At 45.2% G+C, this 135,794-nt stretch overlaps 2 protein-coding genes across 2 annotated transcripts; one reads left to right on the top strand and one right to left on the bottom strand.

Annotated features, from left to right (window-relative positions):
- The first annotated feature begins 32,885 nt into the window (after positions 1 to 32,885).
- Positions 32,886 to 56,231, top strand: Fbxo7 (F-box protein 7). Its single transcript, XM_051172854.1, has 9 exons — positions 32,886 to 33,116; positions 35,473 to 35,767; positions 40,020 to 40,247; positions 42,654 to 42,795; positions 45,434 to 45,517; positions 50,025 to 50,120; positions 52,025 to 52,201; positions 54,385 to 54,422; positions 55,310 to 56,231. The coding sequence occupies exons 1-9, from the start codon at positions 32,995 to 32,997 to the stop codon at positions 55,694 to 55,696; spliced, it is 1,569 nt and encodes a 522-aa protein (XP_051028811.1). The 5' UTR covers positions 32,886 to 32,994; the 3' UTR covers positions 55,697 to 56,231.
- Positions 56,232 to 62,342: 6,111 nt separating this feature from the next.
- Syn3 (synapsin III) lies at positions 62,343 to 129,058 on the bottom strand. Its single transcript, XM_051173001.1, has 8 exons — positions 128,998 to 129,058; positions 87,282 to 87,424; positions 80,071 to 80,145; positions 74,855 to 74,957; positions 70,361 to 70,495; positions 69,531 to 69,618; positions 64,036 to 64,327; positions 62,343 to 62,773 (listed from the first exon to the last, which is right to left on the bottom strand). Exons 1-8 carry the CDS (start codon positions 129,004 to 129,006, stop codon positions 62,641 to 62,643), a joined length of 978 nt encoding a protein of 325 aa, XP_051028958.1. The 5' UTR covers positions 129,007 to 129,058; the 3' UTR covers positions 62,343 to 62,640.
- Positions 129,059 to 135,794: the final 6,736 nt, after the last annotated feature.

Here is a 135,794-nt window from a genome sequence, read left to right as displayed (position 1 = left end):
ACAAAAAGATCTTTCGTCGTCTCTGCATTTCTTAGTTGCTGTACCCCCTCTTATAAGTGGTGGTGGTGGTGGTAGTGGGGGTGGTGTGTGTGTGTGTGTGTGTGTGTGTGTGTGTGTGTATGTGTGTGCACCCCCATACCCATTCCTGCACTCTGCTCATCCATCCATAGTCTACTGGGTGAATTCATCCTTCTGGGTCAGCTCCAGTTTCCTCTGTGATGATATTCTCTACTGTGCCATTTCATGCATATTTTGTCATAGCCTCCTGTCACATTTGCATAGTGAATGTGTCTCAGTCAGGGTTTCTATTGCTGTTGCAATGACAGCTCTCTGTTCCCCCAGACCCAATCCACAGGACCATCCCTAACACTGCAACAGAACACCAGCTGCAGCCTTCCCTCCTCCTTGTCCACACCTGCTGTGCATCCTCCTTGCCTACACTTGCTGTGGATCCCAAAAGCCACCCCCATCTCTTCTCCTCCTCATTGCTGTTTCCCAGGCTCCAACTCAGGCAGACACACTTGCTCAACCACAGACCACTTGAAAGGAAGGGGATACAAACTGGAAAGGAAGAACCCAAAGTATCATTTGCAGACGACATGATATATGATAAGTGACCCTAAAAATGCCACCAGGGAATTCCTCCAGCTGATAAACACTTTCAATAAAGTAGCTGGATACAAGATTAACTTTAACAAAATCAGCAGTCTTCCTATACATAAATTACAAATGGACCAAGAAAGAAATGAAGGAAGCAACACCCTTCACAGTAGCCTCAAGTAATATAAAATATCTTATGGTAATTTTATCCAAGCAAGTGAAGACTTAAATGATAAAAAAAAACCTCAAGTGTTTGAGGAAAGAACTGAAGAAGATATGAGAAGATGGAAAGATCTCCCATGCTCATGGATCGGTAGGATAAACATGGTAAAAATGACCATCCCCACCCCAAAAGCAATCTACAGATTAAGTGCAATCCCTATCAAAAACCCAAGACAATTCTTCACAGACATTTAAAGGACAGTTCTCAACTTCATATGGAAAACCAAAAAACCCAGGCTAGTTAAAGCAATCCTGAGCAATAAAAGAACTGCTGGAGGTCTCACCATGCCTGACTTCAAGTTTTATTACAGAGCTATACTAATAAAAAACATATGATATTGTCATAAAAATAAATATGTTGAACAATTAAATCAAATTGATGAACCAAACATAAACATCTATGAAAACCTAATTTTTGATAAAGCCAGAAATACACAATGGGGAAAATATTTTCAATAACTGGTCCTGGTCAAACTGGATGTCTGTAAATAGTTCTATATTTGTCAGCCTACACAAAAAAACTCAAGTCCAAGTGGATCGAAGACTTCAACATAAAACCAGATACACTGAACCTGATAGAAGAGAAAGTGAGGAATAGCCTAGAACATATTGACTCAAGAAATGACTTTCTGAACAGAACACTAATAGTGCAGGCACTAAGGCCAACTATTAATAAGTGGAACCTCATGAAATGGAAAAGCTTCCTTAAGGCAAAGGACACTGTCAATCAGACAAACTGGCAGCCCACAGATTGGGAAAAGATTTTTACCAACCCTATATCCAATAGAGGATTAATATGCAAAATATAGAAAGAAACTAGATATCACAAAGACAATTGTGATCTAATTAAATTTAATGACCTAACTAAAATGGGATATAGATCTAAAAATAGAATTCTCCATAGAGGAATCTCAAATGGCTGAGAAATATTTAAACGTTCAACATCCTTAGCCACAGGGAAATGGAAATCAAAACTTCTCTGAGAGTCCATCTTACACCTGTCAGAATGATTAAGATCAATAACACAAGTGATCATTCACACTGGTGAGGATGTGGAGCAAGGGGAACATTCCCCCACTGCTGGTGGGAGTGTAAATTGTACAGCCGTTATGGAAATCAATTTGACTGTCCCTAAGAAAGTTGGGAATTGATCTACCTCAAGACCCAGCTATATCATTCTGGTGTATATACTCAAAAGATCCTCCATCCTACCACAAGGACACTTGCTCAGCTATGTCCATTGCAGCTTCATTCATACTAGCCGGAAACTGGAAGCAACCTAGTGATCCCTCAACAGAAGAATGGATAAAGAAATTATGGTACATTTACACAATAGAGTGTTACTCAGGTGTTTTAAAAAAATGTGACATAGTGAAATTTGCAGGTAAATGGATGGAACTAGAAAACATCATCCTAAGTGAGGTAACCCAGACCAGAAAGCCACATATGGTATGTATTCACTTATAAATAGATATTAGCTGTTAGGTAAAATGATAACCAAGCTACCATCAGTAGACCCAGAGACATTAGGTAAAGAGAAGAGCTCTAGGTGGGAAAGCGTGGATCTCCCTGGGAAGAGGAAATTGAATAGATTTTATACGTGGACTGGAAGATGGGAGAAGGAAGGATCAGGTTGGGGGAAGGAGTGGAGGGCGAGACTATGCAGAGAGATGGCTGATATTGGGTGGCATTTGGGGGAGTGTTTGGAAGCCTAGCGCAACAGAAACTTCCTGCAATCTCTATGAAGGAGATCCCAATAAAGACTCCTAGCAACAGAGGATACAGAGTCTGAACTGGCCATCTTTTGTAGGCAGGCAAGGCTTCCAGTGGTGGAACTGGGTTGCATTCAGTTGTTGGCTGAAGCGGGGTCCCATGGGAAACCCCAAACAACCCCGGGGCTGGTGCCAAGGCCGAGGGCCACTCTCTGAAAACTGACAGCAGGGTCGCATTGTGAAGGACAACCTCCACATGGCTTCTTGAACACAGAGAGGAGGAGCCCGTGTCTCTTTTGTGCAGGAAGGCACTCTGCACTCTTCAGTCACCGTCCCAGGCACAAAACTCTCAACATACACTCTGTCCTGCCAGCAAGATGTGCTGGAGCAACGGTGGTGCAGAATTTGTGGAACTGGCCAACTAATGTCTCATTTACCTTGAGGCCCATGTCTCAAAAGGGAGCCCATACTCAGCAGTGCTTGGGCTACCAAGAACCAGAGACTGGACAGCCAAGAGACATACGGTAGAAACAAACACGACTAGAGAGAAATGAAATGATTCCTAATAATATTCTGCTGTACCCATAGATCATTGCCTTGTCCAGTCACCATCAGGGAGGCTTCCTCTGGGAGCAGATGGGAGCTGGTGCAGAGACACACAGCATACTTCATTCAGGGAGAGAGAGAGAGTGTGTAAATTGGAAGTCTCCATCTGGTCCCTCTCTCAGAGCTCAGGGAACTCCACAGAAGAGGAGGAGGAAAGATTGTATGAGTCAGAGGGGATGGAAGACACTAGGCGAACATGGCCCACTGAATCAACTAAGCAGGGCTTGTATGGGCTCATAAAGACTGAAACGGCAAGCACGGGGCCTGCATGGGTCTACACCAGGTCGGCCCTCTGTGTATATACTAGGGCTGTTAGCTTGGTGTTTTTGTGGGACTCCTAACAGTGGGAGCAAGTGTATCTCTTACTCTTTTGCCTACTCTTGGGCCTCTTTTCCCTCCTGTTGGGTTGGTTGCCTTGCCAGCCTCAATATGGGGATTTTTACCCTATTCTATTGTACCTTGTTTTATTGTGTTTGGTTATTTTCTCTTGGAGGGCTGCTCTTCTCAGACGAGGAAGCAGGAGCTTGGATCTGGGGGAGAGGGAAATTACGGGGAGCTGGGAGGTAGGAGAAACTGTGGTGTGGATGTATTGTATGAGAGGGGAATTTATTTTCAATAAAAACAGACAAATTATACTGCACCAAAAAGGACTCTCCTCAGCCTCCCCACAGAAAGAGCCACTGGAACCTTCTCATAAAAAATAATTTAATTCATAGGATATATGCAAGTTTCAAAATTATTTGTCAAATGGGCTTTTTCAACTATACAATGAAATGTATACTGTTGATGCCTCATGAAAAATAAGGTTTGGGAACAGGACAGCACAATCTCCCTATCTTTCCCCCATCTTTTTCATGTTGGATTAGACATTGAAACTGATATTTTAAAAGTATAAATGTCTTCCACTTTGCTTTTCAGGGACAATTTGACTGGCTGAAACAAACAAAGAAACGATCAAGAAACAACACGATTACCAAAGCAACTCAGGAAGTAGAGGGTTGATGTCAGCTTATAGTTCCACAGAACAGTCCATTGCTGAGAGAAGTTAGGGCGGGAACTCAAGCAGCACAGGAACCCGGAGGCAAGAACTGACCCATGCAAGACCATGGGGGAGAGCTACTTACTGATTTGCTCTTCCTGGCGTGCTCAGTTCTCTTTCCTATACACTCCAGGACCACCTGCCCAGGAGTGACACCATCCACAATGGCCCAGGCTCTTCTACATCGACCATCAACCAAGAAACTGCCTTACAGGTTCGCCTACAGACCAATCTGTTGGGGGACATTTTCTCAATTGAGGCTTCCCCTTCCCCACATGATTCCAGATTGTGTCAAAACGACAAACCAAAAACCAAAACCAAAACAAAGCAAGAAAGCAAACAAGCAGCAAAACAAAACAAAAACTAACCAGTATAGCACTATGCAGGTTGGGGCATTTGACAGACCTCTCACTAGTTTCTGGTTCAAGCCAATGTCACATCACATGGCAGTCTTTAATAATCTTCTTTTTAGTCTCCCTGATTCAGTATTTATCCCTTTCTGGACAGTCAGTGGGGACCGTTGAAATGAAGGTAGGATCACACCAGACCCTCTGGCTAGCTCCGTTACATCCTCCACAACATCCCCATCTCACTCATTGTAAAAGCCCAAGCCTCTTCAGGAGCATCAGGGCATCCTCAGCTTCTGCCTTCTCACTGAGCCTTCTCCAGATGCACACTGGGAAATATCTCCCAGTCTAGCTGACTTGGTCTTTCTTGAACACCCTGAGCAGCCTGCCTCGGCTCTCTGTACTTGTTTCCTCTGCCTCACACAGTCTTCCTTAGACAGGGCAATGCCCAGGGCTTTCACTTTCTCTAGGAATGTCCAGTGTCACCTCAGCAAGGCTTTCCTACCTACTCTGTCCAGGACAATGGGCACAATGACTCTGACAGTTCCTATGTTCTTTCCTAGACTTCATTTTTTTCCAAAGCATGTATCATCTACCACAGGACTTCTTGGAAAAAAAAAAATTCCACCTAGAATCCCTTTTGCCCAAGAATATTCTAGACTACTCTGGCTATATAGACTTATAAAATACCTATACAAAGCCAATATTTACTGATAATAAAACAAAAAAAGAAATTTATTCTAAAATATTGAAGAGAGGGAGGCTGAGGTTGTGGGTGACAGGTTGACTCTTCGCCTTGGGATAAATCTCTAGGGACACAAAAACAGCCTTCAATATGTATGATTTTACTGTTTATTAAGGAGAACAGCAAATTTACACACCAACGTGAAGAATGTGTTTATTTATTTTCACATAAAGAATGAAATCATAGTATATTTGATACCGTTGGACATAGAATGTCTTTGATATTTTTTCAGAGTATATATTCAATATTTTTCAGAGTCAATATTTTGATTGTAAAACCATCACTATAGAGAACACTACTTTCCATAAGCATAGTACAAAAATGCAGAAGTATCTTTAGGGCCATTTTAGAAATTATTAGAAATCTGTCTAATCCAAAATTCATTTAATGATTTTTTTTTTATGAAACTCAAATCAGCAACACAAACAATAGTTTCAAAAATCATTCTAAAAAACTAATAATAAAAGTTAAACATTCTAATGCAACAAAATCCAAAGATATAACTAATTTGATACTTACATGCTGAGTCATGATTCTAGAAAAATATTAAAATTTTGTTTTCTGGGCCTACAAGATGGCTCGGCAGGTAAAAGAGCTTGCTGCCAGTCTTTTCCTGATGACTCTCTGTGACATCAGACAAAGCAAACCAGCTGAGCCTGAAAGGCCACGCATGATGAGAGCCCTAGAGTGGAGGAGCTGGCTAGGCAGTGCTGTGGGAGGTGGGGCTGCTGCTCCCACCCCTGAGGACAAGACTGCCTTTCAGCCCAGCCTGGGCAACCTTGCTAAGTCCTGTCTGTTCTCTGGCTCTTTGCCCAAGTGAGGCATGACCCACAAACCATGCCCAAAGCTGGCTCAGTGCCTGAATTTAATACAGCGTCTTCGGCAGGATCCACCTTAGATTCCTTCAGTTTCTACTCTGACATTGCTCTTCATGTTTTAAACCTTGTGGGTGAAGAAGAGAGAGAGAGAGAGAGAGAGAGAGAGAGAGAGAGAGAGAGAGAGAGAGAGAGAAAGAGAGGTGCTCATATGTGTGTACCTGTGAAGGCCACAAATATATGACAGGTGTCTTCCTATCTATCTATCTATCTATCTTCTATCTATCTATCTATCTATCTATCTATCTATCGTCTATCTATCTATCTATCTGAGTGTTTATTTACTTGAGACAATGTTCCCATTAACCTTGGAGTTCACTGATTCAGCTAGTCTGGCTGTCCAGCAAGTTGCCAGGATCTGTGTTTCTGCCCCTTAGCACTAAGGTTAAGCTGCACGCCACCATCCTCACACAGGTGTCGGGGATTCAAACTCAAGTCCTCATGCTTATTCAGTTAAAACTTTACTCACTGAGACATCTGAAGTAGGAGAGCTGCATTTTCCTTTGGCAGTGGGGCCCCTAAATAATGTGAGTATTCTTACTCAGATATAACTAAGGTATCATGGTGGGGGAACCCTCCCAATCCATAAATGCCAAGGAGACCTACAGCAATGAACAGCAAGGCAGGGACCCTAATTTCAAGGTTCATCACTGTGAGGTCAGAGAAATCTGAGGATTACAGGAAGCCAGAAAATGGGATAATGGTACAAATTTGGTGGGTTAAAATCCATTTTAAAAATTATTTCCTTGGGGATCCAAATGGCAAAGGAGGAAGTCAAATTATCCCTATTTGCAGATGATATGATAGTGTACTTAAGTGACCCCAAAATTCTGCCAGAGAACTCCTACAGCTGATAAACACCCTCAGCAAATTGGCTGGATGCAAAATTAACTCTAAAAAGTCAGTAGCCTTCCTATTTACAAATGACAAACATGCAGAGGAAGAAATTAGGAAAACTACACCCTTCACGATAGCCACAAGCAATAAAAAATATCTAGGAATAACTCTAACCAAGCAAGTGAAGGACTTGTTTGAAAGAAACTTTAAATCTCTGAAGAAAGAGATTGAACATGACATCAGAAGATGGAGAGATATCCTTTGTCCATGGATTGGGAGAATTAACATAGTAAAAATGGCCATCTTACCAAAAGCAATTTACAGATTCAATGCAATCCCTATCAAAATACCTACACAATATTTTAAAGACACTGAAAGATTAATTCTCAACTTCATATGGAAAAACAAAAAACCCAGAATAGCAAAAAAATAATCCTATACAATAAAAGATCCTCCGGAGGAATTTCCATACCTGATCTCAAGTTGTACTATAGAGCAATAGTAATTAAAACAGTATGGTACTGGCAGAGCAATAGGCTGGTTGATCAATGGAATCAAATTGAAGACCCATAAATGAATCCACACACATATGGTCACTTGATTTTTGACAAAGAATCTAAATCTATTCAATGTAAAAAGGACAGCATCTTCAACAAATGGTGCTGGTCTAACTGGATGTCTATGTGTAAAAAAATACAATTAGACTCATATTTTTCACCATGCACAAAACTGAAGTCCAAGTGGATCAAAGAACTCAACATAAAACCAGAGACACTAAATTGGTTAGAAGAAAAGTGGGGAAGAGCCTGGAACACATTGGCACAGGAGACAACTTCCTGAACAGAACACCAACAGCCCAGGCCTTAAGGTCAACAATTAATAAATGGGACCTCATGAGGCTGAGAAGTTTCTGTAAGGCAGGAGACACTGTCAACAGAACAAAGTGACTGCCTACAGACTGGGAAAACATCTTCACCAACCCTACATCTGACAAAGGTCTAATATCCAAAATATATAAAGAACTCAAGAAATTAAACATCACCAAACCAAATAACCCAATTGAGAAATGGGCCTCAGAACTAAACAGCGAATTCTCAACAGAGGAATATCGAATGGCTGAGAAACATTTAAAGAAATGCTCAACATCCTTAATCATCAGGGAAATGCAAATCAAAACAACTCTGAGATTCCATCTTACACCCATCAGAATGGCTAAGATCAAAAACTCAAGCGACACCACATGCTGGCGAGGATGTGGAGAGAGAGGAACACTCCTTCATTGCTGGTGGGAATGAAAACTAGTACAAACACTTTGGAAATCTATCTGGTGCTATCTCAGAAAACTGAGAATAAGGCTTCCTCAAGACCCAGCTATTCCACTCCTTGGAATATACCCAGAAGATGCTCCAGTACACAACAAGAAAATTTGCTCAACCATGTTCATAGCAGCCTTATTCATAATAGCCAGATCATGGAAACAGCCTAAGTGTCCCTCAGTAGAAGAATGGATAAAGAAACTGTGGTACATACACACTATGGAATACTACTCAGCTATTAAAAACAAGGAATTCCCGAAATTTGTGGACAAATGGATGGAACTAGAAATGATCATAATGAGTGAGTTCACCCAGAAGCAGAAAGACTCAAATGGTATATACTCACTTATATCTGGACACTAGCCCAAGGGGCATGTCCCATGAAAGTCTTCACTTACCAGGAAAGTGGGATGGAAGGGAAGACTTCCTATTGGGACTCTAGGTGAGAGAAGCAAGGGAGAATGGGGGAAATAGAAGGATCCAGAGGGTCCTAGAAACCTACAAGAAGAACATTATGATGGGTGGATCTGGGCCCAGGGGTCCTGCTCAAACTATGGCACCAGCCAAGGATAATACATGCAGTAAACTTTGATCACCTACCCAGATCTAGCCAATGAACAAGACATTTTCCACAGTTGAGTGGAGAGTGGGGACTGACTTTCACACGAACTCTGGTGGCCCATATTTGACCATGTCCCCTGGTTGGAGAGGCCTGGCGGCACTCAGAGGAAGGATAGCAGGCTACCAAGAAGAGACCTGATACCCTATGAGCATATACAGGAAGAGGAGGTCCCCCTCAGTCACAGTCATAGGGGAGGGAGTAAGGGGAAAATGGGAAGGAGGGAGGAATGGGAGGATACAAAGGATGGGATAACAATTGAGATGCAATATGAATAAATTAATAAAATATATTTTAAAAAGATTTATTTATTCATTATGTATACAGTACTCTGCCCGCATGACAAAAGAGGGCATTAGATCACATTATAAATGGTTGTGAGCCACCATGTGGTTGCTGGGAATTGAACTCAGGACCTCTGGAAGAGCAGTCAGTGCTCTTAACCTCTGAGCCATCTCTCCAGCCCCTACTGCCAAGTCTTACAGCCTGAGTTTGATCTCTGGAACCCACATAGTGGAAGAGGAGAATCAACCTCTACAGGTTATCTTCTGACTTCCACCCATGATGTGACATGTATACCCCTGCCCCCAAACACACACACACACACACACACACACACACACACACACACACACACACACACACACACCAAATAAACTCAATTTAAAAAGTCTTCATCTTCTCTAAATGGACCATTGTGCTTCTACGACAGAACGAAACTTCATATATATGATAAAAAAAAAACCATGCAGTTCATGATGCAAAATAGTCTGAACTGAGAATATGTCAAGCAGCGAATGTTGGTGGTGAATGGTGTGGCAGCCTGTGCAGTGAGCACGCCATCCGTTCAGAGTGATGGCTGTGGTGACACAAACAGTGGAATACTGGTGTGCATTCCCAGAACTATTTCAGGTTCACTGTATGTTTGATTTTTGGTTTCAATTTTGAGATTGTATACTTAGATACCTTTTCCTGTTGTAAATTTTTCTCCATTTCTCTATCAGTTCTGAGGCCTCATATGGAGCTGTGACTCTTAGCTTAAGTAGTTCTAACCCATGGGTATGGTGGCACATGCCTGTAATCCTAGCACTTCCAGAGGCAGAGGCAGGTGGATCTCTATGAGTTTGAGGCCAGTGCCTGGTCTACAAAGTGAGTCTAGGGTACAGCCAAGGGGACACAGAGAAACCCTGACTTGGAAAAAAAGACATTATAATCTAGTGGTTGGAGAGATGACTCAGTGGTTAAGACCACTGGCTGCTCTTCCAAAGGACCTGGGTTCAATTCTCAGCACCCACACGCCAGTTCACAAGCTGTCTGTAACTCCAGTTCCATTGAGTTCCAGTTCCAACACCCTCATACGGACATTCATGCAGGCAAAACGCCAATGCACATAAAATTAAAGAAGCTATAACCTAATCATTATTTAATTACTGGTTTGTTGTTGTTGTTGTTGTTTTCCCCTTACCGGACATTTTTCAGCTTCACAGGGAATGAGTTCATCATGTCAGCACCTTGGATAGCTACTGACACACAGTAGGCAATGAGTAAGCACTGAATGACTGATTGGATGTTGGATGAATGAATCATTGTCCCCTTCCTGGGGCTATGAATTGGGTCAAATACACCTTACAGGTTTCTACTTAACTCCGGGCAGTCCAGAGACTTTAGCATGAGGTACGCATGGCCCTTGCACTGCAATCACCTCCTTACTTCTCTATCCCTTCACTAAGGGAGTGTTTCACTTCTGTAACTCCATAGTCCCCGTGCAATGCCTGCCTCAAAGCACTCATACAGACCTATCTTGTTGAGACACACACACTCTCCAGGGAAAGGAAACACACTGTGCTCACTGTTACGTTTGGAATGTATAAGCAATCAATTGTTTGCTTGTTCAATTAATGCCACCCTGTGGATTAATGCCACCCCATTTTTCTCGTTGGCTAAATCACAGGTGCCAATGGCAACAGTGGTGTGGACTTATTTCAATGACAGCCAAATGATTAATCCCCAAACAAGCTTTGGTTCTTGTTCCGGGTGTATTATGCCTGATTGAGCTGTCATTGCTGGCTCCCCAAAGGCAAAGTCACATGAATTTCAAACAAGTCAAGGAAGGTGGTCAAGACAGAGGCCTTTCTGAGATCCCTGTGCTTGGACAGAAGGAGGGGTGTGGCCGGATAAAGATTAGAAGAAGGTTAGACCTTGGTAGCAGCCCTGGCTTATAGAAACAGGTTATTGTACAGGGATGGGGTGGGGCTTCCTTAACGTAGCTGAAAAGCTTGACCCATAGAGTTTGTAGCTCTAGAGGTGAGACCATGGAGATGGGGGTAGATGGTGCAGACAAGTGCATCTTCTAGGGAATTGCCTGTGAAGGACAGAACAGTGTCATTAGGGAAGGAGGGGCAAGCAAGGCTGTTGCTACTCTTTCTTGGGCCTCTGGGTGAGATGAAAAAGATGGCCGCTTGTTGGAACAGAGTGATGGTGCCAGTGGAGAGCCTCTTAGGAAACCAAGCTGTGTGAGCTTGGTTTGCAAGAAGTGAGGGATGCCTCACTTATCCTTTAAATTAGTGCCTAACCCACCAAATTCCCACAGGGGGCCTGCACTCAGATTAGTGTTTTACAAGAGGGCCATGGGCATTAGACCGTGACTCTTGACTGGCCTGTGGGTGAGTCTATCTTTCAGAATAAGCGTATCCAACTCTGCTTGCGTCTCTCACCCAGTGTCCGCGGGGCCTCCTCTACAAATCTAATATCCAACCAAAGTTAACCCTCCAGTCTCTAAATATGTGAGTAATGCCCAGCTAAATTTTAAACACTGCTCATAGCCGGGTGATGGTGGCACACCCCTTTAATCCCAGCCCTTGGGAGCCAGCCAGCTGGGTCTCTGAGTTTGAGGCCAGCCTGGTCTACAGAGTGAGTTCCAGGCCAGCCTGAGAAATGCAGAAAAACGCCATCTCAACAAACAAACAAACAAGCAAAAGCAACCAACCAACCAAAAAACCACTGCTTATGTTGTTCTTTTTCTAGGCATAAGGGCAGAAACTGGCAGAAACCTTATACCCTGTCGAGATCCATTTTATAATTTTTATTTGCTTGCATATGTGTATGTGGTATGCATGAATGTGAGTATGCATTGTCACATATGTGCACTTGTATGCATAGGACTGATGTTGATACCAGATGTATTCCTCAATTGTTTTCCACTGTATGTACGTATGTATCTATGTATGTATGTATGTATGTATGTATGTATGTATGTATGTGTGTGTGTTCAGCTTGCCTGGACAAAGAATCCTGTCTCTCAGGTGCTGAGATTATAGGTGGCCATTGTGCCTGCCCAGCTTTTTTTTTTTAAACATATTTTTAGTGTGTGTGTGTGTGTGTGTGTGTGTGTGTGTGTGTGTAGGTCAGATTACAACTTATTAGAGTTAGTTCTCCCTCCACCATGTGCCTTCTGAGCACTGAACTCAGGTCCTTAGGTTTGGTAGCATGGGTCTTTATTTACTGAGCCATCTCACCAGCCCCCTGAAGGTCCACGGCAAGGATTCTTTCTGAGGCCATTTCTGACTTCCTTGAGCTAATCTCATTTCTTGCTGAACTATAGACAAAAATAAACCATATCTATCTATGTGCATATATTTATTTCCTTGAAAATTGTCAGCCTCTCCTACCAGAATGCCAGTGCATAGTTTGGAGGCTCCAGATCTGGGACACGGTGGGTGACTGATGAGTGTGGTAGAATGGATCCGTGAGTGTAAAAAAGGAAGTGATAGCTCTTATCTCACTCTGGATTGCACTACAGTCCATTGCAGAGATGACTGGCATACCATGTAAACTAGTAGAGTACAGACTCCCGTCAGATGTGGGTGCAGTCTTGCATCAGGATCGAGGAGGTTGGGTCTGGGTCATGGGGAGAAGAGGGCATTTGGAAGGAGTGGTCAGGGTAGTTGAGGACACTGTGGGGGCAAAGAATAGCAGATCTTTACTGTTAGATTCTGAGGCGTTTTGGTATTTTACACCGGTGTAGCCTTGTGAATCTAGTGTGATGTTTCAGCCCCTCGAACAGCTGGTTTTGTTTCTGTAGAGCAATCCTCAGGAGAAGCCTGGGAAGCAGAGTTGAGAGAGGGAAGAGACGTCCATCCGTGAGGATGAAAGGGAGTCCCAGCTGACGGGGAGGCACTCAGTAGGAGAGAAGGCTTCTGGCCAAGCGGGCAGTTATCTGATGGCTGGGGGAGATGTGAGGAGGGAGAAGCAGGTGGGAGAAAGCAAGGTATTAACAGCATCCTGTACTCAGGATGGAGGCTGGTCCAGTGGCCTCCTAATATTCTAGGCCTTTCTGATCCTGTGATTGTCCTGGGGGCAGGGTGGTCAAGCGATTCTTGAGAGCTGGGAAGGGAAAATGGATCACTGGGTAAAGCACTTGCTGTGCAAGCAGGAGGACCTGAGATTGGCTCCTTAGCATAAAAGCCAATCATGGCAGTGTGTTCCTGAGCCCCTAGGGCTTAGGGGGAGGTGGTGGGTGTGCAGTAGAGACAGGAGGATCCAAGTCCAGCTGAAATGTGAGCTCCAGATCAGTGAGAGAGTCTGCCCCAAGATTAAGTGGAGAGAGACAGGAAATACCTGTTGCTTTCACAACATATTCACACAAGGATGAAAGCACAGCCACACATATGTACATCATAATACACACATGTACATTATAACACACACACAAACATGTCTATCGTAACAAACTCACATGCATATGCCTGTCATATCACATACATGTACATCATAACACACACAAACATGTCTATCATAACAAACTCACGTGCATACGCCTGTCATAACACACACATGCACATCATAAAGCACATGCGTGTGCACACACACACACACACGCGCACACACACACACACACACACGTGCGCGTGTGCGCGCGCGCTCACACACAGATTCTGGAGTGAAGATTAGGCCTAGAGGGGTGGGACAATGGGAGTGAGAAGAACATCTCAGGGCCTCAGATTGGTGGCTATTGACCAATTGGTTCCAAATATTTCCGCATTTTTCCAAATGGAGAGGCCATACTACTGGTGACCCCATTGGTACCACTAGAGACAAAGACTGGAAGTGGAAGTGTCACTCTGAAATGGGCACCAGATGGATTTTTGTCAAAGAGAAAATTTTTTTTCATAGTAATGATAAGAGCCTGAACCAATTTGACTGTATGAAAATGAGAGAACAGGACCTTTGTAAGATTCTAATGTGATAAGAGAGGCTCTAGAAAAGGTTGGGGAAAAGAATAACTAAACTATGTACACACACACACACACACACACACACACACACACACACACATGCACACATTAACAACATGTACATGCACGCATATAGATATTTCCATATCTGCAGTGGAAAAACACAACAAATATCACATTGTGAGCACAGGATCACACCAGCGTAAAGCACTGAAATATCTGTGTCTAATAGTGACAAAAAACAGTGACAAATTTGCGTGTTTTTAACCAACTTCACAACTCCTGAGGTAGACAGTGTTGCTTCATCCTCAGCTTAGGCACACGGAAATGGAGATTTAGAAGGTCCAAGTAGCTCATTCAATCCCTCAGGCTCCTGAGAACCAAGTGTTGTTCTTCTGGTTCCTAATTCTAGTGTTATTGATTTTTTTTTTCATCAAATGAGTTGATAAATGCTAGATTTTCATTTTCATCTAGGGATTTTTTTTTTTTTAGGTGAAAATTCCTGGCTGACATCTTCAATGTGGAGAAATGCAGCCAGCACCAGGAAGTTTTCAAACATTTCCGAGCAACTCTCTTTTATATTTTCTTGGACACAAATGGAGTTTTAAGTTCCTCTCCAGAGGTGTAAAAAACATAAACAAAATAAAAAACAAACCTGTTTTCCCTCTTTAGGTAAGGGGAGTGCCTGAATCAGTGTGCTTTGATGGTGATCCAGGAGCTCAGACAGTGTGCAGAAAAACATATTTTTCCCTCCAGACGTCTTATGAGAGAATTGCATTACTGGAGAGGAGGAGGGCTGGACTATCCATAACTTTCAATTCAATTGTTTGCCTAGGATGATGATTTATGGGCAGAGACGATGGCAACCCAGTCAGGCAAGGCGATGACTCCGAAAGGTTAAGTAATTTGTCTGACAAGTAAGGGCAGGGTGAGCTGCCTGCTCCAGGAAAGGATCCAACAACCCTGACTTACAAGCCCTCCCAGCCAGCTGGCTACTCTGTGGCCTCTCAGAAACTGTTTCTTTCTAAGACTCAAAGCCTACATTAGCTCACCAACCCACACAGAGTGAAACACCCCGAAATTAAATGGTCTGGCTGTCCCAAACACCAGGAAGAATGAAACACCAGTTCCGTTTAAAGTGTCCTGGAGACTGGCAACTCAGCTTGCAGCGGCTATTACTGGCAAGACCTTTGCCGGATCTGGAAACCCTGATTAGGGGAGTGACGGGTGACTCAAACACAACATTCTAAACAGAGGACACATTGAACATTTGAGTTCAATGGGTTTGAAGATGTCTCTACCAGGATATTCCAACATGCTGGTTAAGGGAAAAAAAAAAATATATATATATATATATGGGCAAAGGAGATATGGGCTGAATCGGGAAATCTTTCCAGGGATTCCATTCTTACATTGGTGGTATAGCAAGAGTTCCAGCGACAGAGGACATCAAAATTCCCTGCAAAGTTGTTCCTTTCCAAACCTGGAGATTAGCACTGACAAGTTCAACTGTTCAGACGAGTGGGAGGGCAGGAATAGGTCGCCAGTGTGGTTTGAGGCACAGCCCAGCAGCAAAGGGATCACAATGGCTCCTTAGTCCTAACCACAGCTCCTGAGAATTTCCTGCCGCTTGCTAGATTCCTCTCTGAGATGGAGGATACAAAAACCCAAAGTCCACCATGCCACTATGAACCAACTCAAACTAGATGTAGAGTCCCGGATTGATTCTTCCCTCTTCTTAGGACCCTTCTGTCTTCACCAAACCTTTTCCCTACAAGGGCTCCAGAGGAACCGAGATGACGAAGAAACACAGCCTGAAAAAGCCCTAGGCAGTAAGAATTCAGAATGCATGACAGCTGGCTACTCAGTGTCAAATCTGGTATGTCTGCATTAAAGGCTCCCATCCCAAACTCCTGAGCTAGTAGAGACCTGAAGTTGGTTTGGGATTCTTACCTCAAGCTCAGGGACACGTCCAAAGCTGGGGAGCACCTTCGATTCTCTTCGCCTTTGAAGTGCTCTCTACCTTGAGCCTTGAAGGTAGCTGCTGAAACGTCAAGATAATTAAGTCTGAGTCATCTCAGCCGTGAACTTTTTTTTTTCCCTGATGACTCTTTCAAAATGTGATACATAATTGCTTCACTGTGATTACCCAATGGCATGCATGAACACTTGTAGTCTCTTCCCAGATGAACAGACAAGGCCGCCTATGCAATCATTGCCTTCCTCTAACACATGTGTGTGCACAGGCCAAGTGCACACACAGCATGCTTATGAAAATGTTTGGCTGTTTTACCAAAATGATTAAGAAAAGACTTCTGATCTATTTTTTTTTTCCCCCAAGACAGTGTTCCTCTGTTTTAATTCTGGCTGTCCTGGAACTTACTCTGTAGACCCGCCTGGCCTCAAACTCACAGAGATCAAACTGCCTCTGCCTCCCAAGTGCTGGGGTTAAAGGTGTGTGCCACCACCGCCCATCCTGACCTATTTTGTAAAAGGTGTTAATTCTTATTGAACTGGTTCAGGATGCAGCTCAGTAATAGAGAGCTTACCTAGCAGTTAAGGCCCTGGGTTCCATGCCCAGCACCCTGGGGAAAAATGGAAATACTGAGTTGGAAGAAAGGAAAGAGTCTTCCTTTCTAGGACAATAAGCAGGTTGGAGTGCCTGCAGTGGTTGGCTCTACTACTGCACAGAACACCTTCTGGACTGGAAGTGGATCAAGAGATTCAGTCTGAAGGCACGAGGCTTGCTAACCAGGCTAGAGTAGTTAGCATCTTTACCATTCAAGGCAGGACCACAGACTGCATCTCTAAGTGGCTGCTCCTCTTCAGAATGCTAATGACTTCCTGTCCCAGCATTTCTTTGATGCAACTTGAATGGCTTTATCGGCCCTTCTATCTCTGTGGTTTACAGGATTTAGCCAATGTGTTTGTTTTCTTTCTTTCTTTCTTTCTTTCTTTCTTTCTTTCTTTCTTTCTTTCTTTCTTTCTTTCCTTCTGGTAGCACATCTCTCTGTGTAGCTTAGGTTGGCCTCAAATACACAATCTTCCCAAGCGTGAGGGCTTCAGGTGTGTACCACCACACTTTGCTAGTTACTGCATTTTGAAGGACCAATGACCAGGTTCCATGGTATGTCGTATTTTATCTAAATTAAAAGGTTGTGGGTTTTTGTTTGTTTGTTTTGAGCCAGGTGGTGGTGGTGCTTACCTTTAATCCCAGCACTCTGGAGGCAGAGGCAAGCAGATCTTTGCGAATTCGAGGCCAGCTTGGTCTACAGGGTGAGTTCCAAGGTAGTCAAGGCTACACAAAGAAACCTTGTCTCTTAAAAACTAACTAACTAACTAACTAACTAACTAAAATAAAATAAATAAATAATTAGGATAAAGTTACTATCTCAGTTCTTCCAGGATGTGTGATTATCAATACTAAAGCAAGGATACCTTGGGCCAAATCAGAATATTTACTTTCTCTAGTGACAGCAACAGACACGTTCACTTGGCAAAGCCCTACTGCCGAGGGGGCTACAAGCTTATCATTAAAAAAAAAAAAAAAACCTTGAGTGTCCCCATGCTCAGGGAGGCAGAGACAGGAGGATCTCCTTGAGTTCTAGGCCAGCCTGTTCTATAAAGTGAGTCCAGGATAACCAAAGCTACACAGAGAAACCCTGTCTTGAAAAACCAAAAAGTCAAAACCAAAAAACCTTGAGTGGATCCGGAGGAGAGGGAAGGTTGGGCACAGGGACTGGGAAAAGAGGAGGGAAGGGAAACTATGGTCTGGATGTAATGTATGAGATAATAATAATGATAATAATAATGATGATGATGGTGATAATAATAATAATACCTTGAGTTCTAGTTACCTCCTTAACTTGATTTTTTTTAAATCCTGGGGTTCTGACCAATTTGGCTCTGTATATCAGTAGGAAACATTGATAACATGAGAATCTAAAGTTAAAGCTGTAAAATTTTAGTGGCCTTATCAATGGCAACTTGAGCCTGGAGACAGCCAACATGGATAAATTCACGTATTCGATCAATAAACATTTATCAAGGACTTACCGTGGGTGAAACTCTCTTTAACAGAAAACACAAGACCACTGTCCAACATGAAGCACATTTTCCAACAGAAACAAAAGGAGAAAGTGACAAACCAAGCAAAACTGCACAGACTGAAACATGTATGATTCTATGGTTTAGATGCTGAACGTCCCCGCTAAGGCTGAGCTGTCAGTGTGGCATTGGTGGAATCCTTCACTGGTGGGATCTCGTGGGAGATTCTTATATTATTGGAGGTACACAGTTGGAGGAGACTGTGGGACCTTAAATTCTCTCCTTTATGCTCTCTGGCTTTCTTGACACCAGGTGAGCAATCTTCCTCCACCACAACCTCCTGCCATGTCCCAGGGCCAAGTCAACGGTGCCAAATGGTCACAGGCTGGAAACCTTTAAAACTGTGAGTCAAACACCTATTCTTTGTAACCTAACTCTCTCAGGTAATTTCTTACAGAGATGGAAAGTTGACTAACGTATACTATGAAGCAAATAAGGAAATGTAGCTGGTGAGGTAACCTTATGATTGTTAGAGTGATGTAATTGTAGGAAGCCAGCTTACTCTGCCCAGGCTGGCCTCTCTGAAGAGGTAATATGGATACTGACCACTGACTATTAGAAGCCACTGAAGAGAGATAATGGTGGGAAACCCAGAAAAGCAAGCCAGTGGAAGGGTGTAAGGATGGGCATAGCAGTAGGCATTGTGATGGGGATACGAGACGTGTGTGTGTGTGTGTGTGTGTGTGTGTGTGTGTGTGTGTGTGTAGCTTAAGTCAGAGGAGATGTCCTTGGAAGCATGAATTTTGAGTCACTACCCAGAAGTGAAAGACATCATCCGGGCCTGGGGTCCTACAATGCATGGTGTGTGTGATAATGCCAGGTGCCACACAGGCAAGCACATCAAATTGTACTGTGTCCCTTTTTCGTGAATTAGAAACAAAATTGCTGGAGCTGGAGGATGAATGACATCACACATGATACGGAAAATTCATAAAATATCTTTAAACATTTATGCTCTCTCTTCAGCGTCTTCCTAGGGTGGCACCAATATTTTCTTTCTTGTTCCAATTCTCCCCCTTAAAAAGGAATGACATGGCTGGAGAGATGGCTCAGCGGTTAAGAGCACCGCCTGCTCTTCCAGAGGTCCTGAGTTCAATTCCCAGCAACCACATAGTGGCTCACAACCATCTGTAATGTGATCTGATGCCCTCTTCTGGCCTGCAGGTGTACATGCAGGCAGAACCCTGTATACATAATAATTAAAAAAAAAAAAAAAAAAAAGGAATGACATTTTAGTTTTCGTGGTTACAGTCATCCCTTGGTGTCTACAGGGTATTGGCTCCATATCCCCAAATCTGCAGATATTCAAGCACTTTCTAGTCAATAAGATAGCACCTCATGTAATCCAACCACATCCCTCAGCGTTCCTTAAATCATCCCAAGATTACATAGACCATGTAAGGCCATGTAGACACATATCGTGTACTGTATCATTGTGGCAACAATGATAGTAAAACTTAGGACAGATGTATTTTTCCCCCAATATTTTGGACAACTCTGTTGTTGCTTGAACTAATAGATGAGGAAACACAGACAAGGAGGGCCACATGTAGTTTTTGTTGTTGTTGTTTTGTTTTGGTTTTGGTTTGTTTGTTTTTAAGACAGGGCGTCTCTGTGAGTCCCTTGTGTAGGGAACTCACTGTGTAGACCAGGGTGGCCTTGAACTCAGGGACCCATCTGCCTCTGCCTTCCAAGTGCTGGGACTAAAGGCACATGCCACCAGCTCACATGTAGTTTTTATAGCTATCCTTTATTTGAAAAGTAACAGATACTTTATTTTTATATGACAGTCTCTTTCAAGCAACTTGGGAAACAGTTTAAGAAATGGATCATTTATGAGGAAAACAGTATAGCTCACATAAATAATGGATCCTTTTTTTTTTTTTTTTTTTTAAGGAATTCAAACAATTGGAGCTTAAACCACAAAGGCCAGGCAGAGAAGCCAGGTGTGGTGCTGCACGTCTTTAATCCCAGCGCTTGGGAGGCAGAGGCAAGTGGATTGTTGTGAGTTTGAGGCCAGCCTGGTGTACAAAGTGAGTCCAGGACAGCTAAGGCTACATAGAGAAACCCTATCTTGAAAAAACAAATACCCCAGCCCACCCCACCCCCACAAAAAAACCAACCAACCAATCAAACAGACAAACAAAACCCCAAAAACAAAAACAAAAACCAAACCCAAAGGCCAGGCACGGAAGATGGCAGGTAAAGGTTCTTGCTGTGCAAGCGTGGAGAGCTAAACTCAGGCAACGGTAGAAGGAGAGAGTCGACTCCACAGCATGGTCCTTTGAGCATCACAACCACACACATCCTGTGCCCTCAGATTATAATAAATGACAAGTTTAAAAGGGTCTAACAGTCAGGTGTGGTGGCACACACCTTTGATTCCCTGCTCTGAGGAGGCAGAGGCAGGCAGACCTTTGTGAGTTCAAGGTCAGCCTGGTCTACAAATCGAATGCTGGACAGTCAGGGGTTTGTTACACAGAGAAACCCTGTCTCAGAAAACAAAACAAAACAAAACAAAACAAAACAAACAAACAAACAAAAAGGTTTAAGAAAGGGAGACACTTATTTCATTGTTTTTAGACAGGATGTTAGAAGTTGGCTAAGATAGCTTTCTACTCTGTTTAAAGAATCTTTTGTTGTTGTTGTTGGTGGTGGTGGTTTTTCGAGACAGAGTTTCTCTGTGTAGACCTGACTGTCCTAGACTTGCTTTGTAGATCAGGCGGGCCTCGAACTCACAGAGATCCACCTGCCTCTGCCTCCCGACTGCTGGGATTACAGGCATGTGGAGAAATGTGTAAGGTACCAAGATCCGGTTGAAAGGAATAATGTATCCCTCCATTCCTGGTTTCTAGAATGTGGAGCATGTAGAAGTTGGTGTTCTGAGCAAAGCAGCCGCCATTTTTCTCAGGTCAGCTGTGCATACAGTTGACCGTTCCTTCAGAGGAGGGAGTTGGAGAGGATCACTGGACCTTCATGTCAGAGTCCAGCTGTTCATCAGGGTCACGTGTATGTAGCTCGGTCCTGCTTGTCTGGGGCTTTAGGGTCTCAGGAGGGCTGGAGTATATAAGCCGGGGGAAGAGTACTGAGGGAACTCCAACCAAACAGCTCCCGGGAAGGCAGCATCCACGCCGTTCTGTACTTCCCAGGGTAGCTGCTTTGAGGTCTTCTGTGCTCCTGTCAAGAACCCCGTACCCATGCTCTGTAAGGAAGCCTCATAAACTCATTGTTTGCCCGGGGTGAACTTTGGTTCGTCCTTGAGAGTGTCTGAGGATCAGCAGACTTGGTTTGTGTCTTCCTAAGGAAGAAATTATATTTCCATGTAAAGGCAAACACTGAAGGTTAGATGGGTTTGTTTTTTGTTTTTTGTTTTTTTTTAACTTGAAGACAAATTATACTGTTTTCATGGGAGGGGACAGTGTATATACGTATGTGAGGTAGGGGTGAGCCAGAGGGGCGGTTTGGAGGCGAAAGGCAAACTTCCACCTTCTCTCCTCCACTCCCTTTGTGCTAATGAACCTGATGAAAAGGGAAGCCCCAAAGGAGATGTAAGCAATATGTGAAGCGAGTCCTAGTATTTATCGTGTATTTGCTATGCTTTAGGCACTTTTCATATGAAGACTCCCTAAACCTCTGTCAAAACTGTGCAAGGAACGAATGCTATCTCCGTGCTATATAGATGAAGACACTGAGGTCAAGGGCTGTTTTGAAGTTTGGCAGCAGTGCTAACATTCAGGACATGGGTGTTATGCTTCTTGACACCTCTTATGCTATGCTGGCACTTCAGGAAGGTCACCAAAGGGCAACCCACAGTTGAGGGTATGTGGAAGGCCAGGGAGAGAGGAGAATGCTGTTACTTGGTAACCCATCTGGTTTCCCCACCAGCTGTTTGCATTTGCATGAGTAACACAGATTTGTGTTTTAAATTACTACCAGAGGAAGCTGCCTGGAATTTGTTTGGCTCTTAAGAGAGATGAGCGACTCTACAGTCTGGTAGAATGATCTTGTCACCTGGCTTTTTCTCCACCTCTCTTCCATGTTTTATTTTATAGGTCACAAATGCTTCAAATAATATAACCGAAGTTTTTTTTTTTTTTTTTTTTTTTTTTCAAAAGGTACGGACTTTAACTGTGGGAATGAATAGAGTCTGTAAGCCTAAAGGCTATGAGAACTGTAGACCAACTGTGTGTTCTAGTTAACTCATATGTCACGGGCTAATAATTCTGAAGACACTATGCATGTACAGCAGACAGATTCAGTGACATAGTAAATAGATGGCTGACCATGGCAGCCAGTTGCTTCACAGTTGGACTGGGAAGCTGGAGAAGAGCAAGGGAGGCTGTTGCAATCCGGGAGGCTGGGAGAACTTTTATCAAGGGCAAACCCAAGTCCAAGGGCAACCTGGGAGTCAGTTAACCCTCCCCTTGGTGTTCACTCATCTCCGTGAAAAACTTCAGTGGAATCTGATAGCCAGAAAGGAAAACGTCTCAGAAAGCTCTGAGTCCTTATGATCTAAAGCTCTGGGGGAAGACCTGATACTCCCAGTAACCCAGTAACCCCATTCTCCCCTTATGTCAACTAATCTGTAAAATAAAGCTGTTTCCTATTCCAAGTAAAAGAAACCAAGAGCCTCTGCGTGTCTCTCTGTCTCTCTGTTTGTCTCTCTGTCTCTCTGTCTCTCTCTGTGTCTCTCTCTCTCCTCCCCCCCCTCCCTGCCCATCATTTCTCCTTTCTTCCATGAACTCCAACTTTTAGCTTGTGCTACTCTGGCTGAGGCAGGAGGAAGTTGTGATTCATATGTGAAAGGGTCAGAGTTGTATCTATCAAAATAATATGTCTGGTTACATATAGAAATATATATTCTAGGGGGCCAGAGAGATGAGTTAGCAGTTAAGAGCACTGGGTGCCCTACTAGAATTCCTGAGTTCAATTCCCAGGAAACATTTGACAGCACATACCATCTCTAATGGGTTCTGATGCCCTCTTCTGGCATGCAGGTGTACATGCAGATGGAGCACTCTGTACTTTAACACCTACATAAATAAATCTTTTTTAAAAAATGAAAATGTATATTTTATTATGGGAATATGAGACATCCATGCTCAGTCAGCTGGGAAGGCGTAGAAGATAGTTGCAGAGAGTATATGATCAAAAATGTAACTGAATAAAACAAATGAAGGAAAATTACAGAGATGGAAAATGGATACAAGAGGCAACAGAAGACTCTTCCAGTGGACAAAGCTGGGTAGCAGCAGCAGCAGCAGGAGCAGCAGCAGCAGCAGCGATGAAGAATTAATACTGGTTATGATGTAAAATGTAACGAAAGCATAAGTTCACACTAGTATAAGTGATTGAATAAAGGCACAGGCAAATATGTTGTGTAGAACAAGCCAGATCAATTTTATTTATTGAATGAAAAAAATGAAATAAAAAAAAAAAAAAAGAAACATGACTTCCTCTAGGTATGAAGAGGAAGGTTTATTGTGAGTATGTGGGAGAGCATAGCCAGGGGCGCAGACGTCTGGGAGAGTCCAGAGTGGACATGACCAGACTGAATATGCCATGTGAAAAGGGGAAGGGAAGGAAGAGGGGACAATCAGGATCCAGCTGCAGCAGCTAGGAGGCCCAAAGGTTTAAAAAAAAAAAAAAAAAAAAAAAAAAAAAGAGGCAGGAAGCCACAATGGATTATATAGGGAAGCGCAGCCTAGCCCCCTGGGCTGGAGAGTTCAGGGTAGGGGGTAAGGTATGCCAGCTAGGAGAATCCTTTAACAGGTAGGTGTTAAATATGCACCACACAACATGTATGATAGAAGATTTGCTGCTCCCGCAGACCAGCTCCGGGAAGGGTGAAGAGGAGAGAAGAGAGGTGGATCTGCTGAGGGAGAATTGAGCAGGAGGTGAATGGCTGGTTAAGGGAAACCAACTGTTGGTTGAACAACTGGCTGGAGGAACCAGTTCTTGAGGAGAGGTTGAGGAACGGAGGAAAAAGAAATACTCGGAGACTCGGGCATATGTGGTACAAACTGAAGGTCTTAAAGCCCAGGAGAACTTTTCTTCTGGCTCTCTGTCTCGCTACTGTCTGTCTGACTCCTTGATCGTTGTCACCCATCTTCTATCTCTCTTTCTGCTTGTTGTCACCCATCTTTCTCATTTTCTTGCTTGCTGTTACCCATCTCCATCTCTGTCTCGCTTACTGTCTGAAATCTCTCATGTCATTCTCCATCCATCCGTCTCTCTTCCCGTTGCCCATTTCACTCTAGCTTACTCTCTCATGTCTGTTACTTGCTTGCCCTGTTCTCCTTGGATCAACCCCAGTATTTTATTGAAATGAAGTACATTTTTCTCATTACAGATGACATCATGAATTTTTTTTCATTTTTTACCATCACTAGGGCAGTCAAAAATCAACAGAGTAACAAGGAAATACAAAAAGTTCTGTAACCAACAACAAAGCGTACAACAAAAATCAATCAATTTTCAAGCAATGGTCAGCACAACCTGACTGTTATTCTTTAAAACTATACACAGGAAAGTTTAATCATAAATTTCCCTTGGCTAAACCCAATGTGTTTACAAGATTGTCATAGCAACATAACTTGAGCTAACTATTCTCTAAAGAAAAAAGTTGACTCATTTCCAGTCCCAGACCAACAGGTGTGCTACCCAAACCTAGGCTAACTGCTAAGGGGTCCTCTATTGTAAAATATCTGTAAAGCATAACATTTCAAGCCCACCTTCTATTGCTATCAAAGCAGATTCTAAGGAAACATTTCTACAGGTAACAGGATCTAGCCAGGTACTTTTATGTCAAGGTCTTAATTTTCTTACACGCAGTTTCTGCTTGGGCGCTCACAGTCAAGAGTAATAAACTCTATTGTTGTCTCAAGCCTTTGGCCAAATGCCCTCTTTCAACATTCTCTGTGGGAAAAAAATTTTCCCTGTATGATTTTTCCTTAGGGCTGAAAAATAAAGAAAGAAAAAAAGTTTTAGGAGAAATAGCAGATTTCTAAACAACATTACACCTGGACCATACATAATATTTAGGGACAGTGGTGATCAGCCAGAGATCTTGGAACTTTGTCAAGCAAATACCTCAATGACTTATCCTCATATCTGCAACAAAGATTTATGGTAGAAGCATGGGGGAGAGAAAGAAAAGAGGAGGGGTGCCCCACGGGGACAGAGGGGGCAGGGTATGCCAGCCATGCCCTGCAGTAGATAGGGACTGAGGAATGCTGGGAGAACCTGGAGCTGTTTGTCCCGGGCCTGGAGCACAGCATTCCAGCCTTTTGTTGATAATAACTGGATAAGGGTGAAGAAATCAATTGTCTTTGGCTGCTTCCTACTGACATCGATCGGCGTGGTGACACAGGGGCCAAAAGGTTCCACTGACTAATGTCAAAGCTATAAACAGTTAATACAACAATAACATAATAACAGGAAGAAATAGGAAGCATTTTTATCTATTTCGGATACCTTATATATCTTTTTTTTAACCAACTTAAAACACCTTCTTATACCCTCTAACATTCATAACTTGCATTTACCAACCTTAAAACATCTTCCTTTAAGTTTAAACTTTTGTATCCTTATCTAATTATTTACCGTGAGACACAAGTGAAATTGTTGTGAGCTGTCACTGTCCTTTAGCTAAATGAATGGTAAAAGCTTGCATCTGAGACCCGTCTTTTAAGTCTGGTAACAAGGTAGACTGTATCTAAACCTAACAATAGTATGTCCGGGGGTGAAACTTAAGGCCTGGTGTCTTGAATATTAAGAGGACTGAGAAGCAGCTGAAGCCTATTTATTTCTAGCCTGAGGCCTGTGAGTAAGGCAAACCTGTTTACTTTTTAAAACAAGATCTGGTAGTTTTAACTAGTAGTATCTAGTAGTTTTAACTAGTAGTATCTAGTAGTTTTAACTAGTTAATGAATTGACTAATGAACTAACATAGTGTCTTGGGATAAGGAGCTAGTTGCCTGTTCTCGAATCTGTCAGGCACCATTAGCTTAGCCATCAATGTGATCAGAGACCTGAGAAGGATAAATTGTAGTCTCAATGAGTCTATGTATTAATCAAAATGACAGAGATGACTAGTTAGTCATGGTCCACTACCTAGACAGTTGTTCCAGGCTCCTGTGGTTTTCATGGCACCATGGGCAAAGGCAATCTGGTCACCAGGCACAGAAGACAAGAGGCTGCTTCTGTGGAAGAAAAACACGGAGAGTCTGACCTCCCCTCGTATTCAGCAATATGAGATAATAACTCTCTGGATGTCCAGTTTGTCCACAGTTCAGGCTGGGCCCTAGCAGAGGGCAAGTACTCTTTGGGAGCACTCTTGCCCAGTGACTAGCATACCATAATCCATCTATGAAGTCATCTATGGTTGTGCCCAAATCTTCTTGTAGACCTTGGGGAACTATTGCTAGGATTTGGAAATCTGTTTCTCCATAATGAACTTACATATGTTAAATGTCACATTCAACAGATCTCTGACAAACCTGAGGGTTAGAACATCTGAATTAAGCAACCTTTGTCTGTCTTTAGTTATCTGCTGTAAACTGTATCTTGCAAACATAAAACAGAATAGTATGATTTTATTTTGTTTGACCTTGAAAATATGTATAGGAGTCTAAATGAAGATCTATCTTATAATCAGTCACATTGGTTCTTAGTATGACAAAATATTTTTGAACATTTTAAAGGATTTGATCACTTACAAGATTTTAATCATTAAAGACTAAGATTTTAGGTTTCATCACTGTTAAGTTGGAGCCTTAAAAATTATAACATAGCCCATAAAGAAATTGGAAAACTTTTGATCTTTTTATGGTGTAGCAGTATGGAGCATTAACAATTTCCTGCATGATTTAGTTTATGAAAGTCCATAGCCTATAAAAATCTAGGCCTATATTAAAAACATTATTCTATTCAGAAATCAAGGCTAAACATATTTCTAAGGCAGTGATTTTTAAGCCTCTGAGAATGGAGGTAGGCCATAATAGCCAAGTCCTGATTTTGTGAACAAATGAATGTCTCTAGAATTAAAATATCACAGTTCCCAGGGCTGGAAATATAGTAGAACATTGTAGAGGAATTTTAAAATTCCATTTGAATTTATTCTATCAAACCTATTGGCCAGGAAGCCTGTAGGTGAACCCAGAGCAGCTGGTGACAGGAGAAACAGAATTTGTTCATTCATACATCTAGGAACTAGTAAAGACATAAGTAGTTAGATGTACATTTTAAATTAGCTTGTTTATGTAAACAGACCTTTATAACCTTGAAAGAAAACATTATATAAAATCATTTTGAATCAGGGTACAATATATAACATATTGTAAAAATCTGTACCAATTTAAAATGAGATTTTTTTTTGTCTAAAAAGAAATAAAATAAGCAGCGAGTTAATTATGAATAATATGTTTTATAATCTTGTTTTATACCATGTGGTTATCTTAAGATGGTGGAGTCATTTTGCTGGCATTTAAAAACATCTGTGTTTCTATAGATGTTACAAATTTATATGTGTGTGTGTGTTCGTTCTAAATGATGGTTTTAATTTATATTTTAAACACCATATCCAATAAGCAAATTATAAATCCTTAGATAAGAGTGTATAGTGTAATCTTTAGATTTTATTTGAGAGCAGAAAAGTAAATCAGAGAGGATTTTTTTATTTTTTATTTTTAAGAGTTGGAAAGTAGAGTTTTAGAGATAATAGTAGAGTTTATGCTTTTAAGGAGACCAGGTGTTTGTAACAGAGAGGTGATTAAAGGAGGGGAGACTCTCAGGGGACATCCTTTTTGGGCTAGTGTCCAATTATAAGTGAGTAATACACCATGTGTATCTTCCTGGTTAACTTGATAGAAGCTAGGACTTCCTATCATGACTCCTGGTGAGAGAAGTATGGGAGAATGGGGAAAGGGAAGGACCCAGAGGGTTCCGGAACCCTACAAGAAGACCATCAAGGATGGCAGATCTGGACCCAGGGCACCCCTGGTAGGGGTTGCCCTAACAACCAAGGACAACACATGCAGTAAACCTAGACCCTCTAATCAGATCTAGCCAATGGACAGCTCATTCTCCACAGGTGTGTGGAGATCAGGGACTGACTCTGACGTGAACTCTGGTGCCCCCCTATCTGGCCACTTCCCCCTTGGTGGGGAGGCCTGGTGGCACTCAGAGGAAAGGTAAGCAGGCTACCAGGATGAGACCTGACAGGATGTGACCATATGGTGGGGGAAGGGACCCCTTCTGTCACAGACCTAGGGGAGGGCAATAGGGTGAAGGAGGGACGGAGGGGGAAATGGGAAGATACAAGTGAGGGGATAACAATTGAGATGTAATCTGAATAAACTACTTAAATAAAATGTTTTTAAAAAGGGAGAGAGAGCTCAAGCTTTTGTTTGAGAGGGAGGGGGAAGAGGTGCAGCGGCAAAGCGAGCTGTCACGTGGAGAGGCAGAAAGCCAGAGCCACTTGGTGGGATTCTCTTAGTAGAATTTAGTATTAAATTTAACAGATAAATGATTCATAGATGCCTCAGCAGTAATTCGAGGTCTCTGTTTTCTTTTTTGGGGGGTGGGTGGGTGGGGTGGGGGTTTGTATTTCAAGACAGAGTTTCTCTGTGTGATAGCTGTGGCTGTTCTAGACTCACTTTGTAGACCAGGTTGGCCTTGAACTCACAGAGGTTCGCTTGCCTCTGCCTCTAGCCTCTGCCTCCCAAAGGTGCAGTTGGAGATGATGAGCAGGCAGCTTTCTTCTTGTCCGGATCTGACTGCTGAGTCATTGCATCCTCTGGCAAGTCCTGACATAGCGTACACAGCAGCCCTTGGACCATGCAGTGTAAGGAAGGAGGGAAGCGGGTGGCCCAGCACTCTCAAGTCCTGTCCCAGGCCGGCAGCAGAAGCTACGCCTAAAAGTTGGGTCTTTGGCGGGTGGAGCAGCACCAAGTGGTCCTGGTTCCAAGGAGAGCTAAAGCCGCTCAAGGTATGCGCTGGCTACACGGGGGAGGGAGGGGGGAACGGGGGGGGGGGGGTGGGGGGGGACGGACACGACTAAGGGATGTTGATTGTACCTGGTGGTGAATCCTTTGATATGTTAAATAGACACCTCAGCCATTATGTCCCAGGGTTTGAAACCCAACCTTTATTTGTTTATTGTTGAGACAGGAGCTCTCAATATGTAGCCTTGGCTGGCCTGAAATGTAGATCAGGCTGGCCTTGAACTCACAGAGATGACCTTACCTGTGCTTCCTGAATACTAGGATTAAAGGCATGCACCACCACGCCTGGTTATTATTTACTTATGTCAGGACTCTACGTAACCCAGACTGGTCTGGCCTTGTTAAGCAGCCAGGGATGACCTTAAACTCCGGTTTCTCCTACCTCTCCAAAGTGCTGGGACTATAGGCTTGCCTATACCCAGCTGGTGCGGTGTTGTCGGGTGAACAAAGGGCTTTGTGGATGCGTGGCAGGCACTTTACTGTAATTGGAGGTGCAGTAAAGAAATCGCTGAAATGTCTGCTTCATGATTAGGGGGAAGGTTTCTCAGTGTTTGTGTGTGTGTATATGTGAGAGAGATAGAGAGAGAGAGAGAGAGAGGGAGAGGGAGAGGGAGAGGGAGGGAGAGACAGAGACACAGAGAAAGACAGAGACAGAGAGAGACTAAGAGAGACAGAGAGAGAATCCAGAGGCACCTGGAAGAGTCCAAAGCAGAGAGAAAAAGAAGCAGATGGGAAATTGCTGCGGACCACTCCAGTCAGGCAGGTATGGGGGTCCCTGGGATGAGGGTCCTCAAAGACTTGGTGGGCAAGGATTCGGCCATGACAAACAGAGAAACACAGAGGCTGTTTGAATCTGAGTGTACTTTGCAGGCAAGCAGTCTAGATTTTTATACACATTTTGAAACAGGGAGTGCGTTAGATTCAAGGGGGTCAGTGAAGCAATCAGGCATATAGAATACAGTTCAAAGTACACAGTAATGACATCATTGTTTCTAAAACATTAACTAGGCACAGGCAGGTATCATATTCTCAGGTTGAGCCAGAGGCCGGAGACAGTCCTCAGTAAAATTAACTTTTTCCTGTTAGTCAATGTCTGACATTTTTTCCCTATTGATGACAACCCATCTATTCCCTCCCTCATACACTCCTGTATAGGGGAAAGGTTGACGAGGTGTAGTAGCCAATCTATAGGGTCCTCTATATTTAGGAGGGCACCAGAGACTGCCCTTCAGTACATATGCTATGCCATATAGAGTTTTGTATTGTAGCAATTAAAATTCCTGGAGGCAGCTCACTCATTTTTGCATGCCTGACAAATGGGTATAGCTCTGATTTTAGCAAAGCCCCAGGGATTTTGCCTTAAGACTTCTTATTGTTGCTATATTGCCTTTCCATGCTTGTCTCATGGCCCTGGGACAATGCAGCGAAGGATGAATTGACCCTCACTGCCTACAGCATCGTATTATTGCTCCATAGGTGCCACTCTTTCTGTTGGGCAGACTTCCTGATAAAGATTTCTAATTGATTCAAATAACTTTAAACTCTCCAGCAATATAGCAAAAACTGTTAGGAGCTCTGTGAGCCTCCATGTGAATTACACCAAGAAGGAAAACATGATTGAAAGAAATTCATCATCAAGGAAATACATTCATTCTAGGTTTAGTCCAAGGATAAGGCCCAGGTATACACTACAACAAGAAAGACCATATGAATTTATAGAAACAAATAAATGGTTGTCTATACAAGACAAGACGGACACCTGTTTCTTAGAAAAGCCTTGACATGAAATACTCTTGCTTTGAACACACAACATACATTAAAAATGAGAAAAAGATAAAACTTCTGCTTTGCACTCATAATGGGCATATAGGTAAAACCACTGCCTTAAACTTATAATAAACAAAAGTATCTACTAGATATAGTTCTAATGAAAGAACTTAAAAATCAATAGTCCTACTGTAACTCCCTTTTTAATGTAACAATTGTATCTATTTTCAAATGAGGTAATTGTTTTTATACATATTATAAAAACCCAGGACAGAAACAAAGTTGCTGTTGGTTGACTGGAGTTTCCCGCCATTCACCACCCACCAAATACGTGTCTGTCTGATTGTTTATGTCTTTATGCATGTTTATGAATGATCTGTGGGAGCTCACTATGTTTGTGTGAATATATGGTTTTCTCTTTCTTTCTTTTCACTGAAACCAGTGGCCCCCAAATAGCAAGGCTACCAAGACAGAGTTTTTGAATAGCCTTACAAGAGAGAGTTTTTGAATAGCAAGGCTACCATCAGCCTGATAGTTAAGAGTTAAGAAAGTTCAGACTTTCGGCTGTGACCAGCAGCCCCAAATAGCCTGAAAGTTTAAGAGTTAAAGCACAGAAAGAAATGCTAGAAGCAACCAGCTCCTAGCCCCCATAGGAGTAGAGCAAAAGCCTTTGGACCCTCTTTCTCCCTGACTCTGCTGCCCCACCTCAGCTACCCCTGGACTGCCATGGATGTGGAAAGCCTTGATGTTTTTACAAGTAGGGCGTTTGTTTATAAATGGGGGTATTTGGAAGGCAAGTAGGCGGGGGTACCAAAGAAGAACACAAGCCTGGAACAAAGACATGGTTGCAAGGTGGCCATAACAATGTGGTCGTAGCAAGGCGGTCATCACAACAGGTGGTCATAACAAGGTGGTCGTCATAACAGGTGCTCATAATAACCTTATGAAACAAGATATAGTTGTGGTTTTCTGGAACAGGCAATACAGAACCATTTGTAGTTAAGGCTACAGGTGAGGCATAGCCCAATCCTTGAGAAACATTTAATCATAAACAAGAATGAACCTAGTTTGTCTTTACTATAAAACGGCTTTTTAAGACTAAAATGGAGTAGGCTGGTTTATCAGGATTTGCCCTGCAAAGTGGAGAGGTAAACTGTTGTGGCGTTCCAGCGCACTGGGAGAAGCCAACAACTTAGGCTCGACTCAAACTGAGATCGAATGAATTCTTACTGCTAGCAGAAGGACGGCAGCTTTGGAGGAAAATTGTTTTACTTCCCTTGGTTGTTTCTTACTTTCTCTGCTATGCAGTAGTAAAAAGATCGTATCATCCCTTTCACGTAGTGGTAGTGAGTTTTACAGAATCAAAGGCAGCTGTTAATACTTCGTAGCCTATTAATCCCATTATCTCACTTGCAGGCCACTCGGATCTCCCAGGTGTTCCAGAGCAACAGCCTTAAGGGATGCCTGGCTCCTTACATTAACTTTCTTTAGTCATCACAGGGGACCTGCGTAAATTATTACTCAGGCAGGCTTGAGCGCTCTAATGACCGGGATAGAACAGTTCTGGGAATGTCAAGCCACAGTGCCACCAGGTTAGGGCCTGTCTGTCACGTCTCCACACCATCTGCCTGCAGCGGTCCTTCCAGAACTAAAGGTCCTGCAAACCGTGGTGGAAGAGACGAGCTTCCTCACCCCAGCGGAAGCGCACAGTGCGCTGAAGCGGGCTCAGCAGCGCCTGCGCCGTGAGCATCTCGCCCCCAGGTGGCGCAGTCGTGCGCCGAGCCAACCGATGGCAAGCGCAGGCGCTCGGCACTCGGCTTAAGTAGAGGACTGTAGGGGGCGTAGTCGAAAGAGAGAGAGAGAGAGAGGCGAGCGCGGGGGAATTCCTTGGACGCGCAGGCCCGGAGCTACAAGGCTTTCGGTTTCTCCTCGGACCGGCCGAGGCTTGAGGTCCTCTTCGCCATGAGGCTGCGCGTGCGGCTTCAGAGGCGGACACAGCAGCTGGAGGTGCCGGACGCAGAGCCGACGCTCGGGCAGCTGCGCGCGCAGCTCAGCCAGGTCCTGCTCCCGACTTGGGGGTTCAGGTGAGCGGCCGCGCCCGAGGTCGTGGGGCTCGGCGGGGGGGGCGGGGGGGGAGAAGGCGCGCGTCGGGAGGTCACGTGAGGCCCGGGCCTCCGGGGCGTAGTTGCGCTGATGAGCACCTCTGACGGTGACGCTCGGCCGCTGGGTGCTCGCCGCGGGGCGTCCGGCTCTGGGAGACCATGGCCCAGCCTCCACCGGGTACCGCTGTCCTCCCCGGTGAGTAATCACTTCCGGGTGTGTGGTGGCCGCCGCGGGGACACTTGGCTTGCGGTAAAACCCTCGCGATGTAAACCCACCGCAGCTCGAGTTTCCCTCGGTGGTTAGGCTATTTAAGTGGTTAAATTGGGAAAGCATCGAGCCCGGAGTGACAAACTTCTTGGCACCCTTAGGCCGTTATGGTTTGTGCCCCCTGCTTAAGGCTACAGTAACTTTTGAACACAGCTGAGCGTGCTGGAGCCAGACACCGCACCTAACTGTCAAATGCCTCAGCTGCACCGTTTTAGGAAGTATGCGTGCATGCTTCAGGTCAGTGGGCATTTTCTGGGCGAGATGTTGCTTTTTTCTCTTAAAACAGAGGCCTGACTCCAGAGAGCTTGCAGTTTGGTGGCAAGTTGAGACAGTAAGATTAAGTTCTGTTACTAATTTATGAGGTTGCAGAGGAGGCTTCTGTGTTTCTGCAGAGGATATTTTCAGATCGTAGAGAGAAAACTATATGGGCGACCCACTTTAAATGCAGAGCTAGAAATTTGAGCTTGTGAAGGAAACATTTTTTTTTTTTTTTTTATAAAGATGGGCTCTGGGGCTATTAAAATGAGATATTCAAAAGAAAAACCCTTCCCGTTGATTGGCATTTTAAGTAAGTGTGTTTCCCTTTTTTTTTTTTTTTTTTTTGGTAAGGAATTAAGCAAAGTGAAGCCCTGTATAAATTTCTCTTACTTGCTCTCTTCCCAGCCCCCACACATTGTTATATTAAAAGCTATATTATTGTTAAATTAAAAGTGAGCCTGAGCTATACCTTTATTTTAGCACTCTGGAGGCAGAGGCAGGTAAATCTCTTAGAGTTCAAGGCCAGCTTGGTCTACATAGCAAGTTCCAGACCAGCCAGGGTTACATAGTGAGACCCTGTCTAATAAAATAATAATGTTGGCCAAAACATTTTTTAAAGAGAGCTTTTTTCACATTAAAAGAATTAAACAACATATTACCGTATTTTCATATAATGATGACATACCCACTTGTTTCTTCGTGATGTAAAACTGGGTGTTTTAAATGTTGATAACAGTTGCCCTTCCACACACACTTTGAGAACTGTATTTTTAAGATATTTACAAATTGTAGTGCTTTTCAGTTAAGCAGGGCAGCCTTGAAAGAGTGTGAAACCCAGGAGCCCCAAGTTAGTTTCTCTTTCAGGCTTGTTTTCACAGTTGAAGTTGGTTAGTTGGGTGGAATTTAAGCCTCAGCTTGTGACAAAGTAAATTCGTCTGAAATTGTATTCATTTGGGGAACAAAAGGGAAGCTTTAAAATGTGTCCACATGACACATTTGCTATTCTAAAAGAGCATTTTCTAAGTAAGCAAGTCCAAGATTGGTATAAAGTAGATTTTTTTCAAAGTTGCCGTTTGTTGGTGAAATTCACCGCCCCCCCCCCCCCAAATCCCTGTACTTTCAGAAATATAGGACCTTGGAAAACACTTTAGAAAAGTGGGAGGGAAAACTGTTAAATTAACATTTCTGTTAAGCAGCCCGTTTCTTATCTTTCTACAGAACAAATTGTTTACTTGGGGAGTTTTCCCTTTTTTCTGCCAAAGTTGACCTGGTGTTTTCATGGGCAGCTGGCAGGCTTCAGCTTTTTGTTTGTCAGAACACTTTGTGGGTAGCAGCAGAGCAGGTTATTTTCTTAGGAGTGGGAATAGTCCTTTAATTGATGAGGAAAATGGATGCATATGAAAGAAAAGTGCATCAGGCTGGGGAGATGGCTAAAGCACTTGATGCAAGAGCCTGACACCCTGAGTTTGAACTTCCAGCACCCATGTAAAGCTGGAAGTAAAGCTGTGAAGTAAACTGATGTTAAGTTTAGGAAGGACCTCAACTTCAGTGGTGTTGAAACGCTGAAAAGTGAATGCTTTAGAATTGGCGAAAATGTAGGTACTGTATTTCCCCGGCTACTAAAGTTTTAGCCATTAGAAGCCTATGACTCGGGCATTTGGTGAGAAGAACGAGTAATTTAGATCCCCTGCTTTTCTTCGTTACTTAAGTGTTTTTTTGGGTACATAGCGTACACTTTAATGTATTCCAAATGTAGTATTTGGAATAGTGGAGTAGGTAGCTCTTACTGTGCTCACCTGTCTTTCTTGGCAGTTCTGATACCCGATTTGCAATTACCCTGAACAACAAGGATGCGCTCACTGGAGACGAAGAGACCTTGGCTTCATATGGGATTGTTTCTGGGGACTTGATATGTTTGGTTCTTGAAGATGACATGGCGGCACCTAACTTACCTTCATCTACAGATTCAGAGCATTCCTCACTGCAGAATAATGAGCAACCTTCTTTGGCTGCCAGTTCAAGTCAGGCTAACATCCCAGATGAACAATGGAGCGATTCATCCCAAGGACAGGCCACCCAGTTCCATGCCTGGACTGATGACAGTATGGTGGGTATTAAAGATGAAGAATGAAATGGAGTTATTGATAAGATATGTTGGCGCTTCAGAGGAATCCTACGCCCGTCAGGATGATTAGCATCAGTAAATTGTAGACTCTGCCCTTTATGAACTTTGGTGTTTTGTTTTGTTTTGGGTTTTTGAGGCAGGGTTTCTCTGTGTAGCCTTCGCTGTCCTGAAACTCACTCTGTAGATCAGGGTGGCCTTGAACTCAGAGATCCTCCTGCCTCTGCCTCCCGAGTGCTGGGATTAAAGATGTGAGCCACCACTGCCCAGCTTGAACATTATCTTTTTGACTACTAAACATCTGGGCTAATGTTTCACTGGCGTTCTAACATGCGTGGTTTTGCAGTTTTGTTCAGATGTTCCTTTAGATCCTATGGTGTGTGTCTGTGTGTTTCTGGTTCCTAATTTACCATGTCTGGGCTACTGTACTCATTAATACTGTACCTATAGTCCAGTTATTTCCATAGATTCTGTGTCTAACAGTTTGGAAATGGAAACATTATGCACCAGTGGTCCGTTCTCTGCATAGGAACTCCCTGCTCTGCCCCACAGCGGGGCCACTGAGCTCCTGTGCCTTTGACTTCTTGTAGCACAGGCTGCCAGTCTGTGTTTGTCACTCTGTCTTTTACGTTGTTTGCTTCCTATGTCTTCACTATGTTATTCTCGCGCTCTGTAGTAGCTCTGTGTCCGAGAGGTCTGTATTTTTTTTTTTTTTTTGAGCAAATATCTCTAGCCCAACCATGTTATTTTACAGAAAAGAAAGTCCCTTACTTTCGTGTAGCCAGGCTTTCTGGAAGTTGTCCTACCCCGCCTCTCCAGGGCCACTTTCTGGTCTTTTCCTGTCAGTGATCGACTCTAGTTACTACAGATTCCTGATCATTCTCACTCTTCCGTTTTCATATGTCACATGCAAGTGCACAACATGCTGACCGTGTGACTGGTGGTGTGGTGGCCTGGTGCCCTTGCTGATCCTCCTTTTCCTGTTTGTACTGCCTGCATTCCAAGGTCCTTGCTAATTATAGTCCAGTGATTTAAACCGTTTACTGGTTACCTTTATCATTTTGTAAGTTCCTTATTTTTTCTTAAAGATTTATCTATGTGTGTATATAAGTGTTCTGTCTTCCTGTATGTCTGCATGTCAGAAGAGGGCATCAGATTCCAGTAATAGATGGTTGTGAGCCACCATGTAATGCTGGGAATTGAACTCAGGACCTCTGGAATAACAGCCAGTGCTCTTAACCACTGAGCCATCTCTCCAGCCTCTTATTACTTATTTTATCCTTTGTATGAAACAAACCTACCTACCTATCTGTCTGTCTGTCTGTCTTTCTTTCTTTCTTTCTTTCTGGTTTTTAAAGACAAGGTTTCTCTGTGTAGCAGCCCTGGCTGTCCTGAAATTTGTTTTGTAGACCAGGCTAGCCTCAAATGAAACAATTCTTTAATATTAACGCATAAACCATTGTTAACTGTTATGTATATATTTTTATCACCTCAGTTTAATTTCTTTTGCTAACCTTAAACATAGGTCCAGGACATTAAGAATAGGTAGATATTCTGAATAGGTAGTTATTAAAATACTTAATAAATTGATGTTGTTAAAATAATTTCTAGATACAATAATTTTAATTTGTCTTACAAATCATTCTTATATGTTTCTGCTTCGTAGGGTGATGTGTGTGATGAATAAGGATATCTGAGTGCATACTTAAAATATATCCGTGAGTCTGTTTTTACTGACAGACTCTTTCAAAGATAAACCTAGAGACAAGAGCCCGTTCCCTTTACTCCAGTGCGCTCTAAAAATCCTCCAGCAAGATGGCGTTTTACAGCATGTATAATACTTTCATTTTTCTTTGGAAACTTTTGAGAAGCTAGTGGTGCCTCAGGGTGGTGATTCCAGTTCTAAGAGCATATCGTTTGTCTCGTAAGTTCTCTATGGGTGAAGGAACCCTTGCCAGGAGACGAGCTTGAAGTCATAAATAATGCTCAGAGTCCTTGAATCTATATGATCTGCTGGCTCAGCATAGAAGGGAGCTGTGGAAACGGAATACACATAGATGAAAAGACTCAAAACCAGAGGCGAGGAACTTTATTTTGTAACTAAATGTAAGTTAGTTTTACTTGATGGTGCTTGGGAGCTACTGTTAACGATGGCGGGGATAACCCATCTCAGACCTGATAGAGCTCCCGTGGAGTCTGGCCATTTGTTCTAGTTTTGTAAGTGGCCTGTGGCAAAACTGTCTAGAGGTGGTGCTCAGCTGTTGTCTGTTCTCAAACAGGAGGGTGATGGACACTCATATCAGAGGATGCCAGTGCTTTCTGGACTCAGGAGTGAGGTTTGATAAGCCCACGGCGGGTCTGTAGTTGGCAGCCAAGGGTAATGCTGCTTAAACATTTTCACATGTGTTGTGTCTAAGCAGTAAATGGCCAATGAAGGACTAGTGGGGAAAACTGAAGGGATTATTTTAAGAATTTAGACTTGATGCATTGCTTTTTAACATGGTGATTTGTTCAAAAAAATCATGGAGATGTTTTATTCAGTACGATCTTTTAGGTAGTATGAATTAACAGAGCCTATTTAATTTTAAGTTCTATCTATGAGACAGGATGTTGTTAAGTAGCTCAGGCTGACCTTGAACTCTCAATTCTGCCCCCTCAGCTTCCTAAGTGACGAATTACAAGTGTGTGCCACTGTGCCTGCGTAGGGTTTGTGGTTTTCTGTAGCCAATTAAGCCTTTAACTCTGCTGATTTTGAAAGAGTAAAAATCTGCTGTGGCTCTATTCCAGTCCTTCAGCCTTGTCTTATACTTTGTAACTTTAAATTCTCCTGCCACTCCTTTTTCTGGAAATCAAATCCTAAAAAAGAAGCAGCTTGCTTTGTCTTAAGAGTTGAGCACAAACTGGGAAACAAAACTTTCTGCCTAAAATCCGTGTAGCAGCTTAGCTTCCCTAAAGCATGTTTACATTTAAAGCCTTGATGATGAATCTGAGGACCTGGTTCATTTCAAAGTTTTATAAATAGATAATCTTGACTGGTTATTTTATTTTTTTGATTTAACAATTATACCTATAAAAAGGCACTGTCCTTTTCCCTTCTTAAGTTATATGATGATTGTAAGGGCGAATGAGAGAATACCCGGTAAGCAAAACCATGAAATGGCAGCGTGTCATCTTCCAGCCGTCGTCATAGACCTTTACTGAATTTGGACCATGTGGCGGGTACTGTATTCTCTTTTTACATAATTGATGACTTGTGTAGTCTTATACTTTACACACACTTGCAGTCATGGAGAGATGCAGATGTGTACTAAGTGTGGTGAGGTGCAATAGTAGAGGCCGGGGCATCCCTTGGGTCTGCTGTGGACGTGGGAAGGAAAGGGCTGGGAGAAAGCGAACAGATTTTGAGTCAGGGAGCGATGATGACGGGTCTTATGAGCCCAGATTTTTGGACTTAATTTTCTAGGCGTGCACTCCTCAGTCTGTCTCTGAAACACGTTTTGTGACTTGTTATAAGTGCATCCAAGATGCTAAGTATGAGTGAAGAAGGCAGATGCGTTTTGGTTGGTTGCACACATTTCTACTGGTTTAGAATTCCCAGAGCTTTTGTAAGGTTACTGCTGGATCTTGTGAATGTGCAGGGTCAGATTAGACAGACGCGTGGAGTGTTTCTCTACCTGACTCTGTACCAGCTTTCCCCTAAGAACATCCAGGAGCACAGATTGAAGGTACATGGTGGGAAATGCCATTGCCTGTATGAGGAAATCCTGGTGCAGTTCAAACTGGGACAGAAGACATGATTGGATTCTTAATTTCCAGGGGAACTGGCAGGAGTGTGTATGAGACAAGAAGGGGAGGCAGGCACTTGCAGGAAGTGCTGTTCCTGGAAGTCAGGAGACACATCACGGGGCCCTGAGGTGTCAGCGGTGCAGGAAGCACAGCCATGGAGACACCCAGGCATGACAGTAGTTGGAACTGTGAAGACATCACATTTAGGGTAGTGTTTAGTAACTGTTAGGGAGTCTCACAGATGAGCTCCAGGGTTTTAGTCTGGAGTAGTTACAGGGTGCAGGCTGGAGGTGGAGGCTGCAGTCTCATTTGTTTAGGAGAGCTTCCTTAAGATGTCTCCTATTTGTGAACCTCATGCTGTGCTTTCATTTTGAGCACTGATCCCTGCTTTGTTTAGGGTATAAAATGTCCTATGTGAAATTAATGAATTTATTATTGTCATCCTTTCTAGGAAGGGCCTAGTCAGAATGTTGAAGCCGAGTCAGTTCAGGATGCCATGGATATGGAAGAGGTTTCTGGTTTCCATCCATCGGAACCAATGCTCTGCAGTGAAACAGAGGAGGGGCAGGTGCCACATTCTCTAGAGACTCTGTATCAGTCAGCCGGCTGCTCCAACACCAGTGATGCCTTGATAGTGCTGGTCCATCTCCTCATGGTCGAGTCGGGCTACATACCTCAGGTAAGTTCAACCTAAATTTCTTGTGAGGGGTACCTCAGTCACCAGGGCATTGTGGTGGTCCACTTGTCTTTAGTAAATGTGGTTGGTTGCTGAACATAAAATGTTAGACACAGGGCTTTGTCTGTTGTTGTTGTTGTTGTTGTTTGTTTTTTGTTTTTTCAAGACAGGGTTTCTCTGTGTAGCCCCGACTGTCCTGGACTCGTTTTGTAGACCAGGCTGGCCTTGAACTCACATCAATCCACCTGCCTCTGTCTCCCGAGTGCTGGAATTAAAGCTGTGTGCCACCATGCTGGGCCTAGGGCTTTGTCGTAGGTGCTCAGTAAATGTGCCCTTTCCATTGTTCCTTCTTCTACCTTCGTTTCCTTTTTTAGCATTTAGTATTTCAGAGACAATGGCAACTGGTTAAAAAAAAAAAAAAAAAGACAAAAGGCTTATATATGGTAATATGAAAACAAAGTGGTGGCAGTGTGGACTGAGTTTGACTAGATGCTGGCTAACTAGGCTATGTTTGATGTTCATGACTTTGCTCTATGGTTGCTTATCTTCGTTCAGAATGTGTTTCTTAAGCATCTACTAGTGTCAATGGCTTTTTTAATTTGTTTATTTGTTTTTGTCTGTTCTCAGCTCTTTGTTCTCAGGTTAGGATTAGTCTGAGATTAGACAAGCATTTAGACCGTTACAGTACATTGTGTAAGTTCTAGGAGAGACCTTTGCACAGCCAGAGGCCCAGGGACTCAAGAGAACAGTTAGAGGAGAGCTGAGGAATATGTGGGACCATGTTAGCGTACAGGTTCTGACTTTGTAAGCTTGGGATGGAGCTCAGCTTCTTGGACACTCCTGTACTGCTGCTCTTCTGTTTCTCTTGTGGGCCGTGTGATGAATACAAAGCTTAAGGATAACCCAAGAGTATTGTCTGCCTGGGCACGGCATGCATGGAGCCTCACATTCCTTAGAGACTCCACAAGTGGGCATGAAAGACAAGACTAGTAGTTCATATTATAAATAATAGTGTAACAAATATGTAGCAACAGAAATGTGAACTGAATTTTAGAAAATAACTTTTTAAAAAAGGGCTATAGGAAAGAAGTGATATCCAACTTGGGGTCTTGAATAATGAATGGCACGTCTTCGCTAGGTAGAAATGTGAGTCTTAGAAGAGAAAAGTTAAGCCTTATTTCTATGATATCATTTCACTTATTAAAACAAACAGTTTGATAAAAAAAATATTACAGCATGTTCTCCTCCTTTGGGGGCAGTATTAATGAAGTACACATTCTGTCAAGGAGGCTGTGCATCTTTTTAAAGATGTGTACTGTGTGCATGTGGGGGCGTATGCACACCATCTGTGGAGCTGGTGCTCCAACTCACCTTATGTGGGTTCCAAGGCTCAGTCTTGGGTATCAGGCTTTGTGATGAGCACTTTACCTGTTGAGCCATGTCAGCAGCCCAAGGGAGCTGCATTGTTCAGTAAGTTAGGGGTGTTTCTGATTTTCATGGTTTTTTTAAAAATTATTTTTATTTTCCTTTTTTACATAAACATTTATATTATTACACATAAATAGAATAAACTACATACAACAAGAAGAACCATGAAAAAAATCAGGAATTATATAAATGTTACATTTATAGTGATTTGGCCATTCTTTTTTATATATATAATTTATTTATTTAATTATAAATTATTTATAATTTATTTATTTTTATTGTATGTGCATTGGTGTTTTGCCTGCATGTATGTCTGCGTGAGGGTGTCAGATCTTGGAGTTACAGACAGTTGTGAGCTGCCATGTGGGTGCTGGGAATTGAACCCGGGTCCTTTGAAAGAGCAGTCAGTACTCTTAACCGCTGAGCCATCTCTCCAGCCCAATTTGGCTATTCTTATTTGACAAACTTGAAGTAAACATCATTCCTATCGTGGTGAGTGTAAAGTTCTGAATGTAAATCAGTATCTATCGTGTCTCATCTCTAGCAATAAAACATCTATCTTGATCTAAAAACATCTTAACCCCTAAACAACTAAGCTTGATTGTAAAACTAAACTGTCTGGTCTTCAACCCCATCAGAGACTTGAGAAGAAATAAAACTGATTACCTGAGTAAACAGGAAGTGCAGGTTAGCAGCTTCCAAAATGAAAAAATGACAGAGACGGTTTGCTGCCTGAACAGACACCCAAAACTCTCTGTAACGTTGGAGCATCATCTTCAGCCTTCTGGCCCAGTCTATCTGACAGACATAATGTGAGGCAGGAACTATTGAGGACTTGCTTACCCTGTCTTGGCAGAGTTTGGCTGTCGACTCTGCCTTCATCTAAGCTTGCCCATTTTAGGGCAAAATCCTGTCTGTGGCTGAAAAGAGGAATAACACAATACCGTTCTTCATTATTTTTCCTTTCCTTTCATTCCTCAGATGACTGAAGCCAAAGCAGCGTCCATGCCGCAGAAGTGGAGGTCAAGTGGGGTGTACAAGCTGCAGTACATGCATCCTCTGTGTGAGGAGGGCTTCGCCATGCTCACCTGTGTGCCTTTGGGAAACCTAATCATTATAAATGGTAATGGAGCTGTGCAGTCATGGTTGCTGCGTTATGAATCAAGGAAAGAGTTTCTTTTTAAACATTTTATAGCCACCTCAGTGGTTGGCTGTCAAGTAGTTCTGAGTCATTCACAGCTTAATTACTGTACCACTGATAACATGCCTGAAGGGTTAAAAATATGGGGGCGCTGGTTTAGGAGAGCACCCTTTTCACTCTTGGGGTAGCCCTTGTTTTTCTTTTAAAATGTTTGTGTTTGTGAGTGTATGTATGTCTGCATGTCTGTCCGTGCATCACATGCCTATAGTGCCTACAGAAGCCAGAAGAGGGCATCAGATCCCCTGGAACTGGTATCACAGACAGCTGGGAGCTGCCACGTAGATGCTAGGAATTGAACCCGGCTCCTCTGGGAGAGCTGCCAGTGCCTGTAACTAACTGCTGGGCCACTTCTCCAGCCTCAGCCCTTTTCTTTTGATGTCTCAGTCTTTGAATACTGTATTCTGTGAGAGCTGTGATAATAGGAAAAAAATGACTTTTACTGAGTATAAACTGTTTGAAGGGTTTTGTGTGTGTGTGTGAATGTCTGTGAATGCCTTTTTTATTTACTTCTTTAAGTCTTCACCTGGGCTTATGAGGTTGGTCTAAGGTTTTATTTAGCCAATTTGGCATTTCTGTGGCTGTGGATACCCAGAAACACTGACGAGATTTTGCAGCCTTAGTATGTGCACAATTTAGCTGCCCTTCCCCATGGAAGTTCTCTGAATAAAGAACCTTTTTGCTTTCCCCTCTCTAACTAGGACGCTTCTCTGAGGTGGCAGTATGTACTATCTCTGGGTTTCATGTTAGTTGTGATGTCACACAGGTCCTTCCAGACTACCCTGGTCTCTGGAATGTTCTCCTGATCTCATATACTGGAGATCTATTTGGGTAACTAGGATTTGCATTTCATTTTGATCTTTTCCTTAATTTTTATATTTTTGAAAAGGAGACCATGTAGCCCAGTCTGGCCTCAAATTCTTTATGTAGCTGAAGCTGGCCTTGAACTTCTGATCCTCTGTCTCGGCCTCTCAAGTTCTGGGGATTGTGAGTGAGTACCACTCGTCTGGACTAATACTCTTTATTTTTGAGGTTCTTTTTCAGACATGTAAGCTGGTGAGATGAGGTAGAATGTAATGTTTGTATAACAGATTGCCTTGTTTGCTGCCTCCTGTCAGGGGTTTTCTTTTAGTTAATTTTTTATTATAATTTATTTACATTACATCCCGATTGTCATCCCTTCATTCTTATATTCCAGTTCCCACCCTCCCTCCCTCTTCTGCCCTATTCCCCTACCCTAGACCTCTGGTGGGGGGGCCTCCTCACCCACCGTTTGATCACGGACTATCAGGTCTCATCCGGGTAGCCTGCATCCCCTTCCTCCGTGTGTCCCCACGGTGTCCTTCAGCTGCTTGTTTTGCTGAGGTGACATAAGGTTAAGTCCCCGCTCTCATAACATATTTACCTCTTGTCTGTTGAGGTTCTGTGTTAGAAAAGAGTTTTTACTAAAATTTGTTTTGAAAGCTAACTTACAGTATTTTTTATTTTAGAATTAGAAAGGTAGTTTTTAGTCCTCTCCTGTAACTTTTTCCCATTTCCTTATAACTGCCCAGTTCTCTCTTACATGTGTCAGCATTTCACTTTAAAGCTGAGATACTGTACATTTGTCAGGATGTGACTGACAGCGTGAAGGCCGAGTAACGTGTTTGTTCTCACAGTTAGCTTGTATAACTTGTAGATCGGCCTTTTGTGCCAAGAGTGGCAGTGGGCTCTGTTCCTGTGTAGTCACCCTGACTTATCACGTCACAACTTGGAAAGTGGACGTTACCAAACATTAATAGCACATGTGAGGTGGTGAGCTTTATCTCAGTTCCATATAAAGGTACCTAATGACATGCATAGAATACCTGCTCTTCACTAAGAGCAGGTTTCTTAATTTCTGGTGTTGCAGTCTCTTATTCCTTGCAGATCAGTGACTTGTAGGTTCCCACAGGAGCCAGTCACTCCAGGTTCACGTCTTTGAAAAGGAACAGTGTCTTTAAACCTTTCCTTCACCCAGGGCATGGCTTGGCGCACACGTGCGTGAGCCCATCACTGCCTCTTTCATAAGCTGAGATGAAGTGCGCCTTTGTATACAAAACTAAAATTGAACCCTCTTGTGATGTCAAGAATATTGGTCTTTTGGGTCTAGAAAGTATTAGTGCTGTGAAAACTGGCAGGATCCTGTTAATGAACAAGGATTGACCATTGCCAAGGATTAAAACAAATGAGTAATGCTTTAGTGACTTCATTAGAAATAATGGTCTTCTGTGCTTGCCTGGCTCCTGATGACCTTGTTGCAGATCTGTCCATTACTCATAAGCTGCTGTTGATGACACTTAGTGGATTGGGCATGAAGACTCTCACTGTGTCCTGCAAAGGTGGTGTTTGTGGCTGGTTACTTCATGGCAGGTCTAGCCTTTTGACCGTGCTTTGAGAGGGAGAATGGGCTCAGAGCAGTTTGTTTGGAATAATGTGTCCTTTGGTCTTTGGAGGCAAGGAAATGCAGTCCCGCACAATCACCAAGGGGATCAGCTCAGGAAGCGACAGATTGCTTTATCATCTTTCTTTCATTTATTTACAGCTGCAATAAAAATCGACGGTGGAATTAAGAATGTGAAATCAGTGCAGCTGCAGCCAGCGTCCTATGTTAGTGGAGTGGAACCAGGTGATGTAACCCTGACTTCACTTTTGGAACGAAGCTTCAAGAGGTGGTGTTGAAAAGGCTGAATTCCAAAACAGTGTTGCCTCTAAGAATTCAGGTGTTTAGGGATCAGGGGTGTGGCTCCATGGCAGAGCATTTGCCTGGCATGTACAGGTCCTGGCTGCCACTTCTGCACCACAAATCCAGAGGGGAGAAAAGTGGAGGATTTGATTACAGTTTGAAGAATTTGTTTCTAATAATTCTTAAGGTCTTTGAGCACTAAATTATAGTTATCCTGTTAGGAACTAACACTTGTGTGTAATTTGTCACACTGATGTTCTCTCCCAGTTCCTTGTGTTAGTATTTGGAGAACTTTCTCCCATTTAACTGAATCAGAGAAGATCTGTGTTTCATGGAAGAAATTCAGTGTGGCTTGTTTATTGAATGTTAATGGAGAAAACTACTTGAATATTTTTAATATAAATTTGATAAAAACGCTATTTAATGAGATTAGCATTTCCCTAAAATTTGGATCATTAATATGGCTTTGCCTATATCCCATAAAATTCTTAACAGATTCAAAAAGGCCAGGTTTCTCTCTTTTTACTGGTTTTGGTTAAACGTACACAGGTGGTGAACACAGGTGGTGGAGAGACGAAGGAATGTGTCTTCCTTCCTCTTTTCTACTGGACATGTCCTTTCCCTTCAGCCCCTGGGGGAAACTACAGTAAATATCAAGAGGCAAATGGGAGAGATGGCGTTTACAGTAGCATCTCTTGGACAAGACTGGCTGGATCCAGGTTGTTCCTCCCTGGGAGGCTGAGGGCAGGAGGAGGAGTAGGATGCTCTCAGGGCTTTCTAGCTGCATGCGCAGGCAGATCTTGGCATTAGACCGCCTTTAGTCAGCCTGTTATTGCTTTTACTGTCATTCTTCTAAGGGCTCCTAGGCCCCTTGTACTCTGCCGTACAACCACTCTTTGCTGCGAAATATTCGTATCACAAATACATGCCATACTTGAGTACTGTAGCCCTTCTGAAGGCTAAGTTAGTGCTTTCCAAGAACTGTTCTTTTTTTTTTTATTTTTTTTGCCACCTTTGGGGTGATTTTGCCCCTATTGAGAATGTATGCTAGACTCATAAATCTGTAAATGTATTTTCTGTCATGATCAGAGAACTTAAAAAAGTTCCTCAGTACTATGTTTATCTTCATCCTAGGGAGGAACTTGTCATGAGTATATATTTCATGCTCCTAAGCAGGCTTTATGCTCATGCTACAAATAAGAAATTAGCTGTAGAGAAGGCAAAATCATTTCAGCATCCCAGACCTCAGTAATAGAGGGGATCAGGATTGAGGTAGATTGTCTGACTCATAAGTCTTTTAAAAAACAGCCTCATCTAAGGGTCTAGCTCAGATATTCCTGTTCTTTATCTGTTAAATATGAAATGGAGAAAAGCAAGGGAGGGAGAACGTTTTTTCCCCGGAAAAGTTTATAGGCTTTAGTGAAGTATTTTTCCTGAAGTCCTTTTGTGTTAGGTAGGCATATGCTGTTTATTTGGCAAGTCATTTGTGTTGTATTGTGGCTCGGAGCTTAGAGCCCAGTAGCTCATTTTACTCTTCCAAGTTCCTAGTCAGATAGTTACAAGAATGTTTTGTTTTGAATTTTAAACAAACAAACAAAATGTATTGAAAATCTGAAAAGCAAAGTTGTGTCCCGTGCCAGTGTGAGCAAGGCTGTTCCCCACTCTCTCTTCTATCAGATTCAGTGTGTTGGGTTTCCTGTTGAGATCTTTGATCCACTTGGACTTGAGTTTTGTGCAGGCTGACAAATCCGGATCTATTTGCATTCTTCTACATGCAGACATGTACTTTGATGGCACTATTTGTTGAAGATGCTGTCTATTTTTCAGTCTGTTGTTCTGCCTTCTTTATCAAAAATCAAGTTGTCATAGGTGTGTGGATTTATGTCTGTGTTTTCAATTCAGTTCTGTTGATCAATGTGTCTGTTTTTATGCCAGTACCATGCAGGGTTTTTTTTGTGTGTGTGTGTGTGTTTTGTTGTTGTTGTTTTTGTTGTTGTTTCGAGACAGAGTTTCTCTGTGTAGCCTTGGCTGTCCTGGACTCTTTGTAGACCAGGCTGGCCTTGAACTCACATCGATCCGCCTGCCTCTGCCTCCAGAGTGCTGGGATTAAAGATGTGCACCACCACACCTGGCCTACCATTCGGATTTTATTACTACAGTTCTGTAATATAACTTGAAGGCAGGGATGGTGAGACCTCCAGCAGTTTTTTTCATTGTTCAGGATTGTTTTAGCTATCCTGGGTTTTTTATTTTTCCATATGAAGCTGAGAATTGTTTTTTCAAGGCCTGTAAAGAATTGTTTTGGACTTCTGATGGTGATTACATTGAATCTGTAACTTGGTTTTGGTAGATGGCCATTTTTATTACATGGCATGGGAGATCTTTCCATCTTCTCATATCCATATCTTCCTTTAGTTTCTTCCTTAAAAGACGTGAAGTTTTTATCATACAAGTCTTTCACTTACTTAGATAGAGTTACCCTAAGATATTTTGTATTATTTGAGGCTATTTTGAAGGGTGGTGTTTTTCTGATTTCTTTCTCAGGCCATTTGTAATTTATATATAGGAGTGCTACTGATTTTTTTTTTTTTTTTTTTTTTTTTTTTTAGTTAACCTTGTATCCAGATACTTTGTTGAAAGTGTTTATCAGCTGTAAGAGTTTCTTGGTGGAATTTTTGGGGTCACTTATGTATGCTATCATATCTGCAAATAATGAAACTTTGGCTTCTTCCTTTCCCATGTGTAGCCCCCTAATCTCCCTCAGTTTTCTTCTTACTGTGGCTATGACTTCAAGTACTATATTGAATAGATGTGGAGAGAATGGACAGCCTTGTCTTGTTCCTGATTTTGGTGATATTGCTTTGAGTTTCTTTCTACTTAATTTGATGTTGGCTATAGGGTTCATGTAAGTTGCTTTTATTTCATTTAGGCATGCCCCTTTTATTCCTAATCTCTCCACAAATTTATGATGAAGGGAATGTTGGATTTTGTCAAAGGCTTTTTATGAATATAGTGAAATGATCATATAGGTTTTTCTTTCAGTTTATTTATATGGCAGATTATTAACTGATTTTCATATGTTGAACTATGCCTGCCTGTGTAAGATGAAGCTTACTTGTTATGATGAATGATGTTTTTGATGTGTTCTTGAATTCTGTTTGCAAGTATTTTATTGTGTAGTTTTTCATCTATGTTCATAATGAAAATTGGTCTGTACTTCTCTTTGTCAAGTCTTTATGTGGTTTTGGTATCAGGGTAACTGTATCCTGAATTGGGCAGTGTTCCTTCTGCTTTTATTTTGTGGAATAATTTGAGGAGTATTTGCAATAACTCTTCTTTCAAAGTCTGTTAGAATTCTGTGCTGAAACCATTTCACCCTCAGATGTTTGGTTGGAGACTTCTAATGACTGTTTGTATTTCACTAGGGATTATAGATCCATTTAAATTGTTTATCTGATGAGAAAATTGTCCCTTTCTTTTAGATTGTCCAATTTGGTGGAGTACAGGTTTCTAAAGGATGTCCTTATAATTCTTTGGATTTTCTCAATGTCTATTGTTATGTCTCTTTTCTTGTTTCTGATTTTGTTTACATATTCCGTCCCTTTTATTTAGTTCAGATAAGGGTTTCTGTATCTTTGTTGAGTTTTATCAAAGAATCAACTCTGTTTCATTTATTTTTTATTTTATTATTTGTTTCTGTTTCAGACCCTAGCTTGATTATTTTTTGTCATCTACTCCTTTTGGGTGGCTTGCTTTTTTTGTTGTTGGTCTAGACCTTTCAGGTGTGCTGTTAGATACTAGTATTTCTTTCTTTCATTCTTTCTTTCGTGAATTCTAGAAAGTCTTTACTTTATTCATTTCACTCTTTTCAATCAGTATGGAGCTGTTCAGTTTCCATGAGTCTGTAAGCTTTATTTTGTTTGTATTGCTGATATTTAGCTTTAATTCATGGTGGACTGATAGGGTGCAAGGAGTTATGTCAATTTTTTTTGTGTGTGTCTGTTGAGATTGGCTTTGTGTCCAAGAATGAGGTCAGTTTTGGAGAAAGTTCCATGAGGTACTGAGAAGAAGGTATGCTCTTTTGTGTTTGGGTGAAATGTTCTGTACATATCTGATAGGTCCATTTGATTTGTAACATGTTAGCTGTAGCATTTTTTCTGTTTGGTTTTTGTCTGGATGATTTGTCCATTGGTGAGAGTGGATATTAAGTCTCCCACAATCAGTATGTGAGGATCAATATTTGGTTTAAGCTCTAGTAGTTTCTGTTTTTGTTTTTTAACAAACTTGGCTGCCTTTGTCTTTGGGGAATAGATGTTAAGACTTGAATGTCATTTTTCAATTTCCCTTTATCTGTGCAGGAATTATTCATGAATATTTAATACTTTTTAGATACCACTCTAGGTTTTTTAATTTGGTTTTGTGTTTTGACTTCTACTGTGTAACACTCTAGGGGAAAGTGCAGCCAAAGTATACAAAGACCTTAAGAAGCTCTCCCGTCTGTTCAAAGACCAGCTGGTGTACCCTCTTCTGGCTTTCACGAGACAAGGTGAGAGATGGTAAATTGTCACATACTGAATGATTGAAAGAGTGGCCAGTGCTCAGTGTTCTCATTAACTCTGAGATCTGACTTTACCTGTTTTATTGAGATTTTGTTTTTAAAATCACTACAGTGTATATCCCTTAAGTGTTACCCACACTGTCTTGTATTTTACCCAGAGCCCCTTTTTGTTCTCTTTCATCTGAGACAGGTTCATTTCACTGTGTAGGCCGTGGAGGTGTCTGACTTGCTATGTAGCTCAGCCTTTGCCTTGAATTTGTGATCTTCCTGGCTCCACCTCCCTGCCACACCTGGTTTCCATGGCAGTGTCTGCACTGTATCGTAATGGTTGACATGATTCCTTTTCAATGTAAAGTTAGTGGTGGCTTTAACATTGTGTGTGTTAGTTGCTCTGTTAACTCGGCTAACACCCAAATAATGGAGACTGGACTGTGTTGTTTATTCAGCAGTCTTTACAGCACAATACTGCGCGTTCACTACTATCTTCAAGTTCTCTGAGCTAGTCTGGCCTTACACTTCGCCAAGATCCCCAAGGTACTTGGATTTCACGGCTTTCTCTGCTTCAGCTGCTTTCTTGTGTCGCCTGGACCTCTGCTCATGGCTCAGTCCCCGTTTCTTCTTTCTTTTCTCCTCCCCTGCTAGCAGGAAGTCCAGCCCTATTCTCCCCTGCTCAGCCATTTGCTGTCAAGCCTTTTTATTGACAGATTAGGCAATACTTGGGGAGCAGTGTTTACACAACATGAGACTGGCAAGAATTGCAGCCAGATATGGGGGGGGGCACAGAAATCAGCATTTGAGTCCTTACACAGTACACAGTAACGTTAGGCCTGCAATGTACAGTTGGCTTGAAGGTAAGGATTGTGTCTCAGTCAGTTTTGTGTTCTCATTGCCTGGCCCACAGTAGGTAACCAATAAACGTATGTGTAGCATTTCAAATGTGTGTTTTTTTCCTTAATTGTTTTTATATGTTGTGTATGTGTGTGCGCACGTGTGTGTGTGCAAGTATATAAACACATATGCACTTGGACTCATACACAGAATACTCGTGGAGGTTAGAGAAGAACTTCTAAGAATTGGTTCTTTCCTTGTATGATGTGCTCCCAGGGAGTTGAGTTCAGGCCATCAGCCTTAGCAGCACGCACCTTTGTCTGCTAAGCCATTTACTGCCTCCATTTTTTAAAATCTTAAAAAATAAAAAACCCAAACCTTTTATGTGATGAGCATTTTGCTTGCTCTTCTGTAGTTTTGTTCCTCATGTGCTCGTAGTGCCAGCATAGATCAGAAGAGGGCGCTGGAACCCTTGAGGACGGAGTTACAGATGACTGTGAGCCATCTTGTGGTGCTGCGAAACAAACCTGGTGCCCTGCAAGAGCAATATGTGCTCGTAACTGCTGAGCTGCCTCTCCAGCTGTACTCTTCATTTATTGGGCACTAGATATTTTACCTTGGTGAACATTGACTATTAGTAACTTTGAGGTAGATTTGACGATGAACGTTTATGGATGATGAAATAGTCATTCAGCAAGCTTTATGTTTTTCGGAAGGTCTTTTATCAGTCAGCTCTCTCCCCTTTGTGTCATAGTGAAGCACTTACTTCTAGTCATGTGCGTGAGGGTTTGCTTTGCCTGAAGAAGTGACCTGCATCAGGAGCATCTGTGTGAGAGCCGAGCCATGCGCTAGTTCTCAAAGATCCGGTGCTGAAGTCCAGTACGTTGCCGAGAGCAAGTCAAGTGCAGCTTGAGGTAGTGGTTGAAAGTGCAGCTACAGAGAAAGCTGACCGTCAAGCCCTGCCACCTTTTCAGAGAGAAGCGGTGGCAGCTTTGATGACCATGTGGGAACCTGGGTGCTCTTTTTTACCCATTAACTCCTGATGCTGCCTGTTCCCCATCTAGTGCTGAACCTTCCAGATGTATTTGGGCTGGTCGTCCTTCCGTTGGAGCTGAAGCTACGCATCTTCCGACTTTTGGATGTTCATTCTGTCCTGGCTCTATCTGCAGTCTGTCATGACCTCCTTATCGCATCCAATGACCCACTGCTATGGAGATGTTTATATCTGCGGGATTTTCGAGGTGATTTACATAATGACATGTTGATGGGAGAAAGGCTCTTTGTCACATTGTTGCTATGGTGTTACTCAGATGGCTAAAGTTTTTTTTTTTTAATTATTCTTTTCTTTTTTTTTTTAAATTAATTTTATTAATTTATTCATATTACATCTCGATTGTTAGCCCTTCCCCTGTTTCCTCCCATTCTTCCCTCCCTCCACTTCTCCCCTTCTTCCCTCCCCTATGGCACAAGCCAAGGAGAATATATGTAGTAAGCTTCGAACCCCTACCCAGACCTAGCCGACGAACAGGATATTCTCCACCGTTGAGTGGAGAGTGAGATCTGACTCTCACACGAACTCTGGTGCCCCTTTTCTGACCACGTCCCCTGGATGGGGAGACCTGGTGGCACTCAGAGGAAGGATAGCAAGTTACCAAGAAGAGACTTGATATTCTAAAGTTTTGAGTGTAGGTTTGTCCCCTGCTGTTTTGATCTACAGCTTGTTAAGGAGAAGCTTTTGAGTGAAGAAGCTCTAGGCTTCCTAGTGTCAGCCTGTGCCACTAACATTTTCTCCACTCTAATATTTTTTGCACTATAAACCAATAAGCTGTCATGTCAGGATATAAAGTAGAAGACAGGTTTATTCCTTCCCAAAGAGTGTTTTCAGTCTGTGGCTTAAATGAAGGGCACTTCCACCCACTGCCTCGAGGGACCAGTGTCCCCTTCAGTGTGCTACTCGGATGCTTTGTCTGCAGCGTCACATTTGTGACTGGGTGGTCATCGCAGCAGGGATGGGACGGTAGACCTTGTGCACCATGATTTCCAGATCAAAGCCGGAAAGAGCCTGACTATGAATGTCCCTAGCAGAGCCTGACTGTGAGCTGCTCTCTGCCAGTACTGACGTGCCAGTGAGTTTGAAGCTGTTGTTTTGACTGTAGGGTGGGTCATGAAATAGACTCAATGCATCAGTTTATAAAACAGGCAAAGAAAACAAAAGCACAGTAGAAAAACAGGAGTGAACTCTATCAAGTTGGTATTTACTGCACTGCACACACTTGCTATGTGTTTCCTGTCAAAAACACTTGAGTGAAAATGTGAACGTGCTGATAACATACTACCTTAGCTATGGAAATCCCGTGGAGTCATTTCAAGTCTTAAAACTGGGGTTACTTTTTTGAAAGTGAATGACCTTGATCCATCCTTTTCTTCCTTGGTTCCTAAGGTCCTCTAAAGTTAGTCTGGGTTACAGAGTAAAACCTTGTCTTACAGAAAGGAAAAAAAAAGTCAGACAAGTAATTAAAAACAAAACAAAAAAAACCCATAGTGATCAGCATACGTTCAACAGCTGACAAGAAAAAGCTGGCTAGAGTGTAAACTGTGTGGGGTGGATGTCCTCTCCCTGTGCATCTGCCTGCCACTGTGGGGCACAGCCCAGTAGTAAGCTGAGTATGTGTAAACATTGTTTGGGAGCTAGAGCAGTGGCTCCCAACCTTCCTAACGCTGCGATCCTTCAGCACAGTTCCTCATGCTGTCAACCTTAAAATTATTTTTGTTACTGCTTCATAACTGTAATTTTGCTACTGTCATGAGTCATAATATAAAAATCTGTGCTTCCCAATGGTCTTAGGGGACTCCCATGAAACAGTTGTTCAGCCCCCAAAGGGATCATGACCCACAGATTGGCAATCGCTTTTATAAACTTCCTTAGTCAGCTTATAACTTTCAGAGAAGATATGGCCAGCTTCTTCCCGAACTCCTCATTAGGCTTGAAGTTGACTGAATTTTTTTTTCTCATTTCACGTATTTTAAGTGCATTTAAAACAGTTGTGGGTATGGTCATACTCATGGTGATCAGCAAGTATGTAACCCACCTACAGAAGAGAACTCGGTCAGCTTGACTTTAGGAATGAGCGTGGACTGTAATCCAGATACATCAGAGACACTGTTGGGCCAGGTCATGTACCTCAAGACACAGCTTTGAAGCAGGGGCACATCTGCATGAGCCTGTGGCAGAAGACATATGCCATCACAGTGTCCCGGGTCACTGCCTGAGTCCTCAGGTCATGACAAGGCAGTGATGAGCACTTGACTTACTCAGGGGAGTAGTGATGTGCACTGTGTGCCTGCAAGTGCCGCGTGCCCTGCTCTGTTAGGTACTGGGTGCGTGAACAGTCCTTCAATCTTGACATTTTGTTTCCCTCCACAGATGGTGCTGTCAGAGGTCCAGACACAGATTGGAAAGAAGTAGGTATTTTTAAATACGAAGACTAATGTTTATGACTCAAATACCTAGCGAGTGAGTAGTGAAGGGCGTGTTTTCCCTTTTAGTGTGATGTGATGAAATCAATTAAAGTTAAAGTTATTGTTAAATATTGCTAATGAAAATGTTTCAACTTTAGGCTTAGTCCTTGTTTTTTTATAACAACAAAGTGTATTAAAATGTTTTTCATTGAAATATAGTAAGGCTTATTTTTCTTGCACAAAAATAACTCTTATCATCGTGTTTGGGTAATCTAAAGCTGTTAGATAGTTGGCATAGTGCATTGTGAAAAGAATAAGGTGCGTGATTCTATTTGTAGATTGTGACAGTAAAAACCACTGATAGGCCCGAGGAAGGACTGATGAAAGGTAATTGAATGAAAGTCCTCAGCTGCTTGCAGAATATACAGTATTGTTCTTGAGTGTATGTCCTGCCCTTTAAAATTGCCACGTGCTTGATGCTTTAAATTGAAATCCAATAGGGATGAAGAACGCGAGATTGCCTATAGTACCTGAATGTTGTTTATAGCATGATGTTCTCAACAAATACTTAAGTTGCACGTGCAAAAGGCTCACTTAAGCTTATGTCAGCCATGGAGCACTAGATTGCACTCGTAAAAATACATGCCACTGAGTCATCCCTTGTTTGGACTTACTGATACCTCACATTAGACGGTCACTCTTTGGCCATATGTCCCACTTGGCCCCGCGTCTGGAGCTAAGGCTCTTCATGTGGTAGAAGCCCAGGACCATTCTATGGTGTGTCTGCCTTGGTTGCCTACGCCATGGGAAGGGAGGGTGCGGTGAACAGCTTAGAGATTGGGGACTACCTCCACCACTCACCGTGTCTTCTCTACCTCTTTTTTCTGCAGTTGTATAGGAAAAGGCACATACAAAGAAAAGAGGCTCCGAGTGTGCGATATGAGATATTCCTGCCGCCGACAGGCCACCACACCCCATTCTGTCCCCTCTACCCGAGGGCCTACATTCCCACCACGCTGCTTCCTCCAGGAATCATTGGTGGTGAATACGATGAGAGGCCAATACTGCCCAGTGTTGGGGACCCGGTCACCTCACTCATCGTAAGGCCTGGGGAGCTACCTGCCTATTTTCCTCCACTCAGACCACATTTTGATCCTGTGGGCCCACTTCCAGGGCCTAACCCCCTCTTGCCAGGAAGAGGTGGCCCCAACAACAGACTTCCCTTCAGACCCAGCAGGAGGGGTAGGTCAACTGACAGCCGGCTACCATTCATGTGACCAGTTTGGAGACTGTACTGAAACCGTGGATGCTGTTTCCTCGGATGCCGATCTCTACTGTCAGTTTCTGATTCTGAAGGCACCAAGCACAAGGTTGCTCAAAGCTGGGTTAGCTTTGGGAATAGGTGACTGGTGGTCTCCCCACTCTGGAGTCACCTCTGAGATGAAGCTTATGGAACTGATAATGTTCTGTGCTAAACTAATAAAAGTAAAAATTAATGGTGGTCTTGACTTTCAGTAAAGACATAGTAGTCACACCTTATGGAAACTATCAGGGTAGTTCTTAGTGTGAGGGGATGATCGAGCACAGGAAATGTCTGTTTTTGTTTCTCAGCAGGGCTCATTCAGTGAAAGCTCAGGTGATGTCATGATAAAAACTGAGCTGGTCTGCTTGAACTTGGAAGTGGATCCACCCTTTCCTTTCTTAGCAGCATTTCCGGATTCTACGAGGAACTTTTAGGGCTTGGAAGACCTTTGGGCTGACTCATAACCACGAGGCCCCCCACCCCCTTGTGTCTTGTTGTCTAGGGTGGTAAGTCTTAACCTTGCTGTCAGGTACTTGTTCTTCGAGGAGAGCTCTCCCTCTTACTAAGAGAACGTTGTGTTTTTAAGACTTAAAATACTCAAAATTCAACATTTATTTATTCTACAACAAGAAAAAGCCCAAACACAAATGAACTACACAAATGACTGTAGGAACATGCTGTAGTGACATGTACATTGGAACTGCTGCACAGGAATAAAATGCGGCTAGCATCTGCAGGAAATAGGAATAGTGCCAATGTCTTCCTGTTTTTAAAAACCTGTTTTGCATACTAGGAAATGGCTTGAAATATGTGCTGCAGGAATATTTTGAGTCCTGTGTGCCAGTGAGAATTTGCTACATGTGTGTTTTGAGTCTTTGTATCACAGTGAAGAAACTTCAGTCTGATATATCTAGAGACCATGTGACCTTTAACACAGAAGAGGATTTGGGCTACTTATGTTCCTTTGATCTACAGGACAGTCTTAATGTCCACTGTATTCCACAGGGTTCATTTGGGTGTGGCTAATGGGGCCACCCTGAAGTTTTGATTGCTCTAGATTCTACCAAAACATGTCTTTGTGACTAGATGCTAAGTTGCCTCGTGTGTGTGTGTGTGTGTGTGTGTGTGTGTGTGTGTGTGTGTGTGTGTGTGTCTGCGCTTATGCATACGTGCATGAATAGGCATGGGAAACAGTGAAGACCAGAGCACCAAATACAAATTTTCAGAACACAGTCATTTCCAAATTGCCCATGGGAAGCCCCTGATGGTGCTGGTGTCCAGCCTCACTGGAGATAACTGGCAGATGTTGCAAGTCTTGAGTTAAAGATAATTGGCAGAGTGCTCTAAACCTAAACTTAGGCACCTCTCAAAATTTTTATTAAGGAGTCCTCAAAGCATTTCCTCTTGTCTAGCAGCTAATGTTCTATTCAGAAGCTTAGAAAGTCTTGCATCCTTGTCATTAGGCTTTTGAGTTTTTATGTATTGCTGATGACAAAGTGAGTGAAATCATGGCTTGGCAGCAGCTTGTTGGCAGCATGGCTTTATGATGTCATCTCCATGCATTGTAATGGGAGCAAGACAGCCTAGAAGCCCATGACAAGCGCTTAAGAATGGCAGCCTTACATCTTTTTCAGCCCCTTAGGTTTCCAATAGTCACTTTTTAGTAACGGGAGCTTGATTTCTCCTCCCCTTACCACTATAAACGGAAAATGCCCATTTGTCACGGCTGGTAATTCAGTCTTGGGAAGAACCCTTTCCGGCTTGTGGCTCCCTGTGTGAAATCCTGAATTCTGTAGCTCTGCTGTTAGTTCTCAGTTGCTAAGGCCACTGCTTCATAGCTCCATAATTCTTCCTGGGTGGAGCTGGATGTTCCTCCTCTTTCTTTTGTTCAGAGTTTGTCCTAAGGTCTGTTTTCTTCCTATCTGTGTATTTGAGCCTTGGAGAAGAGTTGGGCAGGTCTCTGCTGGGCCCTAGTGTTGGCAAAGGCTTTGTATGGGTAAGGGTATTGCAGTGTGCTAGGCAAGTCATGTAAAGACGTGTGGACACATTTGTCTCACTTGGCCTGGAAGAGCTCTGATAGGCTGACCAGCGAGCGGTTGAGCCCTTAGGCTCTACCTGTCTCTCCGTCCCCTGTGTTGAGATTACAAGTGCTTATCACCATGCCCAGTTTTTCAGCCCTGGTGCAGCTCCTCGTGTGTGGACTGCAGTTAACTGGCTGAAGTGCATCTCTCCAGCCCCTGAGGATCTTTACTGACGCTGACTTGTTTTCTTCACTCGGAATCCCAAGTGAGTTGTGACACTCATTTCTGATACTCCAACGTAAAATATAAAGTGTCGGGTGTAAAAAGTGTAAGTTCTTGAGACTTGATGAAAAGCTGTGGGTGTTTTTGTTTTCTTCTCTAGGTTTCCCAGGTAGATCTGACTGTGAAGGCTGGCTGTGCCTGTTTTATCAATCTGGGTTTTGTGGGAACAGAGAGCCTCTGTGCCTTTATGCTCCTAAATGGACCAATTTGGTTTGCTTGTCACCCATCCTTCCCATTGCCTCCTATTAAAGTCTAAATATTAAACAGTTTAATTTAATCAGCTATCTGGGTTCTGGACGGCATCTGATACTTACCATCTTAGTTGTACCAGCTGGCTTGGCTCTGGGATTAAGAAACTAGAGACACATGTGCAAGGGCTCTTGCAGACAACGGGCTGGTCCCCATGAGAATCATGTTACCACTTGTATGTGCAAGGCTGGCTTAACCAGCTCCTGGGACTAGCCTGCAGCCATTCAACACTTCTGAATGAGCCACCAAGCTGCTTCATGAAGCTGAACAAAGCATAAGAGGTTGGCCTGCTGCTGGGAGCTGGTGCACACTGTCCAGGGACTTGTTTACAAAGCAGAGTCTGCAAAGCTCTCATATAGAAGGCTACTGCCTTTCCTGGGTCTGGGCCCTTTGCAATACTGAGTGTCAGGAGCATGGTCCTGGAGTGACCACTGCAACCACCCATGCTGGTCTGGGCAACTCCCTGGCCTCCAGGAAGTTGTGAGCCCCAGGAGTATGCTCCCCAGGGGTTAGTGTCTCCATCTCATTATGTCCCCCTTCAGTGCAGAGGATGACTTTGGAGGGTTAATCAAGGGTGGGACGGGGAGGGGAAAGGGGAGAGGAAGAAGAGAAATTGCCACTGATTACTGTTGTTAGCATTTTCCTGTTTTCTCTTTTTACTGATCTTTCCATTGGTTTAGTTTTAGGTAAGTGACTTCCTCATCTGATAGGCTCAGGAAAACATCCCTTTTCCAATCTTAATCTGGCACATACATAGCTTTAGTTTCCTAACTTTCTAGGAGAACAACCTAGAGTCCTGAGTACCTAACAGCTGCTGAGCAGCTGCTCCAAGCTCCTGTGCCAGATCCCAGATGCACAGCCAGCCTGCTTCCCTGGTCCTTTCTCAAATACTCACATGGGAGCTTCGTGGAGGACGTGGCTATTCAGCTACAGCTGCGTCCAGTTTTCAGCTGTTATGTCTTTTTCCTGGGGGGTTAGAACTGACTGCATCCTAAGAGTGGACGCAGCAACCCAGAGGCCTTGGGGAACTAAGACAAGAGAAATGGTGTGGATATTCTGTGCCTTGAAAGCTTATTCAGCAGCAGCTGGCCGTGTTGACCGGCAGGTCTCGGGGTGGGTGTTGGGGAGGGGGGGGAGGAAGCTCGCTGTGGGCTGTTTTAAGGTGTTCTTTGGGGCTGGGTTTGCAAGTTCCTTGTTCATTGTGCCCACATTGAATGGGTTATTGTATTTCAGCTACATGAAGTCAGCTTGGAGGAAAAATGCTATTGTTTGGGTCAAAGCTGTAAAAGAGCAAAACCCAGTAAGGATAACCTTTCAGAATCTATTTATGTGACTCCCTCCTTTCCTTTTGACCTTTTCCACCTCTAAATGTCACAGTTATTGAAGGTTAAGGTTTTGGGAGCAACATGTACTAGCCTATGGGGGAAAAAACCAATCCATTGGAGAGAGACGTGGCTTCCATGGAACCTGTATATACCCTTGGGCTCTGTTTTCATTCCCAGGGTAGTTGGAAATTAGTTAAAAGTGCTGGCTACAGTCTAGTGTTACACTGTGGATCTAGACATACATGCATGGTTATAAAAATCAGGATGCCTGGCCTGATTGAGACTTTGAAAGGAGTTTGTGCTACTGTCGATGGATCCTGGAGTGAGGGTCACTGGAGGCTGAGACATTTTTAGGGACAGAAGGTAAATGAGAACATTTTGGCCAAACGGCCATTTAGGGAGCCACTGGGTGTGTCCATCAAAGGGGCAGGTCCCTCCCTGCCCTGCTTCAGAATGGCTTCCAGAACACTCAAGCTGATGCAGCTGCGGCTCTGAGCCCTCGAACTACACGTTGATGGCCCATCGTCTGACGAAAGCTTCCTCTGCCTTCATAACCAGTTCTGTCCAGGGCCATGGCCCACACTTTTGAGACACTTCCTGCTGCCAGTTGCCACTCCACTGTGTGCCAGGAGCTGTGTTTTATTATTGAGACATAGGTGAGGCTGCTGTGAGTGATGTCTGCCAACTGTGCTCCCCGTGTTCTTAACCACTTAAAACCTGGCTTGAGGTGCTGGCCTCAAGCCCTCCTCTTCCCTCACTGGGGAGGGGGGAGTTGAGAATGCAGTGACAGTTGTGCCATGTGTCTCACCATGTGCTGGGTCATCCCTGCCTCAAGAAGCATTCTGGAAGCTTCTGCCAGCGGCATTCTGTGGTAGAGGAACAGCTGAGCCAATCGGGGAGATGCAGGCAGGATGAGTGTAGGAGAGCCCCAGGGACTGTCCTCCACACACTGGATTCATGGAAATTAGGAATAAAAGAGGTTGGGCTTCCTTGGTACTGGGAGGGTACAAGGCCTTCAGCAGGTTACGCACAGCGTATTTTCTGTTGATTCTTACCAGTTCCAACTAAGCCTAAAGCCCTGCATCTCCAGCTCCAAATTATGGCCCCACTGGTCACTGGGCCTACATGATCTTACGTCACAGCCGCTACTTATCATTCCAAACCAAGGATATGGAAAGAGAGGCCAAGCAGGGCTTCTGAAATAACTCCAGTGAACTTGCTGTCAGTAATTGACTTGACCATGAGGGAAGAAGGAAGAGGATGACCGTGAGGGCCAACTGGCTCTCTGCAGCCAGGGTTAAAGCTACCACGTCTGATGCTGAGCAGGTCACTGCTGGGAACCAGCTTGAAGGGGCATTCTGCAGGACATGAGCCAGGACATGAGAGGGTCTTTACCCTTGGTTCTGCTGCTCCAGCCTGGGCTGGGAGGATGAAAAAGCGATGAATGCTTGCTTTCTGGGTGCCATGTTCAGGAGTGTCATCTCAGCACGTGGGAGGCTGGTGAAGCAGTGGAATCGCTGTGAGTTTGAGACTGACGTGGGCCACGTAAGTTCTAGGCCAGCCTGAGTTACTGAATGAGACTGTTTCGAGAAGACAAACTCCGCCCGGAAACCACAGTGAGTGCTCCTATGCTCCTGGACACCTGAGGATGCCTCAGATGATCAGCAAGCAACCTGTGGAACTTGAACAGAAGCAGAATCTGCCTCAGTTAACCACAGCCCCCGCCCCCCCCACACACAGCATAGAGAAAGCATACCTCAGTAGCCAAGGGGGCTGTACAGAGAAATGCATACGTTCTGATGTCCTGGGTCTTCTGGGGGCCAGGAGGCTGCTTCGGGCACCTCCAATGTTTCTAGCACCAGGGGCTTGGTGATGTGATCCTGGGAGGCAGTCTGGCACAAGGGAAGGAGCACAGCAAAGGGAATCAGGACCATTTGCCTAGTCCTGCAGCAAACATGTTAGTCATACCAGGTAGGCTGAAACGAGGTCGGAGTGGAACTTTTTTTTTTTTTTTCCTGGAAAAAAATTCCAAAAGGCTTCAAAGTCTCCCGAAGAAAAAAACACATGCATTGCTTTTGAAGGCTGTCCCACCGGGAGACCTTCTGTAAATGGAGTGGTCTTACTGACACCTTTTTTCAGAGCAAGTAAAATGCTGAACCCGATTCCCATCACTGTGTCTTCTTAGCCTGTGACAGGGAGCTGTCCACACACTCTGGCTTCCCATTTAGCCTTTAAGGAGGAAAAAGAACAGATTCTCTGTGAGGTCAGAGAGGCACAGTCCTCCCGTGACCCTCCCCCCAGGGAGTGCTGGCTCTCTCTCCTCTGGATTCCTGCTGTTGGCTCTAGGCTTGGGTGGCATTATGTGGGTGTCCTTTTGTTCTGTTCTGAAAAATGCCCCACTTATTGCATAGGGTCTATCTTCTTTCTGTTGACATCAAGGTCCCTGTGAGGGCCAGCTGTGTCGGGGGGGGGGGGGGGGGGGAGGGGCCCTTTGTCAGCCCGCTCCCAGCAAGGCTGGCACTAGCTTGCTTTAGGTGAGTAAGTGGGCTCCCAGGCTGGCCTTCCCCACTTCTGTTTGCAAAAACACCATTAAAAAAGTATTGCCTCTTGTGTTGCTGAGGTCCGACTACAATGTACGCATTTGATGGAGGTGAGTCAAGGCCTAGAAGGGGGCCTCTGCCCAAAGGCAAGCAGAATACTAATAAGAATGCAAAACAAAAACAAAAACAAAAAACAAGCCACACAGACATCTCACTTGGAACTGGCAGCAGGGGGAGCAAGCATATGGTGGGTGTAGTGATGCTTTGTCTGTCTGGAAGGCCTGTGCTGAGGAACCTAGGGGCTCCTAAGGCTACTGATGAGTCAGACAGCATTGGAATTGTCATGGTCAAAGAGATGAGAATGCATGTAGACCACCAGTCCCCAGGTCAGAGGCATGTAGGAAGCATGTTTCCACCAGGAAGCAAGGCTGAGAAGGAGAGACCCAGAGAAAGGCTCCAGGCCTTTGAGTCTTCCTGCCCTCCAGCCTGGGTTGGTTGCTGCTAGTCAGAGAAGAGGCTGGCAAAGGACTTCCTCAGGTTGCGGATGGTCTCAGCCTTGGCCTCATCTTCACTTGGGGTCCCACGATGGGAGGCATCTGACGTGCTGAGGCTGTTAGTCAGGGACTGAGATTTGCTGAAACAGAAAGCAAGGGTTGTGGGATGGTCACGGCTGGAACCCCCATGGAAATGAATCTGGGGCTGGCCTGCAGCCTGCTGGCTGAGCCTAGCCATCAAAGGATGGTGAGGCCAGAACCCAGGCATCACTGTGTGGTGTATACACGATACTAGCCCAGAATTGGCAAGGTGGGAGGTACTGCCCTCATTTTCTTAGGTATAGAGACTAGGGTTCCTACAGACAAGTATTTGGCTGTGGTAGGTCTTCAAGCAAGAAGTAGGGTGCATGCACTGCTTACATTTCCCTCCATCCCAGGCTGCTCTGTAATGTGTAGGGCTGTGTTAGCCACAGTGGGCTAGATCAGGCTCTGCTGGTTCTGACAGAGTTCCCAGCGTTAGCCGAGAAATCTGGCAGTCCCTGTTCTAGACCCCTTGTCTCTGGTGAGGGATTGCTCAGATCAGAGAGGCCCACAGGCATGTCTGTGGAGGACTGCTGTGGTTGTTAATTGACGTAGGGTGGTCCAGCTGCTGGATGCAGCACCATTCCCTGGACAGGTGGTTGAGGCTGTGTGAGAAAGCTGGCGAAGCATGAGTCACTGAGGAAGTCAGCAAACGGCATTTCCCCATAGTTCCTGTGTCAACTTCCTTTTTTAGTTCCTTTCTTGATTCTTTTCAATGATGAACTGTGACCTGAAGGCTAAAACAAAGCCTCTGCTCCCCTAAGTTGTTTAGAAAATTGGTTTTTTTTTTTTTCTTTTTTAGGATTTTATTTGTATTTTCTCTGCATGGGTGTTTTGCCTGCATGTTATCTGTGTGTGTCACATGGATGTAGTGCCCATAGGGGCCAGAATGGAATTACAGACGGTTTTTAGCCACTAAGTGGGTACTGGGAATAGAACCCTGGTCCTCTGGAAGAGTTCTCTTAACCAATACTCTTAACCACTGAGCCATCCCTCCAGCCCCTTCTAAAACTGCCTTTTGCCAGAGTATTTTATCACAGCAACAGGAGGGAAACTAGAACAACCAGGAAAGTTTTTCTTCAGCCGCATAAATTTGGCTTTGTTTGATACATAGCAACTGATGACTGATCCAGGGACATGGAGGGGCCTAATCTGTACTCTCAAATTGCTGGTCCCTGCTACACAAATGCCACCCTAATAGGACCACTTTCCTCTAGTTGAATCCTAGGCAAGGTCTTGTTGGCTTCCTTGTCTATAACTTAATCAGTTCATCTCTGGACATACTCCATCTCTATACCCTTTCAGACTGTCAAACACTTACTTGAGGTGCGGGTGAGGTGATGCTGGCTTTGAGGGCTCTTCGCCCTGCTGGGAGGTGCTGCGGCCCTGCGCAGGTGGCCGGGGATGTGAGCTGAAGCTGGCACTTGGCTTGGAAGCCTGGTTTGGAGAACTGCTACCAGATGCCCGGGCTAGCTGTGGAGAGCCTGGTGACCTTTGCTGCTGTGGAGATCCTGACTGGGGACTCACAGGCTGCTGGCCTTGTGGGGAGAGCCTCTGTTGGGATGGACTTCGAGATCTGGGAGGCTGTGGTGACTGACCCTGACGAGGGCCCCCTACAAGCCAAAGAAAGAGTTAAAGCTCAAACCGAAGAAAGAGTTAAAGTTCATTTTGTTTGGGGAATAATGTGGCTGTACACTTAGCACATGTCTATAGAAAAATGCTGTTTATAACTGAAAACAACAGAGATGCCAGATCTCAGGGAGATGGTTAGGAACATCAAAATGGCTGGGGACATAGTTGAGCTGGTAGAGTGCTTGTCTAGGATGCTGGAGTCCTATAATTGATTCCCAGCATGGTTAGGCATGGCGGTGCATGCTGGTAGTCCCAGGATTCAGGAGGCGGAGACAAGAAGACCAAGAGTTCAATGTCATCATTGATGACGTTGAGAATTCAAGGCCAGTCTGGATTACGTAAGACCATGTGCCAACAAACAAACAAACAAAACAAAAAAACAAACAAACAAAAAAGCCACTGATTTTCACATGTTGTGTTGGGGTAACATTGACCAACCTGTTAACAGTATGTGCCTAGGATACACCATTAAACAGAAAGAGAAAAGGCAGTTTTATAAGATAACATGGATTTGGTTTTTTTTGGTTTGTTTGTTTTAGTGCTAATGTATATAGCCATGCAATAAAGAAACATTGGAAAGCTGCACATTAGAAGAGGCAGGCCTCACACTCTAATGTATGGATGGATTTGTGGGGCAATTGTGTCAGGAGAGGGATTTGGCATGCTGTTACAGATAGAAACATGCTTTCTTTTTTTTCTTTTTTTAAACTTTAAAAAAAATGATTACAATTTATTCAGATTACATCCTGATGGTTATCCCCTAGACCTATGACAGAAGGGTCCCGCCTCCCCAAGCATATGGACAACAGCCTATCAGGTCTCATCCAGATAGCCTGCTTTCCCTTCCTCTGTGTGCCCAGCCAAGGGGAAGTGATCACATTGGGGGTACCAGAGTTCATGTCAGAGGCTGTCCCTGCTGCCCCTACAACTGTGGGGAATGAGCTATCTGTTGGCTAGCTCTTAACAGGGGTCTAGGTTCACTGCATGTCCTTAGGGGCAACAAAACATGTTTTCTTAAACTCAAATGTCGATACCCTAACCCTCAATGCGAACATATTTGGGTCTTTAAGGAGTAATATAATTAAGGTAAAAGGTCATAAGGTGAGGGTTTGGTTCAATAGGGTTGGAGTCTTACATGAAAAGGGAGAAGTAATTCGGAAAGTGTATGGAGTCAAGCATAGTGACCCACACCTGTAATCCCAGCACTTAGGAAGTCGAGGTAGGAGGACTGTGGCAAGTTTGAGGCTAGCTTTGGCTATACAGGGAATTCAGTCCAGTCCGTGTTTAGAGTGAGACACTATCAAATACAAAGACTTAATTCCCACTTGGTGTAAGACATAGTTCTCACTCTCTTTCTGAGTAAACATAAGGAAAACACCAACGGGTTCTTATCACTGTGGAAATGAAGAAGGGAAGAGCAGGGCCTGAGGCAAGTGGCAAGACCCTGTCACCAAGGGGGCATCCCCTACTAACCACCAGGGGGTGCTAGGTAGGAAAATAGGTTGAGTGCTTTCCAGAGAAGCTAAAAATTGACTAAAAGTGGGGGGTAGGAGACAGATAAAATCCAGATGTTTAGGTAAAAGCTTTATGATTTTTGTATGCTGACTACTTTTTTTTTTTTTCTCAACCAAGTGCAAGTCATTCAAAACATCCTTTTTCTTCTCCTTTCATCTTAAGCTCGCCACCCCCACACTGGGGTTGATACATTCTTGGAGAGTCTGTGTCCTAGTTGAATAACTTATTAACTATTTCTTGTGGTTCTATTTTACCAATGGGATACATCAAGAGACACTTTGGTTATTTCTTACAGCTTTTTGGCAAAGCAAACAACTTAATACTTTTTATTTGATCTACTCCCCCCCCCCCAACCCTGATGTGTGTGTGTGTGTGTGTGTGTGTGTGTATAAATGATTTTCCTAAGCCCAAAATTGACCCTAAAAAGATGAAATTTACAAAAGGAAAATTTGATGTTCTTGAGTTTGAAAATAAGTTCACACCAAGTTAATAATGTGATCCTGCTATTTATAGAATTTGGTGAAAATGTTTTAAAATCAGCCCTGTTATATTTGGGCTGAATGTTAATTCACTGAGCATTTCCTTTAATTACTTTAATTGGTTTTCAGTTGATTATTTTTCAACTCCTTCACATGGTGTTTAGCCACATGTTCCTTAAAATAATCTCCCTATCAAGCATGCTTTTCCTCTGAGCCAGAGAGGGGATCAGAACATACTAGTGCCATTCAAAGTGGTTTTAAAGAATCAGTCCCGAGCAGACTGGGAAAGGAGGGAGCAGGGCCAGGGGCTTGGTAGGGTGGTGAATACAGAGCTTGGGATCATTTGTTCTATGGTATTATTGTCAGGCTGGAGGGGAGAAGGGCTATGTAGGTCAGAGGGCTGTTAATGACAACCATGAAAAAGCAATCTGTCAATTAGAATTGCTGGGAAGAAAGCATGTATTAATAGTAAGCCGTGTAATTGTCATTAATCACAAACTACTAGTGAACACTGGAGTCCTCTAAATAATGCCCCATTGTTAGACCCCTTTCTAATGCCATCAACAATACCCTATAGACATGGAAGCTGTTATTCCCTCCAATGTCACTGTGGACACTGAGGTTTAAAGCCGTGTTACCATGTACCTAAAACGGAAAGGTGGCAAGACTGGACCTGTCTGGAGTGCATACACATCTCCAGGAGAACACTAACTGGCCTCAGTGATGCTCCTCATCTCCACGTCTTCTGCTCCAGGATTTTAAGTACACCGCCACATCCAAGCTTGGTTTTTGTTTTTGTTTTTAATATGGGCACTAGAGATCAAAGCCATGTCCTCATGCACTTACTGACTCAGCTGTCTCCCCAGCCTCCCACTCCCTTTTTTGAGACAGGATTTCACACTGTAGCCCAGGCTAGCCTGGAAATGAACTTTCTTGGTAGCCCCAGGCTAGCCCCAAACTCAAAGCAATGCTCTTGCCTCACCTTCCTTCATGCTGGGATTACAGATGTGCTTTGTTTGCCTTGTTTGTTATATTGTGAGAAGACTGACCACAGATACTGAGAATTAAAATGCCACCTATCTCATATTTTAACCCATGGTTCAATATGATTTTGATTACTGTTTATACATTTGGAGTATATTGGGGGCAGTCAATTTCAAAGTCATTTATATGAGGAATTTTAAGCTAATCTGGAGGGTTATGTTAAATGAATATGGTAATGGGGAAAGGAAAGAAGGAGAGAGAGAGAAGGCTGAAAGGGATGGGGGAAGGAGGAAGGAGCTGCTTTCCCGACAGCTGTGGAAGTGGAAGCCATCTGGTACCCAAGGCCCATTTTCCCCAAGAAGCAACTAATCTGTCGCTTGAATAGATGTGACTAGAAAGTTCAGGGCAGGATGGAAATGCCTTCTGTCAAGATTGCAAGATCTCCCGCCTTGGCGTCTCCCTGACAAGCCGCTCTGAAGACCCAGCTGGCCCAGAGCAGCCAGGCTGAGCGCACTGATGGCGCTGCAAGGGACATGCTTGCCTGGTGCTCCTCTTGAGCCCATGCGTGGGATATCCTCCACAGCTCACCTTTCCTCCAGCAAGCCATTAGCTAGTCTCATGAGTTCTCTTCCTCTTGTTGTCCACCCCCGTACCCACCCTCTAAGAAGTGGCAGCTCTTTTGGAATGGTGCAGGGATGGTTTTGAGGAAGAATGCCAGCAGCGGCTGAGGGTATAACGTTTTGGCCTTCTTCTCTTTCTTTCTCGCTCTAGCTGATTGGCTCACAAATGTATAGCCCGGCACCACTAGTAGCAAGAAATAACATTTCCCAGAACCTTTGAAAGTCCAGGCTTGAGAAGCTGCTATCTTCTCATTGTGCCTTCCTGGGCAACGCTTCAATTTCCTACTTGGGAAAAGGGGAACACGGATGCTTCCTCTGCAAAGCGACCAGGAGGTTGAACATGGATGGCTAGAAGGGAATGGCCCCAGCACGAGGCCCAGCATGCTAAATACTGAACCATCTTTCTGCTCTCTCTTCCCAGCTCCCTCCCTGACCCCAAGAGGACATGAGCCCTCCTCGGGTCCTTGTCCTGCTGATGGATGGATGGAAGTGTGCATGGCCCAAGGATAAAGGGTCAGGATGCATTGTCTTTCACAGGGGTTCTCAACCTCTGGGTCACAACCTCTTTGGGGGGAGGGAGGCAAGGGACCCTTTCACAGGGGTCGCCTAAGACCATCAGAAAACACAGATATTTATATTATGATTCATAACAGTAGCATAAACACAGTTATGAAGTAGCATCAAAAATCATTTTATGCTGGGGTGGGGGAGCTATCACCACAACATGAGGAACTGTATTGAAGGGGTGCAGCGTTAGAAAGATTGGGAACCGCTGCGCTAGACTGTGTCCAGCAACACGTCCTTACTGATTTAGTTATTAATTAATTACTCTGCGTGTATGTACACACCCTTGGGTGTGCAAGTGGAGGTCAGAGGACACTTAAGTGTCTTTCTCTATTGCTTTTTACCTTAGACAGGTTAGGCAGTTTAGTGGTTCCCAGGTGTTTTAATGCTATGACTCTTATTTATTTATTACACAGTGTTCTGCCTCTATATACACCTGTACATCAGAAGAGGATACTAGATCTCATTATAGATGGCTGTGAGCCACCATGTGGTTGCTGGGAATTGAACTCAGGACCTCTGGAAGAACAGACAGTGCTCTTAACCACTGAGCCATCTCTCCAGCCCCAACGCTACGGCTCTTTAATACAGTTCGTCATGTTGTGGTGACCTCCAACCATAAACATTATTTTGTTGCTACTTTTATAACTGTTATTTTTCTACTTTTGTGAATTGTAATACAGACAGCTAATATGCAGGATATCTGATGTGTGACACTGAATGGGCCGTGACCCACAGGTTGAAAACCACTGCTGCAGACTGTGTCTCTCACTGAACCTGCAGCCTGCCATGTCAGCTAGACCACATAGACAGCCACCATGGTCCTCTCTTCCCCTGGTGCTTCAGCTTCCAGCATGTTTAGCTATGTCCAGCTTGTTTACACGGGTGCTGGGGATTTGAACTCAAGTCCTCATGCTTGCACAGCTGAAGTCCTTACCTGCCAAGGCACCTCTCAGTCCTCCGCACTGTGTTTTAATGTCCTCATGGGCACAATATTTCTCTGTGTCTGTCCTGTGTCTTACCTTGTGGGGGTGGCCTTGGCTGCGGCTGTCCTAGCTGAGGTCCCAGCTGGCTTTGCCCTGGAGATTTTGCAGGTTTAATCTGAGGACCCTAGAGCAAGAGAAGAGAAAGAAAGCCTGTGGCTATAGCATTTCTGGGTGGGAAACAAGGCCTTATATAGGTCTGTTTCCTTTTTTTTTTTTTTAAATCACTAATATAAAACCCGTGACGCATGATTCTTCAGTGGACCTCACGATAGAGTTCCAGCACAGCCAAGGAGGATGCTGCAAATGCACCCCCCTCCTCCCAGCAGCCCCTTGAGTTTAACTACTTATTCCTGTGTCAATGAAGAGATGCGTTTCTATGGGACAAGCAGAGATTGGGGCTGGGGGAAGATTTGAAACGTGCTCTCCCAGAAGGCTTGCAAGCTAGCAAACTCTTTGAAGAGTGGTGCGGTAGTCCCTGGTGGGGCCTGTGCAGGGCAGGGGTGGGAGCTTGCTAGGTTGGGGGATGGTGAAGCGGGAGACACAAGTGTCTCTATTGACTGGTGCCTTGGGAAGGCAGGACATATGTGTCCATGTATTTCCGCACACACAGATGCACACACCTATGCTCAGGTTCAAGATGGAGATGCCGGGATGAACACTGCCAAAGTCTTACCAAAGACTGATGGAACAGGAGCTTTCTTCCTGGGGGATGGAAGGGGGAAGGACCCCTCCAAGGTCTCTGTCAGCCTCTGTCCCTACCCCATTCTCCTACATGATGCCTGCCTAGGGTTATCTCCATTTGATCCTGAGGGTCTTCATTCCAGAGTGCCCCGCCCCAATCTCTTTGGTTCTCAAGTGAGCCTTACCCAAGGCCTCAGGGGTGAGGGCACCGTGCCCCCTGGCACCAGGAGTTGGCTCATTTTGGAGACGACAAGGTCGGCTATTAACTGCTTGTCCTCTTCCACATGTTCTCCAATCAGGGGCATTGAGCTGTCCATGACCTAGGGGGAGGGAAAGGGGGCGGAAGAACCCTGCGTTAAGCCAACTTGATCTCAGGCCTTCCTGTTCCAGCAGTGTTGACACTGGGCTCAGTACAGAATGACCACCAGATGGCACTATCCTCCATGCAAAGGGCTCAGCGAGGTCCTTCCTGTCGTCTGGGCCCCCAGCAGGCAGACATCCAGTTCTTTCCAGTTCTCCTCTCCCCCCCCCCCCCGCCCCGCCCAACAGATTCCCTGGATTCAATTCAACTCAGCCTCCACAAGCTGGCTGGTCCAAGCAACGTGACCAGAGTGGGGGAGCACGTGCTGACCTTTTCTATACTTTTCTTTGGGGCATTGGTCTCTGCCCCCTCATTTCCCATCCCACCTTCCTTCCAGGCCTGAGGCTGCCCCCCCCTCTTCTGACCCAAGGTTAAGGATGTCCTCAGAGCTGGAAACTGGTGGGGGCTCAGGCATAATAACAACTCAAAGTTTGACACAGGCTGGAAGTGACCCGCCCCCAGCAGGACACAGACCTAAAATGAAACTCATTTGCTGAGAACCAGGCTGGTCTTAAGGAAGAAGCAGTTGGAAGTCCTGGCAGGTCATGTTGGCCTGGTCTACTTTTGTAGTAGATGGAGACACTAAGGCTCACAGATGACAGCCAGTGTACCAGGCGGTCACCAGGCACAGGCAGATGACTGTCTTAAGGGAACATATAATGTCTTGGTAGACCCGTGACAGAGCTGTGTTGGTCACCTCTCTCCTCTACTACGGGGAATCCAGCCACTCTCTGTCACCTGCTTCACCCTGTTAAACCCTCTTTGCCCTTTGCCCAGCTCTGGGGCAACCAGACACTGTCATTTCCAGATCCTGTACCCAGCTGTCTCTGGCCACCCCTCACCTGGCTGACTCCTCATCCAGCCTCAAACAGTCAGCCCTTCCTGAAAGCTTTTTAGGGCCTCACAAGTTCCCACGAGAGACCCTTTGTGCCCGTGTCTTTGCTGAGCTCGCGTAATTGTCCCAATGGACAGCTTAGACCCAGAACTGTCATTTACCCACCAAGTCAGGGTGGCCTGTGTCCCAGAGGAAGGGGAGGGGGTGTCCCTGCGGTAAATAAGCCCTGCTCAGCATGGGAAGGGTCTGACACTACAGTTTCACTGAGCACTAATAAGTGGGACGCTATTCTAAGAACCACGTAGAGATGACGTCTCAGAGCAGCACGTTGGCAGGGCTGGAGATGTGACTGGAGTGTTCACCTTGCGTGCAGGGGGTGGGGGTTGGGGGGCTTAGCTTTCACCCTGGCACCTGTAATTCCAGCATTCAGGAGGTGCAGGAGGGGTATCAGAAGTTCAAGGTTTTCTTACATACTGGATTTGAGGGCAGCTGGGGTTACATGGGACCCTGCCTCAAGCCAACAAGTGTTCGAGGCAGGCCATATGACTATTATGGTTAGCCTCATCCGCGTGATGAGGAAACCGACTGGCAAGTTCTACAGTAGCTGGAGCCTCCTGACCAAGCACTGGGCAGCTCTGTGGTAAGACTTCAAATGAGGTTGCCAGGGTTCCAGGCCTGTGTTGTGTGACTGACTTGCTTCGGGGGAGTGGGTGGTGGGGTGGGAGCGGGTGGTGGGGGTTGGGGATGGAGCCTCTTGTCTTCTCCAGGTCTATTTTTTCTGTCAACTGTAAACCAAGGGTTCAGGCAGCTGCTAAGACCCGCCTCCCACCCCCCCCAACTGTGACTTTCAAGGGACCAGGAGTATAAGCGCCCAGTGTGCCTCAGAAACCGAAAAGCAAACAAGGGTATGGGTATGATCTCAGAAGGCCCCCGGAAACTGTCCTTACATAGCACTCTCTGGGGTCACAGGCAGTCTCCGGCTTGGCAGTCCCCAAGGCCCATGCCTGGGCTTTGAGCACCCTGCCTGTCTATAGCTCTTCTCTCCAGTCCAGCCCACCGCTCTCTGTCTTGGACCATTCCCCACATCCTCTGCAGGGGAAAACGGCCACTGCAAGGAACCTGAGGTCAGGAACTGGGATCCCCACAGTGGATACAGCCAAAGGAAGTAGACTGTCATTCTCCCCAGGGAGACATTTTTTCCTAGTGAGCAATATCATCCCTTAGGCCAGGTCAGAGAGGACGAGGCCTAGGCTGTTTCCCCTGAGCACCCTCACTGAACATACATGCCACACAAGTGTTTTTACACAGAGCTGGTTGTGAGGCAGTATTTTCAGATCTCTGCTGCCTCTTTGCCCCTTACTGGGAAAAATACATTATATATTCCTAGGAGCAAGCTCTCTCTCTCTCTCTCTCTCTCTCTCTCTCTCTCTCTCTCTCTCTCTCTCTCTCTCTCTCCTCTCTCTCTCTCTCTCTGATCCCACACCAAATCCAAAGGAAAACAATTCTTTAATGTTTCTGAGGAAAAAAAGAATCTGAAAGCCCCCCCCCTCTTCCCTCTCTCTCTTTTCTAAGATTTTTTTTCTTAAAAGTTGTTTTCTTATGTTTAGAAGACCCAAACTGGCTCTTTTGTTTGTTTTTAAATGCGAATCATCTTTCATTCCTGCCCTCTACTAGTGTCTGGAGCTGGGGCCTATGGATATAAATGACGTTTTATGAAAGCAGAGAAATCTCAGAGATCAGAGCTCACAGGTGTGTGTGTGTGTGTGTGTGTGTGTGTGTGTTGCTGAACCAAGAGAGGAGGCAACCAGTCCATCCATATACATGTATGTATGTATGTATGTATGTATGTATGTATGTATGTATATATCTTTTTACTTTTTAAGATTTATTTATTTTATCTGTATGAGTGTTTGCATGTGTGTGTGTGTGTGTGTATGTGCATGTTCTGCACAGCTGTGAGTCACCACGTGGATGCTGAGAACCAAACCTAGGTCTTCCACAAGAACAGTGAAAGTTCTGGACTATAAGCCATCTCTCCTGCTCTCTAGTTCTCGGAATAGCAGCCCTCTCCTAGTCTCTTGCCACCTCCAAGCCCTGGTCATCTGGTTTAGAGCCTGGTGCCCAGAGAGAAGAAATGAATGTGTGTGTGTGTGTGTGTGTGTGTGTGTGTGTGTGTGTGTGTGTGTGTCCTCAAACCAGATTCATGTCTAGTGCCCTAGTGAAGAAAAGCAACGCTGGGTGGTTTGACAGGTACTACTGACGTCCCAGGTGAAGTGACCCTCAGCTCACCTCTGTTGTGGTAAGTGTTAGAGGGAAAGTGGTCCCCGACTTGAGACGAGGATGAGGTCCTACAAAGAGATGCCACTCACCTTGGGGTAGCAGTCTGCTTTTCTGGTGAGCTGACTAGTGAGATTGTTGCCCTGGGCTCCTGGGAACCCCCTCCTTGATGTGGTGTACCCCTTCCACCATGCTATACTCCCACCCATTCAGTTACCTGGTGTTGTTTGCCTGCTGGTCCCTGAGCAGTGAGGCGGACATGAGGGATTGGACGACTGGCTGGCTACTGTGGGAATCCCAGCCATGTGCCTATCATTAGTTGGCCAAACTCGTGGGAGAGGCAGCTGCAGGGGAGGGGTGGCCACGGGACTCCCCTCACATGTCTTGGCCTGGTGTTAGCTCACTCTTCCCTTATGGGCGGAGAAGTGAGCCTCGTGGAAGGAGTGAGCTGAAAGGACCCCATGTGACTTGTGGAGATGGGTAGCTGGGGTTGGAGAGGGCCCTGAGGCCACAAGCGGGGTTTTGGGTTAAAGCTGTGGAAGTGTTGGATGCTGGGAGCTGGAGAAGAAAGGATAGGGAGAGTCCTGACACGTGTAGGAAGGGGTTGCAGAGGGAAGAGGCTACTATGGGATGGAGAGGTGAACGGGCTGCCCATCTGGCAACATCTCTTATTTCTGGTGGTTGAGTCGGTCCCTCCAGTTGCACTCTGTACAAAGGTGTCCCTTTGCTCAACAACGCTCTGTCACCTTCTCTTACAGCCTGCAAATCCTGAATCTTCTGGGTGCCTCAGATCTCCTGGGGCCCACGCTTGTTGAAATCACATTAGGGTGGAACCCTTGCACGGTGGCAAGGGGAGCGTGTTCACTTCACGCATTTGACCGATGAGAACAGTGGCACAGAATACTGAGGACTCTTGGCCTTGATGGGCTGGGAAAAACATGTACCCCGAGGCTTAAACTATGAAGTCAGAATGCTTGAGCAGGAAGGCTCCCTACCATTGCTACAGCTGAGGTGGGTGCATGAAGTACGATGGGGAGTGGGGTGGGGCGGCCGGTACCTGTCGGGGTATCTTCCTACGCCCTGCACTACACGCAGCAGGCCATGGCTGCAATGCTGGGGTTCAGCTTGGAGTCGTTCCTGCTCGGGGGGGGGGGGGGGGGGGAGGGTAGATGGTCCAGGCTGGACTTCTCCTGCTTTATTCCTTACCTCGATGATATAATCTCTGCCATCCTTGCTGTGGACGGCCTTGACAGCACAGATGTCTAGGCCGCCGAACATTTCTGAGCAGCTGTCCACCCAGAGCCTGTACCTGCAAAGACAGATGACTGACAGTGAACAAGTGTGTGGGGCAAGAGGCAAGGACAGAGGCCAGAGCGAGATGGGGGAGTGCAGGCAGACCAAGGAGGGAAGTTGGGGGGTGGGTGGGCGGGAGTGGGGCAGGGAGAAAGAGAGCAAGGATGAAGGAGAGAAGGAATAAGAACTGGGACGTCTCAGAGATTCATGGCCACCCCTTTTGCTGCCCCAGGACCTTGGCTCTGCAGCAGTAGGAAGCTTGCCTCGCCCTCACCCAGAGCCATCCAGATACTCAGACACCCCTGCAGCCCTTTTCCCTTGGGAAAGCTGCTGGAAGGGCTCTAAAAATCCCTCCAGGCTGTCCTCCCTGCTCAGGGCCCCAGCCAGACAAGAGCCTATAGGGGACAAAGGACCTCATTCTCTGGGAGCCTGGGCATGGTGGGGGGCAGGGGAGCTCCTTCAGACAGCTCCTGACTTGCCTAGGGGCCTGGCCCTCTGGACCAATTGCTTTTGTTCCTGTTCCAGTGACAGACAGCTGCGGGGCCAGTTTGCTTTGCTGGGGACAGATCTGGGCTGTGAACTTTGACCTTACAACAAGGGGTTGGTTGTATCTGGGGAGATCTTCTGGGCTCGCACTTGGCTTCCCTTGTGGACTGGATTCGCGGGAGTCAAGGGGACTTTGTGTCAATGTTCCTGTTTCTTTCCCCCACTCTCTAGGGTCACACGGGACACTCCAGCTCTCAGTTCTATTTGTGTGTTTGGGCCATATGACCTGGAATAAGGCAGGAACACAGCTGAAGATTTCTAAGAACACGCGAGGGCCCACTGAGGCCTAGAGAGAGGGTCTCTCTCTGAAGTTAGGCAGCAGGGCAGTCGCATGGTTAGATTCATCTAGATATCCCAGACCTGGAACCCAAGCCTAGTTCTCCCATCTAACCACAGCCAGGAGCATGCTGGGAAAAAAGAGCCACACCCACTGGACTCCAACTATGTGCCATTCTGTGCCTGGCAGGATGACTCCTTTTCCTTCTAATCTCACCACAAATTGATCAAGGAGGGAGGGTTGGGCTCATCTTTCAGATGAAAAAGCTGAGGCATAGAGAGAATAATAAATAACATTGTGGCTTCCAGTCCCAGAGTCTGTGTGTGGCCAGGTTATAATCAAGCTTCTCTCCCTCTCATTTGGAGCCTGCCACAGAGTCACGTGTCTGTTTTTACTTGGCATGAAGGAACTGGAGTTTGTGTGTTCGAGCCCATGTGCATGAGTGTTGGCTAAGACGACATATACGCATGTATGATCATCAAGGACCAAAGGCAAGCCTGAATGTTGTTGCTTTTTTTTTTTTTTGGTTTTTTGAGACAGGGTTTCTCTGTATAGTCCTGGCTGTCCTGGACTCGCATTGTAGACCAGGCAGGCCTTGAACTCACAGAGATCCACCTATCTGCCTCTGCCTCTCGAGTGCTGGGATTAAACGCATGTACCGTGCCGCCCCCCACCCCCACTGCCTGGCCAGTGTTGTTTCTTAGGAGCCTTCCACCCCATATTTTGAGACAAGGCATCCCACTGAACTTGAGACCTACTGAACAGTGTGGGCCTGGCTGACAGGCAAGCCTCAAGATTCCCCCTGTCTCTGCCTCTCTGGTGCTGAGGTCACAGCCACATGCTGCCATACCTGCCTGGCTTTTTTTTTTTTTTTTTAATTTGGGCATCTGGGAATCGAACTCATGCCCTCACCCTTGGGTGGCAAGTGCTTTATGGTCTGATCTGTCTCCTGGGCCTGTGGCCTGGATGCTTGCTGTTATTTCCTTAGTGATTTGGGGGAGATCCTCTTCCTCCTGATGGCTCAGTTTCCTCTGATTCTTCCTGTGGTCAGGACGCACAAGGATAATAAAGGCCGTGTACAGGTAAACGAGCAGCACCAGGGCTCAGCCCTATGGGAGTGGGTGGCCTCTACCTATTGTATTTTTGTTGCTGTTGTTTGTTTTTTTGCTTTTCCAAGACAGAGTCTCTCTGTGTCACCTTGGCTGTCCTGGACTCATTTTATAGACCAGGATGGCCTCGAACTCACAGAGATCCACTTGCCTTGGCCTCCTGAGTGCTGGGATTACAGGGCCACCACACCCGCCTATCTCTACCTACTCTTGATGCGTCCTACAAGACTCTGATGTGCAGCCCCGCATGGCAACAACTTCCATCCTTGGAGCATTTGAGAGGCTTCTGCGGGCCAGGTGTTAGGGCTACCGTATTTGGTGCTGGTGGCTGACTCATGGGACACAAGACGCTCAAGGAACACTATGCCTGAGACACTCCTGAGTCAAGGTTCTTCCTATGAGAGATAGAAGTCTAGACTTAGGGCTGGAGGCGACCAGACTCCAGAGGCTGTTTTCAAAGGGCGAACATCCAGGTCATCTGTGCGTATCACCCCAGGGGCCGGGAAATGTGAGGAAGGTTCCCTTTCAACCAGGCAGACTAGCACTAGACAAAATGCATGAAAATCGCCCAGGAGTCAGGAAACCCAGCGAGCCTGTGAACCATGGAGGGGCTGGGCCTGCTTAAGGGGGGCCAGACACTTTCAGGCTGTAGGAGTGGGAGCAGGGAGCTCCGTCCAGGCCATGAGGGCGGCTCTTGACTGCACGAAGGACAGTGCATGCCAGGCTGAGCTGACAGACTCTGTCCTGTGACGGTTCCTTTTCGAGTCATCTTTGTGATTTGAGACTTCGTGATTTGTGAGCAGCACCACACACAGGACGGTGGCGTGGTGGAGACCTCCATGGTAAACTCCTGAGGCAATGGAGGCTGTTAGACTTCCAGTCTGGGGAAAGTCATGAAGAAGAGGTCACTAGCTGTCCATGAAGGCTCCCTGGGGGACGGGTGTGCCTGGCACTTGGCACAACTCCTCCACAAGACTAGCTGGTTAGAAGAAAGTTACAAGAGGAAGTTGGAGCCCCCACCTAGGCTTGCTGAGAAGGGCAGATATCCACCCTGGCAGGTGTGTGTGTGTGTGTGTGTGTGTGTATGTGTGTGTGTGTATGTGTGTGTGGTGTGTGTGTGTGTGTGTGTGTGTGTGTGTGTGTGATGCGGACTTGTCTATCGTTGTGTTCATTTTCCTGCTAGAGAAAGTTCAGAATTGCCTGTTAACTTAGCTGGAAGGGTTGGGGCATTCATCTTGGTTCATTTGGCTTCCTGAGCTTGCAGCCCCTGTCCACACGGGCAGGGTGATGACTCCCCCGCCCCCCCCACCATTTCTCCAAGGCCCAGCTCTAAAACTAGCTCACAGTGAGCACTTAGGATATAGTTGCAGAGGTGGAGCAAAAGCTGGCTCCTTCAGGCTCCCACTCATTCTCTAGGATGGAATTCTGGAATCCCCCTTCATCAGGAGCCCCTCCCTGACCTCTTCTTCCCTAAGCTTCACTGGGTGCTCTTTCTCCTTTTTCCCATTGCAAGTAGTCAGGGCTCATGTTGTCCTAACATTACTGTATTAGGCTGCAGCTGTCTCCCCGCTTAGAGAAGAAGGGAAAGCTGGCTGTTGTTAATATAAGTGGGGCAACTATTTTCCCTCCTATGAAAGATGTCTTCTTCTTCTTCCTCCTCCTCCTCCTCTTCTTCCTCCTCCTCTCTTTCCTCCTCTTCTTTCTCTTCCTTTCCTCTTGCCCCTTTTATTCTTTTTTTTTTTTTTTTTTTTTTTTTTTTGGTTTTTCAAGACAGGGTCTCTCTGTGTAGCCTTGGCTATCCTGGACTCGCTTTGTAGACCAGGCTGGCCTCGAACTCACAGTGATCCGCCTGCCTCTGCCTCCCGAGTGCTGGGATTAAAGGCGCGCGCCACCACGCTCAGCCTGTCCCTCTTATTCTTATTCTTACTCTTACTCTTCTCTTCTTCTTCTTTCTTCTTTGGTTTTTTGAGACAGGGTTTCTCTGTGTAGCTTTGGCTGTCCTGGACTCGATTTGTAGAGCAGGCTGGCCTCGAACTTACAGCGATCCTCCTGCCTCTGCCTCCTTGAGTACTGGGATGAAAGGCGTGCGCCACCACACCTAGCTTGTAAAGACTTCTTAATACACAGCATTATGTCCCTCCCTGAGTCTCCCTCGTTGTTGCTACACATTTGACATAGGTTTAGTCAAACGCAGCGCTACAGCCTTCTCAGCCAGTGATTGGCTCAGAGAGGATCATGTGAACCAAAACCTGGCTAGGCAGCTGAGTAGGTTCCGTCCCAGGGAAGGAGGCTTTCTTTCTGTCAGTCTTGAACACTGCGGCTTTAAGCCTGGTGATGCTACGAACCAGTGTTGGAGACCACAGTGTTGGAGAGCCAACGCAGCCGTGAAAGACATGGTTTCAATAGAGGGGGTGGAGATGGGGGTCTCTCCTGAAAGCATGCCTCTTGAGCTCTCATCAGCAAAAGTTGATAAATCTCCAAATAACAAACTGATGTACTATGCTACGAGGCGTGCAGCTGCACCACAGTCCCCAGAGGAAATGCTCAATGCTCTTTACCTTGGCCTCTTTGCTGCCCAGTGCACTGTGACATGCATGCAGCAGGCTCTCAGTGTTTAGTGATCCTAGAAAACATGCTCTGGCCACTACTGCTATTTGCTTGCACCCAGTGCTCAGTGGGCTCCTAGGGAAGGTGTGTGTGACTGGTGCGGAGAGCAGGTGCCCAGCCCTCCCTCAACTGAGGGGGCCAGTCGCAGTCTTGCTTAAAGGGAGAAAGACCTGTAGGTCCCTCAGCTACAGTGCACTCTGAAACACTCACCATTTAAGGAGAATTGGCTGTCCCCTCTTCAGTCTGAGGAAGGCCCACCTTCATTTGTATTATGTTTTAATGAAACTGCTTTCTTCCAGTTATCTGCAAACAACTGGGGACCGGTGAAGGCTCCTATCTCTCTTACTGAGGTAGCAAGGCAAGACCCAGAAGACTTGAAGCCAAGGCTTCAGTGTTCCATATTCAGCTCTGGAACATGAGGCAAACCACTTCCCTTCTCTGAACTCCTACCATCTGCAAATGTCATTTTGACAGGTATCCTGACATTGATGCTGACCAGACAGGAAAGCAAGACGGGAAGTGCTCTGCGGGTGGGGGCATGCTCATGGATGCTGGTGTTGCTTCCCACCCACCCACCCTTTGTCTCTTACCTTTCTGTCATGGCCACCTGCTCCAGCATGGCAGAGCCTGTATTGGCCTTCCAGTTGCCAGAGATGGAGGTTCTCCTGGGTTAGAACAAACCACACGTTGAGGACATGAGAGATGCTGTCACTAATTTGCTTTCCCGCTTTGCTTTGGTGGTTAGGATATGTCATTTCAAATACCTGGCTCAAATTATACATAGTACATACTTTTGGCTCTGTGGATTCTGTCCTCAAATTCATTTTCATTCCTGTAATTTTCTTCATTAACGGTGTGTGGTTTATTTAGTCCTGGATATTATGTATTGTTTTCTAAACTTGTCTTTGAAATTTAAAGATTAAATTGTATTTACTTATGTTTTTTGTTTATTTATTTTATTTCGTATGAGTGTTTTGTTTTAATGCTCTGCACCATGTGTGTGCAATGCCCACAGAGCCCAGAAGAAGCCATCAGATACATGGAAACTGGAGTTACAGAAGGCTATTAGCTGCCATGTGGATGCTGGAAACCAAACCCTGGTCCTTGTCAAGAGCAACAAAATTCTTTTAGCTGCTGAGCCATCTCTCCACCCTGTAGATTAAATTTTTAAAAGATTGACACCTCAGGTAAAATGTCACAAACTTTGGTGCTGCAGTGTCTCCACACCAGATCTCATATGTAAAGGCTTGAATCTTAGCATCTTATGAGGCTATTGGGAAGTGATGCCTGGAAAAGGAAGTTAGGTCATGCCCTTGAAAGGACTCTGGTACTTCCAGTCTCTTTCTTGGCTTCCTGGCTACCATAACATGAGCAATCTCCACGAGTATGTTACCACAGGCCCAAAGCAATAGGGACATGTAACTGTGGGCCAGAACCTCTGAAACTGTGAGCCTGAATAAACCCTTCTTGATTTTAAGTTGATTGTCTCACGTATTTTGTTATAGTAACGGAAACATGACTCATATGCATGACTTCTTGTTCTTGAGAACTAAACTAGGGCAATGTACCACCTGGTGATTCTGGAATTGTTAAAGGTTTAAATGTAGGAAGAATGATCTTAGGGAGGAAGTGATTACTTTCCCACAGTGAGGAGTTCAGAAGGCTTTGTGATCTCTGCCTGCCTTGTCGCCCCCTCTCAATTCCTTTTCTTTTGGACTTTGTTCTGCCTCAGTCATGGCTGTCTTCCTTCTTAGTGCTTGCCCATGCGTGCTCCCGCCCTGGTTTGAAGCCTACACACTCGCTTTCCCTTTTGGCACCGGCAGCCTTTGTTACCACCATTGCCTTCCTAAGTCCTTCCTCATCTTTCAGGCTTCATTTGAATCTGGCTCCCTTGAAGCATACCTTCCTGGACTTATATGGACTGCTTTGCCTTGCTTCCCCCTCCCCTCCCTCTCCCCTCCCTTCCCCTCCCAGCACTCTGCTCAGGAGTGCTCATTTAACTTGCCCTGACAGAGGAGAAGCCCTAAGCAGTGTTTCCCTTCATCCCCTGGGCACACCATTCCAATGGGACTCAACATGTAGTAGGTGTCCAGTAGCTACTGACAGGGTGAGGGATGCTGCATGCTGGGGAGAATCCAGGACACGTTTGGAGCCCTGCAAGCAGCCACTCTCCCCCCTCCCCTGCCTATTAAATGCTCTATTTTTTTTTAATGGTATCTCTTCACAGCAATAGAACAGTAACCAAGACACAGCTTATCACTGAGAAGAGCCAAGGCAAGAGCTGAAGCAGGAATCTGGGGAGCAGAAACTCAGACAGAGATCATGGGAAATGCTGCTTATTAGTTTATTGTCTGGTTCATGTTTGTTACCTTTCTTATACCGGCCTACCTGGCCAGAGTTGGCCCCATCTACAGTAGGTTGGGTCCCCCTCCATCAATTAGTAATTAAGAAAATGCCTCATAGACACAATAGTATGGCCAGTCTGATGGAGGCAACTCCTCAACTGAGAGTCCTCCTTCTCGGCTATGCCTAATGTTTGTGTCAAGTTGACAAAAACTATGACAACAATCCTCACAGGGGCAGTTGACATCCTGATGGCTTAGCGTATGGGGTGGGGGGTAGTAACACCGCACACTTGTTATTCTGCTCACTTCCTGCCTTTACTAGCTTTGAGACAGGGGACTGGCATTGGTAAGTTAGCGATGGGTATGAGCTCCATGGAAGCGAAAGCAATTCCAAAGTCACTGGATGTGGTCCCACAACGTATCTATTGAGGTGGGCCTGGGCAAAGGAACAGCATTTAGCATAGTTAGCTGGTAGCGAAAGAGGGTAAGAACTGATGAACAACGTGGTCCTAGCATTTTCTAGTAATATACCACAGGCAGCATCTCCCGGTCTTTAACTCCTTCCTTGGTAGAAAAAATGGGAATAATAAAAGGAGAGGGCAGGTAGGCATATGTATGTTCTGGCTGCATGTGCTGAGAGAATCTAAAGGCAGTCACACCTCAGTGGCAGCAAGCAGAAAGGCCTGCGTGCGGAACAGGATGTGGTCCGGAGGAGGTTGAATGGCAATGAGCAGGGAGGACATTCTTAGCTGAAGTGTGATATTAGCTCCATCCCTTGGATGTGGACCAAATGAGGGTCCAGGAATCTCTGTAACCGATGACAAACTGGAGCTGTCAGGCCAGAGAGGCTCAGCCTGAAGACTGCAGCAATGAGGTAATCCTCTGAAACTGGGGCAAGGTGACACCAATGCCAAATGCAAATTCTTACAATGAAGGAGGAGGAAAGCGATGCCTGTGTGGTGCCTCAAGCATGCACTGGAGCACCTCACTGGGATGAGCATAGATGACACAGGAGTGGGAGATCTGATTCCTGAGACATGTGAGAGGACAACTGAAGACAGTAATTGCTCTGCCTTACCCTGGGGGAAAGAAGAGAGTGGTTGGCTGACAGAATGGGGCAGAACTATCCCTTGAAGACTGGCTTTATCTTTTTTCTAGGACTATGTCCTTCTCCATCAACTGCCTGTGTTTCTTCCAGAGTCCTAGGCAATGACTGTACAACTGCCACCAACTGCATGGGTCTCAAAGCTTAAGATCACCCCCAGCCCTTTATTATAATAGTATTATTTATTTATTTATTTACTTACTTACTTATTTATTTGTGTGTGTGCATGTGTGCACCTGTTGAGGCTGGAGGAAAACCTGGGGTATCATCCTTAGAATACCATCTACTTCCTATGCAACCTCATTGGCCTAGAGGTCACCACTAAGAATAAACTGGCTGGTCAGGGAGTCCCAGAGAGCCTCCTGTCTCTGCTTATCTAGGGCTTGGATTACAAGAGCATATGAACATACCTGCTATTTTTGTTTGTTTGCTTGCTTTGTTTCATTTTTTTAAAGACAGGGCCTCACTATGTAGACATGGCTGGCCTCCAACTCATAGAGATCTGCCTCCCTCCCAAGTACTGGAGCTAAGGCCTACACTACCATACCTGGGCTCATACCTGGTGTTTTTTATGTGGGATCTGGGGATTGAACTCGGGTTCTTGTACTTGGAAATCAAGTGCTTTAGTCATTGAAATACCCCCAGACCTACTTAAACATGCGTGCGTGCGTGCACACACACACACACACACACACACACACACAAACACACACACACACATGGGAGTGTGGAAGCCAGAGGTCAATCTTGGTGTGGTGCATCAGGATCTATTAGCCTTGTTTTTGAGACAGACTCTCTCACTATGACCCAAAACTTAATAATTATGTTAACTTAGCTGGTCAATGAGCCTCAGGATCCTTCCTAGGCCTGGGATTATAAGTATGCACCATCATATCTTTTTAGGTGGGTGCTTGGGAATCGAACTCTGATCCTTATGCTTGCACTCTACCCATTAAGTTATCGCCCCTGTATCTACCTGGCCCTATACATTCTCCTGATGGCCTAGGCAATTCCATGTGATGAAAAGTCGTGGCAGACAATGCATTCATGAATAGCCACAGCTTTGATTGACTTGGCCTCTTTATAGAAGCAGGTGACAGCTTGGCTTGCCCAAAGGATTCTCAGGCAAAGCCATGCTACACAGAATCACATGGACATACAGACAGACTGTACTCCTGTCCATGGTCAGTTATTAAAGTTTCCTGATATGGAGATATGCCCAAAGTCAGTGCTACATGAAGGTGACAAGAGGGCCAACATTTGGCTGATGGGTCTTACCATTTGAAATGGAACCAGCAGCAACATTCCAAAGTGAGGAACACTATTAAAGTATCTTCTATTTGCCCGATGTAATTGTCATCTTGGAGGCTTACTGACTTGGCCTAGTCCTGGAATCTTCTAGCATCCATACAATTTAATATAAGCCTAGAATGTTTTCAGCCTCTGAGACTTACTGCTGAATAAGCTCACCCTGTATAGATCTTTCTGAACTTCGCTGGCTGGTTCAATTCAGTGTTCTGGCTCAAACTCCTCTCCAAGCTGATTGATTTCATCTGGCTTCTCTCAGCTTCTGACTGAATTGCTCTGCTTGGTCTCAAACGAACTCTAGCAATCTGCTCTAATTTTCTGGCTCCTTCTCATTCTCTGGCTCATTCTGTCTTCACCTGTGTCTAGCTTGTTCTCTCTTTAATCTCTCCCAGTACAATTGCCTCTGAATTCCATGAAGTGAACTGTCATGAATTCAACTCAACTGCACTGCCTCTCAACTCACTGACTCCATGTAACTCAACAGAACTCATTAGAACTCAGATATCTGCTTGCCTCTGTCTACTGAGTGTTGGGATTAAAGGCATCTACCCCCATGCCTGGACCTAAGCTTTTCCTTACCTGAAACTTACTCTATACCAGGCTGGCCTTGAACTCAGAGATCTGCTTGCCTGTGTCTCCTGGGATTAAAGGTGTGTCTGCATTCCAGCTGGATCACACAGACCTAGACCATGTTCTGAATTAAAATTCCTCTACAGAGCACAGAGACCCAGAAGGAGGTAAGGCCTCTGCAGGGAGAGCCTTTCTACCTACTCCAGAGTCATATTGAAACTGATGGGCCTCAGCCCCAGGTGAGCCCAGCCTTTGTTTACTCTCTTGAGAGCAGAGGCAGGGGACTGCCTCTGTCTCATACTCTTCCTTTAGAAGCAGAACCTACATATCCACCAGGCAGTGATCTTGCTCAAATTGCCTGCCTTCCTGCTGGGGCTCAACATAGGGGGTTTTCTGCCTTTCTCTAACAAAAATGCAAATGACACTCACACTCTGAGATAACAAAAGACTATGGTGTGTTCTTCACCTATTGGCTCCATGAACATCAGAAATTACTTCTAATTCTATATACTCCTGGGGCTGCCCTGATTCCCAACGCTTCTAAAATCGGTAATTTAGTGGGATCTGGTTTGCTTTAATTTATTATTATTATTATTATTATTATTATTATTATTATTATTATTATTATTATTACCTGCTTCATAGCATAATTGTAGCTATTTTGTTTTTTTAGTATCGCTCTTGATTATAAGGTGAAATTAAGCTCAAGTTTTTAGGCTCTGCCTTCCAATGACTATGTCTCTATGGTTTCATTTCTCAAACTTTATATACTTTGTTACCTGGATACGCTGTAGGGTTTCCCCCAACTACCAAACCAATCAAATTAAAGGTCAGTTAGAAACACTTTGTCTTGCTAGTGAAAATAATGTAGTGTTGTTTCCTACACCTGCATACCTGGTCGCCATTTTGATGGCTATTACCTAGTTGTGGTTTTATTGGTTGTTACCTGGTTATGGTTTTGTTACCTGGTTACAGTTTTTCTTTCTTTCTTTCTTTCTTTTTTAAAGATTTATTTATTGTGTATGAGTGCTTTATCTGGAGAAGAAGGGGATCAGATAACACTGTAGATGGTTGTGAGCCACCATGTGGTTGTCGGGAATTGAACTCAGGACCTCTGGAAGAGCAGGCGGTGCCCTTAACCACTGAGCTATTTCTCCAGCCCAAGTTTTTCTTATAAAAAGCCTACCTTAGAAGCAGACCAATGTCATGGTTAGGCTCCCGAGTTATTTCTGTGTCCCTGATCATGACCAGTTTTGGGGTGTGGTGTTCTAATAAAACAGTATCTCACTGAGATTCGTGCTCAAATGGTTTGTATGGCAATTCTTGTATTATAACATTATTTATTTATTTTGGTTTTTAGGGAGAGGGTTTCTCTGTGTATGCTTGGCCGTTCTGGACTTGCTCTTTAGACCAGGCTGGCCTCAAACTCACAGTGATCCACCTGCCGCTGCCTCCTCGAGTATTGCCAGTACAGGTCTGCACCACCACCCTTGGCCCCAGCTTGGTTTTAAAGGTTTCTGGTCACCCATGTTTTTTATTGAATTTCTTTAAAAACAAAACATGTAATATTCTGAAGTAGTTTCTGTTGCTTGCAACTGGAGAATCTGATGTGTCTTCCAAATGAGTTTTGTTGGTTTCAGAGAATAACAGATTGCTGCTCCATACATACACACCAGACCGTACATCTTTCTCCATACAGAAGAAAACCCTCACCATTCAGTCAGCTACTCAAAGGAGTCATTGATTTACACAAAATGAGGAGGGATGAGGGACAGACAGACAGATACACACACACACAGATACACACACACACAGAGACAGACAGAGAGAGAGAGACAGAGAGACAGAGAGAGAGAGAGAGAGACAGAGAGACAGAGAGACAGAGAAACAGAGAGAGAGAGACAGAGAGACACAGAGAGAGACAGACAGAGAGAGAGACAGAGAGAGAGACAGAGAGAGAGAGAGACAGAGAGACAGAGAAACAGAGAGAGAGACAGAGAGACAGAGAGAGAGACAGAGAGAGAGAGAGACAGAGAGACACAAAGAGAGACAGACAGAGAGAGAGACAGAGAGACAGAGAAACAGAGAGAGAGACAGAGAGACACAGAGAGAGACAGAGAGAGACAGACAGAGAGAGAGACAGAGAGACAGAGAAACAGAGAGAGAGACAGAGAGACACAGAGAGAGACAGAGAGAGAGAGAGACAGAGAGACAGAGAGAGAGACAGAGAGAGAGAGACAGAGAGACAGAGAAACAGAGAGAGAGACAGAGAGACAGAGAAACAGAGAGAGAGACAGAGAGAGAGAGAGAGAGAGAGAGAGAGAGAGAGAGAGAGAGAGAGAGAGAGAGATCTTCCTGGTGAGATCTACCCTCCTAAGCTGCAACAGAGGCAGAGGTGAGGACATACAAAGAGTCATGGTAGAAGGGAACAGACTCCTCCCACCTTCCTCCCAGCCCCAGCCCACTGACTCACATGTATGCCTTGTAGTTGGATCCAATCTTCTGTATGCGGATGTCATATTTGGAGTCGATAAAGGCCTCAGTAGTGGCATAGGTTTTGGCCATGGCCACCACACTGGTGATGTCTTGGTAGTCATGATGGTTTTCTACTTTGATCTGTGGGGTAAGGAGGATATGTGAGTGCATCTATCCACCCAGTGCCCACTGCACACCTGCCCAGACCAGGACAGGGTACTCCACCAAGAAGGCCACCTGTCTTGCAGGGGACACAGATACAGGAGGTGAATCATCCCATTGCTTAACTTTCCAAGGAAGAAAAGAGAAAAGTACTGGTTCCAGCTGGGATCCCAGAGGCCCTTTAGAGAATAAGTGAGCTCTGAAGGGGTTCAGAATGATATATTTTTTTGAGACAAGGTCTCTCTGTTGTAGTCCTGGAGAGTCGTATGTTAATCAGGCTGGCCTCAAATTCACAGACATCCCCCTGACTCTGCCTCCTAAGTGCTGGATTGAAGGTGTACACCCCCATTCCCAGCCTGTGAGTATACATTCTGAGTGTGTGACTGGCTGATGACATGGGTGGGTTGGGGGCAAACCATGAGGAAATTCAAGCCTCTCAGGAAGGGTGGCTGGTCACTTGGTTGCTGGAGGTAGGAAAAGGAGGGGCAATAGCTGGATGGCATCCTAGGGGACAGTTCATGAAAGGTCATGCTGGCCCTGATCATATACTCATATGAGGCACATTGGAAGCGACCGGAAGAGAGGTGGGAGTTTAAAATGAAAAAGTATTTTAATTTGTGTTTTCAGGGCAATCACTCAATTGTGTAAGGGGTTGAGTGGGAGAGTGTGGTGGGCAACAGAGAAACCAGTTAGAAGAGAGAGAGAGAGAGAGAGAGAGAGAGTGTGTGTATGCATTGGTGCGTTGTGTTCACATGTGTTTAGTGGACGCTACGTGTGTGGTATGTTTTTGTACATTTACATGGTATTTGCTGTCTATATCTGTGTTCATGCCTGGTGTACTGTATGTAAACATTAGTGTGTATGAGTGTGTATATGGATGTGTGCATCCAATGGGCAGGCTGGCGTTGTAGTTCAGAAGCTTAGGGGAGAAATTTGCTCTATTTACTGGCTTGAGGCCCAGACCACAGGGTCTTGAGGGAAGGATGAGGTTTTAAGAGAGCTCCCAACACCAAGGGCAGGGTACAAGCTCAAGGATCTGTGGCAGTGATCTCAAGACAGTGTAGATGCTGAATTCTAGAGTCCATGAAAAACAAGATGGAGTGCCCCTTCCAGGTGGCCTCGGGGACCCTGTTTGTCTAGAATGGCACTCTTTCCTTCTTTTCTCATTGTTGACAGTGGAATATTCTGACACTGGCCCAAAGGTGGGTAGAAGACCTAAGGGCTGAGTGCTGGAGCAGTCTGGGTGGAACTGTGACAAGAGTAGGGCTGACCCTCAGGGTGTTTTCGTTCTCACATTCCCTACCTTTTGCATCTAAGCTCTGACGTCAGATTAGGAGCTATAGGATAATGGTGGGGTGGCAGGGAAGCTGGCCTGGAATAAGAGTGAGGTTGAGGCATGTCTAAATCTCCTCCTGAGATCAGCAGACCTGCATGTCTTAGCATACATAGCCCTGTGGCCCCATCTTTGTCCCCTGGAGGAGGTCATATAGCCTGGTAGCCAGGTTTAAACTTCCTCTCTCCTTACAAGGTCATGTCCAGCAGCACCTGGAATTCCTCCTTATGCAAATGAGGCATCCCCAGCACCCTGGCCCTGGCTAAAATTGTACCCTCACCCCCAAAGCTCCTACCCACCCACAAAGGTGTAAGTAGCCTTTGTTCATCCCATTAAACAAGCTGTCTCACTGAAGCTGCCTCCCGAGAGTCTGTTCTCATCCTGCTCACAGATGCCTAAGGCCTCCTCCTCTCCAGGGCCCATTCCTGATTCACTTGCCCTTCTTGCGATCCACCAGCCACCATCTCTGGCCATTCAGGCTGAGCAGCGAAGGGAAGCCTAAACAGCGCCCTGATAACACCATCTCTTCCACAGTGTTGTCCGTTCACATTTGTACCGAGTTCACAGCGTATGAAAGGCACCCCCAAGGGGCAAGGTGTGCAAGCTACACACTGGGGTTCCTCTACAGACATGGAAACTGAGTCGTCTTTATCTAAAGTCAGTGCATCAGAGCCCAGTGCCTATAATAAAACCCTGACTCAAAGGCCCGTCTCTGTTATTAACCAGCTCAGGGCCTTTGCAAGTACAGACTTTCTTTTTTTTACCATGAGGGTTGTAAGTATGCTAAGGCTTCTCTTCGCTTCATCCTTGAAGAGCCCAGTCTCCTAGTAGTGGTGCTTAGGCACATGCTTCAGAGAAAACAAGGTCAACCAGAGAGAGGTCCTTCTGTTCTATGTATTTTCCAGCTTACAGGATGCCTCTCTCCTTTCAGCTGTAGCTGAGGGAGACGTGTGCTTCCCCCCCGCCCCCCTTAGGTCTCTCGAGGCTCTGACTGTTGGTTGTTCCCATTTATTTTATTTTATTTTTTATTTTTTTTACAGACAGGACCTTTTAGTTTAGGCTGAGCACCTGGTCTCCAATATACAGATGCTTTCTTCTAGTGTCCTTTCCCAGTGGACGTGGTGAGCTCTTCAAGTTCTAGCCAATGAAGACCAAGTAAACATTGGGTGAACCACCTCTTGGTGGTCCCCAAAGCTGAAGAGACCTCCTGCCTTTTCCTTCTTCCTCATGGCTGCGATGTGGGGGGGGGGGCATGGTAACATGAGAAGCAGCAGTCATCTTGGACAAGGAGATAGCCGTCGTATGTTGAGGATAGCATGGGGGTAACATGGAGGGAACCCAGGCCCCAGCATGGTAACCTCCCCTCAGTATTCAGCACCTTGAGGTTCCTGAAGGAGAGAGCAATGGACCTTAACTTGGTTAAGTTGCTGTTGTTTTGGTCTCTGTGAAATATGCGGAACTACATTTTTGTCAATTTATCTTTAGATTTAGTTGTGGATTATTACGATGGAAACAAGCCAACCAAGTGCCATCTGCTGGGGCACTTTGGGTTCTCACCATTCTGTTTCTACTGGCTTCTGTTGGTCACCGTCTTCAGGCTCCCCTCTCTTCCATCACATTCGGAGTCACTTTGGCCTCTGCTTTACTTATACAGCTATGACAAGCTACCTGGCAAAAGCAACTTGAAGAAGGAAGGGTAGGTTTTTGGCTCACAGTTGGGGGGGGGCAGTCCATCATGGCAGGAAAGGCATGGTGGCAGGAGCTGAAGGTGGCCAATCCCATCCCATCCACAGTCAGGAAGCAGTTATGCATGCTGTTACTCAGCTCCTTAGGATGGCTCTTTACCCACTAGTTAACCTAATCCAGACAACGCGCACCCAGAGGTTTGTCTTCAAGGTGAGTCCAGAGCGCACCAAACTGCCAAGCAATAAAAAACACCCCAGCCTCCTCAATGGTCAATCCTGTTGAGTTCCATGGGCTGCATCCTGTTGTGTCTCTGGCTAGCATCTGGAATTGGTAAGCCTTTGAAGTTTGGTTCGCACACCACTGTTTCCCTCCCGATTGATATTGGTTGGTCTTTCTCTGGTGTCCTTTGGATGGCATTAGTGTTTCACTTTTAGCCAACAGATGGGCTCTGGTGCAGGAATTCAAAGTTATCAGAATGAAAGAATTGGGGGCTGGAGAGATGGCTCAGTGGTTAAGAGCACTGCCGGCTCTTCCAGAGGTCCTGAGTTCAATTCCCAGCAACCACATGGTGGCTCACAACCATCTGTAATGAGATCTGATGCCCTCTTCTGACATACAGGTGAAACACTGTATACATAATAATAATAAATAAATCTTTAAAAGAAAGAAAGAAAGAAAGAATCTATTGCAGGGACAGTAAAGCAGAACCATGCTTCTGTCACAAGTGGCTTTGGGAAGATTAGAACTTCTGTTCTGAGGCTTCTAGACCACACAGTACACATGATAGGCTGCCTTAGAGATGTCTAACGTCCGTAGCGCCCTTTTTCCATCTGCAATATCTTCTGACCTAGGGACCCACGGCCACCAGAATAAATACTACACTTGCCCGTTCCCCTAACACCTTAGTGTGGTCATGTGACCACATGTGACACTTTGATGTGATCATAGAAGGGCTGTGAACTGCAGGGGAGAGCTGGGCGTTCCTCTTGCCTTTGGCCTTTTCCTGTTGACTGGAATGTGGCCCATCGTTGGCTTCATAGATGACAAGTGGGTGACTCACATGATGGAAGGACACTGGTCCCATGAAACCAGGGAGGCTCCTGCCAAGCCTGGGTTTCTTTTTACTCAGTTATATTAGGGGAAACAGAAACCTCTAGTTTGTTTAAGCCATTTTGTTTTGACAATCAGGCTTTATCTCAATCACAATCTAAGCCTTATAATGCATCTGAGATTTTTTTTTTTTTAAACCTGGGGACAAAAGGGAACCAAAAGAGGAAGTACAGATATCACAGTTTAATCAGTGAGCTAATGCGTCAGCCCACCTTCCTTTGGAAGTCTCCTGAATCTAAGTAGGGGTGTGTGTGTGTGTGTGTGTGTGTGTGTGTGTGTGTATGTGTGTGTGTGTGTGTGTGTGACACTCATCCTGCCCCCTCGACAGCTAGCATAACTCTCCCATGGGCTATTTTTTAAAAAGCCAAATGTCCCTAGCAACAGGATGTTGTTTTCTTTACAGAGGGCTCCCCAAATTATATAATACTGGGGCTCCATAAAATCCTGGCTCTCCCCTGGATCCGCTGCGCCCATATTCCTTTAGAAGCTCAGCTTCTTGGGGATGGAGATGGACAATGGATTTTGTTCTAAACCATAGAATTCATTCCTAGCACACGATAGGTGTTAAAAGGCGTTTTCTGGAATGAATGGAAGAAGCTGGATAGAGACCAGCACTTGTGCCTGGGAGACAGTCATGGTAGTGGAAGATATAAATGAGTCAGAAAATGGCAAAGGAAGTGTGCCTTGGAGATGTGCATTTCCCCACCAAATTTCTCCCCCCCCCCCCCCCGCGTCTATTTTATTTTATTTTATTATTTTTTAAATATATTTTATTAATTTATTCATATTACATCTCCCAGCTCCTCTCTTTCCCTCTTTGCTTCCCACCCACCACTAGGCGAGTCGAACTCTCTAGCGCTCTCCTCCCCACCATGCACTGCTTCACCATAAGGCCAAGCAGCCAAGGACTGGAGCATCCACAATTGTGGATGCCGGAATAAACTTTTGTCTTTTTTTAAGTTGATTATCTCAGTAATTTTTTTTTTTTTTTTTTTTTTTTTTTGGCCATAACAGAAAGTTGACACACAGCGTTTAAGCCAACGAACCGTCAATGGTGCGAGAGAGAAGGCGGGAGATGGTGTGGAGTAAGGCAAAGCAGGGCAGGATGGGTAGGAATGCTGAGGGAGAAGAGGGACCATCTGAATGGCGAGTGAAGACGAGCTTGGACAGAGGCCTGAGTGAAGTGACGGGATGAGCCATGCAGGCTAAAGAATGAAGGCTTGCATGGCCAGAGCCTGTCAGATGTACTCCTGACAGAGGGAGTAGCCTAAAGCCACACTCAGACTGTGCTGAGTGATATGGGCCTCCCCATAGTTTGAGATGTTTTAAGACATGAAAAGCATCCAGAGCTGGAGGCAGCTTATATTTGGGGCGTGTTAAAGAAGAAAATGCCACATGCCTTTCTGCCTAATCAATAATAGGTGCATGGGGCATGGCTCATAAATATTTGTTTAAACCGGACAACAGCAACTTAAGCCAGCAGTAACTATGGTAGTTACTTGGTAGCAGTAACTTGGTAGAAAGTATGTAACAAATTCTTCAAAATGAATAAGAAATGTAAATAGATTGATATTCAATGACCGCATTGTGGGAATAATAATGGAAAGGCTATTTGAAAAGGTCCATGATGGCAATAATATCAGCATTATTAGGAGCCAAGATTCTCCCTTCCCTGCTTCCTACTATCCCTCCCTTCCTCTCCCCCTCCTTCCCTTTTCTTTTCCTGCTTCCATGTCTGCCAAGTGCTACACCACCCAGTCATATCCCTAGCCCTGAGTGAAAAAGAAATACAATTTGAAAATCAAAGAAAATAAATTAAATCTCTCATACCTAAAATTTGAATTCAAAATGTCAGTGTAGGTTTATGATCTACATTTTCCCTATGACTTCCAAAAGATGTAGAAGAAGTGGCCGGCAAAACAGTGACAAACATGCTTAGTGCTCTAATTATGGTCCTTAGGAAGTGTTGTTATCCCAAAGGGAGCCAGGAATTTAGAGCGTCTCATCATGGTGAGAGGAGAGGAGCAGTCACATGAAGACCATGAGTCTACCTGAAGACCCTCTAGAAACCAAAGATGGACCATTTGACTATCAGAAAGAATAATGAAGTCAACAGATTCAAATACATTGAATTGTTAACAATCCATGACTTAAAAATAACTGCCTACAATATGTGCAGGGATAAAGATAGAACAGAGATTGAGGGACTGTCCAACCAATGCCTGGCCCAATCTGAGACCCACCCCATGGGAGAGAGCAAACTCCTAACACTATTAGTGATATATTCTGCTGTGCTGGCAGACAGGAGCCTAGCATAGCTGTCCTCTAAGAGGGTCTACCCAGCAGCAGATTGAAACAGATGCTGAGACTCACAGCCAAACATTGGGTGAAGTGTAAGGAGTCTTGTGGAAAAGTGGAGGGAAGGATAGAAGGACTTGGAGATGACAGGAGCTCCACAAGAAGACCAACAGAGTCAACTAACCAGGGCCCAGAGGGACTTGTGGAGACTGAAGCATCAACCAAGGATCATGTATGGACTGGACCTGGCCCCCGACACAGATGTGGCTGATTGGCAGCTCAGGCTTCAAGTGGGTCCCCTAATAAGGGGAGCAGGGGCTGTCTCTGATATGGACTCTGTTGCTTGTGTTTTGAACACTTCCTCCTGGCGCAGCTGCCTTTCCAGGTCACAGGGGATGAGGACTTGCTCAGTTCTGATGTGACTTGATGAGCTGAGGTGGGTTGGTGGGGGGAGGGTGATCTCCTTCTCTGAGGAGCAAGGGATGGGGGAATAGAAAGGGAGAGTGGAGTCAGGAAGAGAGGAGGGAGGAGGCTATGCTCAGGATGTAAAGTGAATGAATGAATGAATGAATGAATGAATGAATGAGCTAATTAATAAAAGTGATTGTCATCTTTGGAGGAAACAAAGATATATCATTATTCTGAAAAGGATGATGAAATGTTCTTTTCTGATAATGCATGGAGGGATGTGGACCAAGGAAGGCATCTTTTGGTGAACCCCATAGCAACAGTGCATCCAGGCAACAGTGGTAGATGCCCACACTGTTGGGGAAGAGTTGATGGGCACTTCCTAAGGTAGAGGTCATGAAGACAACACCTGAGCTCATTCATCAGTTTAACAAGAGAACTCTCCAGACAGGACTGTGCCTCAGGAACGATGCAGGGATAATGTCCTTACCCATTCAAGGAGTGTACTCTCTTCATCTCAGGACCTGGTTTCCATGGCATCTTGGCATCTACCCTTCCAGCTCCCAGGGAAGACAGTGACAGCACCATGGGTTGTCACCTGCCAAACTCTGAATGTAGGAAATTCTATAGAAAAGTCCCCTATTTCCCAACCAATAAATAAATGGCCTACAGGAAGATACCCAGTAACAACAGAGGAAGAAGAGCTGTCATAGTCATGGTAGCTGTGTGAAGTCAGGCTTTGTGTGACTACAGCCAGAACAAGAGGCCACTAACATGGTGGTGCATGCCTGTAATCCCAGCACTTGGGAAGGCTGAGGCCGAATTAAGGCCAACCTGGGCTACACAGTGCGTGCCATGTCAACAGCAACAGCAGCAACAACAAAACAAAAGATCCAAATAAAAAGGAGAAATATTGAACACCGACTGTACATTAGATGGTGGATTATTGCGTTTTGGGTGTAAGAATCACATTCGGCTATGCTACGGAAAGAAGCCTTTATGTGTTAAAAATACATTCCTAGCTATTTCTGGATAAAATGACATGCTAGCAGGGATTTGCTTTGAAACAATCTAGCAAGCCATAGAGACAGAAAGAAAAGGAGTGACTGCCAGGACCCAGGGGAAGAGGGTTGGCAGTGACTTCTAATAGGGAATGGAGCGTGAAGATGGGATTCCAGGGTGCTCATGGCTTCCAGTTGGGCAGATACCAAGGAAAAAAAGCACTGAATCACATACTTTAGAAGGAGAACTTGTATGAGAAGCAGATCTCAGCTTTTAAAAATGAAAATGTATCTAGTGTCTGAGAGGAAATGAGTGTATGTGCGTCTGTGAAACAAAACTGGCCATGAATAAAAACTGGTGGGAGCTGAAGATTGACTATTTCTCCTTTGTGCATACTTGAACATTTCCATAATAAACGTTTAAAAACAAGTAGGAATGAGAGAAAAAGGCAAAATGGATGAGAATATAAAATTAGTCAGAAGGAGGTTAAAAGTGCAAGTGGCAATGTCTGGCAGCGGGTGTGGCCCTTTCTTTGCATGTTTTGAACAACAACAACAAAAAGCAACTTGGGCCAAACATGATCCCGTTCCTCTAAGAGGAAAAGGTTTTGGGGAATCAGCCATGCCTGCCTCACAAGCAATATGACATTCTTCCATGCTTTCCCCAGCAGGTGCTAGGCTGGCAACCCAGCCCTGATCTCCAGTGCCCACCGAGTTTCCCTGTAGGTGGCTGTCTTCCTTTGTTCAAGTCTCCAATAACAGAACCTTGTATATTGAGGTTCAAAAAGAGCAGATGATTGATTATTCTCACAGCTCTAGGGGCTGGGACATCTGACATCAAGGTGCTGGCATGACTGGAGGGTCCCACCCTTGGCACATCAAGTAAATCTCTCAAAGGCCCCATCTGCAAATATGAGTCAGTCAGTCAGTCAGTCAGTCAGTCAGTCTGTCTGTCTGTCTGTCTGTCTCTCTCTCTCTCTCTCTCTCTCTCTCTCTCTCTCTCTCTCTCTCTCTCTCTCTCTCTCTCTCTCTCTCTCTCTCTCTCTCCCTCTGTTCATGTGTGTGGAGGTGCACATCTGGAGGTCAGAAGGCAAGCTCAGGTTTTCTTCCTCACAAGCATCAACCTTGTTACTTTGTGGCAGAGTCTCTCAGAGGTCTGGGACTCCCCAAGTAGGCTGAGTTGGCTGGCCAGGGTTCCAGAGATCTGCCTGTCTCCAGATCTTCCCAGTGCTGAAATCACAGACAGGCACTACCATACTTGACTTACTACTATTTAAAGTGGGTCCTGGGGATTGAACTCAGATCCTCATGCTTGTTTACTGACTGAGCAATCTCACAGCTGAACGTGAACTTTCCTGTTACATAATTCGATCCAACGCATCTCATATCCTCATGTCTTTTTCCTCAAAGCACCGTTCAAGGAGAGTAGCTTTCAAGTGATCAAGGGAATGAAGTTTTGTAACCACTTTGATCTGCCTTTCGTAAAATGCACTTTTTGTAGTTGGAAAAGTATCACACATATATGGTCTAATAAGGGCTACAATATAAATGAAAATCTGGGGGAAAAAAAAGATAAAAGACTCCATTGTCCTCCTCTCAACCCTAAGCTGTCACCTGCTGATAAGACTTCTCTGTACTTCATGGAAATGTCTTTGAAGATGCTAACTCAAGGAGATATAAAGTGGACCCCTCCTGTCTGGGTTGGAGCTGCAGAAAGGGGAAGAAAGGTGACACCTCCCAGTGTGTGCTGGGACAGAGAGGCCTGTATGGCAAACAGGTATGTGGGCATCATGGCTCTGAAAGCTGGAGAGTAGAGACTATGTGGAGAACAAGGTGTGCTGTTCTCCTACCTCCCACAGTGGCTGAAGTCTCCAGTGGGGACCCCAGCAGAACTGATGTGCTGTGGGACAGGGCTTAGAGGACAAATGTGGATCCCTCCCAGGCCACCTGCAGGGGAGCAGCAGAGCCACTGGAAGTGGCCTGCACCCACAGTTTATCTAAGATCAAAATGTAAAGCCCATGCAGTTTGATTGAGTCTCCCAAAGGCTTGTGGGTGGGCAGCTTGGTCCCCGATATTTTATTAGTAAGTACTAAGGGATCTTAAAGAAGTGGAGCATAGAAGGGAGTGATGGAACCACTGGGGGACATGTCCTCTCTCATGTGACCAGTTCTTAGGTGACATGTGGACCAAAGGTCAGCATCTGGAGATAGACCACTGCACTGGTGTTCCTTTCAAGTTCTGTAGGCAGGGATGAATGCAGTTGTTTTGTGGCACTGGTTAGTTCTGGAGCAGCAGGGGCCTCTCCCTGCTCTCTAGCCATAGATCCCTGCCATGTGGGAGTCATCTGCTCCAACCATTAAAACCTTAGACTCGTGGTGACTTTTTTTTTTTTAAACTGCAGTTGAAAAGTGGATGGACACACTTCATGGTTTTGCTAGGGAGGCAGTACAATAGAAAGTCTGAAAGTACAGGCTCAAATCTCAGCCCCATCACTTACCTACTTTAGTGACCCTGGGAAAGTTAACCAACCTCTCCAGGCCTTACTTTCCTCATGTAGCAAAATACAGGTAGCTTACTGTTGGGCTGTTGTCAAGCACTGTAGTTGAACATTATGCAAGACTTTACATGTAAATGGTCTGAAAGACCACTTGGCTCATCACAGGCATCCAATGGATGGCATCATTATTCTCCTTATTCCACCCTATACCCTAACCCAGCTTAGGGCCTGGCACAAGGAGCATCTGCTGAAGAGCCAACGAAGGGGCTACTATTGGGCACTGTGGAGTGAAGGGGTTCACGGGTGCTGAGACCCACAAACCTTCACATCCAACCCATCTTCCATTGGAGATGAAAGCAGAAAGAGGGTAGACCCTCCCTAGAAGCATGGTGCATGAGCACATTAGAAGCCCACTGCACTGTTTCGGAGCCTTCCAAAATCTTTATAGCAAGTGCTGGTCAACTGCCCACTCTAGCTCACTACATCTTCACACATCTCCCTGGAAGACCAGGCTTAGCACATTCTCCCTCCTGCTATGGCCAAGGCACACTTTAAAAAAAATAAATAAATAAATAAAGATAAACACATGAGGTAGTTTACTAACCCAGGTTATTGACCAAGCAGCTAAAAAAAAAAAAAAAAAAAAAAAAAAATCAAAGGACGTCTACCAATAACAATATCCATTTCTGGGCAATTGCTCTGTGATCTTTCATTTTGGCAAGGGGATCTGGAAGGCCATTTGGCTATTCAGGCTTTGACATAATAGAAGCATAGTCGTGGCACACAAATGGAGACTTGCTTCCTGTTTTTGTAGCAGGAAGGCAGGCATCCAGTTCATTTCAAAGCCACACCAACTTACTAAGAACCCAGCTAGATGGGGTGAAGGGGTCAGGCTTTGTGCTTACCTCCTAGGAAGGTTTTTAATGACTCTTGCAGCAACCATACTTAGAAGACAGGGGTAAGAATAGGTTCTAAGGACCGGGGAGATGGTTCAGTCCAAAACTGCCTACTGTGCAGGCTCGAGGACCTGAGTTTAATGGATCCTCAACATCCATACAAAAGCCAGGCATAGTGGCACACGCTTTTAATTCCAGAGTGGGGCCATGGATTCTTGCGGATTGCTGGCCAGCCCTGTTGCCTAATCAGCAAGCCCCAAGTCCCAGAGAGAGACCTTGTCTCTGAAGTCAGGGCAGATGGCTCCTGAGAAACTGCTCCAGAGGATTACCTCTGCCCTCCACATGCGTGTGCACCTGCACATCTGTGAATATGGACAAGCTCTCTCTCCCTCCTCCCCCAAGAGGATTAGGTTCTGAGTAACACTGCTGTTAGGCCATACTCCTGGTTTAGCGCAGAACCAGCCCTTGCGCTCTTCACCCAAAGCTTAGAAGAAATACGTAGTTACAAAAGGTAGTTACAAAAGTGCTAAGGCAACAGTTCCCAAACTTCCTGGGTTTGTGTTGCCCAACTTAGGTGTTTTGAAAACAGCATTCTTATGTCAGAAAGATGCTAGTTTCCCTTATGAAGGGATTAAGGCTAGTTAGCTTAACAATTATTTACATCTTGAAAACTCAAAAGCAAGAAATCCCAATGAATATAATATTTCATCAACAAAGATCTTATAATTACCAGCAGGGTGTGTGAATTTGTTGGATACTGAATGAATTCCCAAGCCACTGGACACCATCCCTCTCATCGCCTGTCCCTCACTGATTGTCACATGGCACTTTTATTTAAAACACAATCTCCACAAACTCCCACTAATCAAAGATACAATGCATTGGGAGGGACATGGAATCCAATCTGGATGTTCCAAGCTACCTGGCTAGTCACTTGCCTGTTGTCTATTCATTTCTGAGAACTGTGCTTTCCTTGAAAGTGCAGAGTGCACTGTGCTGCCCCCAGTCCCCCAGGCTGCCTTCATGTAGCATGAGAAGCATGACTTCATGTGATTGCTATTCCAACTTCTTCCCTAATATTGAGCAGTAGAAGTTTCTGGAAGAGTGTCCACTGGAAGCCCACTGGAAGAACTAGCCAACGGGCAGGATGACACTTCAAATCAGATCACACTTAAGATCACACTCTCCCTTTTATTTGGAAAGAGTCTTGCTCTGTAGCCCAGGCTGGCCTCAACCTCTTGAATCTCATAGCTAGCTTCCTGATGGCTGAGATTACAGGGATGTGCTGCTGTGCCTGCCTTGAAATTACTCTTCGGAATATAGTGTAAGCTCTTTCCATGACAAAGGCAACCAGGACCACAATGTTGGCGTCTTTTGTGTAAACAAAAGTGGTTCATGAGAGTAAGCTCACTATTTAGACTAATCCTTGAGCTTATCTGAAACACACACACACACACACACACACACACACACACACACACACACACACACAGCCCAAGTACTGCATTAGAAATAGTTGAGAGAGCTGGGTATGGTGTTAGACAACTATAACCCAGCACTTAAAGGGCAGAGGCACAAAGACCAGGAACTCAAGGTCATGCTTGGTTATATACTGAGTTTGAGGTCAGTCTGGACTACAAGAACCCCTGCTTCTAATATAGAATGGTTTCTACTCAGTAGACAGGAGACCAGCACCATTGAGGCACCAAGGCAGGATGCTGTGGGTAGGCAGCATATGGATTCTGAACTCCTCAGAAGGCTTCCCAGGGAGCCATGCACCTTGGTTCTCCTTGAGGTGATTTCAGACACTAAAGGGCTCCAGAATGAGTCTCCTGACAGGCCAATTTCCCTGCTCTGTAAGGGCAAGGGGAGCACAGAATTCAGCCTGCACCATACAGTCCCTTTCTACAATGCTGGAGAGAGTTGGGTCTGAGTCTGCACTGGCCCCTTCTACAACTTTTTTCGAATCCTGGATGGGGACCAAGACAACGAGCCACATGGGTCTTCCAGGTCACTCATTTTGGATGCGTTAGTCATCTATGTTTAAGAAAAAAAAACCCCATTAATCTCTTACATTATGTTGACTAATAATACTTTGTTTTGAAGAAGAACTGCCTAGGGAGTATAAGTCAATGATAGAATAGAAGCTTGGCATGTGTGAGGTCCTGAGGGCTGTGTCTGGCACTGCAGGGGAACAAGAGCTAAATAGTAATGCAAAGTGAATGTCGAAAGAGGTTGACACAGAGTTTCACAGATATCGATCTTTTAATATTCATTATTTTAAAAGATCTTTCTCTTCCTTCTTTCTTTTCTTTCTTTCTTTCTTTTTTTTTATTTTTCTTTTTTTATTTTCTATTTTGTATTATATTGAGTGCTAACTATATGCCACGGACTGTACTTGCAGGAAGAGACTCACCTCTTTTACACGCACAATTGCAACCTTCAGAAACCGTCTTGGAGGCGTCCAGCCATCACATAGCTGGACAAGCTCCATCTCTGTAAACAACTATAAAGCTGGAACGATCTCTGAGGCAACTGACTGTAGGTGGTGGAAACAGGCCATACGAGGAGGCTGCAGTGCCTGAGAGGAGGGGGCCCCTGGATAGGAGCCCCATCTTGGCCCAGCCTCCGTCGGCCCTCCTTTTCTTATTATGCCCTTGTGCAGAACTCTTGCGCGATGTGCACCTGCCATTCCTCAAACCGTTCTTTGGAGTTTTGCATTTGCAACGTTGCAGTTCTCTGCCTGGAAAGTTCTTCCCTCTTGTTTAGGGCAGTCTCTTTCTTCATTCTTTGCTTGAATGCCATGACTTTAGATGCTCTTTCTGGCAGCTCTACTGCATCTCTCTCTTATTCAACAACCTATTTCTCCCCTTCCTCGAACTGAGTCAGCTTTGTAATGATTTCTTTATTCATTTATACATTGTCTACTTTCCCCCCAGATGATTGAAGAGCTTGAATTCTGAACCTTGTACCCTGCCCTTCACATTTCTCTGGCTTGAAGCAGGTGATTAAGGTAACTTTTCTCCTTCCTATCCCTCCTCCATTTACCATGGTTTGCAGATCCATGACACAGCACAGTATACAGTAGTTGTCCAATATACAGCTCCTGATAAAGTGAAGAATGGAAGGACTCAGTTGTTGCCCCTCACTGCTGGGGGGAGGGAGGGTTAGGAGGAGAAATTATTCTTCCTCTTTACAAATATTACTTGGAGCTAGCAACTTTGCAGGCCAGAACTAAGAAGGCTTCATAAAGGACTTGGGACTTAAAAATAGTGTATGTTCTTCTGGTGTGAATACGAGCCTTTTTCTCACATGCTCATGTGTGGTGGCACTGTTTTGGGAAGTTGTGGATGCTTTAGGAGATGGAGCCTAGGTGGAAGATGTGAGACACGGTGGGAAGAGAGGTGAGTCTGGACGGTGTTGGCTAGGGCTGGACTTCTCCTCTGAGCTCTCTCGGTTTGTTGAACCACTGAGATGTAACTAACTGTGCTGTAAGCTTCTCCTGTTAGGGACTGAGTCTCATCTGCCAAGCCTTCCCTGGATATGGTGGGTGGAAGGGTAATGTCCCCCCCACCCCCCTCACAGACTCAAGTATTTGAGTGCTTGGTCACCAGGGAGTAGAACTGTTTGAAAGGATTAGAAGGATTAGGAGGTGTGGCCTTGCTGGTGCAGGTGTGGCTTTGTTGCAGAAGGCTTGTCACTGAGGGTGGGCTTTAAGGATTCAGTAGGGTGTACATTTTCAGTCCCATGCCTGCTTTCCTGACCCTGCGCTTCCCGCCGTGATAACCATGGACTAACCCTCCGTAACTGTAAACAAGGTCCTGATGAAAGTCTTTTTCTCTAAGAGTTTGCCTTGGTCATGGCATCTCTTCACAGCAATGGAACATTGTACAGGGCCCCCACCATGATGGGGGAAAATTAGACTGTGAGCCACAACAAACCCCTGCTCCTGTAAGTTGCCTCTGCCAAGTGTTTTGTCACAGTAAGGAAAAAAGTGACCAATATCCATTTCCACTCAGCAAGTCCTACTGAAACTCCGAAAGGTCCATGTTGTCCTTTACACTTCACAATAAGGCCCAGACAATCGAAGAGCTTATTTGAGGTCATTTAGCTTGAGGTCAGAACCCTGTGCACTATCCTCCATATTCCTCTGGCTTGAAGCAAGTGACTGAGGTAATTTTTCTCCTTTCTGTCCCTCCCCCATTTACCCTCATCTGCCTCTTCTTTTGCACACTGCACTAATAGACAGGCTTGATGTTGGCATGGTGTAACATCCGAGAGCTTCCTGGGGCAGGTGCCCAGTCTCTTCCTGGAAGGACCAGGGAGGTCAGACTCTGCCAGCCAAACTCCACTGCCAAGGCATCCTCCAGCTGGAATCATGGCCCTGATGACTCAACTCAAGGGTCCCTTGGCCAAGGCAGTCTGTGCCAGAGGACCCCAGCATGGCTGAGGCTCACAGCTGACTCATAGGGCAGGCTGCCACCACCCAAATTACCCACTCCACCTCTGGCTGGAAAGGAAGGCTGGGGATACTGGGGTGGGTCCCTGGGTTGGGGCATGTGACTCAGCCTCTGTATAAATAATAATAGTGACAATGGTTATAATAACATCAATGATGGATGGTGACAGCTGTGCTTAATAAGTGCTTTTCATGTGCCAGGCACTAGTCTACAAGTGCAATAGTAATTCATTTAGCCTTCATAAGAATCCTATGAGGGTAGTACTATTATTCCCATTTTTGTGTGTTAAAAGCCGTGGTCCAGCAAGAGTATGTTACTGGCTGTGGGACTCAGAGCTGGCACATAGAAGCGCTGACCTTCCAACCCAAGTCTGTCTGACTCTAAGCCCCAGTTATTCATTGAACAAATATTTATGGAGCCCCAATTACAAGCCAGGCATTATTGTAGGAAGTGGGGGTGCATTCATGGGGCTGGATGGGAGCATCATCGACAAATAAATACATGGTAGTTAGGTGGAGATGAGCGTGGAGGGAAAAATACAATTGGGTTGAGATGAGTGAGGGATTCTCAGGGGTCAGAACAGGGCTGTTTCCTGTATAGCTGTTTGAAGTCCCCCCCTAATAAGGAGACATTGAACAAACACCTAAAGGAAATAGAAAGGTGAGCTCCATGCCTCTCTGGTGGATCATGGCAGAAAGCACAGTGCTGAGGCCTGAAGCTGGAGGTTTTGGGTAGACTTGCAAGACAGCATAGACACTGGGATGGAAACAGTGGAGGGGATTCAAGGAAGAACGGCAAGAGGGCCATCAGTTAGGTGAGAGGAGGTCATGGTCGGTCTCAGAGCCCTTACACGGATTTAAGGTTTTTCTTGAAATGACAGGATCAACCATAGCCATGGATGTTTTGGGTCAGGAACTGACATGATCTTTATTATGGTAAAAAGGATGACTTTGGTGTGAGAAGGCTAAATCAAGTGCTGAAGAGTAGGGAGATGGGTCAGAAAGCTAGCTAAATGACACAGGGAGAGATGCCGTGGGCTTGAGCAAGGAAGGCAGGTTCTAGAACTATTGTGAAGGAAATACAAGAGGGATTTGTTGATGGGCAAAAGACGTGGTACAAGAAAAAGGTCAGGTATAAAGGATGATGCCAGGTTTGAGTGGGAGCAGCAGGAAGGACAGATCTCTTCTTCCTCCCTCAGCCCTGCTCCCATGAGACAGGCTGTGGGAAGGGAAGGTTAGGGGGAGAAGCTGAAGGTAAAACAGGGAAGAGTGGTCCACTCTCTTCTTCTCTTTCCTTTTAATATTTGTCTTTCCCATGGGGACCATGCACTATGCTTTTCTTCCTCATCTCAGGCTTGTACAGCGGAAACTGACCTGCAGGCTGGCCTTGGCTTGGTAGAACACCGTAATTATGGTGAGATGGAAAGTTGAAGATAAAGAGATAATGCCGTCTTGGCATATTTAGGTTCCTCTATAAATGTAGCTATATACTTTTAACCTTTGCATCTACCTTAACATTCTCCCAACTACTAGATAACCCCTTATCTGACCTCTAATTCACTTACCCTAGACTTTCCTGTAGATACTGGATGGGATCTGATCTCCCTGACATTTAGAGGAAATTACTACTCGCTATCGCCTACAGACTTAACACCTCGGCCAACAAATAGGCTGTTGAGTGTATCGACTTACGATCTTTACTCTGAGGCTACATTTCACATAACTCCTTCCAATGGGAACACGTCATCTGGGGTATATCTTGAATTCCACATTCCTGGGTCATTCGCATTCATATTTTCTTTGAATGACATGTTTTCCTTTTTCCTTTAAGGCAGAAAATTTTGGCACCCAACATGGGACCCAAAGAATAGCCGCATACACAAACGGGGTTTCTGTGATTGATGCCGGAAGCTCATTGTGTCTCCTGACGATGATGCCCTTTCGTGGATGCTGGTGGTTGTTTTCTGTGCCCCGTACTTCCCTTTATTTGATTGCTGGTCCTCTAGTTTCTAGACGTGGCTGTTGTTATCTGCCTATCCTTTTGTTTCAAAGAATTTATCAGACTCTTTGCTGACATTGCTGGTTTTCTCTTGCCATCCTCTATTACCTGAATTTCCTTTCTCCCCCCCCCCCCGATGTTGTTTATCACAACACTCTCCATTTTAGCACAGAAATTCCATGTTCATAAAGACACTGATGGTAAGATGTTTTTGCTTCCTGCATACCCAGAGAGTATGAAAAGGCATGATTAGGTGGGAAATTACTTCTTTCTGGGGCAGTGTTTATATTGTCTTCCCTAGAAGTTTGGTAGAATTCAGCAGTGGAACTTGGGGTGCAAGCTGGTATATTCACCGTGAAAGTCATTAAGTGTGTACATACAAACACAAACAAATAAATGAATGCCATAACTTTAAAAAAATATTATGTTCTTTTTAATTTTTCCTGGCCGCAATATTCTCTAGGGTTGGGATGAAAATGTCCTGGAGACAGCACTGTAAGCATTTCATTCAAACTCATCAAGGTGAGGACAACGTGAAGGAGTCCTTCCTTCCACGTGTGAGTTCCAGGGGCTGAATTCGGGTCTTCAGGCTTGGTGGCAGGTGCTTTCACTAGCTGAGTTATCTCGCTAGCCTAAGTAGTTTCCCTTAAATACTTTTTTTTTTTTTTTTTTTTTTTACAATCTGAGCTCTCGTGGCCCTATTAGCTAGCAAAGAGAAATGTCCCATTTCTGTTGATAACACAACATTTCCCTCCACCTATTAACTCAGTATTTCCTTCCGAAAGACTATGCACTATGGGTAATATCCTGGACTTGGCACAACTTCCCTGACCCTAACTGGAGCCTGCTTCCTAGCCTTTCCCACTCACTGGCCCTCTGTGGCCGCTGGCCTTGCAGGCTCTGTGAAGAACTCCTCAGGCTGGCTTGTTCCTTCCTCAAAGCTAGCCTTGTTCAGTCTCCCCTGGAGTCTGAGAATTTGACCCTCCAAGCCAGGAATTATCTTGGGCAGATTTGGAGAGGCATCATCCACCCCTGAAATAACCCCACTAGGATGGACCAGGTTCTCTGCTAGCACTCGCCTGTCTGGTCTCTCATGGGAGTGCCTGGCGCTTGAACAGCTCTGCTCCCTTCCAAGCCTCATTAAAGCTGTTTCATACTCCTTCCTGTCCTGCCTGATGGATGGGAGGATAAAGGCGACTCGGAGCCTCTTAGGCTGACTTCAGCTTGTTTGTAATAAAAATACAAATAAGCGAGGGTGGCAGATGTTGGCCTGAGTTTCATTTAGGACTTTTTACTGCCTCGGGCCACATCTCTAGGTGGCTGCCCAGGGCCTTCCATCTGGGGCATCTACTTTGGCTTTTCTGGGAAGGCCAGAGGACCCAAGAACATAAGACCACAAACACTTACAGTCAGAGGGCCCCTCCATGCTCTGGGCTCTTAAAAGTTAATAAAATCATAAAGGTTTAGGTGGTAAAAGCAAATCAAGAACGGGGGCGGGGGTGGCTCAGTGGACTAAGGCTATTGCCTAGACTTTGCAAAGACCTGGCTTGATTCCAAGAATTAAAAAGAAAAGGGGAACCAAGTGTGGCCTCCCAAAGCAGCTCACTTGGCTTTGGGCTGCTATGCGTGCAATGAGGGAGTGGGCTCCTCCGCCCTCTGTGGACTTGGCTACCTCTGTCCACCTGAGAGGTACTGCACGCCTTAGGATCAGCTAAGGAACCATGTGCGGTGCTCAGGGCAGGGCTTAGTACATAGCACATAGCATACAGCCAATAAACCCAGGGAGGGAAGGAGAGTCACGCCAGCTGGAGGTACCCAAGAGGGCAGTGGATGGAGCCCCACGCTGAATATAAGCCATTTACACAACTTTTGAGAAACCTGGATAGAAATATAACCACCCAACTCTCCCAAATGAGCCAGTTTCTATTGGCATGAAGCCTTGCAAGAAAAACAAGGCAAAACAAAGCACAAAAACCATAGCCTGAATTAACCAGATGCCAAACACCAGCAACCACTCTAATGCTTTGTCTCCGTGCTCCTATCTTATAGTTTAAGACAAACGTCTGCCCATGTATGTATGCATGTGCATGTTTGTGTGTACGCATGCATACTCACGTGTGTGTATATTTATACACGTGCATGTTTGTGTTATGTATGTGTCATAGGTGTCATCTTCAGTAATGCTGTCCTTCTATTTGAAACAAGTTTCCTCATTTACCTGGTACCCATCAATCAGACCCAAGACTTCACAAAAACATTATGTTATCAGCCTTTTTTTCTTGGCTGTGACAAAATTGCTGACAGAAGTAGCTGAAAGAGGGACGGTACCGGTCCGCGATTTCAAAGAGTCACAGTCTAACATGGTGGTGAAGGCATGGAGGTGGACGTGGGTTGGTCTGTGGTGAAGGCTTCTTTCTGTTCACATGACATGTGCTGGGAACAGGTGCTGTAGAACTAAAGGAAAGTACAACTTTCAAAGGCATGCCAGTCAAGTGCCACCTGCTAAGGGCCGCACAAGCTTCCACAGAGCCCTACCGCTAAAGCCTGAAAATTCCAAATAGGGGCCTGTGGGGGAACATTCCATAGCAGCGCCAATGCCATTCATCATAAGGCATGTAAGCCCCATGATGCAGTCACCTTTCAAATGCTTTCACCTCCCAATACCATCGCCTTAACGTATGAAACATTTAGGGATCACAATATGAGCGCCTAGACCATCAACAGACAGCAAGGTAGGCACATATCAGGCTGCCAGGCTGGCAAAGGACACGGCGGCAGGAGAGCGGTGTTCTGCTGGGCACTGCTCGCATGCTTAGTGAGCTCCCGAAACTCATCAGCCGGGCCAGCTTGGTGGAACTGCATTTAGTGCATAGCTATGACTTTCCAAATTACGCCTTCTTCCCATGCCACTGGTAAGAAAAATCAGATGAGATTTCATGTGGAGCACGGTGAAAGCTCCAAGCTCTGGGTGAAGCCTGTTCAGATTCTGATCTCAGCTTTCCTATTTAAATACTGTAACCTGGACCGAGGATCTCTCCCTCTCTCCTTCCTCCCTCCCTCCCTCGATTCTTCCCTCCCTCCCTCTCTCCCCCACTTCATCATCCAAGCTAGTGGTTATTACACATGTGAAAGCTTCAGAAAACATGGGTTCTCCAAGACCAGAAGGCCCTGATGTGAACATTGGCCTGGGTATCAGGTCAGTATATGCTGTGCACTGTGGAACTCTGGGAAATCTCTTCACTTATCTACATCTCACTTTTCTCGTTTGTAAATGGAGTTTACCATTATAAACATGCCCCCTGCAGTACTAAAGATACAGTAAAATCCAATATGTCCACAAAACAGTGAGTGTCAGCTGTCTGTCACACCTCAATAATAAAGGCTCTCTAGAGGTTGTTTATTTGTTAGTTTGTTTGTTTATTTATTGTAAAGTCCAACACACACTAAAAGCAATAGCATCTAAGCCACTTTCTGCATTATCTTTTATTGGCATGGGCCTCTCTCTCTCCTGGTCTTCTGTTTGAAAGCGGGTGGTACTAAGGATGTGCTGGGTACGGCAATAGCCAGAGCTATCTCACCTTGAAGCTTCTATGGTCAACTGAGTGCAGTAGTTAAACCCTTCTCACATGCTTCCTTGCCTTTTAGGGAGTTAGTGAAAATATGCTGACTTGCATAATAAAAATGGGAGGGTTTGTCAACAGCCAAAGACTGACAGTGGCATGGGAGTCCCTCCTTACCCAGCTGACTCCCCTGAAAACTATGGGGCTATAAAAGGCCATGTAAACATTTTTGAAAAACAATACTCTCTCTCTCTCTCTCTCTCTCTCTCTCTCTCTCTCTCTCTCTCTCTCTCTCTCTCTCTCTCTCTCTCTCTCTCTCTCTCTCTCTCCCTCTGTGTGTGTGTGTGTGTGTGTGTGTGTGTGTGTGTGTGTGTGTATGTATTGGGATGTGACTCACTGCACAAAGTTAAAATGGTTGAGATTGTTGCATTGAGGTTTGGAGAAATTGGAGGTCTATGGTCAACTGAGCATGCTGGTTGAGCCCTCCCTACACATTTACAGGCCTTTTAGGGGGTTAGTGACACTGTTATGGACTTGCTTAAAAACATTTCTCCTGCCTCTCTGATTAAAGAGCCTAGTTTGAGTTTAGAGTGGAGTGTACAAGTTTCTCTTCCAGGTGGAGAGGGAAGGACTGCAGCAGGTGTGGGGAGGAGGCCTGTGAGAGAGAGGACAGGGTCACTGTCGCATCTGTAACCGTGGGTGTGCCGCCTGCAATGGCGACTCAGAGGAGAGCCCTGGTGTGTGAACTTTGAAGGCATCGGGTCACCCTCTCACTTTTGGCAGATGAGGCAATGGACACACAGGCCAGACTGGGTGAAAGACAGACAGTGTTACATGTAAACCAAGAATAAGATAGGCCCCAGGTGTATTTGGGACCTGGTTGCCAGCTTTCTTCTGCCAGTGGCCCTTAGTGCGTGATGCTGAAGGCCGCAGGGTGATGCGGATGGACACAGACCCACATGTAATGGTCTAATAGTCTGACATGCATGCCCATATGCATTGGGAAATTGGATCCAGCTTGGAAAACTCATAATCTGTTCCAAGTGATGCATACGTACAGATTGAGCTGTGTGGGAGGCTGAGAAAGCAGGGTGGCTTGAGCCCATGCATTTGAGATCAGTCTAGACAACACTGTGAGATCAAAATGAAAATCAAAAAACCTTTCAGTGCCTATGGTGGTGATATCAATAGTGTTTATCAATAGTATTTTAGTAATGCTGAGGTTGGGACCCAGAGATTCACCCATGATTCATAGGAGCTCTGTCACTATTGTTGGGTGTAGTAGCACATGCCTTTGAGGCCAGATGTCAGGACCCAGAAGCCAGTGGATCTCTGTGGGTTCAAGGTCAGCCTAGTCTACATAGGAAGGTCCAGGCTAGCCAAGGCTACATAGTGAAGCTCTGTTCTGACACTTAACTACATATCTAGCCCTAAGATGTCAATGAGATGTAGCTTCCCCCAATGAACACATAGCTTGTGGAGCATAAAATCTCACAGCTACACTCATTGCTAGGGTGCATGATGCTGCGGTGCAGGTGAGGGAGAGCCTTTTGGCTCCTCCTAGAATCCGCGATATTTTAGATTTGACAAGGGGCAAACTTACTCAGTCTCCAGAAAATTTCATTCATGGTAGGCCTGTTCTTGCTAGAGCTGCCTAACCCATGACACAACCAGCCTGAAGTGTGAATGGCTTATAGAATATACATGAGTTACCAGTGGCTGCCAGCTCAACCTGGGCCTTTGACAACGATACCCACATAGGTCTTCAAGGCTGATCTCAAAATCACAATCAAATCAGGGATGAGGAGATTGTTCAGTGATTAAACATTTACCACAAAATTTTGGATCCCTAGAAATCATATAAAGCTCGGTGGTATGTGCACCTGTAATCCCAGTGTTTTTAATGGGATTTTATGGGAGGTGGAGACAGGAGAATCCCTGGATGCTCACAGGCCAGCTGGCTAGCCTGGCAAACACAGCAGCGAAGAGACAGACCCTGCCTCAAACAAGGTGGAACGTGAGGGCTGGTGCCTGAGGCTGTCTTCTGGTTTCCACATGTGTGTTTCACATACATGCACCTACACACCTAAGCATGCACACACACACGCATACATGCCATACACATACATACAGAGATTTTAAAAAAACGTTAAACCATGAGACTAGGGTGGGTTCTATGCTAGGACTAAAATAAAACGAACGAACACTTCAGCTTCACTGAGAACACCAACGCAAGCGGTCGGTGATAAGCTACTCCGACCCAGTGAGTTCCTTCTAGCGTCAGAATCTTCGTGAAGGCAGCTACTCTGTGTTCATCACTGTTTTTCAGTGCCTAGACTCCATCTTAAGCTAAGTAGATGCTTTACTAGTCCTGTGGCTTGGCTCCTGGGCAAATGCCTGCCCCACATTTCAAGTGTTGGACATTTACTTCCCCAGAGCTGCAGATTACGGATGTGGCCTTTGGGTTCTACCCTCATAAGTGGACTGTAGGCATAAGGGTATTATGTAATTCAAAGGCTGATTTCTGCACCCCCATATCTGGTTGCAATCCTTGCTTCAAGAATCTCCTGTCTCAATGTTGTGTAAATACTGCTCCCCGATTGTCCCCTGATATGCCAATAAAGTAGTTTACAGCCAATTGCTGAGCAAGGGAAAGAATAGGGCTGGACTTCCTGCCAGCCAGGGGAGGAGGAGTTGGAGGAGGAAGTAAGAGGATTCAGGCATAGGAAGAGATCAGGAGAGGAGCTGCAGCAGGGAAAGCTACAAAGTGCAATTATTTTTGCGATATACACTGAGAGGAAGCTAAATTAGCCTACAGGGCTAAGAATAGAGTAATAACTGCTCAATTACTGTGTTGTAAACCTTATAAACAAAAATATGAGTCTCAATTGTTTGTTGGCTGGGTTAAAAGAGAAACTGAAAAACAAACACAGTTTTATAAAAAATAACTTTAACAGTGGATGAGCCCATTTATGGGTGAATGGGTCACCAAGGGAGATGCTTGGTTATAAAAGTGAGTTTTCTTTGGTGGCTCTGTGTGGGTTTCTTCTATCCTGGCTTTTTTAGGACAGTCACGTGGGGTGGTAGGACAGGTGACAGACAGGTGGAAAGGCCTTATTGGCTTTTTCTATAGCTTTCAATTGTAAGATAGGAGGCAGTGGGGACTGAGGCTGAAAGAAGCTAAGGGGTTCAACCATTTTCTCTCCCCATTCCCACAGTCCGACTTTTAGACTCATTCTTCCTATCTCAGCCTTCTGGGCACTGAGATTTCTGCCATATACCTACATACTCACCCTCCAGTATTCTCTTCATGGATTTATATGGCTATCATAAATTAAAAATCATTGAATCAAAGCACAACAAATAGGATACGACTTGTACCTATGTTGTTGTGACTATAGGTATAACAAGTCTCTATACCACAGTAGGCCCCCAGATGGGGCCTCTGTGATCATCCTAGCCTAGTATTCCGTTCCTCTGTAGCAGTGCTCAGCCTTATCCCCGAGCTCACCAAGAAAGCAGCCGTCTGGCTCTCTGTGGACTCAGTGAATGAATTCAGTTTCCCCAGCACTCATGGTCAGAGCCTTCTTAGCTCCTGTCCCAGCTGTAGGGTGGCTTATATTCTGCATTGATCTTTATATTGTTGGCATGGTTCTCCCCTACCACCTGACCTTTCTCATCTCTGATGCTCAGCTCACTCCAGCACAGGCTCCCGACTCGAGGCCATGGTCATGCTACTTCCTCTCTGCCATGCCAGGAAGAACATGCTCACCGCAGCACTCTGCTTCATAGCCTTTTGTCCCATGTGACACATCGCAGGTGGACTTGTCTATTCTTTTGTCACCTGCCTTCCCTAAGAATGGCAGCATACTGCTGGAGTCTCTGCTGCAACTCTGGTGTCTACAGTAGTGCCTTGCATGTCGAAAGCAATGTATAAATATTCCTTGACTAAATTAGTATGCTATGATTTGTAGTGAACCGGTATTTTCACACTGTGGGCTTGAAGTGAGGCATGTGGTCAACTGAATGGGCCGTGAGCAACATTTTAAAAACACAGAAGAACAGAAAATATGAGGTACATAGTGAGGGCAGCTGGGGGTCTGACATACTTACCTCAGTATCTTGTAATCAGGTGGCAAGGAAAGATATGTTAGTTGTTGAGGTCTGTGCTACTAAATTTCGAAAATGTATTAAGCCAGGGATTACTAAATCTTATAGATTCCAATAGTAAATATACTAGACTTTTAGGGCCATGAAAACTACTCAAGTATGATAACAAGCTCTCTACAGTATGTTTATCAATAGGTAGGGCCAGGTTACAATAAAACTTTATTAACAGAACCCAGTGTATGTGAAAATAGCATTTGGGTTCAGTAGCCGTTTGCTGAGCCTTGCAGTAGCCTTGCATTTGTGTCTTATTAGTGTTTGGATCCAAAATACCTCCCACAGGCTCATGTTTTGGAATGCTCAGTCCCCATCTTATGGTGACATTTGAAGGCAGTGGATCCCAAAGGAGGTGCGGTCTGATTGTCAGAAAAAGGCCTTTTAGAATGGGCCCATGAAGATTGTAGTTGCTTCTGGTTTTTGACCCCCTTCCTCAGCTGTCATGTGAGGACTATCTGTCACAGGTTCCCACAGCTTACAAACCCACCCTGCCTTGATGCGCTGAGACCTTCTAACGCCAGGGGCCTCCCTCACAAACCTTCCTTTCCTTAAGTTACTTCTGTCAGAAATTTTCTCACAGTTGCAAGAAAAGTGACAAAATGTATCTGCCAAAATAGTCACTAAACATTCACAGAGGCCTCAGCTTAAAGGAGCTGGGCATCACATCTATCAATAGTCGCTGGATAGGTTCAAGAGCCACACCTTAGCCGTTTGGGTTACTGTAAAAAAATATCTTTGGCTGTGCAATTGATGCGTAACAGAAACCCATGACTCACACAGTTCTGTGACTGGAACATCCAAGATAAAGATGAGGAGACCCAGTGTCCGATCAGGGCTTTACAGAGAAGGCGTTTTTTTCCTGTGCCTACATGCTGCGGAAGGGGGCGGGGCACTTCCCCTGCCTCTTTGGTGACTCTATTCATGAGGGTGGTACCCTCAGGATCTAATCCCTTCCGCAAGGCACTGCCTCTCCAGCATCACTTTGAGGTATGCATAAAGGCCCAACTTAGACATTTTGGAAGTATGCCGGCATTCAGGCCATCACAAGGCATTGGGCTCAAATCCTCAAAAGCCTTTGCCCCTACTCCAAGCCTTGTGAAGTTCAGGGGGCAGAGTTCAAAGTATGTTCACACCCTTGCTGCCTGGGGAGGCGGAGGACCATAATGGGAAGTTTAACTGATCACATTGGGCTCTTTTCCTCTTTTCCCTTTCATAAATCAAGTCTCCTTGTGGTGGTGATGATCGCTCGGGTCACCAATTCTTCGGGTCACTTTTTTTTTTCTGCCTATAGCTCAGTGTAAGATTGAATGGAAGGGAAGGGAGGCACAGGACAAGTGTCAGCCCCGAGGGCAACACCTCCTCCTCCCAGCTCCTGCTCCTTGTCCAGGGTGAAGGGTGAACTGCCCTGGGCCATGGCCTAGGCACGGAGAGAGCTGAAGACAGGGGTGCATCTTATATACGCCTGGCTGGCCATTTGGCAGGTGAGAAAGAGGGTCAGACTTAGAATTCAGTATGGTCGTGGACAGAGCTCTGCTAACTTAGACCTGAGTGATAAGACTGGCCTGTTTTGATGCAGGGGCATAAGGACTCAGGGAACTGGTTGAAGCAAAGTACAGTGTTTGATACCAGCTTGGGAGGGATATGCATATCACAGCTCTGCCACGAAACCAGAGATGGCGTCTACATTTTTAAATCCCTAAAATAAATGGAGGCAAACAGTATTTCATGATATATGAAACTGACACAAAGTAAACCTTTCCTTGTGTATGTGTAGGGGGAATACACATGCACACGCTATGTGTATGGGGGTAGGCAGTTATGCAAGCATATGCTGTGTGTGCATATAGGTATTAGATCACAAACTTGGTTGTCTTTCGTCAGGTGCAGCCCCCCCCCCCCCCTTTCAGATAGAGTCTCTCACTTTGACCTGGGGCTTTTTTTTTTTTAAAGATTTATTTGTTTATTATTATGTATACAGTGCTCTGCCTGCATGTACACCTGCAGGCCAGAAGAGGGCATCAGATCACATTACAGATGGCTGAGAGCCACCATGTGGTTGCTGGGAATTGAACTCAGGACCTCTGGAAGAGCAGTCAGTGCTCTTAACCACTGAGCCATCTCTCCAGCCCGACCTGGGGCTTATTAGTTTGGCTAGTCTAGCTGGCCAGCGAGCCACAGGGATCTGTGCCCACCTCCCCTTCCCCCGCACTGGGATTACAAGTGTGTTTGCTACCCTGCTTGTTGTTCTACACAGTTCTGGGAATCACACTGAGGCCCTCATGCGTATGCGCCAAGCACTATATGGTCTGCACTATCCCCTGTGCCTGAAATTAAAATGTCAGTGTCTGCACATGACGTTCTATAAGGAGACAGTTATAAACATTCACCTATGCATCGTCTGTGGCTGCTTAGTTCTACAGGGACAAGGCAAAGTACCTACAATAGAGAACATATGGCCACTTGGAGAGTAAGATGTAAGTTGCTGACCTTTGACCTAGATTACGGACTAGAAGCATTGACATCACCTGTGGACTCGTTAGAAATACTGAAGTCCAGGCAACATCTCCCAACCCCCACCTTAACCATACCCCCTGGTGATCACAAGACAGTTTTGGAAGCAGCTTGCCTCTACAGGAGGCAAGTCAGCATTTTCCTAAAAGTGGATTGCCTGTGGGAAAGCCCCTCATCCAGTTGGGGAGGGGGTTCCTCATTCACAAGCGAAGAAACAAAAGACCCCAAAGTTAAGTGCTTGCCCAAGAATGAGAACTGGCATTTCACCTCTCAGATCCATTGCACAACCAGAAGTGTTGGCCATTAGGCTCTGCAGCCCTCAGCAAAGTGAAGGCTGCCTGTTTACAATATGAGACTCATGTCTATAATATGAAACTGGAGATATCAAGATAGCAGCCCAGGGCTGGAGAGATGGCTAAGAGGTTAAGAGCACTGGCTGCTCTTCCAGAGGTCATGAGTTCAATTCCCAGCAACCACATGGTGGCTCACAACCATCTATAATGAGATCTGGTACTCTCTTCTGGCCTGCAGGTGTACATGCAGGCAGAATATTGTATACGTAATAAATAAATAAATCTTGAAAAAAAAAAAGATGGCGGCCCAAAGATTTAAAGACACTGGACTTCCTGATCTCCCACAGTCTCAAGTGGCTGGAGCTGAGTTGTAGCCATGCTATCTGCTGGTATGGCCTTTGCCTCTAAGTTACTGATGCACCTGCTTGGGTTCCTGATTCACTGTGGAATTCCTGGTCCCTTGGGCCATCTCAGATAGCATCCCCTGGTCTAAAACCTTAGCCATGCAGAGCAGCATTTGTTGGACACCTTGTTAGGACATGATGCTGGTGGAACAGAGGTGTGGCAGGCCTGCATTCTGCATTTTTAAAAGGCTCCCAGTGTTGCTGCTGCTGGTCCTTCTACAAGGCACCCGTAATTGACAGGGCTGTGGAGGAGCTTGGGCCTGTCTGACTCCAGAGTCAGACCTACTTGAGCTGTCACCGAGCACATCCCAATAGACCCCAACTCTGCTGTCCCTTGTCTCATAAGTGTTTGGGAACCCCAGAACCTACCCTTCAGCTTCCAGTGGACTCTCCATATATGCCGCCATGTTGAAGTACCATGATGTGGAAAAGAACTGGGTAGCATTTGTCATCTCAGTCCTGAGCTTCCCTTGCACTTCAGGCCTCATCCTGGAAGGGGTGTTGGTGGGATAATTCTTAGGGCTGAGGCTAGAAGTCAGGGCAACAGACACAGGCTCGGCCACTGCTACCTCAATTGTCCAGAAGCTGAGTGCCATCTGATAGTGAGAATGTGCTTCTCCCAATCCCAAACATGCATGTGTGCGCGTGCACACACACACACACACACACACACACACACACACACACACACACACACAAACACACACACACAAATCCCCACATTATATCTTTCTGTCCTTCCTGGACAAACAAACTACCAGCTTCCCCACACACCAGCAATTTCCAAGAAGCCAGAGATATGACTAGTTTCCCCTCCAGGAAGCTTGCTGAGCAGCTGTCAGTGCTGAGCCGCCAAGAAGGCAGGTGGTTGTCTGAGGACATCGCTTCTCCTGTTGGCTGACGGTAAGGCTGGACTCTTCTTGAGCATTTGTCTAGGGAAGAGCTCCACAGACACCAGGCTGTGTTCTATATGGGCTGGTAGAGCTTTCTGGAAGCTGATCTACTTGAACGTGGTCACCAGAACACAGGAAACAATGTGGACATGTCATGTGCAGCCTTGTGAGACTAATGTCTTCTTGGTCTCATTTTATCTCACCTATAAAATAGGTTTGGTAGCAATATCTGCCTTAAGGGTCTGTTCACTTGTATTCTTTCTATTTTGTTCTACTCTGTTCTATTTTATTCTATTCTATTCCATTTTATCTGCCTCTCCCTTTGTAGCATGCACATGCATTTACATGTGTGAGGAACGCAGAAGTCAGCCTTGGGTGTTGTACTTTAAGAGTCTTCTGCCTTGGCGCTGGAGAGATGGCTCAGAGGTTAAGAGCACTGACTGCTCTTCCAAAGGTCCTGAGTTCAGTTCCCAGCAACCACATGGTGGCTCACAACCATCTGTAATGTGATCTGATGCCTTCTTCTGGCCTGCAGGTGTACATGTCGATAGAGCACTGTACACATAATAATAAATAAATAAACATAAAAAAGAGTCTTCTGCCTTGTCTTCTGAGATGGAGGACCTCTCATTAGCCTGGGACCAACAGATTCATCTAGACTGGCAGGCCAGTGAGCCTTAGGGATCTGCCTGTCTTCTGTCTCCCTGGCACTGGGGTGACAAGTGCATGCTACCACACCTGGGCTTAAAAACAAAACAAAAGCATAGATTCTTGGCCCTCACATTTGTAAGGCCAGCATTCTGCCAATCGAGCTACCTCTGCAGCCTGTGTTCTATAATTTCTCTATTATCTATGACTCTCTGTGGTGAGGAGAATGGGAGCCAGCTGGCGATCGTGCTGAACAACTCTTTCTCAGGCCACGAGAGAAAGGCTTCTCCTGGCTTTTGTCACACACAGTGTCAGGATGGACGGGCAGACACTGCCAGGGAAACAGAAGAGAAACAGGGACATCTTGGCTGTTCCAGGAAGGTTTTGTTTCTTTTTGGACACGATGCATTCCCTGGAGGGTCTGTCTGTGTGTGTGTGTCAACATTTATAAGAACTGGTTACTTATATTTAATCCTCCCAGAGGAGGCTGGTGACAGGCCTCTGTCCCTGTGACAAATAGAGCCTGAAGGTGGTAGAGCACACACCCTTTGAAACGTAGGCTTGACAGTCATCAGTCCCTTCTACATTCTCTTGAGATGAGTCTTGTTGATCTTGTGTGTGAGGCCCGGTGTGAGGCCAGTGGAACAGAAAACAAGGGCCAGTCTTCTGTGAAAGGTCAATGCTCATCTCAAAGGTACCACATGCTCCCTAGTGGGGCTCTGCGAAATCCCTTTATACATCTACGCTCTGCTGAAGCTGGCTCTTCGCCTTATCTTGGGAAGACATGGTTCCACCAGGGTGTCCCTTATGCTCTGTGACATCACAAATGAATTAATCTATCTAAGGAAATTGTTATGATCATGTTGTGTCAAAGTATTTCCATATTGGGTAAAACAGCGGTCTTTCAGGATATACCCTGCTGGAGAGACTCCACTGTGGTTAGAGACTCCATGTCCTAGCTGGGATTAAGTTCTTTCTTTTAAGTTCCCCCATTCAACACATAGTCTTGCAACATGTCCCATGCATATTGTATATTTATTTACTTTTGATATATGGTCTCATTGGTCAGCTCAGGCTAGCCTTGAACTCATGACCTTAGCCTCCTGAGTACTGGGATTATAGGTGTCATCACGCCTAGCTTTATCTTTCCTTATATAGGAGATGGTCTCCACAATTTTTTGAAGGGCAGGGACTGGGTCCTATTAATTCACTCACTCCCAGTATAGACTAGGCACTTGTATATGGGTGTACCACAGGAGTACATGTGGGTGGGCCAATGACTGTGCCCACTGGGTCCTGAGTGATCTTTGTGAAACACCAAGGTTATTGATAGCTCCTTACTAGGCAGCAAGAAGAGGAAGCCGTAAGACCCGTTGACCTTGATTCTGACCCTCTTGTGTATGTGTCTGTGTACATCTAGGTGTGCGCCCATGTAGAAGCCAGATGCCAATGTCAGATGTCTCCCTCTACCACGTTCCTTATTTTTCAGACAGGATCTCTCACTGAACCTGGAGTGCATTGTTTTGGCTAGATTGGCCTGGCCTGTGAGCCCCTGGGATCCACCTGTCTGCGTTCCCACGTGGACGGCTGCCATCACACCCGGCTTTTGCTAAGGATCTGAACTCAGGTCTCCACGCTAACCCAGCAAGCACTTTACCCACCATGCAATCTTCCCAGTGGCCTGCCTCTGGCCTGCTGCTAACCTGTGGCCTTGGGAAGATGACCGCTTGGGACCTGTGCAAAACAGGGTGTGGATCTAACTCTGAGGGAGGCCTGGAGGCTCGGGGGGGGGGGGGGGGAGGCGGTGCACTCTGGCACATAGCTACAACTGTGGACGTGCTCTCTCCTTCCTCCTTTGCTCACAACCAAAATCTGCCCTGGGCTATCTCAGCGAGGCCGAAGTCCTGGGAAGTTAAGACATTATCTCAAGTTCCCTGTGATGGCAGACAACAGAGGCAATGGGCCCACAACTCGAGAATACTGGAGCCATGATCCTCCACGGCCTTCCTACCCACTCTATAGTCACATGCCATTTTCTGCTTCTGGTGCTGTTGGCCTTTATTAAGTCTTCATGTGCCAGATAAGGAAAACCTAGGCCTGTGCACATACAGGAAAACTGCCATTTATGTTTAAATGACAGGCCACCAGGAGCAGTGCCATCTCCAAAAATGGAGAAGCTGGCAGGACAATCCAGGTTTCTTGAACCAGGGCCAAAGCTCTTTCCAGTGAACCATGGGCGATGCGAAGATGCTTCAAGTGGAAGACAAGATGCCGTAAGTGAAGACCGTGGCCCTGAATCCTTGCTAGAAAATTCAAGCTCCCGATCTGGACAAATCTGTCTCCAATGACACATAACAGGTTGATAGAGCCCTAGAATGCCTGTTCCCTCTGGCTCTGACTGTTTAGAAGGGTAGTATTTTAGTATCCAAAGGCAGAAATAAAAGCCAAGAGTCTATAGGCTTTGCATGTGTTCATGTGTGAAATACATATGGACACAGATATGCAATGGATTACCCTGTTCATGGAAGCAGGGTCCTCATCGATCTTCTGCGTGACGCATCACTCACCCCATACCGGCTTCTTCTGACCACAAAACACAGATGATTCTCCTTTCTGGCAGGCTCCCAGTGGCAGAACAATCTTTTTGATTTCTTAACTGCTCCCCTGGGCCCTATTCCTCCACTCCACTTAGTTACTTCTCCTCCCCCTCCAGCATGGAGGTCTAGGGCCACCTCCTCCCACTTCAAGAGCAGACAGCGCTGGGAAAGCTTGCTACGGGAGGGAGGGAGCCTAAGTGATCTGGGTCCAGGTTGCTTGGAGCTGATGCCTGCAGTGAACTGGGGCAAGTGGGAGTGTGTGAGATGCTGCTGCGGCCGCTGGAGGCACCGCACCTGGGGCAGACAGCTGGTCCTCTGTGGACCGGACAGGACTACTGTATGGTGCCTTAAACCTGTCACTCACTGCGTGGGACTCCTTTCAAAGGGCAGCGATGTGTATGCCGTGGGAAGAGTTAGGACGTCTAGTTCTCTGTAACTTGTTATCATCTAAGTGGTCATATACCCTTGACTCCTCCAAGCTCAGCCAGACTGCCTTGGGATGGACCCCAACTCCAGCAGTTCCTGCCCATGCCTCAACTTCCCCATCTGTAAAATGGAGGTCTCAAACAATAGTACTTGCCTTACAAAACTGTAATAAATGAATCCAAAAATCTATCTATCTATCTATCATCTATCTATCCGTCTGTCTGTCTGTCCGTCTGTCTGTCTGTCTGTCGTCTAATCTATCATATATCATTTAGACGAGTTCCTGGACAGAATAAAATCAACGTGACATTAGGTTTTTTAAAAATACCATTATTGTGATTGTGATAGTCTCTCCTTACTCATGTTTCTCCCACCCCCACGACTATTTGAAACATGAAAATGTCAAATGGAAAATTTCAGGAATAAATAATTCCTACATTCTTGCCACATGCCATGCCAGATAGAATGATGGAACCGTGTCCCAGCTTCCTCCCAGTTGCCCCTGGTGTGAACTATTCCCACACCATATATGCTGCCTTCCCATGAGGCATTCAGTAGTTCTCAGTTCTCAGAACCACCATCTAGGTCAGCGTTTCTCGACCTGTGAGTTGTGACCCCTTGAGACCATTGGAAAACATATTTAGATTATGACTCGTAACAGTAGCAAAATTACAGTTATGAAGTAACAATGAAAAGAATTTTATGGTTGGGGGCAGGGTTCAACACACCATGAGGTCCTGTGTTAATGGGGTTGAAACACTAGGGAGGTTGAGGACCACAGTCTGGGTATTGTTGTGCTTGGGGGTCAAGTGATCCTTGTTCTACTTTATCATGGCTCAGAAATATGCAAGAGTTATCAAGTTGCATGCACAAAAAGGAAGCTGTAAACATAGGGTGGGCACTTTTTGTAGTCTCAGGCCTCCCCTAGGGTCGGGGTGGGACAGATCATTCCTGGCTAAAGAAGACTCCTGCGTCACTATAGTTAGGATTGCTATCACAGCGACTACATTTCTGTCTCAAAAGTCTCAAGGAGGCCAACTAGCTCAACTATGCTTCTTGGTTTGGGGGATATTTGATTGCTGTGTGGCCTGGGCAAGGCCCTGCTCCTCTCTGAGCCTCAGGTTCATATCTTTTTAGTGAAGTGCTAAGACTCAAGCTCAGACAGGGAGAATCTGTGAAAGTAAGCAGGAGGCGATTCCCAGGGTTGGGTTAGCTTGTGCCGAAAGCTGTTTCCTTTCTTTTAAGAGTTTACCCAAAACGTAATTAAATCCTCCCTCCCCTTTTTATTTGTTCCGAGCAACTGCTTATTTCAGATCAGTAAGTGGTTAATCAAAATAATGGTTTATAATTGCAGTTGGGCTTTGGAGCTCTCTTGCAGTAAATATCTACCAGCTCTACCTGCCACCACCCTAAGCACAAACTGTTGTATTTATTCTGTTGTCATTACAGCCCCAGGTGAGACTTTATTGTCTCTATGTTAGAAATGTGGAAATTTAAGTGCACATAACAAGTGCACAGGGAATTCAGGGTCAGGTTAGAGACCTGGTGAAATATTCTACCATATTTGAGACTTAGACTTGATCCCTTGGTTGTTTGTTTTTATGAAACTGGGTATCACTATGTTCCCTGGGTTAACCTCTGACTCCTAGGCTCAAGCCATCCCTTTGCCTCAGCCTCTCTCGGAAGATGCCTTGAACCTGGCCTCTAATTCTACACTGATGCAATAGTTAATTTTCTCAACACTGTGGCAAAACGTCTGATGTAATCTATGTCAGCAAGGAAGGGTTCGTTCTGAAGCTTGACAAAGCTGCTCACTGTGCATCCGCAGTCAGGAAGCAGAGAGAGAAGTGGATGATGCTGCTCAGCTGGCTGCCTCCTTTGTATTCAGTCTGAGACCCCATCCCAAGGCATGGTGCCACTCACTTTCAGGGGGAGTCTCCCTGCTCTAGGTAAACCTTTCTGGAAACATTCTCATAGTTACATCCAGAGATGTATTTTCCTTGGTGATTCTAAATCCCTCATTTGAAGCTGATAATGAAGAGGAACCCATCATGAATGGTGATATATGGTGCCATTCCTTTCAGTTGACTAAAACATCAATGAAGCAAAATAGGGCTCTACCTGAGTTTTCTTTTTCTTTGTTTTGCTTTTGCTTTTGTTTTTGAGAAAATGTCCCACTACATAGCCCTGCTAGGTATAAAGTAGGCTAAACTGTGTTGCTCAGTTTATCCTCAAACTTATAGCAATCCTCCTGCCTCAGCATCCCTGGGATGGGGATTATAGGCTTAAGCCCTCAAATTTGGGACAATGGTGTCTTCATGGGGAAGTTACCTGTAAGAAACAGTAAACAATTTGCACCTATAGATTTGTCTCAATTTTCAACATCTGAGGTTAAGACACCAACCATGCTTTAAAGACACCACCTGAAGAGGGTGGACGCTCTCCAGTGTTCTTAGTGCTGCAAAGCTGCTCCTTCAACAAGCCTGACCTTCGCTGCCTTGCCTGCTAGATGAATGTAGAATCCATCAGGTCTAAACTTCCTTGTCTGTGCTTCATGCCTTTGAGCAAGCTACTTAGAGCATCTCTGGTCCTCCAGGATCTTTGTTAGTCGTTTTTCACGCACCATTACACCAGCTTTTTTTTTTTTTTTCCTCGAACTCCTAGAATTGAGGTGCAATCGAGAAATGACCACATGCTTCTAGCTGTGGACTTTTCCTTTGCTCTGCATATCACACATCTGTGGCTATATCCTCAGAGATGGTTACTGTTCAAAAGCTTGTTTGATTTTGAAATATAACACAAATACAGAAAAGGACAGACAGCACAAAGGGCGATTCTCTGAGTAGATACAAAGCAAACATCTCTGTAGCCATCATTCCAAGTGAAGAAGAATGTGACCAACATCTGCCTCAGCTCTGTGAGCCCTTCTCCTCTGACTTGTTTGCGGTGCAGTTCTGGAGATGAACCTGGGGAGTCGTTCATGCCAGGGAAGTAGGCAAGTACTGAGCTCCAGATCTGCCCTTTTCAGGATTCCTAAAATTTTTATCACCTAAAAAAAAAAAAAAAATCCCTGTTGACCTATAGTTTCCTCAGGGCTTTCAACTTCACGTGAGTTAAATCAAAATCAGCATCCCTTGGTATGTGACTTAATTCTTTCAATGGTGTGTTTGTGAGAATCACTCACGCTGTACATGTGGTTTAGTTTGCTTGTATTGCTAAAACATCATGCTTGAATGAATACACTGTGATTTGGTCTACCGTTAACAGACAGACTCCTCTGTCTTCGGCTTAGTAGTCAGTAGGTTCGGTGTCCTTGCCAACACTTAGTGTTATTAATATTTTCATTTATAGCTACTCTGGTGGTTATTAATTTCATTTTCCCAACGAGTAATGCAGCTGAGACCATTTCCATTCACGCACATTTGGCATTCGCTGGGGTGAGCTTTTGGCAACGTGACACACATTTGACTCATACTGAGCTTGCAGCCAAGTGAAAACTGACAGCTGATGCTGTTTAGTTATCTCTTTCTTGTTGCCTTCAGTTGTGGGTTTGGGGGTCCCCAGAGCAGGTTCAGGCATCTCTCATTCTAGTGACAGCTAATATCCACTGGCTGCCCACTGTTCCAGTCACTGACCTGGAACTCCAAGCGCAAACTTTCTCTTAATCCTTACAACTAGTACATGAGGTTGAGAGTATCATTATCATCACTTTACAAAAGAAGGGATGATCGTGGGGGAGGCTAGGTAAGGTAACTGACCTACAGTGTCACAACACACAGGTGGTGGCACCTAGATCCAAACAAATATTCCTAGCTGTAACACACTGTTTCCAAAGAGGAAAACACTGAAAAATTGACACCGCAAACACCTGTGTCTGTGAACGCTCTTGTGCCTTGGAGAAGATGGCATAGTAGTTGCACCTTCTGTATACACCTGCTGTGTATACACCACTTATCACACACTTAGAGAATAGTGGCAAGAAAACAGACATTTTTAATACAGAGGCAATTTTTTTTTCTTATTCACTTCAGGTCTGCTCTTGGTTGGCCCCACTGATATGGAGTCCCGTTAGGCTTTTGAAACACTACAAGCTACTAGACGTTGAAGTCAACCATCCCCACTACATTGTCTGGTTTCCAGTCTTGTAATATGTTCAACAGAGGAAATAAAATCAATTTTATCCAAATGCAATGAGTTTTCCTTCCATTTGACACTGCTGGTGTTCAGGACTGTATAGAGCTTCATTTTGTGTGTGTGTGTGTGTGTGTGTGTGTGTGTGTATGTGATGTCTTGTGCATTGTCGGGTATTTATCAGCACCCTGGCTTCCTCCTGGTAGGTTCTAGAAGGACCTCCCTCTTCCCCCAACTGTAACAACTAACACTGATTTCCAACACGGCTCTGTGTCCTCTGGGAAGCCGATCCCCAGTTGCTTATTTAGCTTGACTTTTGGAAAGCTCATGGTGTCCCCTTTGTCCTAGTTTTCTTCCTATTGCTGGGATAACCAGCATGTCCAATAGGAATTAGGGGAGGAATAGGTTTTTTGCCTTACATGTCCCAATCACAGTCCATCATGAGGTAAGTCAAAGCAGAAACTCAAACAAGGCAGGAAGCTGGAGGCAGACGCCATGGAGGAATGTTGTATATTGGCTTTCTCCCCATGGCTTCTCAGTTTACTTTCCTTATACCACCCAGGGCCATCTGCCTGGGGTGGCACTGTCTACATGGACCATTAATCAAGAACATGCCCCCATGGACTTGTCTACAGGCAATCTGATGGAGCAAATCACAAACTCTTCCTGGTTTGTGTCAGCTTGACAAAAGAACAAACAAACAAAACAAAAAACTCTTAAGCACACCCACATGTCCACCCTGCTTGTCTAAGCACCCCAAACCACAGTGTTCTGCTATATTTTAATTCCTTTGCCTCATGGTACCTACTGTTCCTCGTTTTAATGCAAGGGGCTTTGTCCATCTCTTGTTTTGTTCCTCGTTTATTGGGTTTCCTTAACGTTCCAGGCACAATGGATCTAGTGTGGCTTTCTCATGCTTTCTTGGCAGCTTGATTTTGCTCTTCTCCTTGGCACGCTCTTATCACTACCATGGATCACTATCTACTTGACTTTCTAAACTAAGTGTCATCTCATTCAGATGACTTCCCCATGTGGTTTGAGAGGTGAATGGCTTGTGAGGGCTGTGACTTTATGGAATGGATTAATCCATCTATTGGATTGTTATGGTCATGCTGTGCCCCGCTCAAACTATTTCCAGATTGGGTAAAACAGCGGTCTTTCAGGATATGTCCTGCTTGAGATGTTCCACTGTGATAAGAGACACCATGTCCTAGGTAGGATTAAGTTCTTTCCTTTACATTGCACATTCTTCACATAGTCTTCCATCAGGCCCCATGTATAAAGATTATATATTTATTTACTTTTGAGATAAGGTCTCATCGGCCAGCTCAGGCTAGCCTTGAACTCATGACTCTATTGCCTAAGCCTCCTGAGTACTGGGATTATAGGTGCCATCACACCTGGCTTTATCTTTCCTTACATAGGAGATGGTCTCCACAATTTTTCGAGGGTGGGGACTGGACCCTATTAATTCTCTCACACCCACTGTAGGCTAGACACTTGTCTGGTGTACCACAGGGTAGGTTAAAGGCTGCACCTACTGGGTCCTGAGCAGGCTTTGCAAAACATCAAGGCCATTGATGGTGTCTTTAAGGCATGCTCTCCCTGCGAGCCTTCAACCACCCATCTTCCTTCTTAGGAGAAGGTACAAGGACTGTAAGGCATACGTGTTGCGATTTTTACTCTCTCAGCATGAACATGGGCTCATTGCTCAGTCATCCTTCAAGACTGGTCTTTGCAAGTTTTCTAATTTCAACCAAAAGGAGAGGGGGAAAAAAGCTCTTTCCTCCATGTCAGCATTCTTGAAAACTTGTGTTTATTTTGGTCTGTGTCACCCTCTCATTCGGGGGATTGACCTCTTGACTTTTGGGACGTCCCTCTTGCCTATGAATTGTATCCATCTCTGTAGGCACTTTCTCATTTCCTCTTGGGGATTATTTTAAGTTTTAAGGATATAACTAAGTCCTTAGGAGGCCCCCTAACTTTACCAGAGCTGTCTGAGATGGTGACAGCGGACAGGTAGAAAGGAGCAACCAGAGAAACAGGGTCAAGTGACAAGAACTTGGTGACCATTTGGACATGGAGGAGGCAGAGGTAGCTCTTATATCTCTGAGTTGTTTGTGCATTTTAGCTATGCCGGAAATGGAAGAGAACTCAGGGCCTGAGATACGCTAGCCCCGAGCTACCCTTGCCCTTTGATTACAGTTTCTGTGGCAGAGATGGAAGTCACAGGACAGGAAGTAGATGAAGGGGAAGTGGGGAGATAATGGACCTTGTTTGGGATGTTTCCATGGAGACAAGGCTGCAAAATACAGGAGGTAATTGGAGATAGGAATTTGATTGCATATATAGGAACTATGACTCAGGAGGCTGTTGACATGAGGACGGCAGCTGAAACTGAGGGAGTTAGTGAGAGACAGCAGTGTGCTTATGGAGCGGCCATGGTCAGGGATGACACAGGAGAATTTGTCCTTGAAAGAGACTGAAGGTAAATTAATATAATAATGAAACTGAAGAAGAGAGCCAGGAGAAGAACTTGAATCAGAGGCCACTAGAGGAAAAGGCTGAGGATAGAAATGTTTGCTTAGAAAGCCTAAGTGATGAAGAGACATCAGTTCAGGATGGAAGAATGCTCACGAATTAGCATGAAGGCCATTGGGAACTATGGGGAAGGCACTTTCAGCCTAGAGGAGGAAGAGGAGAAGGAGGAGGAGGAAGCTACAGCCAGATTGTAGAGGTGGTGAAGAGAGTGAGAACAAAGGAACAGGCTTTTTGAGGCCTATTATCATTTTTGTTCAAAGGAGGTATTATGGTTTGGATATTAAACGTCCTTCCCAAACCCAAGCGCTGAAGGTTTGGTCCCCATTGTAGCAATTTAGAAGCTTAGAAGCAGAAGCTTAGAAGCTTGTGTGTGTGTGTGTGTGTGTGTGTGTGTGTGTGTGTGTGTGTGTGTGTGTGTGTGAGACTGGATCAGGAGGGCTCAGATCTCATCAATGGATTCATAGCTTAATGGGTTTCCAGGGGTGGGAGTGCCTTTGTTACACATTCCATCAATTGCTTCTTTCTTTCACTCCTTCTCAGTTGCCATGACATGAACAGTTTTGACTCACCACACCTCGGCCATGATGAACTGTTCCAGCACAGGCGCCCAAACAGGGCAAAGCAACCATGAATCAAAAATTCCCAAACAGCCAAAAAACAGACAGACAGATAACCTTTCTAGAAGCCAATTTTCTTATGCATTTTGTCACAGAGAAAGGAGGCTGAGTCATGCAGAAAGACTCATGTTAGAGGCTGTTATTAGAGGCTATTATCATCTAACTGGTGAGGAAGCCTAAAAGGCTAGTTTAGAACTTGCCCCACCCTGGCCTGCCTCACCCTGACCCTTTGACCTTCTCTTTACATAACCAGAACAGGAAGAGCACAGGCAGGAAGAGATCTTGGGGCAGGAGAATTGTAGGCTCAATTTTCTTTTCTTTTTTTTTTTTTTTTTTTTTTTTTTTTTTCCTTTCTTAAAAAAGATTTATTTATTTATTATTTATATACTCGTCTACATGTACATCTTCAGGCCAGCAGAGGGCATCAGGTTATATTATAGATGGTTATAAGCCATCATGTGGTTGCTGGGAATTGAGCTCAGAATCTCTGGAAGAGAAGCCAGTGCTCTTAACCTCTGAGCCATCTCTCCAGCCCTGGGTTCAGTTTTCTTAACAATTATATTTTATTATGAACTTATTAACTGAGAATACCTCACTTATGACCCAACTAACCTAAACAATAGGAAAAGAAGATTAAAGAATGCAATAACGAAACCGTAAGGATATCAGTTCCGAGGAACAAGTCTCCTGGCGTAATCAGCAGGATTTCTTCTGCTGGAACCTGGAGCAATCAGAACCCAGAACCTCAGCCGGAGCCCCCAAGCTCCGAAGCCTCCCCATTTGAGCAATTCTCTCTAGGAGCATTTCGAAGTAGAGTGCTGAACAGCCAAAACTATCCCAAGTCTCCAAAGGCCCACCTCCTGTTTTTGGCTCACATTTATACCCCCTCTCAGAATTTGTTCAAGAATGCAAAGCAAGCTCAGGGGAATATGAGTTGGGAGCAGAGGGAAGAAGGATTGTGGAGTCCTTCTGACACTCTCTCCTGAGGGACTTTGCCAAGTGGAGAGGGGCAGCAGATAATCTGGGCAAGCTGTGGTTGTACCCACTATGTGCTATGTGCGTTCAAGCTCTTCTCCTACCTTTCCCATGCCGGCGTGGGCATGTCCCAGCTTGATCACCACAGGGAAGTGCGGAGCTGTGAGCTGAAAGACACAAGAGGAAATCAGTTACTGGTCATCTCAGAGCATGGCCGCAGAGAGGCCGTGGGCAGCTGTCTGTTCTGTATGTTTCACTCATAGCATGCTGTCAGGGAATCCCCACAGAATGCTCTGCTGCTGGCCACCCTGCTGTCGCTCCAATATCCCTTTGCACATCTGCGCTCCCAGGACCAGCATGCCTAGGGGCACCCGACAGTCCACAGAGACAGAAGTGTTCCAGCCAACCGATTTCAGATTCAGGCTTTCACCATAGTGCAGATGCAGCCAAAACTTTATACGGATCCATGCCTTTTTTCCTTATCTGCAAAATGGGGAAGATGATACCAGTGTTCAGGCAGTGGGATGGCCCAGGTCCTCTGGAAGATCCGTCAGTGCTCGTAACTGCTGAGACGTCTCCTCAGTCTCGTGTCAGGAATCCTAAACGTGTGAGTTCAGAGACTAGCAGCTTCATTGTTCCTAGCACACTGCTGCCTCCAAAATTACCCGAGGTAGCTGGAGAGTCTCGTTTCCTGCTCTTAGCCATCTTTTAGGCCACTGCAGGAGTTTATGTCCACTTCTGCTACCAGCATCCATCAGCTATACCTCACAGGCACTGTGTTAAATAGCCTCATGGCGTTAGCTTCTTGACTCCCACTGTTTTTGCCTGGTACCCTGTTGTATCGCCAGTCTCTCACACACTTCCAATACCAACACAAGGCTGAAGACAGAGCCCATGCTTCAATCTGTTATGTCAGCAACGTTTTCTCAAGGTGTGTACACATCCCTCCCTTTCTTAATAAAGAGTGCTGGGAGGAAAGATTTTGAGAGGAAACCAGGCTTCACGCCCGAGCTTTGATTTGTTTCTTTCACGTCACTCCTGCGTTGTTTGAAGGGTGTTTGGTTTGTCAGAGTCTATTCTGGTTTGCTTGAGGTCAAAGTTTATCTGTCCTTGAGACATAGTAATGGTGTCAGTCTCTTCCTTTTGGGTCAGTCTGTCCCTCAGCAGGGTCATCACATCCCCTTGTCTAGGATGTACAGATAGTGGCCCGTCACCTTGTCCTGGGTTGTTGCCAGCAATGCACTTGTCCTTATGTATGAGGGGTCCCTGATGAATTCCTCTTTTCCCACTGGGTGTTACAATCTTGTCTATGGATCACAAACCTATCGAATGGACTCAATTGTTAACTTGATTGAATTAAGAAACACATTAAGAGACAATTGGAGCACACTTCTGAGTGTGCTTGTGAGTGTATTTCCAGAGGTGACTAGATCTTGCGACTTTGACCTAATGAGTGGCTCAATTCCTTGGTGGCTTCAAAACAGGATGGCACAACTGGGAGGTGCTAAAATGTCAGAGGTGAAGGATATGTTCTTGGGGACTATGTCCTGCCCAACCTGTTCCTATCAGTGTGCCATTCTGCTTTCTCTCTACCATGACGTGAGCTGTTGCAGCATTGCCTCCCCAGGATGGACTGACCCATTTGAAACTGTGAGCCAAAATAAACCCTTCTTCCAATATGTTGTTCATGTCTTTTGTCACAAAAATGGAAAAAAAAGCAAGGTATATATCATCACATTACACTTCCACAATGGCCCCTTGAGTCAATCTGGGAGGGTTCTCATTAATAATAATAATAATAATAATAATAATAATTATTATTATTATTATTATTATTATTATTATTATTATTATTATTACATTTTACAGACAAGAAAATTTGCCAGCCGAGGACTGAAGTTGTATTCTGTAAAACCCAAGTTCACTTTGGATAGTTTATCCCTTAATTCAGACTAAATATTACCATACTCCTGTACCAAAGGTGAACCAACTTATCTTCTTTACTTAAAAGTAAAGAACTAATACTTGGCGGGTGTGGTGGTGCACACCTTTAATCCCAGCATTCGGGAAGCAGAGGTAGGGAGATCACTGTGAGTTTGAGGCTAGCCTGGTCTACAAAGTGAGTCCAGGACAGCCAAGGCTACACAGAGAAACCCTGTTTCAAAAACCAAACAAAACAAACAAAAACCCAAAACAACAACAACAAAAACCAAACAAAAAAGAAGTAATATTTGATTTTGACATAAAAGCAATATGCAATTTGGAAACTTCAATAAATATGTTTTATATATATATACATATATATATATAAAACAGTTGTCCTATATTATCGTCTGCTAGTTTGAGGGGGAGAAAGTCCTATAGTTATTTTATAATTTGTTCTGTTTTTATGAAATTGAGAGAATAGCACACATCCACTTTTATTTCTCACTCTTTCCACCTAATATTAAATGACGAGAATGTCCCTGGTGGTTATTGTTTGTGGGTTTAATAGTTGTAAAATATTTCAGGTTGAGGAAACAAAACACTGGCCAAGCAATTGAAAGCCGTGATGTAATTCTTTCCTTGATGCAACCAGTTCCCTCCCACCCTAGAGGGAGCTAGTGTATGCATTCTGTGTTGATTCTTTCCCTGCATTTATTCCTAATCTTACTATTATGTAATTCCTAACACACATCGTTCACCTTTAAACTTCTGGGTTGGGGCTTTAAAAACATTCTTTCATGATTTCACACACACACACACACACACACACACACAGTTTGACTATACTCCCCCTGTTTTTATCTTCTTCCCTTCCCGCCCTCTAGTCTGTCTCCTACCCTTAGTCTATGTGTTTGTGACACGCTGCATTTAGTTAGGGTTGCCTGCAAGAGCATTGGTCGGGGAGCCATTTATTTGAACAAGGCTCACCTGTGTCTGCACCACTGAGGAATGTGGCTCTCCCACGCCCAAACTTTAGGGAGCCTACAGCTCCTCAGGGAGAGGTAGGGCCTCATCAGCCTCTCCTCGTAGCTGTCCATGATGACATGCTGATGGCCCCAGTCTTGTGTAGTATCTATTGCTCCCATGAGTTCATAGGGGTGCAACAGTCATAATCATGTCCATCTTTTCACTTCTCATCGTCCTCTAGTTCTTATATTCTTTCCATCTTCCTTTCTGCAATGTTCCCTGAGCCCAGAGAGGGTGACATAGCTGTCACTTTTAGGAACGAGCAGTGTACTCTTATTCTTAGCATTTGCTCATTGGTGAGGCCCCCCCCCCCTGCATTGGTTGTCACCAACTGTAAACAAAACTTCTCCAACCAAGGCTAGGGGCTTGATTGGAGAACACTGACCTATGGGTATAAACATAAATATGTAGACGACAGCTTGGCATGTTGTTCATATAACAAAATAATTGTGTTATATTCTCCCCTAGTGTCTAATGCCTTCTTCAGCCGTGACGGGCGTGAAGCACTCACTGAGTGTATTCTCATTAGGGAAATTTTGTTACCCGGGATAGTCATCACACTCAGACATCGTTGCAGACTGTAACAAACTCAGCAACTGAAAGATTGGAAGCTTTGCTTCCATCTCATTTGAAGGTGGAACTTGAGGGGAGGGGAGATGGGTGTCCTCTTCTCTCTGCCCTGCCCATACTGGTCACAAGCTGCACCGGGTGGGACCTGGAGAGAACATGGCATTCCACTGGTTCTGTCACTTACTCTCAGCTTAATTTTAGGCCAGATATTAGTTTTCCAATCTGCCAAAGGGGCTTATTGTAATCAGCTTGTAGGGCTGTTAGGCAAGGGTGTGGCAAGAGGGAGAAATGAATATAAATTACTTAGCTGAAAGTACTAAAATCACAAGTTCAAAAGTAGAAGGGGGGGGGGAGAAAGGACTAAGTATGGAAGGGGGAAAGGTACAGTAAAACTGAGTGGTGGAGAAGATGTGTAGAGGCTCTGGTCCCACAGAACCTTCTCATCCGGGATGGAACAAGCTGAAACCACAATCCAGGAGGAACACCGTCAGGGGTAATGACAGTTGGGCAATGTCAATGCCAAGACCTTGATTGTGATGGTTTGTTTCAATAGTGATCATGAATAGATTGTGAGACACCACAGGGATCAGCAAAGCACACCTCTGGATGTATCCGGGTTGGCGTTTGCAGAGTCAGTTAGATGACAAGGGCTATGACCTAAGCAACGCTTAATTAAACTGTCGACAGGTTCAGACTTTGAAAAATATTATCTAAAAGCAGCAGAAACTATGGAAGATGGATGGTGCTTGGTGAGAGAAAGTGGGTCATGGGGGTGTGCCTTGGATATCATACCAGGTGTGCTTTGGAGATCATAGCTTGTCCCACGTGGTGACGAACTCATTCTGTCACATGCTCTTAACGCCACGTTGTTCTGCCGCAACAGAACCAAGAGCTGTGCATGAAAATCTCTGTGACTGTGAGCCAAAGTGAGTCCTTTCTCCCTTAAGTTGTTTATGTCAGGTATTTTCTCATACTATTGAAAGACAACTGAGGGACACACCAATGAGTAGCCATACACAGCCCCTAGTGCCTACACTATAGTGTGTTTTAATAAGAATATTTCTGGTAATGCCCCTTACCATATCAATTCATAATAGTTGGAGCTACTGGTTGGTTTCAGGTTGATGAGGTAGAAGCAGTTATGACACTCCCAGGAGCTATCTCTGTTTTAAGTGACACTTTTAAAATTAAGATAATAGTATTGAAATGATCACAGAAACTCAAGACAAGGAGTCTCCTCCGAGCCTCCCCACCTTCACCTCCCCAGTACTGAGGGTTGAGGACCTTGTAGATGGTAGGCAAATTCTCTACCACTGAGCTGTATCTCTGGCTCAAGATGGGGATTATTTACAGCTGTATCATTTATCCATCTCTGGGTCTAATTTAAAAACCCAAGTATTCTACAACGATATCTGAGAATTTTACATCTATTCCTTTCCACTTAGTATCCTACTGTGTTTTCTTCTTTGTGTGCGCATGTATGTGGTGCATCTGTGTCTACACATGTGAGCACCCACGTCTGTGCTTGTGAAGGGCAGAGATCTATGACAGATGTCTTTCCTTATTTTTTGAGACAGGGTCTCCCACAGAACCTGGACCTCACTGATTGACTCAGTGCTGGCCAGTGAACCCCACCGATCACCCAATCTCCTTCTCCTAGTGCTGGGATTACAGGGCCATGCTGCTACACCCAGTATTTATGTAGATGCTGGGGATCTAAACTCACATTTCCCATGCTTGTGTACCAAACACCTCACCCATTGAGCCATCTTCTCAGCCCATCTTTCTGCTTTTGTTAGAGGTTCCCCCCCCCCCCCGGCATTTCTTGTTTCACTCCATTCGTGCCTTCTCTAACCCAGATGACCAATCTCACCTGCCTGGTGTGCTTCTGACCCTTGGTCTTTTTACACACTTGTTGCACACAGATAGTTGATGTTTGCTTTTTTTTTTTTTTTTTCAGAAATAGTTCTTATCACTTGCTTTTGCAATGCTGGAGATGGAACCTATGGCCTGCTTTGTGGGGAGCCGTGCCAAATTCTGCTATGTCAGAAACCCTGTGCTTAGGCTGCACGCCATTGTGGGGAACTGTGGCTGTGCTGGTACTGACCATTACTTGTTTTTCTCTGCAGTTGAAATCATTACTTGCTTTTCTCTGCAGTTGAAACATTGTGCTCCACTGGTTGCCTTCACTTTCCTTGTTTTGAGTCTTCCTCCCCTATATAAGCAGTTCTGTTACTCCCAATAAACGGCGTTCTCTTAGCACGAATGACCCACTGTTATGTCTTTTCAATCCGCAGACCCTCGCCGTAGCCTAGACTAGCGGCATGGGCGCTGCACTGCTTTGCCACTGAGCTACACCCCTACTCACACTTAGCTCTATAATACTATATCACGCACATTGCTTCCATGGTGACAGACACTGTCCCAACCCAGTCACTGCAAGATCTGCACCACATCTCGTGCATACCAGTCCTGTGAAAGAATGAATCCGTGTGTGGTTCCCTCTCTCCATCTCCTTCTCCCTCTCCTTCCCTTCTGCTGCCAACAAAATTCCACTGAACACTTCCGTGCACACACCCTTTGAAAATGGTATTTCATCTCCATTGGGGCCAGAACTGGAGCTTTTCAAAGGGACACGGGCAGAATTTGGAGACTTTGTGATAGGTTTCTACAGTTTGATCTCCAGAAATAAAAGTGGGTGCCCTGAGTCGGCATCTGGGAGTCCATCCATGATGTCGCCGCCCAGACTAAGAGTTACGGTTTTCCAAGGGTCATGTCAGAGCTGGGAACGGGACAAGTGACCTCTTGTGCAATGTGCCTTAGCATTCTTTCTTTCCCCAGCACTATAGATAAGAAAACAGGATAAAGCACTCACTCGAGCTCAGACAGGTAAGAACAGCAGCACAGCCTCATGGCTACCCATCTCTTCCGCCCTGTTTCCTTCCTTCCATACTGTTTCTATGGACTCTGAGGGCCATTCCTATTTCTATCGCTTTGCCATAGACCAACCCCTCCCAAAACACAGACAGGTCACAGAGGACAGAGAACATCTTGTTGGCTAGGCTATTTTTTCTCTTCCCTTTGCAACAATAGCTTTATTTAGTTTCCTTGGGGATGGTTTCTCAGGGACCCTTTTCCCGGTCCCATGGCCCCAGACACTCCAGAGTTCATCAGTGCCCTGTGGCAAGAGGCCTGACATCCTGTTGGAGGGGCCAGATCCATATTTGAAAACAGATTCCCCACCCTGATAAGGCCTTATTCAAAAAGTACCCAAATAAACCAAAATAAGTGGAGAGGCCCTGTGTTCTTGCAGGGTGTTCCCCTGGGAAGATCAGAGTCCAGCAGGCTGAGCCAAGGTCAGTGTTCAACCAACCCCATC

The sequence above is a fragment of the Acomys russatus genome, chromosome 31 (genome assembly GCF_903995435.1).
Source record: "Acomys russatus chromosome 31, mAcoRus1.1, whole genome shotgun sequence".
NCBI classification, from domain to species: Eukaryota; Metazoa; Chordata; class Mammalia; order Rodentia; family Muridae; genus Acomys; species Acomys russatus.
This window is presented reverse-complemented; position numbering and strand designations above follow the sequence as displayed.

What these genes read in the sequence shown, in the direction of transcription:
- Fbxo7 (XM_051172854.1), top strand. Translation starts at nt 32,995, where the DNA reads ATGAGGCTGCGCGTGCGGCTTCAGAGGCGGACACAGCAGCTGGAGGTG. An exon ending in AAACCTAATCATTATAAATG is followed by an intron (nt 42,796 to 45,433) that starts GTAATGGAGCTG and finishes ATTTATTTACAG; the next exon opens with CTGCAATAAAAATCGACGGT. An exon ending in ATATCTGCGGGATTTTCGAG is followed by an intron (nt 52,202 to 54,384) that starts GTGATTTACATA and finishes TTCCCTCCACAG; the next exon opens with ATGGTGCTGTCAGAGGTCCA.
- Syn3 (XM_051173001.1), bottom strand. An exon ending in GCAGAGATTATATCATCGAG is followed by an intron (nt 70,496 to 74,854) that starts GTAAGGAATAAA and finishes CCCTCCCCCTAG; the next exon opens with GTCATGGACAGCTCAATGCC. An exon ending in TCACCTCACCCGCACCTCAA is followed by an intron (nt 62,774 to 64,035) that starts GTAAGTGTTTGA and finishes TTTCTGTTTCAG; the next exon opens with CAAATCTCAGTCCCTGACTA.